At 42.5% G+C, this 144,179-nt stretch overlaps 2 protein-coding genes and 2 non-coding genes across 6 annotated transcripts; 1 reads left to right on the top strand and 3 right to left on the bottom strand.

Moving 5' to 3' along the window:
* Positions 1-10,558: 10,558 nt before the first annotated feature.
* Positions 10,559-15,855, bottom strand: RPL21 (ribosomal protein L21). Of its 2 annotated transcripts, none has more exons than XM_032611626.1 (6): positions 15,625-15,855; positions 12,957-13,035; positions 12,585-12,646; positions 11,712-11,824; positions 10,808-10,958; positions 10,559-10,697 (listed from the first exon to the last, which is right to left on the bottom strand). In XM_032611626.1, exons 2-6 carry the CDS (start codon positions 13,021-13,023, stop codon positions 10,608-10,610), a joined length of 483 nt encoding a protein of 160 aa, XP_032467517.1. In that variant the 5' UTR covers positions 13,024-13,035; positions 15,625-15,855; the 3' UTR covers positions 10,559-10,607. The 2 variants fall into 2 exon arrangements, with proteins under 2 accessions (XP_032467517.1, XP_032467516.1); XM_032611625.1 differs by having other exon boundaries at positions 15,570-15,694.
* On the bottom strand, positions 11,541-11,667 carry LOC116743387. The gene has a single exon (XR_004346770.1). It is a non-coding gene; the product is annotated as a small nucleolar RNA SNORA27 (small nucleolar RNA).
* LOC116743381 lies at positions 11,928-11,998 on the bottom strand. Its single transcript, XR_004346764.1, has one exon. It is a non-coding gene; the product is annotated as a small nucleolar RNA SNORD102 (small nucleolar RNA).
* Positions 15,856-59,855: 44,000 nt separating the features above from the next.
* Positions 59,856-139,424, top strand: USP12 (ubiquitin specific peptidase 12). Of its 2 annotated transcripts, XM_032611485.1 has the most exons (9): positions 59,856-60,118; positions 95,183-95,263; positions 106,463-106,676; positions 120,819-121,048; positions 124,543-124,619; positions 124,733-124,816; positions 131,485-131,682; positions 134,159-134,237; positions 136,235-139,424. In XM_032611485.1, exons 1-9 carry the CDS (start codon positions 60,071-60,073, stop codon positions 136,334-136,336), a joined length of 1,113 nt encoding a protein of 370 aa, XP_032467376.1. In that variant the 5' UTR covers positions 59,856-60,070; the 3' UTR covers positions 136,337-139,424. The 2 variants fall into 2 exon arrangements, with proteins under 2 accessions (XP_032467376.1, XP_032467377.1); XM_032611486.1 differs by lacking the exons at positions 59,856-60,118; positions 95,183-95,263 and adding an exon at positions 96,785-96,804.
* The last annotated feature ends 4,755 nt before the right edge of the window (positions 139,425-144,179 follow it).

The following is a 144,179-nucleotide window of genomic DNA, read 5'->3' as shown; positions in this document are numbered from 1 at the left end:
GAGGCAGACCAGGAAGAGGGTGACTGGTTTCCTTGCCCCTCGCTCAGGGGAGCCTCCTCTGGTCACTGCTGCCATCCCCACCCCTGCATCCCAGTTACTCACGCTCAGGGCACCCTTAAGGCAGCACTGATCCCAACTGTCATTACTTTCTGGTGGAATATTTATTTCATGTCTCTCTCCCAGAAGGCAGGGCCTCTAGCTTGTGTCTTTAGTGCCCAGCACATAGTGGCAGCTGGGGTTCATGAGGTCTTTAATAAATGTTAGTACACTGACAGACTTTCTGAATGGTGTCTTCACTGTGTGAACTGGAGAAGACGGAAGTCACGTGTGTAACTATTATCCCAATACCTATGTTTTGAGGGCAGTCAGCTCTCAGGAGAAAGCGTTCCAGGGAATGTCCTGAGCTGAACTGCCTTATTACATCTGTACTGTCCTTTGGTTCAGCACAAGGCAGTCCCCTTTTGTTCAACTTCAGTTTGACTGGAAAGACTTGAAGCCCGGAACCTCCTTTCCTGACTGGGGAAAAGTCACCATAAAGAGAGTTACTATTTACAGAACAACCTTGAAACAATCAGGTTCCAGGGGTCCTTGAGCATTCAGTGACAGGGGCCTGGGTTGTTGCCTTTCAGATTCTCCTGGCCTCTCCTTCTTGAACACAGAATGGCTCCTGCTTCATTAAACATCAAGTACTCATCCAAGCAGGGAGGGAGGGAGGACCCTCTCCGTCTCTTTTTATTATGAAATAAAATAATTCTCAGAAGAACCCAGCAGACTCTCTTACATCTCAGTGGCCAGAACTGAGAAGCTGGGAACCAGTGTATTCATGTACCTAGCAGAGAATACCAGGGTTGCCAGGACTAGCTCGGATCAGTTCCTCCCTGGAGGCCACACACATTGCTACCCTGTTAGAAATTCAGCAACAGAAGAGGGGATCCTTGTTGAGCAGCAGTCAATGGGATCTGTCCAAACACCCTTCACTTTCCTGAAGTGAAAATGCAGAACTTAACAAGGGAAAAGAGAGCCCTTTCTTGGCTGAATCGTGGGCTTACCTCCTCGCCTCATTCCCTTACATTCCCTGTCAGGTATAAGATCATTTTAGGTTAAGGTCGCCCCACAGTAAGATTCCTAAGACTGTTCTCTGCCTGCCTGGTGACAGCTATGTTCCATTTTGCACGTACAGTGAACCTTTGCTCAGAACTCAAAATGTTATTCATTCTCCTTGGAAAGCTCTTTGCATTTGCAAATACCCAAGGTCACCCGTGGCCCTTCATGCAGCTAATGTTGCCGAGCTGTAGAATTATAAACAGCCTTGCTTAAGTTGCTGCTTGTGCTCTGTCTCATTTTGGATTTCTTTGTATCCAGTTATGTAAAATTGTGGTGCAAATCGTATGACACAGGTATGCTGAAGTGGTTTTAAAAAGATAATAGAAAAAAAATATATAAAAAGATAATAGAAATGTGTAGGCAGATATGAATACACAAATCCGTGGGTGTTTAGAATGACTATGAAGGGTAGAATTTAGTAATATGCAAATAAGGTCAGGCTTGGAAAGCTATTAACCCTTCACCATCCAAAGAAGCTTGATTTCTAGCCCTCAGGCAAAACTTTGCCAGGGGTCCTCCCCTACTTCAGGAATGTCTCTCCTACCACCATCCATCACCCAATATCAACTACCTTTCCTGTCTATCCTAAATCCTTGAACATTGAGGCTGGAGACTCAGACTTGGCCTTCAAGTACTTTCCTCAGTATAAAAATTACACCTCTCTCCTCTACCAGCTCCCTACTTTAATTCAGCAGTCAAATGACTGAAACTCTACTCTTTGCGAGGCTGTTAAGCGCTGGTACAGAACATAAACAACAGCTGTTATCAAACATTTACTGGGAGGACAACAACATGTAAGACTTGCCTGACTTCACAGACACCCCCACAGTGAAGTTAATTAAAATAATTATCGTTTATGTATCACTGTTGAGTTTCCCCAAAAAATTCTCAATTAATTCTTCCGTAATTTTAATCCTGTGAAATGGGTAAAATATCTCCTAAACTGAGGTTTGGACAAGTTTAGTCACTTACTCATAGAGCCATTCAATAGTGGGCATCTCAACCCCCGTGATTTCAAATCTTGGCACTGTGGAGAGTAGGATGGAGAACACTGCTCATGTAAATGCAATGACAAAGCAGATGGGCTCAGAACTCCAATACAGCTGCAACAGAGAGAATTCAATCTGAATGGGTTTATTTCTGGGTTCTCAACTCTGTTCCACTGATCTCTGTGTCTTTTTATACCAATACTATATTGTTTTGATAATTATAGCTTTGTAGTATACTTTGACATCAGGGAGCATGATACCTCCAGCTTTGTCTTTCTCAAGACTGCTTTGCAATTTAGGATCTTTTGTGGTTCCGTATAAATTTTATAACTATTTGTTCTAATTCTGTGAAAATTGCCACTGGAATTTCGATAGGGATTGCACTGAATCTGTAGACTGCTTTGGGTAGTATGGACATTTTAACAATATTAATTCTTCCAATCCATGAGTATGGAATATCTTTCCATTTATTTGCATCTTCTTCAAGTTCGTTGATCAACATCTTACAGCTTTCAGTGTACAGGTCTTTCACCTCCTTGGCTGAATAAGTTTTGTTTTTTTTTTTAATGTGATTGTAAATGGGATTTTCTTAAATTTTCTTTATGATAGTTTGTTATTAGTGTAAAGACACTACAGATTCCTGTATATTGATTTTGCATCCTGAAACTACTGAATTCATTTATTAGTTCTAACAGTTTTTAATGGCGTCTTTAGCGTTTTCTATGTATAGTACCATGTCACCTGCAAACAACGAGTTTTACTTCTTACTTTCCAATTTGAATGTCTTTCTTTTTCCTACACATATATGGACAATTAATCTACGACAAAGGAGCCAATAACATACAATGGAGAAAGGACAGTTTTGTCAATAAATGGTGTTAGGATAACTGGACAGCCACAACATGCAAAAGAATGAAACTAGACCACTATCTTACACCATAGACAAAAACTGACTCAAAATGGATTAGTGACTTGAATGTAAGACCTGAAACCATAAGAATCCTAGAAGAAAACACAGGCAATAACCTTGACGTCAACGTTTTTGTGGATCTGACTGCAAAGGCAAAGGAGACAAAAGCAAAAATAAACAAATGGGACTACATCAAACTACAAAGCTTCTGCACAGCAAAAGACACCAAAACAGAAAGGCAGAGATACAAACTACTATGTATATGAAGACATATTGTACAGTACAGGTAATTAGAGCTATTATTGTAATAACTTATCTTTTGGCTGTGCCACACAGCATGTGGGATCTTAGTTCCCTGACCAGGGATCGAACCTGAGTCCCCTGCAGTGGGAACGTGGAGTCTTAACCACTGGACCACCAGGGAAGTCCCTGTAATAACGTTTAATGGAGTATAACCTATAAAAATATTGAATCACTATGCTGTACACTTAATATTGTAAATCAGCTATACTTAAAAACACACACACAGGGCTTCCCTGGTGGCACAGTGGTTGAGAGTCCGCCTGCCGATGCAGGGGACACGGGTTCGTGCCCCGGTCGGGGAAGATCCCACATGCCGCGGAGTGGCTGGGCCCGTGAGCCATGGCCGCTGAGCCTGCGTGTCCGGAGCCTGTGCTCCGCAACGGGAGAGGCCACAACAGTGAGAGGCCCGCGTACGGCAAAAAAAAAAAACCAAAAAAAACATACACACATACAAAAAGGCAATCCACTGAATGGGAGGAGATATTTGCTAATCATATATCCAGTACGGGGCTAATATCCAAATGTATAAAGAACTCATACAACAAAAAATCCGATTAAAAAATGGGCAGGGGATCTGAATAAACATTTTTCCAAAGACATTCAGATGGCCAACAGGCACATGAAAAGATGTTCAGCATCAGTAATCATCAGGGAAATGCAAACCAATCACAATGCGATATCACCTCACACCTGTTGGAATGGCTATTATCAAAAAGATAAATAAATGTTGGTAAGGATGTGGAGAAAAAGGAACTCCTGTGCACTGGTGGGAATGTAAATTGATGCAGCCACTATGGAAACAGTATGGAGGTTCCTCAAAAAACAGTAGAACTGGGCTTCCCTGGTGGTGCGGTGGTTGGGAGTCTGCCTGCCAATGCAGGGGACACGGGTTCGAGTCCTGGTCCAGGAAGATCCCACATGCCGCCCGCACGCAGCAACGAAGACCCAACGCAGCCAAAAATAAAAAACGAAACAAAACAAAAAATCAGTGGAACTACCATATGACCCAGCTACTCGGCTTCTGGGTATTTATCTAAAGAAAACAAGAACACTAATTTGAAAAGACACATGCACCCTTATATTCATTGTAGCATTATTTACAATAGTCAAGATATGGAGGTGTCCACTGATGGATGAAGATGTGACATGTATAATAGAATACTACTCAGCTGTAAAAAAAAAGTGAAATCTTGCCATTTGTGACATGGATGGACCTCAAGGGCATAATGCTAAATGAAATGTCAGACAGAGAAAGACGAATTCCAAATAATTTCACTCATATATGGAATCTTATAAAACAAAACAAAAACTCATGGATACAGAGAACAAGACTAGTAGTTACCAGAGGGGAAGAAGGTTGGGAAGTAGGTGAAAAGGGTGAAGGGAGTCAAATGTATGCTGCTGGATGGTAACTGTTATCTTTAGTGATCACTTTGTAGTGTACACAAAATGCTGATTTATAATGCTGTACACCTGAAACTTGTTAGAAATCTGAAGTGGGGGGTGGGTAATCAGGAAAAGCTGCAGGGAGAAATGACTGGTCCCTGAGCATATTTGATAGATGGAAACACAAGGGTAGAGAGATGTCTTATTTGGTTGAGGTAAGAGCACGAGCAGAAGCAGGAAGGCAGGAAGCGTACGGCAAGCAGTCTCAAAGGTGAGTATATAGTAGATGACCCAAAGGTTGGGGAGCAGACTGTGGATGGCAATGAACGCCCCAGTAAGGAATCACCTGGAGGCTATGGAACGCCACTCAACTGTTCTTGAGGCAGCCCCTAGTATATGCAAGTGCCAGAGCTAGGAGCATCCGAAGGACAGATGGTCTCTGCTCTCAAGGATCTTCGAACTTCACTTACTCATCTGCCATGAGCAATTAATCTGAACTCTGTTCTTTCTCAGGAGCAAAAATCCAATCACATCTTCACTTGGGCTAAGCCATCACCTCATTCTGCAGACAGCAGAGAGCACCCCGTGGCATTTCTTTTCCAATCCAAATGATTTCCACAAACTGCACTCCTGCTAGGAAAGTTTTGAGAGGCTTCTCTGTGCCTTTCCCATGAGGGCCTTTGAGAGATGGCCCATCAGTTGCCCCTCACCACTCACCTTTGCTATTGAAAAGGAATCACAACACACAACCTTGGACTGCCTATTCACGCCTCTACACACTTTCCCCACCTCAGCAGGAACAGCTACACATGCTGCCTCACTGTTATTTATAACCAAGCAATTTGTCTAAGATTCTATGAAGGTTTCTTGCTTGAACAATACCAATGTTTTCCTTTAAGTGGGGCTGCGATGAATATGCTATAAACTCATACCTCAAATCAAATTCAGCTTAAAATTCTCTTGTGCTCAAAAAATAAGATGAACGTAACTTCTTACATTTTAGCGACGCTTACTGCTAAATGTTAGCCAGTGTTTATATTTAGAATCTTTCCCATCCTAGTGCAGAGAAAAATGCAAACCTACCCTGATGGGAGTACAGAAGATACAGGAAACTGCGGGGCTTTTTGGCCACAACGTTCAGAAGCAAATTTCAGTGTGATGTAGTTTATTCAGCCCTTTGGATCGGGTTCAACTGAAAATGAACAGGCCTTAAGAGATACCTGGCTAGATCAGAAGAGAGAGTTCAAGAAGCCACGCAGCCTCATTCCCAACCATGGTTCTTATTAACTTAAGAACAGGGTGAAAAGTTTTATAGTTAGAATATTTTTCTTCATTCTCATTGGTAAGTGTGAGAAAAGGGAATTGTACAGTAAGGGATTAATTTATAAACTCACACTTTGTGATGGTTACTCATTAAACGACCTGCATCTCAAGGCAGGCACGTAATCTTATCAGCAAACACACATTAGTCAAATCTCAAGAGTTTCAATTTAATTCATCTCTCCGCTAATAAAACCTTCCAAGCTCATCTGTGTAATAGCTGCACCAAATGGAGGTGCCCAAGAGGGAGTTGGAAATACACATCTAGAGCTTCAGAGAAAGTGAGCTCTGAAATTGAGTCTCAAGTGTATTAGAGATGGCTAAACTTAGTGGTTCTCAAATTAGAGCATGCATCTCCATCACCCAGAGAGCTTGTTGTTAAGTGCTGCCCACGCCCCCTCCCCGGAATTTCTGATTCAGTAGGTCTGCATTTTTAACAAGTTCCCAGATGCTGATGCTGTGAGCTGGGCAACTATACTTGAAGAACCACTGGCTTAGATCACCCAGAAAGAACTTAGGAGTGACAGATGTGGAACATTAAGGAAAATCCAGAATAAGGAGGACGAAGGAGTCGGACAGGCAGAGGAACCTGGCTAAAGTGTGACGGCAAAAAACAAAGGTGTTGGCTCTGACAAATACCAGGGAGATAAAGCCAAATTGGAAAGTCTCTGAATTTAATTAGCAGGTGTTTGGTAACCTCTAGGAGTAGTTTCATTAGAGTGGTGTAGGCAGAAGCCATATATGCAGTGGGAGACTGGGAATTTAAGCTACAAAATGAGGAAGACAAACGAAAAGCTGCTTGCTTAATTTGCTGGCTTTCACTAGTCTGTAAGCTGAAGCCAAGGAAGCAGTACGTGGAAAGGGTCAAGCAAACAAGAGAAACCACGAAAAATCAGTGAAAACAAGAGCCCTGTAAACATCAACTTTCCCCTTTACTGTCCTTTTACACTCCTTGAAGCCTTACTTTGCCTTGATTTAAATAGGATTTCCGATTGTACTGCTCTTCCTAGATTGTAACTTCCTTAATGGTGTTTGCCCTCCAAATATCTCATGACTTACTGAATCTGACTTTGGGGCTGGAAGTGGTAGAAGATTAGGTCAGAAAAGTAGGTAGAGGGCAGATGATATAGGGCTTTGAATGTGCGAATAAAGGCACTTCAGTATTTGGAGGTCAGAAAGACAGTAAGATCCAGCAAAGACTGCAGTGGAGGTAAAAGGAAACCAGGTTAAGTGTTCCAGAAGCTAAGGAAAGCCAAATTCAATAACGCAACATTTTCTCCCACCAGATTAGCAAAGACTAAATTATAATAATCAATGCTGGAGAGAGTGCCAAGACAATCATTTTCACTCACTCACGGAGTGCTAACTGGTACAACCCTTTAGGAAAGCAATCAAAACGAACCAAGAATCTGGAAAACACATTTTAAACTCAGTATTGTGCATGTGAGAAAACCCATCTTTAAAAATCTATATATATAAAAGAGCTATACGCATATTCACATAGCATTGCCATTGATAGTATTTTAGAAAACTGCTGCACCAATACACTAGATGGAAGCGTTCACATTTTCTGACTACCTGCCCTAAGAATAACTCTCCTTAGCCAGTCTTGTTTGCAGCCTTTCCTTTTCCCAATGTCCAGCCTCACCAGCCCTCCTGAACTAAGATATCTTACACCACCATTTCCTTTTTGACAAGTCACAATTATACTTCCTTTCACTTAGTTGTAGTTAAACATGGAATCAGACTCAAAGCACGCAAGGGACCTCTAGGAATCATTCAGTCCAATCCCTACTTGCAGATGACACCCTCATTTTACAGAAGCAGCAACAGTCAGCAAGGTTAACATGACTGGCTGGAGAACGAACAAAGAAATGTTTGAGGTCTCTTTGATTTTTCCACGTGAAGGATTTAATAATCCCAATTACTCCTGAGCAAAACGATTGGTTAGCCCTCAAAATTCAAAATTCAAAAATTCAAAATTCAGAAAATAGTTTTATAAAGCACATAGGAAAATAAAACTGAACATAAAGTAGAAAATGTCTTAAACAAAACAAAAAGCAGTGCTTTTCTCATTAAAGAGCATTTACTGAGTGTATATTATGTGCCAGGCACCAGAAGTACAAAATATAAGGCAGAGTCCCTACCCTCAGGTCTAGTGAGGAAGGCAGGTTTTTTTTTTTTTTTTTGCGGTATGCGGGCCTCTCACTGGTGTGGCCTCTCCCGCTGCGGAGCACAGGCTCCGGACGCGCAGGCTCAGCGGCCATGGCCCACAGGCCCAGCCACTCCGTGGCATGTGGGATCTTCCCGGACCGGGGCATGAACCCGTGTCCCCTGCATCGGCAGGCGGACGCTCAACCACTGCGCCACCAGGGAAGCCCTGGGAAGGCAGGTTTTAAAAATTATAAACACTGTGAGAAGCAAACACACAAAACTGTGGGGGAATTTATTCCACCAACCCAAACCAGAAGTAATCTCTGATTCCAAGCACTTTCATTCCTCTCCTTAAAATGCTTTAATCAGGGACGGTTCACCTATGACTCAAGGTGAGTGAACGACAAGCAGAAATTCCATCAAACGAACAAAGCAAAGTGTAGGTATTTCAGGCAAAGGCAAGTGTGTGTGCAAAACTGAGGCAATGAAGAGCAGTTCCATAAACACAGTTTTCCTAATAGCTAAAGCCATCACATAGGAAAACAGAAATAAAGAGAAAAACAATTTAGTAGGAATTAGACTAGTTACACGTACCTTGAAAAACTAAACCATGAGTTATAGAGACACACAGGTTAAGCAATATGCAGTAAAGCAGGAGGCTCAATAAACATGATGCCTTGAAGCTGCTTTAACAGTTTACAGGAGAAATCAAAATGTGCCTAAAGGGGCAGGAATGAAGAAACGGCTATGAAAGATACTCATGAAATAGAATTTTAAAATATGCAAAGTGACTTCAACCTAGTGCATAAGTGGTAACTTAAGATGGAAAAACACAGGAACACAGATGCCAACTGATGCAATATATGAGGTTTTCCTTGTTTTCTGTGGTGGTGCTGCTAAACCATTTCTTTTGACCAAGAGCCATGTTTAAACATGACCCTCTACCACTAGATGTGAATCTTTGAGGGCAATTAATAACCACCATTTACTGAGTTAGGTTAGGAATCCAAGATTCAAAGCCAGGGTTTGCTGGATTCCAAGCCCTATTACCATCACACTTCACTAGATGAAACTGAAGGCCACTAACATTGGGTTTCAACCTATTCACAGCATTTACTAAAATTATAAACAGGTCTTGTCCTCAAGTCTAATAGTGGGGACAGAATACCAAGTGAGTAGTCAAGGTTTTCATTTTTTAAAAAATTAATTAATTTATGGCTGTGTTGGGTCTTTCTTGCTGCGCACGGGCTTTCTCTAGTTGCGGTGAGCGGGGGCTACTCTTCATTGCAGTGTGCCGGCTTCTCACTGCAGTGGCTTCTCTTGTTGCGGAGCACAGGCTCTAAGTGTGTGGGCTTCAGCAGTTGTGGCACGCAGGCTCAGTAGTTGTGGCGCACAGGCTTAGTTGCTCCGCGGCATGTGGGATCTTCCCGGACCAGGGCTCGAACCCGTGTCCCCTGCATTGGCAGGCGGATTCGTAACCACTGCGCCACCAGGGAAGCCCAAGGTTTTCATTTTAAATAAGCTTGCTACAGGTATTATCACAGAATACTGAAGGCAGGGCGATGAGATGTGATCAATTCCCTATTGGATGTTTACCACATCCTATTAAAAATATCCAGGAAGTAACAAAACCTAAAATGGTGTTCCAACTAGACAAAGTAGCTTTAAAATATTCCTATCAATATGAAGCAATATAGAACTGATGACTAAAATCCGATTATGCAGCCAGACTGCCTGGGTTTGAGTCTTTGCCAACACCATGCACCTGTAACCTCAGACAAGTTACTTGTGCCTCAGCTTCCTTTCATGTAAAATGAGCAAAACAACACTTATTCCAAGTTTTTTACGAGTACGTTACGTAAAGTGCTTAGAATGCCACGTAACATATTCGATGCTATATAAATACTTACCCGGTTTAAATAAAAAAGGTATTCCAGTTTTTAACACTTTTCTGAGCCCTTCTGCACGAAAGGTCTGAACAACTCAGAACATGTAACTCACAAAGGACCAGGAAGGGGCTTTAAACCATGTCTATTTAAATAGTAGGCTTCAAAGGTAAGTTCTTGATCCTCAAAACACAGCTACTTAATTTATGATGCAATATGAGCATCAACTTTTCCTGAGCTTAATTATAACAGATAACTTTCACTCATTTTAAATCCTTTGTTCATAGGAATTGAGACTATTTTCAAACTAGTACAAATATTTTATAAGTAATAGCTAGCAGTTTATTAACCAATGGAGTATACTGTACAACAAACTACCTCACATCTTTCAGGAATAAAAACCACTAAATTTGAAAAGTAAAAAGATGTCACCCACTGAATTCGGACACAATTAAAATGTGCTTTAAATATTTGTTTGGGGAAGGGGGTCACACACTTCTACTCAATTAAGAGAAACATTTACACAGTCCAGGTCTTTTATTTTCTTTACACCCATCATGCCATGAATTCATAGGGAATGGGCTCCAACAGTTCAGGCTCCTTTCCATTGGTTCTCACGAAGTGTGCTTCTCTGGGTGGAGCGGGCTATTAAAAAAAGGCGAGGGAATAATTATGAAAAGTACTGTAACTCAATTTCAAAGTGCTCCCAGAACTAATAATGTACGTAATACCAAGAAACGCTGCCAAGCACTCACCTGGCGCTTCAGTTGAACCCAAGTCCCTTTCTCTTTGGCTTCCTTCTTTTTCTGATCGTTTTCCTTCACCCGCTTCAGGAAGCTGTCCCGGCTCTTAGAGTGCTTAATATGCTCGATACGCACATTAATTCTCTTGGCAAGAATCTTGCCCCTGGAGAGAGAAGAAACTCTTAAGTGCATCAAAAACACAGCTAAAATTCAGAGAATTCTTTCGACAGTTTCATTTATTAATTAAACCATGAATATTTTTTTTACCCACAGATACGATAAATCAACAAGGTGATGGCAAATTTATAATCATTTATTAAATCTTACTGAATAGGGCCTTGAGGCAAACATCCCCACTTTTCTGTTTGTTTCTTTTTTGCGGTACGCAGGCCTCTCACCGCTGCGGCCTCTCCCGCTGCGGAGCACAGGTTCCGGACGCGCAAGCCCAGCGGCCACAGCCCACGGGCCCAGCCGCTCCGCGGCACGTGGGATCCTCCAGGGCCGGGGCATGAACCCACGCCCCCTGCATCGGCAGGCGGACTCCCAACCACTGCGCCACCAGGGAAGCCCAAACATCCCCACTTTTAAGCTCTCTTCTGATGAGGTGACAGACTCTGAAATACCAAATAATTTAAGCGAAACCAGACCGCTAATAAAATTTACAACTTAATAAACTTTTTACACTGTGAAAACCAGAACGGCTTAGCTAACAAACCTCACAAGACTTTCCAGTAAGTTTATTACAATTTGTTTCCTCTGACAGGTTACAAGACAAACACCCAGTTTGCTTGAGTTTTAAAAGGGTATTTCCTTTGCCCCACTTGAATGACCAATAAAGACATAAGTCCAACTGGCAAAGTGAAAGGGGGGTGTGAGGGAGTACTGAGTAGGCACAAAGAACTATGACATTACTTACTTAACTTGTTTGTTTACAATGATGCCAACAGCATGCTGGGTAACATTGTAGACTCTCCCAGTTTTGCCATGGTAACATTTGTGGGGCATTCCTTTTTGAACAGTGCCCATTCCCTGTTAAGAAAGGAGATAAATGTTATGCCAGCAATTTCCCCCTCCATTTAAATCCAAAGTAACTAAAATATTCCAAGATTTTTTCTTTAGATGGCAACTCAAGAGCTTTCAGAGCCGGTGAAATGTCATTTTCACGTTGCTTTTAGCAATCAAAAAGACAATCATCATTAAGCTCTAGAGTGCCAGGACACGTTTAAATACAAATCCACAGGATTTCCCCCCCTTAATTTTTCCACTAGCTGTTAAAAACAAGTAAGAGAAAATTCTTAGGCTCAAGAATAGCACTTTTAAAACTCTTGTTTATTAAAGTAAAATTAAAACAGCCATTCTAAGGACTTCCCTGGTGGCGCAGTGGTTACGAATCCACCTGCCAATGCAGGGGACACGGGTTCAAGCCCTGGTCCGGGAAGATCCCACATGCCACAGAGCAACTAAGCCCGTGCGCCACAACTACTGAAGCCTGCCCACCTAGAGCCCAAGCTCTGCAACGAGAAGCCACTGCAGTAAGAAGCCTGCGCACTGCAATGAAGACTTGACAACAGACCCAATGCAGCCAAAAAAAAAAAAAATTTATTACAAAAATAAAAATGTAACATAAAATAGCTACTCTATACTCTCACGAGCTTTTTCAGGAAATGGATTTTCCCCCGATTAGGAAGATAAAAAGATGCAATACACCCTATTCAGATTTTAATATTAAACACAACTTTTCTAACTTCTAATGTTACTCTGCAGTTATTTCCCCAATTTTATAATTTACCTTGATATCTACAATATCACCTTTCTTGTAGATTCGCATGTATGTGGCCAAAGGAACAACTCCTGCAAAAAAACCAAAACCCCAATACAGTCAGTATCAAGATTAAAAAGTCAAGAGTAAGAGAAATATATAAGCTTACTAGCTTTCAACACACACTACTTTTTGGCAGTTACGTGTACTTTAAAATCTTGCTAGTCGACAATTTAAGAACCACTATATAAAATTCATGCTTTTTATTTATTACAAATAAGTTAGGTAGATGCTGATTAATTAATGCCATTTATTAAGAACATCTTATATGAACGACAACACATAGGTAATAAAACACAAATGTATGCCACGCCTGCTCCCAAGGAGGGTGGAGCTACTCACCATGTTTTCTAAAAGGCCTAGAGAACATGTAGCGGGTGCCCCTCCTCTTTCCCTTTGTGTTGGTCATTTTGGCGAATTACTGAAACCAGAAAGTATCAAAGAGTCAAATACAACTGCAAAATTGACATTTGCCCCTTTAACCAAAAAATGTGTAATTACAAATGCACTAAGTTCAGTAGCAACACGAGAATTAGGCAACTATCTAAAAAGCTGGTTCACGAATCAACAGATCTTATAATGGTAAGAAACAGTAATTTTACCAAGATTTCTGCCCAAACTGCCTAAAACTCCTAAGAAGCAGAACTGAATTTTAGAACCCAAACCAGTATTTTCCCTATTAGAATGTAACAACACGACAGGACTTCTGCCACACTACATCTGTAGAACCCAGCTTAGACTGCCAAGAACACTGGAATTACCAACTAGAAGGCAGTTTATTGTTGCAAAGCACGACAAAACTCAGTCTTGCATTTATACATAATGGATTAAACCCCTTTTCTTATCAACCTACGGATTTCTCTAATACCACACCTATTAACTGTCAAAAATCTCTAACTTACTTCATAAATCTAATTACTCAGTTGTTTACCAGAAAATGTGAGGTAGAAGGCTTTATAATCACTGACCTGATTTTGACATAGGTTTTGCCACTTACCTGCTGCGAGACCAACATTTAAACCCTGATCCTCATATGTAAAACAGTCTTAATACTTTTATAATCAACTAAGGTAATGTCTACAAAACATTGAGCAATTCCTAGCACATGCAAAGCGCTTACTAGTAAACAGTACTTTATCATTGCCTAAGAACTCACCTATAGACTACTGAGTTGAACCTTTCACTTTGTTTCCCAAAAGGTCAAAATAATGGTTTTAATTGCCTCAGATCATCCAAGGGCAGAACTACCATTGCTGACTACTCCTACCACAAGGCAAAATACACCAAAGACCAGCTTAGGTTGTCGACAACGTTCTAATATAAGTCAACCTCTCAATTTATTACATCTTAACCGTAAAGAAAAGTGACTCCTAAGTACCTTTTTCATATAACCTGTGTGGCAAGGAGACCGAATAACCCATCAAAGCCAAATCACTGTTACAACGAATGCACACTTCACTTTAAATGGTGAGAAGAATCTATCAAGTACAAGTACTGTTTTAATTCTCATGGCTACATTTGCATTAAGTTCATGTAAACTCCCCTTAAGTTCATAAACAAGGAGATATGCTCTGTAGGTCAACTCACTTCATGGAGATGCAAAGTGACAGAATCAGTAATATAAGTCCTTTTTTTTTTTTTTTTTTTAATAAATTTATTTTTAAAATTTTTGGCCATGTTGGGTCTTCGTCGTCGTGCACCGGCTCTAACTGCAGCGAGTGGGGGCTTTTCTCATTGCGGAGCACGGGCTCTAGGTGCGCGGGATTCAGTAGTTGCGGCTCGTGGGTTCTAGAGCGCAAGCTCAGCAGTTGGGGCACACGGGCTCAGTAGTTGTGGCTCGTAGGCTCTAGAGGGCAGGCTCAGTAGTTGTGGTGCATGGGTTTGCTTGCTCTGCGGCATGTAGGATCTTCCCGGACCAGAGCTCCAACCCGTGTCGCCTGCACTGGCAAGCGGATTCTTAACCACTGCACCACCAGGGAAGCCCTGGAAGTCCTTTCTGACTCCAGAGCCCACGCTCCTTCCACTAGACCCATTTTTCCAAGTTCGAAATCCATCAGGACCCAATACACATATAATCGAGTGAGTTTTTAAAAACAATACGTAACGTCCCAAGCAATGAAGATTTAAAGTCTATAATACTACCAAAAATGGGACCCATTACAGGGGCGCAACCCGCTGTTTCCTCAACTCTGGCAGCTGGCTGCTACAAACTAGTCACAGATGCAAAACTAAGACTAAGGGGTTATTCAGTTAACTTTCCCCCTAAACGCCTAAATCAGACACAGCTATTCAGGAATCCCTTCGCTTAACACTTGCTGCCCTGGCATGAACAAAACAATACCCGTGGCAAACAAAGTATTTTCCCTTTTTCCAATTGCGGTCCCGGGCTAGAATTAACAGAACCGGAAATCTCCCACGTCAACGACGAACGGGCTGGGCTTCTTCACCCAGGGCGACTCAGGGGCACCTCTGCAGTTCTCCGACCACGACCCCCAACTTTCTCACACACACACCCAGATCTCAAGAGAGATTAAAACCGGCGCCTGGTTCTCAACTCGCTCCTACTGCCCCTACCCCAGGGCATTACAGTTTAGGTCCTACAACAGGGGTTACGATGCCACACTGAAGGCGTTGGAAAAAGCAAGCGGCCACGCGGCGCCAGAGCCGATCCGAGAAAGCCCAGGAGAGGCGGGCTGAAGTCGTGGGGGCGCTGGAAGGACGAATTCCTTTCCCGATGGACCAGAATCGCCTCACCCCGGTGCCTCGGCCTCGTTTTTCCAGAGCCTGTCCCCCCACAAACCCACGGCATCGCAGCCTGGTCCCCGGCCCCGCGCCCGCCGCGCCGAGTCTGGACGGACACAGTTCCACCGCCCAGGCCAGCGGGCCCCAGACTGGCTAGATGATCTCCCTAGGGCTCCAATGCACGGCCTCAGCGGCCACAGGGCTGGGACTCACGCCTGAGAAACAGGGGAAGGGACAAGAAGCTCCGGGAGCCACGCGCGTACTGCACCTGGAAGATGGCGGTTCGGGCCGAAAAGAAGGAGGCGGTGCCGCGCGCGCGCCTTACAAGGGCCTACGGGCTGCCCGCGGCGCTGCCTGAGAAAACGCCGGCCGACAGCCACTCTTTCCTGGGTAAGGGTGTCGTCTCTGAGAACCAGAAGAACCTGTGAGGATATTTTCCTTTCTTGCGAAAAAGAGGTAACCGACCGACACAAGCTGACACTTGGATCTTGCCAGACAGCCCGGAAAGGGGCCTTCAAGGGCGTCAAACAGGCGCAGACGTCGCGAGCGTGATGACGTCAGCCCTTGCGTCAGACACCACGCGCGAAATGGGCGTGTGCCTGCGTCCTCGGGCGTTGGAGCCGTCTGGTCTTACGTTGTCTGAGCTCTTTTCTGTGCTCCGAACTGCAGTTTGTGGGAATGGTCACGTGGACACAAAAGCAAAATTATGGTGAAGAAAGCATGTTGTACGGTTTATGTCTTTCAAACGTTTTTCCCCTCAATGCGTCTAAACACTACGCATTTGCTGGTAGGTACGTACCCCTGTTACAACCACTTTGCGAAGCTATTTGGCAAAATCTAGTGAAACCGAAAATATGCAAATACCAAATTCCAGCATTCCGCTCCTGACTGCTTATCTTATGGGAACTTTGCTATATAGACAAGGATATCCACAACAGCACTAGGAATAGAAGCAAAAAGTTGGAAACGTCCACCAATAAGAGCATAAACCCATTATGGGGTATTCATACGGTGGAATATTATATGCCAGTAAGTCAAGACTGAGCCCGCAAATGTGATGAAGCAAAAAGAGGGACATGTGGAACATACATAATAGGACAATTTATACACGTACAATTTTGAAACATGCAAAACAATACTATATATTGCTTAGGCATGTATGCATATGTAGTGAAAGTAGTCAAATACAAGGGGACGAAAATCAAATTTAGAAAAGTGGTCTTGTCTGGTAGGAAGGGGACTGTAAAGAAAGGGGTATACAGGAGGCTTTAACTATTTTGACTAATTTTAAGCTGGTTATTGAATACATGGGAGGTGATTGTTTATTCATCACTATACTTTTTTTTTTTTTTTTTTGCGGTATGCAGGCCTCTCACTGTTGTGGCCTCTCCCATTGCAGAGCACAGGCTCCGGATGCGCAGGCTCAGCAGCCATGGCTCACGGGCCTAGCTGCTCCGTGGCATGTGGGATCTTCCCGGACCGGGTCACGAACCCATGTCCCCTGCATCGGCAGGCGGACTCTCAACCACTGCGCCACCAGGGAAGCCCCATCACTATACTTTTTAATAAATATTTTCTAAATATTTTGAATCAATATTAATAAATATTAATAGTTTTTAAAGGGTAGTTTTAGATTTAGCAAAAAAATTTTTTTAGAAAAATGGTACAGCGAATTCCCATATACTTGGCACCCAGTTTACCCTATTGTGAACATCTTAACATCAGTATGCTACAGTTTCAATTAGTGACACAATATTGTACATTTTAAAAAATTAATTAATTTATTTTTGTCTGTGTTGAGTCTTCATTGCTGCACACGGGCTTTCTGTAGTTGCGACGAGTGGGGACTACTCTTCGTTGTGGTGCTTGGGCTTTTCATTGCGGCAGCTTTTGTTGCAGAGCACAGGCTGTAGGCATGCGGGCTTCCGTAGTTGCAGCACACGGGTTCAGTAGTTGTGGCTCATGGGCTCTGCAGTGCAGGCTCAGTAGTCATGGCGCACAGGCTTAGTTGCTCCGTGGCATGTGGGATCTTCCTGGACCAGGCTCGAACCAGTATCCCCTGCATTGGCAGGAGGATTCTTAACCACTGTGCCACCAGGGAAATCCCATTTGGATGATTTTTGACTAAGGTAAATATATAGCCTTGGAACCAATATCCCCAATCAAGATCCAGAATATTGCCATTCCCATTAACAATTCCCCGTGCTTTGTCCCAGCTGATCCCCTCCCCAACTAGAACAATCCAACGTTCTGATTTCTATAACCATAGATTAGTTTCGCCTATTCTTAAATTTCATATAAATGGTACTGTACAGTATGTACACTTTTTGTCTGGCTCTTTTTTTTTCAGCTTAGTGTTTTTAAGATTCAATCATGTTGTTGCTTGTACCAGTAGTTTATTTTATTTTTTATTGATAAGTAGTATTCTACTATATGAATTTACCACAGTTTATTTATACATTCTCGTCTTGATGGAAATTTGTTTTTTTCCTCTCAGTTTTATGCTACTATGAAAAAAGCTGCCATAAATATTTTTGTGAATATGTTTTCTGTTCTTCTGGCTGATACCTAGAGCATTGCTTGATCATAAGGTATCTCTAACTTCATAGAAAATTGCCAAATGGTTTTCCAAAGTGAACCTCTATTTTTATTTATTTACCATTTTCCTCTGAAGAGAGTAAGGCATTTATTTTTATTACAGGCTTTTAAAGTAGGTTTGTGTCATTAGTTCTATCATACAGATCTGAAAACCAGAGTGGTTTCCTAAGTGTCTAAAGGTCAATTTACCTCCAGTTTGAGATCATTAATATAAAAAAGAATAAGAAAAGGATTGAAACTTAAAGAAATGTGAAGTAAATTAAATGTAGAAAGTAGGAAAACTCAAAATTCATTCAATATTTATAAGCATCTAGATTAAATAAGGTACTGAAGTGCATAATGAGACTATAACAATGAATAAAACATGCTCCTTGCCCTCAAGGACTCCACAGAGGGCTTGGTGGAAGAAGATGCTAGACTACTGTAAGTGGAAAAGCAGACGACACGGAGTTGAGCAGTGTGGGTGTTCTGTGGATGACCCACTGCGCCTAGATTAGAGGAGGGCATGGGAGAGAAGAATCCCTGGATGAAAAACGAAGCTTCACAGAGGAGGTTGAACTTGATGAAGGAGTCACACTTTGACCAGAGAACAAGTAGTAAGGGTATTTTAGGCAGAAAGTATTTTTGCATATGTAAAGGCGTACAGATGGATAACAAATTTAAAAGCTCAGAGAAACGAAAGCCATCCAATAGCCTTAGAAAATAAGGTCAACAAATGAACAGGAATGTGACATTAAAATGAAGCCGATTTATGATTTTGCACCAGGCTTCAGTAAACTACTAAGAGAAACCCATAACTTTTGGTCATTAAAGTAAGTTCACATCTCTATTTCCACTTTTGTATTTTTCTCTGTAGAAGCAGATAAACAAAATATACGTTTTGTTTTATTTTGGTTTTCAGGAGACATTGGCATTTTAACTCCAGCGGGGCAAATTTTCTAAGCTAGGAGGAAACATGGATCTGTCCTCTTATGTGTGAGGCTCTAGTTGGAAACTCTGAGTATCAGTCAACTCCATCGGATTTGCCCTTTGTCTTGGTGTATTGGCAGAAGGACAATTTCAAATAAGAACCAGTTAGGATTTTCTAGTGTAGAAAATATATAATGAAAACAAGACAAAAAGACAACCCTCAGAATGGGAGAAAATATTTGCAAATGAAGCAACTGGCAAAGGATTAATCTCCAAGATTTACAAGCAGCTCATGCAGCTCAATATGCAAAAAATAAACAACCCAATCCAAAAATGGGCAGAAGACCTAAAGACATTTGTCCACAGAAGATATACAGATTGCCAACAAACACATGAAAGAATGCTCAACATTGCTAATCATTAGAGAAATGAAAATCAAAACTACAATGAGGTATCACCTCACACCAGTCAGAATGGCCATCATCAAAAAATCTACAAACAATAAATGCTGGAGAGGGTGTGGAGAAAAGGGAACCCTCTTGCACAGTTGGTGGGAAGGTAAATTGATACAGCCACTATGGAGAACAGTATGGAGTTTCCTTAAAAAGCTAAAAATAGAACTACCATACGACCCAGCAATCCCACTCCTGGGCCTATACCCTGAGAAAACCATAATTCAAAAAGAGTGATGTACCACAATGTTCATTGCAGCTCTATTTACAATAGCCAGGACATGGAAGCAACCTAAGTGTCCATCGACAGATGAATGGATGAGAAGATGTGGCACATATATACAATGGAATATTACTCAGCCATAAAAAGAAACGAAATTGAGTTATTTGTAGTGAGGTGGATGGCCCTAGAGTCTGTCATACAGAGTGAAGTAAATCAGAAAGAGAAAAACAAATACTGTATGTTAACACATATATACGGAATCTAAAAAAAAAAATGGTTATGAAGAACCTAGGGGCAGAACAGGAATAAAGATGCAGACGTAGAGAATGTATTTGAGGACACGGGGAGTGGGAAGGGTAAGCTGGGACGAAGTGAGAGAGTGGCATGGACATATATACACTACCAAATGTAAAACAGATAGCTAGTGGGAAGCAGCCTCATAGCACAGGGAGATCAGCTCAGTGCTTTGTGTCTACCTAGAGGGGTGAGATAGAGAGGGTGGGAGGGAGACGCAAGAGGGTGGGGATATGGGGATATATGTATATGTATAGCTGATTCACTTTGTTATAAAGCAGAAAGTAACACACCATTGTAAAGCAATTATACTCCAATAAAGATGTTAAAAAAAGAAAAAAAAAATACATTAGACCCTTGGCATGTAGACTCAATCCTAAGCAAAAATAGCTGAAGTTTGGGTGAGTTCAGAAATTAAATTGTTGTAGAAAAAAAAAACCCAGAAAGTATATAATGAGAATTTTGTCTCCAGGAAAATGTCAGTGTAATGATAGCCAAAGTAATGAGGCAGAAATACTATGAATAATTGAAAAACATATGGTGAAGAATAATTACACAAAATAATCTTTTTTCAATGAAAATTTTCATTTGAGATCTTGAGAAGCAGAAAAAAGTGAAGATAAACTTTTTTTTTAATCAAGTAAGACAAAGATTGTACCCTTCCAGAACTTGATTCTCTACATGAAAACAGGCATAAACAAGCTTGTGACCATGTGATTAGACATTCAAACTGAATCTCAACCCCATAACTCAGATCCTCATTATCTGCATCCAGATTTTTCTGTTCTCAAATCCTGTTTCTTGCTCCAGCTTCTAAAATATCTTCAACTGCCCTAGACTTTAAGGCCAGAGCAACATGAGGAAGAATCTAATCAAATATCAGGAGTATTCAGACGGAAAAAGTATTGAAGTGAGAGTTGGGAAAGACATTGCAGTGATTTATGGAGACCTAGTTATGTTTAGACAGTAAGGCACAACTTGGAAATGTGTGACAGACAAATTTCACGTCTTTTGTTAACCCTGTTTGATTGATTATATGGCTATCTGGACCTGAGTTAGGAAATTTTTTTTTTTAATGACCTTATTCAGTGCCCCGTCAATAAACAGAATATCAAGTTTTCATTTCACTTAAAATTTCAAGAATCTAAGTTGAAAATCAACTGATCGTCTTTCAAGGTCCAAGCATCATTCATATGGAAAATTAGAACTCACTGGTTCAAAGACAAAAGACTTGTCTTAAAAAGGCTCAAAAGATTTCTTGGATAATAGACAGTCTTACAAAATACATTTTATTTTTTTTAACATCTTTATTAGAGTATAATTGCTTTACAATGGTGTGTTACTTTCTGCTTTATAACAAAGTGAATCAGCTATACATATACATATATCCCCATATCCCCTCCCTCTTGCGTCTCCCTCCCACCCTCCCTATCCCACCCCTCTAGGTAGACACAAAGCACCGAGCTGATCTCCCTGTGCTATGAGGCTGCTTCCCACTAGCTATCTATTTTACAACAAAATACATTTTGATGGGCTAAGTGTAAATGAATCAGCACAGTGGATTAAGTTATCCTTAAATTTGTTTTACTTATTATTTATTTAAAAAATTTTACACTTTGACTCCCTTCACCCATTTCTCCCACCCTTCACCCCTCCCCCTGCTTCTGGCAACCACCAGTCTGTTCTCTATATCTAAGACCTTGGTCCTTTTTTTTTTTTTTTTTTTTTAATTCCATGTATAAGAGAGATCAGGCAGTATTTGTCTTTCTCTGTCTGACTTGTTTCACTTACCTTAATGCCCTGAAGGTCCATCCATGTTGTCACAAATGGTAAGATCTCTTTCTTTTTTATGGCTGAGTAATATTGCACTACATATGTATATTTACATATATATGTGTGTGTGTGCACAAAAAAACCCTCAAGATCCATCAAAAAAACTGTTGGAATAAATGAATTCAGTAAAGTTGCAGGATACAAAATCAGTATATAAAAATCTGTTTCATTTCTATACAGTAACAACTATCCGAAAGAGAAATTAAGGAAACAGTCCCATTTATAATTACATCAAAAAGAATAAAATACTTAGGAATAAATTTAAACAAGGAAGTGAAAACCTGTATACTGAAAACTATAAGACATTAAGGAAAGAAATTGAAGACACAAATAAGTGGAAAGATATTCTGTGCTCATGGATTGGAATGAAATAAATACTGATAAAATGTCCATACTATTCAAAGCAATCTATAGATTCAATGCAATTCCTATCAAAATTGCAATGGCAACTGCTGAATTGTCTTGAACTGAAGTTCTTGGATTTTTAAAAAATAAATTTATTTATTTTTGGCTGCATTGGGTCTTTGTTGCTCCATGTGGGCTTTCTCTAGTTGCAGCAAGCGGGGGCTACTCTTCGTTGCGGTGCGTGGGCTTCTCATTGCAGTGGCTTCTCTTGTTGCGGAACATGGGCTTTAGGTGCGCAGGCTTCAGTAGTTGTGGTGCGTGGGCTCAGTGGTTGTGGCTCGTGGGCTCAGTGATTGTGGCTCATGGGCTCCAGAGCGCAGGCTCAGTAGTTCTGATTCATGGGCTTAGTTGCTGTGCGGCATGTGGGATCTCCCCGGACCAGAGATCAAACCCATGTCCCCTGCATTGGCAGGTGAATTCTTAACCACTGCGCCACCATGGAAGTTCAAGTTCTTGGATTTTTAATTTATCCTGTAATTAGACTAATTTTGTTTCACTGTTATTCTCTCACGTCCTTATATTTCCAGTGAAACTGCTTGTTAGGTCAGATTTGTGGGAAAATCAGATAGGTATGGAACTCACACTTGATTATGCTTGTTAAAATTTCTCTTGGAGACACTTTAAAAAGAAATCCACACACGTTTTCTCAAAATAGTCTTTCTGGCTGTCAAATGAAATAGGTGAGCAATTAGGCCTCTGTCCTCTGATTAGATTCAGAATTTTCTGCTGACTAGCACAGTGTCCTGTCTCTACCTTCTGCTGTCATTCAGGTACTTGGCTGTACTCTGATGGAATGAAGAAGAATCTGTGGTTGAAATATTTTGACTACAGTACTTGCTGACAAAAGACTAAAACCTTTTTAGCCATTAGAAAAATTACTCTGGCTACAGTCTCATAGATGCCAGGAATTTTTGAAATAGACTTTTTTTGGAAAAATGATAATAACTTTAACCATTATAATGAACCACAATGACATCAATATGCTTCTGCAAAGTAACTGATACAAAATGCTTTTGAAAAGTTTTAGCACCGGGACTTGTAGCTGAAGCAAAAAGTGTTACGTGAATAATCTTCATCAGGCATTGTTTTAATGCTGCTCATTTTCACAAAGCTTTCACATTGTTTAAATACAATTCCATTGCCAATTATTTTCTTCAAACTAGTTTTCACGAATCTGTGATACTTAAAAGTTGGTTTCTGTAGTATTTGAAAGCTGATTTACATGCATGAAATTGGTAAGGTTCAATTTAAATAATTTGCTAGAATTCTATTTAATTTTAGTTGATCTAGGAGACGATATTTGAAACTGGAGGGTAAACTGGATAAGGAATTTCTGGGGTTAGTGGTCTGATTTCTTTGGCACAATGGATTTCAGAAAATGTAAATGTAAGCGTCATAAAGGTAAGGACTTAGTCACTATAGGCATACTACTTCGTATCCAGTGCTTAGCAAGTAGTAAATGCTCAAAAAATATTTGGAAATAGAGATGGAAAAGATGGAAATGGATGGAAGCAACATGATGGCCCAATTGGATTTTAATAGTATTAATGGAGTTTTAAGAAAACTCGTTCACAGTTGCAGAGTCTTATAGTAACAGAATGAATTGGGGTTGAGGGTCCACTTGAGATTGATAATGAATCCAACTTAGTCTGCTGCCCAGCTGACTGGTTTCCTCAGTAGTACTCAGGGCATTCATTCATTCATGGAGCATGCATTCACTGAGCACCTATTATGTGACAGGCACTGATCTAACGCTGGAGATACAGAGGAATAAAACAGACAAAAATCCCTGTGCTCTTGAAGTTTACATTCTAGTGGTGAAAGACAGATCATAAATAATATACCATTTACATGATTATGTTATGATATACACACTATGACAGATGTAGACAAGTGCTATGGAGGAAAAAAAAAGCAGGAAAGGGGAATGATGAGACATTACTATTTAAAATAGGGTGATCAGAGAAGACCTCACTGAGAAGGAGCAAAGAGCTGAAGAAAGTGACGAAGGAAGCCATGCAGATGCCTGAGAGAAGAGCGTTTCAAGCAAAGAGAGCAGCAAGTACAAAGATCCTGTGGACGAAGTATCTGGGGATGTCAGTGTCCGACATGCTTAAGCAATGCTGGAGGTGGGGTGTTGGCAATGGGCTGGACCAAAGAGGAGGGGAGATGGCATGGAATGTGGTGAGAGGTAGTGGGGGACCTCTAGGCGTTGTATGTACTTTGGTTTGAACTCTGAGTGAGGTAGGTGGGAAGGCATTAGAGAATTTTGAAGAGGAGTGACATCTAACTTTTATAAAAGATTACCCTGAGGTTAGTGTTAAGATTAAACAGGAGGTCACCGAAGGTAGAAATATAAAATTCAGAACTAAAAGGTAGAGACTTCAATACCCCATCTCAATAATGGATAGCACAATCAGACAGAAAATTAGCAAGGCTATATCAGCCAGCTAGACCTGACTGACATCTATAGAATATTCAAACAGCAATAGCAGAATAGACATCTAAAGTGCACACGGAACATTCTCCAGGATAGAACATATAGTAGGCCATAAAACAACTCTCAAAAAATTCAAAATAATTGAAATCATATAAAGTATGTTCTCAAACCACAATGGAAACTTAAGGGAAAAATTTGGAAATCACAAATGTGTGGAAATTAAATGATACGCTGTAAGTTACCAATGGATCCAAGAAGAAATCATAATAGAAATTAGAAAATACTTTGAGGGATTTCTCTGGTGGTCCAGTGGTTAAGACTCCACGCTCCCAATGCAGAGGGCTGGGGTTCGATCCCTGGTCAGGGAACTAGATCCCGCATGCTGCAACTAAAAGATCCTACATGCTGCAACTAAGATCCCACATGCTGCAACTAAGACCTGGTGCAGCCAAATAAATAAATAAATATGTTTTTTAAAAAAGAAAATACTTTGAGATGAATGAAAATGAAATATACCAAAATTTATGGGATGCAATGAGAGCGGTACTTCAGGAAAATTTAAGGTACAAATGTTTTTAAATTGAGGTATAATTGCCATATAACATTATATTAGTTTCAGGTGTATAACGTAATGATTTGATATTTGTATATATTGCAAAATGATCACCATAATAAGTCTAGTTAACATATTTTGGAATAAATCTACTTAAGTGCAAGGCTAAAAAATTTAAAATTACAAAGTATTGTTGAAAGTAATTAAAGAAGACCTAAATATATGGAAAAACATCCTATGTTCTTAGATTAAGAAAGACTTAATATTGTTTAAAAGGCAAAAAATATTTGGTTTACGTATTCAGTGCAAACCCTATTAAAATATTTGCTGGCCTTTTTTTGGAGGATAGAAATTGACAAGCTAAAATTCTCATGGAAATGCAAAGGACTCAGAATAGACACAGTGATCTTGAAAAAGAAGAATAAAGTCTGAGGACTTACACCTGTAGCAAAGCTACAGTAATCAAGACAGTGTGATACTGGCAAAAGGATAAACTATAGATGAATAGAATAGAATTAAGAAGCCCCAAATAAACCCTTACATTTATGGTCAATTGATTTTTGGCAAAACTACCAAGAAAACACAATGGAGAAGAAGGAGTCTTCAAAAATGGTTCTGGGATAGTTGAACATCCACATATGCAAAAAAATGAATTTATATCTCAACCTCATACCATACGCAAAAGTTAACTCACAATGGATCACAGACCTAAATGTAAGAGCTAAAACTGTAAACTTTAGAACAAAACAAGGTCTTTGTGACCCTGGTTTTGGCAATGATTTCCTAGATACAACACCAAAAGCACAGAGGTAAAACAAAATATAATGAATTAGACTTTTCAAAATTAAAAATTTGCATTTCAAAAAACACTTTCCAGAATGTGAAAAAATCTGAGGATGGGAGAAATATTTGCAACTCATATATTCAATAAGGGACTCATATCTAGAATATAAAACTGTAACAACTCAATAATAAAAAGACCCAATTTATTTCAAATGGGCAAAGGGTTTGAATAGACATTTCTAAAAAGAAGATATACAAATGGCCAATAAGTACATAAAAAGATGCTTAATAGTAACTAAGGAAGTGCAAATAAAAACCACAATGTGATACTGCTTTATACCTACTGTAGTGGCTATAATTAAAAAGTCAGATATTAACAAGTGTTGACAAGGATGTGGAAAAATGTGGAGAAATACATTGCTGATGATAATCTAAAATAGTGAATCCACTTTGGAAAACAGTTTGGCAGTTCCTCAAAATTAAAATCTCCAGCTGTTATTGTAGCACTGTTTATTTCTCCATTTAAATTCGTCCATTTTAGCTTCATGTATTTTGGAGCTCTTTTATTAGGTGCTTCATATACTTTGGAGCTATTTTATTAGGTCTTTTATTAGGTTTTATATTTGGAGTTCTTTTACTGGGAACTCATTTATTAGATATAATTGTTACAGCTTCTTGATGGATCGACCCTTTTATCAATATAGAGTATGTTTCTTTGTCTCTTGTAGCAATTTATTTTCTAAAAGTCTACTTTGTCTTATATTAGTATAGCTACCCAGCTGTCTTTTGTTTACTATTTACATGGAATTTTTTCGCATCTTTTCACTTTCAACCCATTTATGCCTTTGGATCTAAAGTGAGTCTCTTGTAGACAGTTTATAGTTGGATCATGTTTTTAAATCTATTATGGCAATCTCTACCTTCTCATCAGAGAGTTTAATACATTTTCATTTAATGTAATTATTGATAAGGAAGGACTTTGGTCATTTTGCCATTTGCTTTCTATACATCTTATATAATTTTTGTTCCTCAATGCTTCATTCCCACCTCCTTTTGTGTTTTAACTTTTTTTATTTTACTGTTTTGATTCTCTTCTTATTTCTTTTACTCATTTGTTTTAGTTATTTTCCTAGTGCTTCTCCTGTGTATTACAATTAACATTGTTATTTATAACAATCTAGTTTGCATTTACACCAAGTTACTTTCAATTGTGTCCAAAAGTTTGCTCCTATGTAACTCCATATATGTTGTTATGTACCCCGTTTTATGTTGTTATTGTCACAAATTACATCGTTCTACATTGTGTGCTAATTCACATAGATATTTAGTTGTTGTTTATGCATTTGTCTTTTAAATAATGTAGAAAAAAAACAAGGAGTTACAAACCAAAAATACAATAATGCTGGCTTTTGTGTTTTTCTATGTAGTTGCCTTTACTGCTCTTCTTTATTTCTTTGTAAGGCTTCAAGTTACCATATATTGTCCTTTCACTTCAGCCTGAAGGATTCACTTTAGCATTTCTTTTAGGGCTGCTCTATTACTGACAAATTCCCTCAGTTTTTGTTTTTCTGGGAGTGTCTTAATTTCTACTTCATTTTTGAAGGATGGTTTTGCCAGATATAGAATTCTTGGTTGATAGTTTTTCTCTTTCCATGCAGGCATATCTCAGAGATATTGCGGGTTCAGTTCCAGACCACTGCAGTAAAGGTAATATCACAATAAAGTGAGTTATAGGAATTTTTTGTTTTCCCAGTGCATATAAACTTATGTTTATACTATACTGTAGTCTATTAAGTATGCAATAGCATTATGTCTAAAAAACAATGTATATGCCTTAATTAAAAAAAAAACTTTATTGCTAAAAAATGCTAACCACGATCTGAGGCTTCAGCAAGTCATAATCTTTTCGCAATAGTACATCAAAGATCCCTGATCACAGAGAACCATAACAAATATATTAATAATGAAAAAGCTTGAAATATTGTGAGAATTACCAAAATGTGACACAGAGACATGAAATGAGCAAATGCTGTTGGAAAATGGCGCCAATAGACTTGCTCAACAGGAGGTTGCCATGAACTTTCAATTTGTAAAAAAAATGCAGTATCTGCCAAGCACAGTAAAGTGAAGAGCAATAAAACGAGGTCTGCCTGCATTTTAAATGTAATCCACTGCCTCTGGCCTCCATCATTTCTCATGAGAAATCACTTGTTCGTTTTACTGGGAATCATTTGTACAGGATGAGTTGTCTTTTCTCTTGCTGCTTTCAAGGTTCTCTCTTTGTCTTAGGCTTTTGCCAGGTTGATTATATGTGTTTTAGTGTGAATCTCTTTGAGTTTATATTACTTGGAGTTCACTGAGCTTGGGTGTGTAGATTCGTGTCTTTCACCAAATTTGGGCTGTCTTGGCCATTATTTCTTCAGACATTCTTTCTGCCCTTTTCTCTGGGGCTTCTGTTAAGTGTAAGTTGGTGTTTTGGATCATGTCCCACAGATCTGTTAGGCTCTGTTTATTTTTTCCATTTTTTTTCCTTCTCCTCCTGAAACTGGATAATCTCATATTCACAGCTTCTTTCCTCTGACTGCTGAAGGCTGGTTTTTCATTTTAGTGACTGTATTTTTCAACTCCAGAATTTTAAATTGATTCCTTTTTTTGTGATTTCTGTCTCTTTATTGATATTCTCAATTTGGTGAGACATCATCCTCCTAGTTTCCCTTCGTTGTTTTTCAATGGTTTTCTTTAGCCTTTTGAACATATTTAAGATAGCTGATTTAAAGCTTTTTCTGACTCAGTGTCCAATGTCCAGAGTCCAATGTCTAGGCTTCCTCAAGGACGGTTAATTTTTTTTCCTGTAAATGGGCCATACTTTCTTCTTTTTTTGCACACCTTGTAATTTTTTATTGAAAATTTGACTTTTTTAATATTGTAATGTGGCAACTCTGGGAATTGCTTCCCCCCCCCCATGATTTGTTGTTGCTTGTTTTTTATTTTATTTTTATCAAGATTTTTTGTTGAAGTATAGTTGATTTACAATGTTATGTTAATTTCTGCTGTACAGCAAAGTGATTCAGCTATACATATATATATGTACATATACATATACATTCTTTTTCATATTCCTTTCCATTATGGTTTATCACAGGATATTGAATATAGTTCTCTGTGCTGTACAGTAGGACCTTGTTGTTTATCTATTCTATATATAAATGTTGCTTGTTTTTTAAATGAATTTTCTGAACTAATTTTTAAAGCATATTCTTTGTAATGTGTGGCCACTGAAGTCCCTTTTCCACTAGTGGTCAGATAGTGGTTTGGCAGAGATTTCCTTAAATGCCTGGGACCAGAAAAACCAAAAACAAGGCACTAAAGAATCTTTTCGGTCTTTTCAGATTGGCTCTGTGTCGGGTGCTCCTTCAGTGGCCACCCAGGCCATGTACTTCCTGCTCACAAGGAGCCTGCAGCTCAGCCGGAGCTGAGAGTTTTGATCCTTCTCAGGTCTTTTCTGAGCACGTGTTGAGACCAGGCCTCCACGTGGCCTTCCAGAGCCCTGGAATACATGGAAACTTTTCAAAGCCTTGATTCCCTGAAGTGTGCCCTTCTCAAGCCTCTTTTTTCCCAGGATTGTTGGTTTTTCTATTGCTTGACCTAATTGTTATCCTTTGTTGCATGTGGCAGCAGCTAATACATTTGTCTTTAAATGTTTTTGGCAAATGTCATCCAGGAAGCTGCCTTAACCCTGGGGAAGCTCCGGGCAAGCCCTTAAACAGATCTTTCAGGGAGCTACCGTACAGGTCAAAATGCAGAACTACAATTCTTTGAGAGTAAGGTCAGTATTGGTTTCTCTGGTACCAGTAACCTGCACCAGGGAAGTGGGCTTCTGTCCTCAAGTGTGTAGCTGTGTTGGGGAGTCAGGGTGGTGACAAGGCACGTTAAAATGCCACAGGGCTCTCTTACCAAAATTCAGCTTTTTTTCTTCGTTAAGCTTTCCCCTTGTTGTTGTAAGTGTTAAGAATTAGATTCTAGAGTGCTGAAGAAGTTCATTGTGGCAATTTTCCCCAGCTTCTTCATTGCTGTTGCTGAGGGATGAAGTTTCAAAGTTCTCTACTCTGCTGTTTTCACTGATTTCTGCCCAAAGGAGAGAGTGGGTGAGGTGGGTGTGATATTACTGGTTCCAATAAAAGAGTGGCATCCAGCCCAGATCCCTTCAGGTTTGACTGGGAGTCCTCTGAGTTGGAAGGCACTGACCGGCCCCCTGTGTGGGGTCACCTTTGAGGTATGGACGCAAATTCTGCCTCAGGTGCCTTCACTCTTCGGGCGTGCAGACTGACAAAAGGCTTTTCATCTGCCTAGAAGGTTTTCAGTTTTCCTGGAATAAGTAAATCCAGGACAACCTGGCACTGGGATACTTGGTGAAGGTCTTCACAGATTCCAAAGTTCAGCACTGGACACAGGCCCTGGGATGGTGAACTTTTATGTGACCTGGGAGAAGATCCAGAAAAGAATCAATCCGTCCTTTTACCTGGACTCTTTTGAAGACCCCGGTTTGACATCCTGCAAACATAACTCACGCCTCACCTGCCTCGGGCATTTGGTAAGGGAGAATCAGGATGGGCTTTTCAGTTGTCCACGGTGTCTCGATATGCCTCAGACACAGAGCACCCAGATCAGCCCAGCCCCGGAGGCTGGCGGCTGAGATCAGAGTGCTGTGCCTACGCTGAGCGCGCACCGCACGACGCTGAAATTCCGTCTGGATCCGGCCACCGCCAGCTCGCTCGGACTCTCTGCGACCTGTGGCGTGTCCTGCTGAGTCCGACGGAGAGTGCTGAGACGTTCCTTCCTCTCTGCTGCTTGTGTCCTGGGCTCCGCTTCAGCTCTGGCTGCCACGTTGGATGGAAACGGGGAGGAGGGTTGACATGGCGTGGCGTCTGCGTGGAGTCCGCCTGTTGTCAAAGCACATTCTCCGTGTCTTTAGAGCTTGAATTCTGGGTTGGGAGCCTCAGAAGAGGATAAAAAGTTGCCGTGATCCCAACCCAGGACCCATGAACCTTAAAATTTCAGAAGGCGAGCGTTTTCCTGGTTTTGACCCGAAAGCCATTTCCTTTTGGGATGCTTCTGATGGTTTCCATCTATACGCATTCGAAACTGTGTTTACCTCAGGGCCTTGGCATTAACCTTCTGTCCTAGGATCCCAGGACAGGGTGAGAATGTGGAACCCATGAAGGTCCGTCCCAAGTGAGCTACAAATACTGCCGTTTGGCCACAGCCATCCCGAGAAAACACGTAAACTCTTCCTAAAATGAAAAGCAAATGGGAGAAAACTGTTGGCTTACGTGTGCCCAAGCTCTTCTGTTATGGCAAGGGGTTTATAAGGTTGGGAATACTGAGCGGGTTTTGTTTTGTTTTTTCTCCCTGATAAGGAAGCCTTAGGATAGAAATTGCTAAAATAAGTCATTAATTCTAAGGGGTAGGTTTTGCTTAGGATGGACCCGGAACAAACCCAAGAGGTACCATTACAAGTGTGGTTAGGTTTCCTCTTGTATGTTTCCGAGAAGACATGCCCATGAATTGCTGCTTCCAGAGGAAACCAAGAGCCTGTTTCTGAACAGTATCCAGGAGGATCTGTGTAAACCGTCAGTGAAAACGCTCCCAGTCAAAACGAGAGATGTGTGGGTGAGCCGTGAACAAAGAAACCTTATCCTGTTGAAAGCTTGGACTACCAAATGAGAAAGGGGACCAAAATGCAAACGAAGACTCCAACTGAACAAGGCAAAGGGGGACTCAGAGTCAGAAGGTTCTTAAAAGGGAAGTGCTTGCAAAGAGAACAAGGAAGTCAAACTTCTGAGGGATTCACTCCTCAAACAGAGAACTGGACAGGTATGTAACCAAATAAACCACGGAGTTATCAAGGTTCCCAAGTTTACGTTAGTCTGTTAATGGTGGCTATAGACAACTCCCTCATGAGATTATAAAGACCAAAGATATTCTCAGACACCAACAGAATGAAATCAGGCTTTAAACTGCTTTTGTTTGGAAATCCAGGTTTATAGGATTTTCAATATTTTCGTATCTTGGAGGAAGATCTGAACGAGTTAGGATGACCCTGTAATGTTTGGTATATCTCGGAGTGCAGAGTGCTTGACTTTTCTCCTGACTGCCCTCTGGAGTGCTCCATCATGTTGGAAACGGAGCAATGTGTCAGCAGTGCTGGCCTCTGGCATCCCTCCTTGGTCAAGTTCCTGCCGCTGAGGTATGGATTTGACTGCAGAGTTGGCTGTTGCTTTTAAATTCCGTATCTTTAATTGGTCATTTTGTGTTATTTGGCTAATTTACTTATATAGGAGTAACTAGTGTTCTTCTTTTTACAGAAAGTCCTTTTAACGGTTATCAAAATGCAGGGTACGGAGGCATAAAAGTACACTTTGGTGGGGGGCGGGGGGGGGGGGGGCGTTGCTCGGTATTTAGCGTTATAATTTCCTTTTACGTTTACTGCCATTATCAGATCAATTAGGATTGGGAACTAAGGAACTAATTCACTCTAGCAGGTTGGGCTGAAGTAATTATGACTGTAAGGCTCCCCAGGTTTTTCCTGATCCCGGCCTGCGAGGAAGTGACGGACTCGTGTGTAAGGGGAGGATTTCATAAGCCACAGAGCAGACACCAGGCAATTTTTTCTGGGGGGGATTTGTGGGCATCATTTCTACATGTGAATCAGCCCATAAGAGTGGGCTCATGAAATGTAATTCCAGAAGGATTCAACACTTAAATGTGAAAGGTAAGACCTTGAAGCACTTAGAAACAGGAGACTATCTTTTCTTAACCTCTGTGTAAGAAAGAAGTACTTCAACGAGACACAGGAAGCTCTAATTGGAAAGATTGGCTATGTTAATCTGTGTTAAAATTAAGAACTTCTGTTCATCAGCAGGCCAGCAAGAAAGTGCAGAAACAATCTACAAACCGGGAGAATGTATTTGCAGACACATAGAGCTGAAGAAGAAAGTAGTATTCAGATTAATCGTATAAAACGAACAGAAAAAAACAACCGATGGGAATACGGTCCAAACACATGAAAACATATTTCACGGGAAGCAGAAACACAAATGGTGAGTAAACATACAAAAAGTTGCTCCACTTGTTAGTAATTAAGGAAATGCAAAAAGAGACTATAATGACCTACCACATAAACCCCACTGAATTGGCTAAAACTAAGTCTTATAATCACAAGTCTCAAAGATCAGTAGAAACTCTTACACACTGCTGGTGGGATGATAAGTATACACAACCGCTTGGACACAATTTCATAATACCTTGCTAGTTGAATGTTCACATTCCCTATAACTCAGCAATTCTACTAGTAGGTACCCTACAACCGCTTCTGCACGTGCTCACAAGGAGCCATCCATAAGGACATTCATAGCAAGATTGAAACGGTATTTCTACCTTCTTTCCTGCATGCACTGAATAGATGCAAAGTCCACCTCTCTGGGTGAAGTCACCTAGAATTTTAGTTATATGCATAACTCCTTAGGGAAGTGCTTAAAAATTAACAAAGAAGGTTTTTGTAGAACTACTCACTCTTTTTTTATTCTGGATAATTTTAACCTATCATCAGATTGGCAAGTCACCTCTAATAAAATATAAACTGAAGATAGATTTTTTTTTCTCCGTTGTCTAAGCTTTTTAATTTTGTTCTCCTTTGCTATTGTCTAGTTCCAAAAGGAGCAGCTTAGGATGAAATTTGTGGGAAGGATGCTATTCAGAGTTTAATGTCATTATGTAGTAACCCGATGAAAATCCAGCATAAGGAATGTAGGTGTTTCTAGAAAATGCTAACAATTATTTGAAAAATGAAGTCATAGACATAATTTCTCTAAAATGGAACATTCAGGCATAGAGTTGGAGGTTGAATAAATGAATGGATGATTGAATGAAAGGTTGTTTCAAAATGCATCATTAATGAATTGGAAATAATCAACTGTGTCACTCGGTCCTAAAAACATTCCTCTAAGGAACTATTAGCATCATATGGCAGACTTTAAAAAAAAAAAAAAAAAAAAAAAAACAAAACCCAAGCCCCAGGTGAATTGAATCAGAATCTCTAGGAGAGGGGAGTAGACATGAGTATTTCTTAAAAGCCCCCGGATGAGCCTAAACTGTAACAGGTTGTGAACCACAGAGCTACAGCCTTGTATGACTTCAAAGTGAGACCCAAGGACAACGTCACCTGGACCGTTGTTAGCATTCAGAATCTTTAACCCCACCCAGACCTGCTGAATCACTCTGCAGTTTAACAAAGTCGCCAGATGACACGTAACAGTACTAAAGTTTGAGAAGCTCTGGGGAGTCGGAATTGCCTTCCATCCTGCATGCTATTCTGCTACATCTTGGATCAGGAGGCTGGGGACAGGTCTTTACGATTCTGTTCCCACTTTAACCTGAAAATGAGTGTGGGGGTGGGTGAAGGTGGTCAAAAGGTGCAAACTTCCAGGTCTAGAATAGATAAATCCTGGGACTTCCCTGGCAGTCCAGTGGTTAAGACGCCACGCTTCCACTGCAGGGGGCACGGGTTCTGATCCCTGGTTGGGGAACTAAGATCCTGTATGCTGCATGGTGGGGCCACAATCAATCAATCAATCCTGGGATGTACTGTACATCACAGTGACTATAGTTAATAACACTGTATGTATATTTGAAAGTTGCTAAGAGAGTAGATCTCAAAAGTTATCATGCATTAGGAGCCCCAAATAGCTGAGGGTCAGACTCTGTTTCAACTTCCAATTGAATGGAACTATGTGTTCCCTGCAGAAATATCCTTCCAAGGCCACAAGCCCGAAGTCAGACAGGAAGCAGGTCTTCTTTTGGTGGTTATTTGGTGTCATAGTGAGAAGGGCCACTCCTATCCCCCACCTTGGTTCCCAGACCACTGCAGTCCGGTTATGGGGGCAGTGGCACCAAATGCTGGCTGCTGGTTTGGGGAACTGACTGCATCCACTAGGCAGGTACCCACCTTGCAGGGTCTTGCCTTCCAGCCGTCACCATATCTGTCTTCAGCAGGCCCCTCTATTAAGCAATCTCTTTCTAGGGAATGAAGCATGTGATAAAGCCAGTGAATTCCATGGCCAAGCTCCCACTGGCAAATGACAGCCTCTGAAAATGCATCTTCTTTGGGGAGGAGATGCTGAGTTGCAACACCATGGTGATAGATAAGACATTCTCTAAGTTCAGGAATGTTGGTGCTGGCAGAAGTCCTGGGGGAAGGGAAGGAAAATCCCTGATGGGAGCAGAGATCTGTCTCTCTGAGGCTGGTTCTGACCCCTCCATAATGGAAGGGGTCTCCGGCTGGTCCCCTTGTGGAGCGGTGCCATTTTAGGGTCTCAGTGTTTATCACCTGCCGGCAGATTGGACATTCAGCCTTGTCAGGAGCCAGACCAGTGCTGGTGAGAGAGAGTACGCTACTGGCCTGTGCACAGCTTCCACCCCCGCCTCATGTGTCCTTTGCTCATGGGCCCATGGAGCAGGCACGTGGGTGGCAAGGAAGAGACTTACACACATCCACAGGGTGCATCACCTTGACCACCTAATTATCGCTCTGGGCTGCGTTGTACCTCCTAAATCCATGTGTTGAAACCCTAACCCCCGTGTGTCTGTATTTGGAGACAGGGCCTTAAGGAGATAATTAAAGTTAAAGGGTGGAGCACTAATCCAATAGGACTGTTGCCCTTAGAAGAAGAGGACGATTATATGTTCATTATAGCTTAGTAAAGCTGGAGAAAAATTTTAATAAACAAAAATGAGGAACAAAGGGAAAAAAAGACCAAGAGACATCAAAAAGCCCTCTATGCATGCTCAGAGGATAGGCCAGGTGAGGACGGAGAGAAAGCCACCTTCTATAAACCAGGAAGAGAGGCCTCACCAGAAACCAGTCCTGATGGCACCTTGATCTCGGACTTTGAGCCTCCACAACTGTGGGAAGATAAATGGTTGTTGTTTAAGCCTCCCAGTCTGTGGAATTGTATTCTGACAGCCTGTGTACGTTCTGTGCACATTCCAAAAAGTCCAGCCACACGTCTCTCCCCAAGCTCTCCTGTCACTAAGCAGACAATTTATTTTTTCCAAGTCCCCAATCAACGTGGTGAACATGTTACCACTGGCCATGAATTGGATGGATGGCATTCCTCAGACCTCCTTCCCTTCCATACAGAATAAACCAGAAGGAATGCCTGGAGTTCCGCCCACTGGCGGGACCGCCTCTCCCTCCCTACTTTCAGGCCATCCCTGCGCAGGGCTGCAGCTCAGCGGCTCATCCCTGCTGTCTGGTTCCACCCTACCATGTGCATCCATTAATAAATCCAGCCCCGCTTTTCCTCCTCTGTACGTGGCTGCAGGGAACTTGCCATCAGGCCATCGGCATGCGTTGAGAGGCAGTCAGGCAGTAGGAAGAGGTACCGTGTGGAGCCTGGACTGACTGTGATTTCCAGACCTGCAGAGCTTGGTCTCAATGTATCATTCACACTTTACAACGATGCTGCTGGGCATGTCCCGGGCGTGATGGGCGGCTTAAATCACATAGTCCTTTGTGACCCAGGGTCAAATGTTCAGTCACTATGGGGCTCTGCGACAGTCCAGGAGCTGCTTTTCAACTGAAAAACTAGTTATCAGCAGTTGACTTCACTTGGGTCCTACTGGGCTTGCCAGGAGCCCCCGATAGCATCTCTGTCTGCCTCAGGTCCTTCCATGCCACTGGGTCTGCTGCTCAGACTGCTTGTGACGCAGCCTGGATTTGTTTCTGAACCCCTTTCATACCCTGTGCCCACTCAAAACCAGTAGCCTTGTCAGATACCCAGTAATTAGGTCAGAGCGGCACACAGAAAAATATGGTTTAGTTTGCCTCTAAACTCACTACATGTTGTGTCTCCTATGTGGTACATGGGGCGAGATGCAGCAGCTATCTCTCCCGTGTAGCAGGAGACACCCCAACATGCCCCAGACCACTGGGCCCCTGGAACCATCAGTGATGTCACAGCCCTGAACTTCCCAGGGGGTTATCTCCCAACTTCTTGAAGTCCACGTGTTACCAACGCACCTGAGGCGCCCGCCACCTCCTGCTCCCCAGATCAAATTAGCATAATGCCATCAGTGTAATGGGCCAGCGCCATGTCCCATAGAATAGCGAGACAAGCAAGCTCCCTCCAGATTATATTACGATAGCAGGATTTGATTTAGCTCTAAGGCAGGACAGTTAAGATATAGTGCTATCCTTGGCACATGAAGGCAAACTACTTTTAATTTTTTTTTGCTGATAGAGAAAGTGCATAGTGTAAGCATTTTCCAGATAATTAGGTGCATACTAGGTGCCCGAAAGTGTTGCCTTTCGAGCAGCCAACCCACAGCCACCCTGCTGAGAGAAAGCCAGGGTAATAAATTTGCCAGCCGGTCTCCAATCTCCTGCTGGTGACTCCAATTACCCAAGTCCAACTGAAAGCCAATCCTACAGGTCAGCTCGAGGGACACAGGCAGAGTGGAGAAGGTGGAGATTGGGTCAGAGATGCAAATGGAAACCAGCCACCATACTGGAACATGACATAGCACACACCAGATAAACGAATGAATAATTCGATGCTGCTCCAATGTTAAGGGAGCGGTCCTTTCTCAAGAATAGAATTTAGGAGTCATGTCACTGGGCAGGAAGCTTTCTGGATCAAACCGATTAAAGTTAGACTGCCAGGACAGGATGCACTTTCTGACCATTTAATATATGATGGAGTCAGAGATCTTATATGCTAGCGAGGGCAGGATTTGAGATTTTGAAAATTCTAGTGTCCTCTGCTGATACACCACTGTTTCAACAGTCTCCTTAATGAGGTTGAGTTTTATCACAACCTAATTCCTCCCGCTTTCCGCTCGAGTTGGGGCACATTCTTCCTCCTGGAGATTATCAGGAGGTACAGGGTATTAAGATATTGACGCCTATGAACCTTGAGGACTTTATGCTAAGTGAAATGAGCCAGTCACAAAAAGACAAATACTGCATGATTCCAATGAGATGAGGTACCTAGGGTAGTCAAACTCACAGAGACAGAAAGTAGAATGGCGGTTGCCATGGGTTGGGGGAGGAAATGGGGAATTATTATTTAATGGGTACAGAGTTTCAGTTCTGCAAGATGAAAAGAGTTCTGGAGAAGGATGGAGGAAACAGTTGCACAAGATATGAATGTACTTAATGCCACTGACCTGTACACTTAAAAATGGTTAAGATGTTAAACTGTATGTCGTGTATTTTACTACAGTTTTAAACATTGGGGGAAAAAAGACATTGGTACCTGCTGTAGAAAAGCATACTTTAGAGATTCCTCAACTGATTAAAATCCCAGCATTACCACTTACTAGCCTTGGACAAGTTACTTAACCTCTCAGACCCAAAATTTCCTTACTTCTAAACTGGTATTGGTAATGCCTATCTCACTGGGTTACTGAGAGAATTAGGGAGATAATATGCATAAGCATTTCCAGCAGAAGCCCTTTATAGACCCTGATGCCCTTTGTCCTTTGAAAGAAAAACACAGGAAAGGAACCATCTTAGGACAGGCAGGCAGCTCTCAGAGGCAGCTTGTTTGGGCCCATCCTGTCCCATGAGGCATAAGGACACGTATAGATAGATCCCTTAGGCGCTGGCCACCCTCGCCTACAGGGATTACACATTTTCACATGCTGTTCCTTCAGGCTAGAGTGCGGTTCCCCCTTCCTTTCTGTTCTGGCCACACCCCTCCTCTTGTGCCGACAGAAAACCTGATCATCCTACAGATCTCAGCTTAAACACCCTTTCCTTTGCAGGCCTTTTCTCACCTGGTCAGGGAATCCCTCCTGTAACACTGTGCTAATGCCATGAGTTGTCTGTTCCCCTACTCAAGATCATAAACCCCACGAGAAAAGGGACCAAGTCTGTCTTCTTCCCACTTGTAAGCCCAGAGCCGAGTAGATCCCAGGGAAATGGGAAAGGATGTGGGAAAACAGTGGAAAGACGTGGGGGCCTTGAGAACAAGAAAGCACCATCCTCGGCCAAGACATTTTAGAAGATTCCTAGAAGACAGAAAGTGGATAGACAGTGGATCACAGCAGAACAAAATGATAACTCCAGACCACCATGGAAGTAGTGGCTGTCTTTCCTGGCAGAGCCCTGGAGCAATTTCAGGACTTGGAGTCAGCAAGTTGGGAGAGAAGGAGGGATGACTTGAAGGGCCATCTGTAGACTGGCTCAGACAGTTAGTCCCTCCCTTCCATGAAATATCTGGAGAAGCACCACTTGCTGGGACCGCAGCCCTGGGAGTCCTGACTCCGACAGTGTAAAAGCTGTGTCTGCAGAGATCCCACGTGAAGGGGTGGGGGCAGCAGACTGAGGCAGAGCGGGGCTAAGACTTGGGACCCCCATACAGGGCCCCAGGTAAAGGTCTCCACTATCAGAGGGGATTCCTGTTGGTTCTCACAATTCCAAGCCTGCCTGTGAAGGGGACGGACCCCTTTACAAAGACTTCTTAGCCAGCCCCCGGTTCTGGTGGGGATGGAGAGTGAGAGCGAGGTGGGGGAGAGACCTTTCAGGTAAATGGGTCTATAGCTATTTGCAAAGGAAACGCATGTAAGTTGCCTGTAAAAATCAATGTGTCCCATCATTCCTAAGCCAAGCCATGCCAATCGAAGATCGTAAGAAGTTTAAAAGCAACTAATGCTGTGAAAGACCAATTTGAACAAGTAGAACACATCGTTTCAGAGAGTGGGAGAGAAGAAACAACACTTAAAAAAAACCTTTCTAATCTAAACTCCAAAAGATAGACTATTTATCCATTGAAAAGAAGAATAGGAACAGATGACCATGAAAAAAGAGCCCTGAGAAAATTCAAACTTCTCAAAAATTAAGAACATGATTGCTAAAGTGAAAACTCAAAAGTAGAAGGTCTGAGCGAAGTAAAAGATCAAACAGTGATCCAGAAGATATGGACAGAGAGATATTCCAAAATATGGAGCAAAAATGAGGGAAAGTTAAGAAACATAGAGGATTCGATATCTATCTAATAGGAGTTTTGGAAGGAGAGAACAGTGAATGAAAAGAAAGTGTTTAAAGAAATAACTAAAGATAATTTCCCTGAACTGAAAAAAATCTTAAGTGTTGAGGTGGAAAAAGTTGACTAGTACCAAAGACAAGGAATTAAATTACACACACACACAGACGTATTTTGATTAAGGTCCAGAATGCCAAGTTTAAAAAGAAAACCGCTAAATTTTGCAGTGAGGAAAGAAAAGAAGTCTCTCATAGGAAATAAGGAATACATTAGAATCAGGAATATCTAAAGTGACATCGTTTGCTAAAACATAGGGGAGCAACGACCCCCAAACTTAAAACTACATCCAATCAGACAAGCAAATGTGAGGATAAAATTAAAATGTTAAGCACTCACAAAGTTTATCTCTCCATATTCCCTTTCTGGAAAAATTAATCAAGGGATGTGCTCCTCCCAAAGGGAGAAGGAATCCACGAAAGTGGGAGGTGTGAATCCCAGAAGCCCAGGAACCACAGGGGGTCATGTGTGTAACAGGCCTGGAGAGCTGTCAGTTCAGATTAAAACAGGAAGTAAAAGCCCTCCAGGAAGATGTCTTTAGGAAGAAAATAGATTTCATTACACACATTGAATATTTAGGAACCTGGAAATACTTAATGACAAAGTGAAGATATTTCAATAACTACATGTAAACACGCACACACTCATACACACAAAAGGAGACTAGAAACTGGGGAAGACAAAACAAATGCTGTACAAGCTAGTCATGATCCGGACAGGAAGCTAATTAAAACGTGATTTTGAGCTATACAGAGAATTTAGAAAAGTCTTTCATCGTGATGCAGGTGTCACGACACTATACTTTTCTGTGGGTTCAGTCGCATCACTTGTTTTTGCACTGAACCTCTATACAGAGCACAAAAGACGTAATTATAGTTGTAGGACAGAATGAAGATGTAAGAGCAATGGCAAACTTGAACAGAAATAGGGAACGGGAGAGAAGCAGAAAGACCTGCAGATCCGTGGTGACCTCACCTCACAGGGTGGCCGCCTTTTACAGAGCTTAGGAGAGCTCGGAGGGAAACCCCTTCCCCCTGTGGAGTGGGATCTAGAGAAGGGAAAGGGAAAGGGGGGAAGGGGGTTTTGTACCCCAGAGCCTGGCTTCAGCAGTGACCATGGCTTTGGTCTTTAATCTCAGGTGGGACTTTCTGTCCTCCTCACCATAGGAATCAGATTCTCAGCCACCACTGCTTATTTTGAGACCCACAGCCCAGGTCCCACTCGGCTCTTACTGTTTCTTTTCTCTTTCTTGTCCTCATGAGTAATTGTCTTACTTCTGAGCCATGTTCTATCTTTTTTTAAAAAAGTTTCCTCTGTGTATATTTCGTTTGGCATTGCTTACTGTTTTCACAGAGGATGAAATGCACCTTGCTGTACCATCTTGACTGGAAAGCCATTGTATTACTACTGTAATTCTTAAAATGATATCTTAAAACATGGAAAATCCATTCCTCTCTCCTTGTAGGATCTAATCTGCAAGATACTGACATTGTGTAGTTATTGGTTTTTATACACATGCAAAACCAGAACTTATCTTTCAGATCAACACAGTATCCCTTTTCTGAACTCCGAAACAGAGTTATTCCATGAGGGAAACCGAGGCACGGGAGAGGGTACCATTGATGTTCAAGTGGTTCACCCACCCTCAACCTGTGCCCCGCCCCTCCTGCCCCCAACCCCGCCTTCGGGGAGGAGCATATGCAAATATCTCAGAGTTCGGAGAGGTCCGCGTATAATCTCCACCTGCGGTGTGTTAACAGCCGCCCGCCCGCTCAGCACATTTCTCCTTACAGGTCACCCTAAGTCACTTCTGCTTCTTCCCTTCTCTCCAGTCTCAGCGGAGATGAACAGCTGGCCCTCCTCTGCCTCCTCCTCCTCTCCCCTTTCCTCTGGGGCAGAGTCCATTGGGTAGCAGGAGATCATTATTTAGTCACCCTCTAGCCGTTTCTTTCCCTGGCTGGCTCACGCTCCTTCCTTAAGGGTCCGTCCTAGGTCTTATTCTGAGCGGTTAGTCATCTGGTGGCTTTTCTTCGAAATCCTTCCTAGGCGCTTTTCCTCGCTAAGCGCTGAGGTCGGAATGGATTGGATACTCTTCTGGTAAGCATTTCCAGGAGGGCTGAGACCGTAATCCTTTTCATAATTCTTAGGATTAAAACATAAAACACAATGAAGCAAACCACTGACAACTGTGCCCTAACAAATAAGGAAGCAAATACATAAAGTTGGGGGGTTGACCTCATTCCTCTTAAATATTATCATTCTGTTTCCTGCTCTGAGCCAGCCTGTTATCTGCCGGGCTGTTTTCCTCCCAGTGTCCATTCTCTCCTTTGCTTGTGCTCAAACCCCCAGTTATTGGCTGGATACGTGACCACGCAGAGTAAAGACTGTTTCCTAGGCTCCCTCATAACTTGATGGGACTCTGAGACCAAGTTCTGACCAATGGAATGTTAATGGAAGTGTTGGATACAACTACTGACAAATATTTTTAAAGGGTAAAGGCAGGCCCTTCCCCCCCCCCCCCCCCCCCCCCCCCCGCTTTCTCCTTCTCACTGCCTGGAAAAGGAGATCAGATGGTAGGGATCCCTCCAGGGCCATGAGGCAGCTCTCTGTGGATGGAGAGCAATACAACGAAAGGCCCCCGGATCCAGATAATCACGTACAGGTTAGAGCAGCCCTGGCTACCTTCTGGCTTATTTAGTGTGTGGGAGAAGTTAAATTCTATTTTCCTAAACTGCTGGTGTGTATGTGTGTGGGTGGCGGGGAGGGTATTTATTTATTTCGTGAAGCTAAACCTGATTAAGCGGTTTTGTTTCACTTGCAGAGGATGATACAGACAGAGAATATCCAGCTGGTTGTGTTTTTCTCTCCTCTGTGTATGAGCAGCTCAAGTGTACCAAATGCTTACTATATACCAGGTATTTGGTATGCCTGGTTTCATTGAATCCTGACATAAACCTAGGATGCTATATATATATATTTTTTTGCTGTACGCGGGCCTCTCACTGTTGCGGCCTCTCCCGTTGCGGAGCACAGGCTCCGGACGCGCAGGCTCAGCGGCCATGGCTCACGGGCCCAGCCGCTCCGCGGCATGTGGGATCTTCCTGGACCGGGGCACGAACCCGCGTCCCCTGCATCGGCAGGCGGACTCTCAACCACTGCGCCACCAGGGAAGCCCTAGGATGCTATTCTCATTTTCACTTGAAATGAGAGTACACTGACACCCGGAGGTTAGATAACCATGCTCAAGGTCACATCCCACAGCCTGACCCTACAGCCCACCCTCGAGCGTTGACTCTGTTCCCCAAGGACCTACCGCAAAGGTGTTCATAAAAGTCACCATGCGTTGAGTCCTTGCTCCATGCAGGCACTGTGCTGGGACAGAAAGCAAATTCTAGAGAGGCTGGAGTGAATTGGCATAGGGGAAGCAGAGCAGGCAAAGTAGCTAGGGGCTCAAATTGTGTGTTTCCAAATCCAGAGCGCCTTTCAGCAGTGCTGTGTAGTGCAATATTCCTCTTTCCACTGATGTATTTTGAAATTGTGATTGATAGATGCATTCTTTTTGAAGCTCAGTAATCCAGGATTCTTTCTTGTTCTTTCATCTAAATTATTCTCTTAAATTGCTTCACCTGGACTTTCCCTTTGTTTTATGTTGAGAATATTGATGTCATAAGAATCTTATTCATCACATGCTGATATTAATTCTGGAAAGTAATTACTCTGAGGTACATCTTATCTTACTCACATCCAAACTCATTATGAGACAATAGAATATGAAGTATGATAAAAATACAATAATTTATCAGCTACTGACCTGGAGATATTATACATGACTTAAACTACAAATAAAGTCAAATGAAAGATTCGTTAGTGTCACTTTCATAAACTAACAGACTAACATTAAAAAATCATCCCCTTTTAGACTAACAACCTTTGGAAAATTCAATACTCAATATAGTCAATAAACTATTGATGGATGACACATGAAAATAACCGTTTTTATTTATTCTCCTTTAGCTATTCTTGAACAGGAGAAAACTCTTCATTTCCACTTTGAACGATTAGTAAGGTGAAATTTCAGTCCAAATTAAACTATCCATGTGAAATTCTTTCATAAAATTTTACGCTCCTTTCTGGCTTCTTGAATAATCAACCTCACCATCTTTTTAATTGAGAATTATAGATAAAAGCATGACTCAGAGCTGAATATAAATCCTACACGTTGTAACTTTGAACCAATATTGCAAATTAGATTCTCTGAGCCATTTTTTTTTTTTCATGTTGATGCACTATAACGACACAAGTAATATCAGTTGCAGGAAATAAGAACTACTTTTCATAGGAAAATCGTTTACAGGGCTTTGAACTACCTAACGAGTTCTTGAAAACGGAAGCAGTATTGTTTCTGTAGTACCATGCAATTGTAAAAAGAAATGGTGAAGCGTAAAAACAACTTAAAAAGAGACAAACTCTAGAGTTTTGATCACTATTAAAAAATAAAATAAAAATTCTATATTGCAAAAATGTGGCATTCACAAAAAGCAAACTACAAATTTGTAAAAATAAATATTTAAGACAAAAATATAGAGAGCTCATACAAATAACTTAAAAAACCATAGGACAACAACAGAAGCGTGGGCAAAGACTTCAGATACATAATTCACAAGAGAAGCGTTACCAATAGCTAATAAACTATAAACTCGAAAACAAAGAGATGCAAATTAAAATGCACAGTGATTTTTAAATATCTCATATAAGCAAATATTTTAAAATAATGCACCATTAAATAGAAGTGGTTGGAGTGGACAGCCTTGCTTTGTTCCTGATCTTAGGGGGAAAGGATTTGGTCTGAAACCATTAACTGTGATGCTAGTTGTACATTTTTCAGATTCTCCTTTTTTTTTTCAAACTCCCAGTCCATCTCTCAGATGCTCTTTTTTTTTTTTTCAGTTTTTAAAATAATTTTTATTCGAGTATAGTTGCTTTACAACATCGTGTTAGTTTCTACTGTACCTCAGATGCTCTTGATCGGGTTGAGAAATCTTATTTTTATTCCAAAATTCCCTTTTGTTCTCTATTTTGACAGTAATGCTCAAGGTTGGCAACAATGCCACAAGACACACGATACTCTGCTGTGGGGGTGTAAGTCTGCACACTCTCTAGAAATCAAGTTAGCAATATGTATCGAATATTTTGTGCCATATTTTATGTCAGTCCTTTTGTTTCTATACAATTGACCTAAGAAAGTCATCTGATACATGGTTAAAGATTTATTTACAAAGATATTCATTGGAATGTTATTCACAATAGTGGCAAATTGAAACTAACGTAAGGTCAATATTGGAAGTTGGTTAGGATAATTATGGCCAAACATAAAAGAGAATAATATGCAACCATTCAATTTCAATTTACAGAGTCTTTTTAATGCCATGCGAAAATGCTTACAAGTGGGGCAAAAGTATGATAAAGACAAGATCTGGCCCAGGAACTTGGTTTCAGAGTCAAGGAGGTGCAATGAATGGATTTGAAGTGACAGGGCTCTGAGATGCTGATCAGGGACATGATGTGGGGACCAGAGATTGAGTGAAGACCCAAAGTAGGGTCACAAAACCATAACTGCATTCAGTGGGGGAAGAGGTAGAACGCAATGTAGGGAAAAAGAAACAGAGAGTCATCAGCGAGGAAAGGCAGAACGTGGAGGCGACAGAGACAGCGCTGCTTTAATACGGAAAGCAGAATGTTCTCCTCCATAAGTCCGCCCATCCTCAGCAGCAGAGTGAGATCCCGCACTCCAGAGCAGACTCTTTTCAAACTGCAGACGAAAAAGACTGGAAGGAAATACACCAAAACGTTAACCGTGATTTTTGTCTGAACGGTGGATTATGGATGATTCTAATTTCTTTCTTCATGCTTTTACATGTTTTCAAAGTTTTATAATGACAGAGAAGTATTTTTAAGAATTTCCGACCATAGAAAATCAGCTTTTTAATTCCCTGTGCCAAGTTCAGAAACATACTTTAATGGGACAAAATAACTAAAAGATGACAAGACTTCAGGGTACATCCTCTTAATCTCCAGGCCAATTGCCAGTTGCTTTATAGATGAACTTTCTCCCCACGTGTCCTCAAGGCACTGCAGTCACCTATGCCGAGTTGAAGCCGTGTCAGATATGTTTCCTTAAACAGTTGTTTCAGGTTTAGCAGTCCATGGGCAGTTTTTTAAATAACTAGTCTTAACATATTCATTCAGTCATTCACTGTGTCCCCACTAGATGGTGAAAGTATTACAAAGATGAAGTAACTATGTCTACATGGCTTATGTTCAAAGTCCTTATGTGGCACGTAGGCTAGAAGCAGAACAAATGAGCAAAGCAGGAGTTTTAGAGAAGCGAAAGAATACTTCTGCCTGAAGAGATCAGGGCAGTCTTCACAGTGGAGGTGACATTTGGACTTTACCTTAAAGTAAACGGGGTTCCAACAGGTAGAGAGGGGAGGATGCCATGATCTCCCTGAGGGCAGGAACTATATTTATCTTGTTCACTACTTATTCTGTAGCTACTAGCTCGTTTCTGGTGCTTAGTCGGTGTTCAGCAAACATTTATTTAATGAACATTTGTGGGCAGGGTGGAGAGAAGAGATACATAATCAAATTCTCAGCAGTGGGGAAACAGGTTTATTCATACAAAAGCTACTTTTCTTTTGTAGAAGGATAGCTGGATGAGGAGGAACATTGGAATTTAAACTGGAAAGTTATATACGGAGTCCAGGTATGCTAGACTAAGGAGCACACAGTAGGTAATCATGATGGTGGACTGGAAATGTTCATCTGGAGTGGTTTTCAAAATCAATGGAATAGATCAAAAGTGAAGAGACCAAGTGTAAATCTATTAAAAGAGTATTGGGGAGGGACTTCCCTGGTGGTCCAGTGGGTGAGACTCCATGTTCCCAATTCAGGGGGCCCGGATTCAATCCCTGGTTGGGGAACCAGATCCCGCATGACGCAACTAAGACCCAACACAGCCTAAATAAATAATTTTTTTTAAAAAAACTAGAGAATTGGGGCTTCCCTGGTGGCGCAGTGGTTGAGAGTCTGCCTGCCGATGCAGGGGACGCGGGTTCGTGCCCCGGTCCGGGAAGATCCCACATGCCGCGGAGCGGCTGGGCCCGTGAGCCGTGGCCGCTGAGCCTGCGCGTCCGGAGCCTGTGCTCCGCAACGGGAGAGGCCACAACAGTGAGAGGCCCACGTAGCGCAAAAAAAAAAAAAAAAAAAAGAGAGAGAATTGGGGAAATGTGGATGCAGACTGTGTATTTGATGTTAAAGAATTATTGTTTTTTAAAATTTTATTTACTTTATTTATTTATTGGCTGTTTTGGGTCTGTTCCTGCACATGGGCTTTCTCTAGTTGCAGTGAGCGGGGGTTACTCTTCGCTGCGGTGCACGGGCTTCTCGTTGCGGTGGCTTCTCTTGTTGCAGAGCACGGGCTCTAGGGCGCATGGGCTTCAGTGGTTGTAGCACGTGGGCTCTAGAGTGCAGGCTCAGTAGTTGTGGCGCATGGGCTTAGTTGCTTCGCGGCATGTGGGATCTTCCCGGACCAGGGCCCCTGCGTTGGCAGGCAGATTCTTAACCACTGCGCCACTAGGGAAGCCCCGAGGAATTATTGTTCATTTAGGTGTGATAATAATATTTTGGTGATCTCTTAAAGAAATACAAGGAAATATTTACAGATAAAATAATATGATGTCTGGATTTACTTCAAAATCATCCTGGAGGGTCCAGGGGTAGGGGCACCGATGAAACCAGCATGGCTATATATTGATAACTGGCAAACTGGGGGATGGCAAAGGAACTTTCTGGGGTGATGAGAAAGTTCTATATATTGATTAGGGGTGGCAGTTAAACAAGTATATACATTTATCAAAACATCGTACACTTAAAATCCATGCATGTTACCATATGTAAATTTTTTGTAGAAAAATTGGGTGATGGGTAAATTGGGTTGATTTTACTATGCCCTCTACTTTTTTTTTTTTTTTCTGTGGTACGCGGGCCTCTCACTGTTGTGGCCTCTCCTGTTGCGGAGCACAGGCTCTGGACGTGCAGGCTCAGCGGCCATGGCTCACGGGTCCAGCTGCTCCGTGGCATGTGGGATCTTCCCAGACCGGAGCACGAACCCATGTCCCCTGCATCGGCAGGCGGACTCTCAACCACTGCGCCACCAGGGAAGCCCCCCTCTACTTTTTTATATGTTTGAAAATTTTCATAAAAAATAAAAAAGAAGAACAAAAGAAAGAGAAGAAGGAAGAAATCTGCTGCAGTATTGGAAGCAAGAAATTACTTAAATTAGAGTGGAGGCATGGAATGAAGAGGCACAGATTAAGAGCGACACCTTTTCAGGTTCAAACAGGTGATGGATCGCTGGATGGTGCAGGGTTCTGCCTCACTGGAGCACTCACACAGTGTTGCGGAACTGCAATTGGGTTGGGTTGCTTTAACCCAGGCATTAAAAGGAGACAGCACAAAATAATTTATTCGGTATTGTCTGATGCAGCTCCCGTTTTCTGCAACCGACTTCATTATCAGCATCATCGAGACGCCTACTTGATATTCTCACCCACAAACCTGTTGCTCCGTCATCTCTGAAGGAAAAAAAAGACAGTGAGAAGAAAATTTCTTTTATGTGCTTTGGTTATAGGATTGAGCCTTTCTCAGGCCATTTAAGAGTAGACCCAGGAAGAAAGGTATTTAGGGCTTTCCAGGGTAGACCTAATCCTGAAGAGGTCTGGCCTGGTAATTACTGTGCCCTGAGTGCCTTCTTCTGTTGGAACTATGTCCATGGGATAGACCATATTGCCATTTTCATGTCTGTTGATTTTTTTTTTTTTTTTTTTTTTTGCGGTATGCGGGCCTCTCACTGCTGTGGCCTCTCCCGTTGCGGAGCACAGGCTCCGGACGCGCAGGCTCAGCGGCCATGGCTCACGGGCCCAGCTGCTCTGCGGCATGGGGGATCTTCCCAGACCGGGGCACAAACCCGTGTCCCCTGCATTGGCAGGCGGACTCTCAACCACTGCGCCACCAGGGAAACCCTGTTGATTTGTTTTTATTTTAATATTTGAATGGGAGCAATCTGTCTGGGAATATTTTCGTACAGATTTGATATTATGATGACTAAAAATGACTATCAGTGGTGCTTAATGTAAGTTTATGATAACATTCGGAATTACATTCAAACGAGTTAAACATACTGCCCCAGAGATACGCTGACAGGATGGAAAGAAGACATGACCAGAGGCAGCTCTGGCCTGGAAGTGGATCGTTCCCCTAATCCTACCAAATGGACACATCTACCCAGCATCTGTTCCTTGCTTCTTCCCTTCTCCTTTTTTAGAACTTCAATTTAATCTTCTGGTTCTGAAGATCAGAAGTCTGACACATGTCTCACTGGGCTACACTCAAGGTCTGGATGGAGCTGTATTCCTTTCTGGACACTCCAGGAAGGGGTCCATTTCCTTGCGTTTTTCAGCTTTGAGGGCCCACCCACTTTCCTTGGCTTGTGCTCCCTTTGGCCATCTTCAAAGCCAGCATCCTAGCACCTCCCTGACCCCGCTTTCATCAACACATTTTGCTTCTTCCCTTCTGACCGAATGCTTGCTTTGGCCAGGGTGGTCTTCATCCCTCAGACAGCCTTGTGCCTCAAGGGGACAGCCCAGCTCTGGGGGTGAGCCCGCTTAGTCAAAGGAAATCCCATACCTCTATTCCCCGCCAGTGATCTGTTCAGAAACTAACTTTTGTCCATTTCCTCCCCTTAACTGTGAACTCCACGAGAACGTGGATGGCCATCTGCTTTGCCAAGCGTCTGGAACAGCGCCGGGCATGCAGTTCTCACTTAATAAATGAATTTATCTTTTTCATTCCTCTTCAGCAAACTTTAACTGATCACCTACTTTATGTCAGGGACTCTTCTGAGTGCTGGGGATGAGAAGATGTATAAGACTCCAGGAGTCTAGCGGGGGAGACAGACGATTCCCTAACAATGCGCCGTGATAGACACTGTCATGAAGTTGAAGGGAGAAGGCTGAGTGGGCACTGCCTGCAGGAGACGGGCAAGGCTTCCCAGCACCTCCGACATCCGGCAGACCGTGGAGGATGAGCAGAGGTTTGCCAGGTGAAGAATTAGGGCAGATGCAGTGACCACACAATTTGTTGCCTAAGCCAGGACACTTTGGAGAGCGAAAGGAAGGCTATTAGTAATTACACCGAGCAACAGGTGTAAACAGAGATTGTTCTGGGCAAACCAGGTCACATGCTCCTTCTTGGCGGGAGGAGCAACGTGGGCGAAGGCAGAGGTGGCAGAAGCGCGTGGGGAGAGGGAGACCTCAGTGTGTTGGAATGAGATGTGGGCGCCAAGGGGAGGAGCTGGTGTGGCAGGTGGGCGCCAAGGCGAGGGACCTGTCTTGGCAAGCAGAGAACTTCAGCTTGGTCCTGCAGCCCTGGGGACCTGTGGAGCTTCTCAGCAGCAGAGCCCCAGGACCAGGTTTGCATCTGGGGACAACAGCTCTGGCTGTCCCAGGGAGAGAGGCCCAGAGGGGCCCAGACTAGAGGAGGGAGACCAGAATAGAGGCTGGTGCGGTGGCTCGTTAGGGGACGCTGGGCCCTGATCTCAAGTGGGATGGGAGGGCGGGTCCCAAAGGAAGCACATACGCTAGGTGTTCCTGAGGTGGAACTGACGGAAGGGCAGAGGAGGGAAAGCAGAGATGGGTGATGCTCAAGTGTCCAGCCTCGGTGACTGGTGGCTCCTGCTGGGGACACGCAGAAAATGACCTCAGCTGCCTGGCAGACTCAGAGTCATCAGGAAGCTGAACCTCACAGGGCCAGGTGCCCAGCCAAGCGGGCAAGCCAAAAGCTAAGTCACTCGATCCAAAGGGTCAGCACAGGTGGAAAAGAGGGAGACCGGGGAAGCCTGTGAAGGAGAAGCACTAAAGCAGATGGGCAGAGGGGCAGGGACCGAGGCCTGGTTTCAAGTTGAGCCACAGGCATACCTGGCGTGTTTGTCGCCTCTGCATCCCGGTCATGCTTCAGAATGGAGCAGGGATCCCCGGGCAGACCCCTGGGAGCGCTGAGAAGACAGCACCTAAGGGTGGCAGAAGAGGTGAATCTGGAGGCAAGTCAACGTAACTGAAGTGATCTGTGGGACCAGAGGGCAAAGGAAGTCCGTATAAAGGAACACTGGCGTCATCTGTAAGTCCCTGGTGAGTTTTTTTTAATGATTGTTTTTTATTGTGCTAAAATATATGTAACATAAAATTTACCATTTGAACCATTTTTAAGTGTACAGTTCAATGGCATTAAGTACATTCACATTCCCGTTCAACCATCACCACCGGGTATACCCAAATCCTTTTCAACAGCCTCAACAGAGACTCTGTACTCATTAAACACCAACTCTCCGTTCCCCCTCCTCCCAGCCCCTGGCTTCCACTGTTCTACTTTTTGCCTCTAGGAATTTAACAATTTTAGATACTTCTTTTGAGTAGGATTATACAGTATTTGTCCTTCTGCTACTGGCTTATTTCACTTAGCATAGTGTCCTCAAGGCTTATCCATATTGTAGCATGTGTCAGAATTTTGTTCCTTTTTCAGGCTGAATAATATTCCATTATATATATTTGCCATAGTTTGTTTATCCACTCATCCGTTGGTGGACTCCTGGGTTGTTTCCACATCTGGCTATTGTGAATTCATTACCCTTTGAATCAAGCAACCATACACTGTTCTGAATCACCTTGTTGAGGAGAAAAGAGGAAAGAATCCAGGGAAGCAGCCAGGCACTCTTTTATCTCACGCATGCTGAGGGCCAGCTGTGGTTCTGAGTCCTTATGTGCAGTATCTCATTTTATCTCCCCAACAACCTGATGAAGTAGGGATCTTCCCTTCGTATAACAAGGAAACTGGAGCTTAGAGGGTAAAGGGCTTGTTCAGGATCGCAGACTGGATATCCTCTGTGGGTGGAGGGGAGGGATTCAGCCAAGGCGGCACCCTAATTCTTAACTTGAAGCCCATTGGTATCTCAGGAGTCGACTACTACTAACAACCGTAGAGCTTTATAAAATCTGTTTTCCCCTTATTTATTATTTTCATCGTCTATTTCTTATTTCTTAGTAATGATTGACAGTGGAATCCTTAAAATAAAAAGCTCCTTGCTGCTTACAGGCAGCAAAAACAAGGAAGCAGTTCCTCTGGGGACACTGTGTGCCCAGGTTGTCAAAAGGAGCAGCCCTGGGCTTGAGCCTTGGAAAGATGGGCATGCGTTTCCCTGTTACCTGGAAGACCTATTAAAAGATATTCTGGTATCATCTGTCATTTGTGTGTCCTCAGGTTTTGTGTCAGAAAGCAGATATATCTGCCCCTATGTGTAACTGTTGTTAAAAGGAAAAAAAAAGTAAAATTTCTACCACGCGTAGTAGAATTGACCAGAAGGAATTGGGAAAGGCTAAAGGAAAGAGAAAAAAAAGCCCTACAAAAACACCCAGAAAAGGTTAAGTTGCCTGGGGAGATGAGCATTCTTCCTGTGCTGCAGAAAAGCACAGGACCGTTCTGTGGGCCGGTGTTGGGTAATGGTGGTCATGTGATTGTTGATCACGTGATCACGTGAGGAACTGATCACTTCACCTCTTTTCTGTTGGGGCCTGGAGGATGGAGCGCCAGGAACAGAGAAGACTTTCTGGGCTCACCTCCCTTCTTCCCATCTCTCATTCCCTCCCCAACCTCTTCCTTTTGACAGAGCAGGAGAAACACCCATTGCTAGCCCTCCTGAAGCAGGCAAACAAAAGCTTGCCCTTCTGTAAAGAGACTGTTATCTTCCTTAACTTGCAGAGTCTGAGCCAATGCAGGCAGAAGAGCCCCGAGTCCTAAGGAAGGAAGTGTCAGAGTTCAAGTGTGTGTTCTGTTTAGGCAGAGACAGACCAGAATTGAACTAGGCTTGCACTAAGTTACTTAAAAAAAAATTTTTTTTTTGGTTTGGCTTGTGCCTAGTGACTTAAAAATACTGTCACATAACTGTCTTTCATTTAAGTTTTAAAAAAACCCAATTTACTTAATTTTGGAAGTAGTTATACATTTGCATGTTTGCAAACTCAAAAAGCATAAAAAGTATGCAGTAAAGTTCTCTCTTCCATCCTGTTCGCCAATTCACCCATTCCCACTACCACAATCCTGGGAAATCACCATGAACTGTTTCTTGTATGTCTGACAGGAGTTTCTGTATGCTAAATATATTTTGGAATTTTTGCGTTTAACATTGCTATGCTCTGCTGTTTCAATAATTTTTAAAAAGAAGAAGTGGGAGCCATGCCTGTTTGTCTCAAGTGATGACAGAGCTCGTGTGTCTCAGGAAACCCGCAGTGGGTATGCTGCCCCGTACTAGGTACCCTAGGCAGGCTCCTCAAGGTCAAGTGCCCAGGAGGCCCGGTGGGCGGGAAGAGGCAAAAATGGCAGTAAAACCACAAGTTAGAGCCAAACATTTACAATACAAACTCCAAGTGTATGGTTAAACTCTGGTAAATCATATAGAAAAACCACCCTGACATTTTTGGGAAGCAGGTTGTTAAGGAGAGGGCAGGATGAAGTGAGAAGCTGTCTCCAGAGGAAAAAACCTAAAGGCACAGTAAAGAAAATCAGAGCTGTGATTGGGGAAGTTGCAGATGCTTGAGACTTTCTGGAGTCCAGAAAGTACATTTTCTTTTCTTTTCCTTTTTTTTTCTGATGAACTTTCTTATAAGAGCTGAGTAAATGCTGAACTGAAAATGGGAAACTCCAGACGGAAGGCAGTCAGAGAAACAGCAGAGTATCTGCGAGCGCTTTCTCTCTTTTTTTTGACGGTACGCGGGCCTCTCACTGTCGTGGCCTCTCCCGTTGCGGAGCACAGGCTCCGGACGCGCAGGCTCAGCGGTCATGGTTCACGGGCCCAGCCGCTCCCTGGCATGTGGGATCTTCCCGGACCGGGGCACGAACCCGTGTCCCCTGCATCAGCAGGCGGACTCTCAACCACTGCGCCACCAGGGAAGCCCTGCAAGTGCTTTCTGAGACTTCCCATTCATTGTGTTGATCAGTCAAGATAAATCAGCTCTATGTACCAGGATTCTTCTGTTTTTATTTGCTCTGGAGGCAGACATACTTAAAGTGTAGGTGTTTTATCCGTTTCTGTTCATTCACTAACATTTATTTATTGAGCACTTACTGTCCTTTCTCAGGCCTTGGGGACAGAGCTCTAAAATAGGGTTCCAGTTCTCTTGAGCTTACATGAGAGGAGGGGATCTGGTGGCATCAGGGCCAGAGGAGGTGACCCTGTAAAGGAGGGGGAGTGTTCCAGGGAGAAGGAACGGCCAGAACAAACGCTCAGAGGTGGCATGGAGCTTGTCGGTGCTTGAGGAATAAGACAGGCAAGTGTTACTTAAAAGATATAATTATATTACTCTTTGAGATTTCCCAACTTTTCCCATTGGATCAGGTGACCCTACTCTCTAGTAAGGGGTAGCATTTTGGATGACCCAAAGAAGAAACAATCACTTTCTTCTCTGAACCCTTATAATACTATAAGTCACACAACGGGTACTTAAAGTGATTTGTATACAAGTCTTCTCTCTCAACTAGATGGCATGCTTTTTTACTTTTTCCTTTTTTAAAAAAATTTATTTTATTTTTTGGCTGCATTGGGTCTTTGTTGCTGTGCGCGGGCTTTCTCTAGTTGCGGCGAGCGGGGGCTACTCTTCATTGTGGTGCGTGGGCTTCTCATTGTGGTGGCTTCTCTTGTTGCAGAGCACGAGCTCTAGGCGCGCAGGCTTCAGTAGTTGTGGCATGTGGGCTCTAGAGCGCAGGCTCGGTAGTTATGGTGCACGGGCTTAATTGCTCCACGGCAATGTGGGATCTTCCCGGACCAGGGCTCAAACCCGTGTCCCCTGCATTGGCTGGCGGATTCTTAACCACTGCGCCACCAGGGAAGTCCCGATGGCACGCTCTTTGAAGGAACAAGCTTCTTTGTTCCCTGTTTCCAACAAGACTTCACGAGTCAGAGGTACTCAACAGATATGTATTGACTAAAAAAAGCAATCCAGATGCCCATTGCTGAGTAATTACATGACTGGAATGGATCATGTTTGTATCCAGGGTTGTCGCTTTATGGCTCTGTCTCTCTCTGTTCTCCCCTTTTCACAGAAGAAAGGGGTGGCTGATGGAAGCATTTGAAAAGGTATCCCCTTCTCAAGTTAAGCCCTGCAACTTTTGCACTTTTCCTAAACAGCCGGGATGCTCCCCAGCCTCCTGCAGTCAGGCCCTGCTTAGTGAGGAGCTAAGGACCAAAGAAAATATTCCAGTTTACCTCTGTACTCACCGGAAGTCAAGGTTTTCTCCCCAGGTACATACCTGTTAGTTTGATGTCTCCTTGAGAGTCTCTGCCATGTTTAGCCTCAACAAATTCCAGGGTGGGAATCCAAATGGAGATTATGAAGAACAAGAAACAGGTTTTCAGGTAGGCTGATTCTACCACTTAGTATACTGATGGATATGATGGTAGAGGTTCCAGAGACCATAATCCCTGCTGGTGTCCCTGTGGGTCAGATTGTCCCCTTAACATTCCACACTCATCTCCACAAACTCCACAGAACACTCAGTGCCGCAGCCTTAGACGTCCCTCTGGCTCCTATGGGTCAGTGCACGTGACTTTCCCTCTGCCTTCCCCTCCCCCGCCACTGTCCATCCTATTCTTCTGGATTGTGAGGCTGTCCTCAGCTTGTCCCTCCCGCAGGCAGGGTTAGTCTCACCTGCCTCAGAGCTGACTGCACTTAGTTCTCCATTCTCCCAGCTCATTTTCCATAAAACTCATCTGTCTACTCCCTGAGCGCACAGGTTTCTCTTAATCATCAGTAGATGACCAATAGATATCTGTTTTAATGAATGAACTCATTTTTCAGTTTTAAATAGAATGTAAAGGGGCTGTGCCTTTGGCCCTCTTTGAAAACCTAGATTTAAATAACGACAAAGGTTTAGATACATTAGCTATATGCCATGCTGCCCAGCAAATAAGAGTCATATATCCATAGGGCATATGCTTTGACTTTACTCATCTGAATTAGAAATCAGCCTTGAAAAGTAAGTCACTGATTTGTTGATTCAAAGCAACAAAAGAACATCACTGTTTTGATTCACATTCACCTCTGGACAGCTGGATGATGTTAATTAACGCCACCAAGAAGGTTAATTCATTCAGCTGTCAACGAGCAGGGTAGAGAAGGGGAGAGACCCTGGGTTTTCAAGTCAGAGTGTCTGGGTGTGGCCCCTGGCCCTACACTGGCTGGGCAGGGCCATGGTGAACGTGGTAAAATGAGCACAAAATGATCCAGCTCCAAGGGCCCTGGGAGGTTACATTGGAAAATGCATCTAAAATACTAATCAGGGGCTTCCTTGGTGGCGCAGTGGTTGAGAGTCCGCCTGCCGATGCAGGGGACACGGGTTCGTGCCCTGGTCCGGGAAGATCCCACATGCCGCGGAGTGGCTGGACCTGTGAGCCATGGCCGCTGAGCCTGCGCGTCCAGAGCCTGTGCCCCGCAACGGGAGAGGCCACAGCAGTGAGAGGCCCGAGTACCGCAAAATAAATAAATAAATAACAAAATAAAATAAAATACTAATCAGGCGACTGGCACACAGCAGAGGCTTGTTATATCAGAGAGAGTAAACTGGCAGCCTGAGGGCAGTACTTGCCCATCCTGACTTTTAAAATGTTGATACTGAATGTCCATTCAAAGCTCTCCAGTCCATGCTGAGTGCCAGGCACTTTTCTAACTGTGTCTCCATGTTTTATCCTTGTCATACCCCTCTGGGGTAGAAATAATCATTACCCTTATTTTCCAGATGAGGGAAGTGAGACAAAGAAATACTTATCTGTGTTTATTTTGTAGCCGTAACCTGGTCCCAAAGGAGTGAGCGCCCCTCAGCCTCCTTCTGTTAGAGTCAGAATGAGGCACTTTGACTTGAGCTGGGTTAGCAGGGTGGATACAAGTGTGGCCTCTGGAGTTGGGTTAAAATCCTTGTTCCATCACTTATTACTTGTGCAACCTTGGGAAAGTTCTCTCTGTGCCTCCGTTTCCTCATCTAGAAAATGGGGACGATAACAGCACCTACTCCACTGGGTTGTTATGGGGATTTGAGGAAATGCTTGGTGCACGCATAATTCCTTGATAAGCACTCCCTGTCGCTGTGGCTGTCTTACATGCCTCTCCACCCCCTCTCCACCACATCCTTCCTCGCCCCATCAAGGGCAGCATTTCACTCATTGATGTCAGCTGGTGCAAACCCAAATGGCTTCGTGGAAAAGAGAGGTGGCAGAAATATATGAAGTGGCATGTGGTTAAGTGGAGACAGGAAGAGAACAGAAAAGATGAAGTGGCTTGCAAGGAACTGGACCAGAAAGGATTGTGTAAAATTATTCAAACAAAACCATTTAAAAACGTCGTGCTAACCAAATGGAATGAGCTTGCCCTAATTTGTTTACTTGCTTGGTCCCTGAAATTATCTGGGTGTAATTTGTAGCTGATACACTCAGGAAGGCCTGAAAGAGGTCAGTTGTACACAAACTCATCTTTCCCTACATACAATGAAGCTCTTTGTAAAGCTGATACGGTTGCAGGTAAAAACTGTATTCTAAGTCCAGATGATCCCTTTCAAGTTCTGGGGGTACACGTGTGACATTTCAGCTATATCTTATCTTCATCTGCATTACCTATGGTAAAAAACAAACAAATAAACAAAAAAACACCCCAGTGCAGCACCTAGCACATGGAAGATTCTGTCTTTACATTTGTGCCTTTCCATTCAACCTTAACGCTGGGGAGGCGAGGCATTGGGAGGTTTGCTATTAGGATCTGTGTTATCACCTGTGAACTTATTTTTTAAATTTTTGAAAATTTAAAATCTTTTGGCCACACCACACGTCATGGGGGATCTTAGTTCCCCGACCAGGGATCAAACCTGTGTCCCCTGCATTGGAAGCGTGGAGTCTTAACCACTGGACTGCCAGGGAAGTCCCTCATCTGTGAATTTAGATGGCTATAACATCAACTAAACAACTTCAGATAATTCTACCAGAAATCCATTTAGAAAAGCCCTTGTTCTTACATACACTTACGTATAAAGCTGGTGGCCTCTGTTCCATGCACAAGGAGAGATCTTGGTGGGCAGCCTAGATGGAGATGGGGCTCAAATTCTGACACATTAGACCTGTTCGACGGGACAGAATGACAACTAGACTTTCATCCAAATAGATGAGACAGACAGGGCCCAGTCTGTCATGGGCATGGCAACACTGGTAGGAGGCCCAGGCATGCCCTGGAGGTCTAAGCAGGATGGAACATAGCAAGAAACAACTCAGGTGGGTGATACTTCCAAGTCTAGGCAGGGAAATGGGGAGGTGAGCACCCCAGCTACCTGAATGTGTGGTTCTGGCACATTCTAGCACTGGCTCGGGTATCAGGGCAATGAGGGAAGTCCCGGCTTCCAGGGAGGCAGGTGCCTGGAGCAGCAGGCCAGCTACTATGGGACTTGGCTATATTCTGTGTGCAATTTTGTTTCCCCCAAGCAAGCTTATAATGGAAATCACTATGGAAACAGCATGCATGTACCAGAAATCTATTTTTCACCTAAATTTTGTTTGAATGTTTTGTGTTTTAAATGTTTTGAACTGAAGAGTTAAGGCATATCTGATTTTAGAGATTCGTCTGTCATTTGTCATTTCTGCCCCACTGAAATGGGGGAAACTAAAAAAGCATCCCATCAGTTCTTCAATCGTGAAAAATCACAAGCTTTCTAATACAATAATTTATAAAGTTATTCTACTAACTTGAACTTCTTTCTCAAATAGGAAGAAACGAAGCTGAGCTGTCTGACACGAAGAGCAGGGTGCAATGATGCATTTTATCGAAGCGGAAAATAGGAACTATCCCCCCTGGCTAATACTGCTTCAGCATTTTTCACAGGACATTTTTCTTACTTGTGGGACTTCTTGTCCCTGGGAATAACATCATCACTGCTGGGTTGAGATCCTTCCCTATTTTGCAACTCAACTTTCAGAACAAGTATATTTAGATACTATATTTATAACCAAATTCTAAATTTATGGCCAACAAGCGGGCGGAAATCAGCTTCGCCCCCTTCCCCATAATTTACCTTTCTTAATTCAAGGAGCCAAATATAGTTTCTTCTTTGCCTCTTTCACTTTTAATTAATTTGTCTTTCGCGAAATTACGGTGTTCTGACCCAGGTTATTCACCCAATGTATGTAAAAAGAAACAAACCACCTTACATTTTAGGTGCTTGGGACATTGGATGACCCGGGCTATTTTAACCGCTCAGAAGCAGGTTTCCTCCCACCGCACCCAGAATTATCGAGATCACCCCCTCAGTTTTCTGTCTGGGCTAGCTGTTCCCTCGCCCTTGGTAGAGGCTGCTAGTCAGCCCCTTCCAGGATTGACGCTGGTCACCCCCAGCACCCTTCTTGCACCTCTCGTGGTGCGCGGGCTCTAGGACCGCGAGGGCCGCGGGCGGGAGGCGGTGGCCCCTCCGAGCCCCGCCCCGGCCGAGCGCGGGGTGGAGCAGGCGCGGGAGTTTTCCGAGTCGCGCGCTCCGGAGCCGGGGAGGCATCCGCGGGGAGCGGGTGGCGCCGGCGCGGGGAGTAGGCGGGGCCCCGAGGGGTGGGCGGGGCGCGCCGCCGGGCAGTGCAGCTTCCAGCAGGCCGGGCATTAGGGCCTCGGCGGAGCCCGCTCCCCAGCGCGCTGGGCGGGGTGTGCGGCGGGCGGCTTCGCGAACTGGCGCGGGCCGCGAGGCCGCGGCTGCGCCCTGCGCCGGGGAGGAGCCGGGGGCGGGCGGGCAGCCGGCAGGCGGGGGCTGGGGCCCGCGGCAGGGAGTGCCGGAGCGCCGGCGGCGACGACGGCAGTGGCCGCTGAGCAGGGTCGGTGCGTGGGTCCGCGGCAGCTCGGGGTCCGCCCGCTGGCTGCGGTGCGAGCGGGCGGCCCGGCTGCCCTCCTCCCCCGCCCGCCGCCGCTGCCGCCGCTGTGATTGGGTGGAAGATGGCGCTGGGCGGATGGAAATCCTAATGACAGTCTCCAAATTCGCCTCCATCTGTACCATGGTAGGTGAGGCGGGAGGGCGGCGGGCGGCCCCCGTCCCCGCCCTCGCCGCCCGCGCGGCCTAGCTCTGGACCGTGGCCGGGAGGGGGCGGCGCGGGCCGGGCGGGGGCGGTTGGACGGCGGGGCGCAAGCAAGCGCGGAGCGGCCCCGGGAGGCTGGCGCGCGAGGGTGGCCGGCGGGGGCGGCGCGGGTCGTCGGTGCCCGGGCTCGGCCGCGGGTCCCTGCGGCGCCGGGCTGTGGGCGCGCGAGCCGGGCCGCGGGCCCGGCCGGGGCCGGAGGTGGAAGTACACGAGCGGCGCCCGCGTTTCCGTCCGGCGGCGCGCGGGTTCGGGCCCGGCTGGCCGGGCCCGGAGGGTCCCCAGCCGGCGAGGGGCTGCGGCGGGAAGGCAGGGTCCCCTTACCGGCCGCGAGGCCACGGAAGTCGGCTCAGGTTTCTTCCCCGCGCCTCTGGCGAGGCCGAGTCCCCGCCGGCGCCGAGGGGAAGGGGGTGTGTGTGAAGGTGGAAACTTTAAATAAGTGCTGTCGAAAATTTCCCCCTTTTCTCCTCTTCTGAGAGGAACAAGCTCTCCCGTTTCCAGCCGCGTGTCAAGGTGGCGATCTTGTCTTTGGGAATCCACGTTGATCTTCAAAGCAGCTTAAGCGTTCCTGTCATCTGTTTACTTGAACGCCCCAGACGCATCAGTGTGTGGCTTCAAGTGCTTCTGTGCAGGAACTGACGGCAAGGGTTGCTGTCTGTGTTTTACTGGGGCTTTTAAATCGACTTTAAGGGAAAAGTACTAATGCCTGTGGAAAAGTCCCGAGTTGAGCAAAACGTGGGTGCGTTTAAATCTTGGTGTTTTGTGGTTGGTCAGAAGGACCAGTTTTCCACACGGTGGGGCGAATTCGTTTTATTAGCTCCTTATGACTTACATCTTGCCATCTTAAGTATGAGCCATCACAGAAAAAAAGTTATTTTTCACCACGTGGGCCTAGTGATGATGTTATTAAAGACTTCTGAAATCTTTCCTTCTGTTTTATGGCTTATCAGACCTTTTTATGCATGTGGGAGATCCCCCCCAGCAATCTTCCATTTAAGGGTGGTACGTTTCATATACCTTTCTTTAAGGAGCGGTGAATCAGATAGAAAAGATGCTTTAGAAGCAGATTCTGTACTGCACGCTGAGGAACAGTATAAAAATGGCTGAAATCAAGTGGGATTAAAATCTACAGTATTAAAGACATCACACTGAAGAATGAATCATGAAGAATCCATTTCCTCAAATGGATGTTTGTTTTTCTTGCACAATTCATATTTTAGGAACCATTGATGTTAAAGGGACTGTATTTTTTTTAATTTTCTTTTTTTAAAAATTAACTTATTTTTGGCTGTGTTGTGTCTTCATTGTGCTTCATTCGTTGCGGTGCGTGGGCTTCTCATTGCGGTGGCTTCTCTTGTTGCGGAGCATGGGCTCTAGGTGCGTGGGCTTCAGTAGTTGAGGCTCACAGGCTCAGTAGTTGTGGCTCGCGGGCTCTAGAGCACAGGCTCAGTAGTTGTGGCGCACGGGCTTAGTTGCTCCGCGGCCTGTGGGATCTTCCCGGAACAGGGCTCGAACCCGTGTCCCCTTCACTGGCAGGCAGATTCTTAACCACTGCGCCACCAGGGAAGTTGAAAGGGACTGTATTAAAAGGATTTCCAAGGATCAGGTAGATTAATTATTTTTAGATATGCCAGTTATTATTGTCTTTCTAAAGGAATGTGATAATTAAGTCTTTGAAAGTGATAATCTTACCAGATTGCTGAGCTACACAGATTGTCAGGTCATACTTCACTGTCAAAGTCTAGAGTTTGTGGAGTGATGTGTTGCTCTTCACTGTTTCATCCACTCAAGTATATCAGGTATACATTTAGCACCTACTACGCACAAGAGAGTGTGCTGAGTGCTGGGGATACAGCAGTGATCAAGACAGCCTCTGCTTTCATAGTGTTTACATTCTAGTTAAGAGAGACAAACAATATTCACATAAACGTATTAATATATGCTCTAATCAGGTTAAGAAAATGAGGTGGAGAGAGATTTGCCAAGTCAAACACTGAGTAAGTGGGATTTTGATCTCAAGAATTTTAGACTCCAAAACTCTCTCTAGGGCTTCCGCTCAGGTGCATTAATTACATGCAGTGTGTGTGTATTGTTGGCAGATAGGGAAACATCAGTGGCCGGCCAAATGAGAATGATCCAAAAAGTAGTGTTAAAATTGTATGTGCCTGTGTTCATATTTGAATACATTCTGATGCGCTCCCAAGGTAGTGCTAAATATGTCAAAGTATCCTGCAATCTTATTCTTTAAAGAGAACTTCAGTCTGTCTTCTGAGATACTACAAAATTGACAGTCAAGAAAAGCAAAGGTATTTATCTCTGTGCCTTTGTAGGTTTCTGACCTGGTCACAGCTGTCTCTCAAGCAGGTAGCCTTCCTTGAATAATCTTAGCCCTGTCCCTCCCCACCCTCCATCCCCCTCATACAATTTCACAGCAGTTTTGTGATCTCAGTAGCACTTACCATACTTGCTGTGTTGTGAATTTTTCTGTTATCTCCTTATTAGATTCTGAAGGCCTTAAGCGAAAGGACTATCATTTATTTCACAGTTTGGTGGAGCAGTACCTTCTGCATACAGTAAAAGTCCCCCCGCATCCTTCATTTCTTCTGCTGATGTCTGGGGGCAGTAAGTTTGGTTAAACATGCCTGAGATTGGGGTTGTGTGTGGGGTGATGCAGAGGAGAGGGGCTGGTCCTAATGAGAATGATCTCTCAGAATCAGCAGCTGTGAAAACGCTTATAATGAGTTGACGTTTTAGTCTATAAGTAATAACGTTGACATAATTTTTTCACATGTCAACACAAGGTACCTGGGCAAAGAGCAATACCTTAATAGGATTAAGTAACTGTTAAAAACAAATCTCTTTTGATGTGTCTTATTCTTATGTTCCTCTGGCATGCAAAAGTCAGTTAAGTTTGTTTCTCTTAAGTTAGTGTTACAGCCTGACAGTGTGAGTGATTATGTTTAGGTTGCAATGAATCAGTTTGCAGGGTACCTCTAGAAATGCCTCTTGTTTGCCCATGAAATAATTTCAGTGTCACGTGGTGCTTGTTTTGCTGATGAAGTAGCTTCAGACTTCAGGGCCCGGCGCAGAGTAGCTACCTAATATTTAATATTATCCTTCATAATTGTGAAATAATGGGGAAAGTGACCGAATGCATGTAGAGGGATGGCCTGTGTTTTGAAATTGAAGTGGAAGTTGTAGAGCAGCTTGTGGTGGTCCAGGAGTAGGAAGTGACCATACGGGTCAGGGTTGTTAGGAAGCACAGCGCTGGGGGCTCCACCGATGTGAGAAGCATCCTCGCTTCCTGTTTGGGTTGTAGGAGTCCTGGCGGGGAAGGGCGTGCAGGAAGGGGGTTGGATAAAGGAGAAGTCGTTGCAGGGGAACGTGGTCGATCGTGGGGTGGCCTGGCTCCTTGACCACCCCCAGTCACTGGGTGTCAGCTAGATCCCCTAGAACATGGTGTCATTGAAGCCAACCAAGGCCACAAGTCTGCTGCTCGGTGGGTCTGACAGGTTTGCTTTGAAAAAGCCTGTACCCAGCACAGCACCCTGCGCGTGGGAAACTTTAAGCTGACTGCACTTACTGCAGGAAAGTCACAGGTGAGACTGGCTCTTTGTCCTTTCTTATTGTTTTAGTCTCGCTGGGGTCACTCACGCAGAGTCAGATGCGTGTGTGGTCAGTGCAGTTTATCATTCCAGAGGGAGGGGCGGGAGGAAAACCTCAAACCCCGCGGTGCCTTGCTCGTCGGGGTGCGGGGTAGGCTCTTCATGTAGTCCGAATATTAGAGTAAATGATAGCAGCCCTTGTTCCTTCTTGAGAAATAGGGTGGGTGTGATTCTTTTATTAGCGAAATATTTAATTAATTTTTATTAATATTTTAGTAGTAAAAAAGTGTTTTCTATGATGGGAACATTCAAAGTGAGTTGCCATTGGTTTACTAATTTTGCTGTTTTTAATGTTAATTTAGGAGAGATGAAAACTTCAAAAATAAGGAGTCTTCTGTCATATAAATGGTTCGATAAGGAATGTTTGAACATGTGTTTGAGGACCTTAGCAGAGAGATCCTTTAGAATAAGTTTTATTTAAGCTTGCTGATCATTCGAATTTGGCTAAAATACATATTGGACATTAAAAACTGCACATTCTCATTATAGAAAATTTGGAATGTATTCTATAAAAAAGAGTTTGGAAACTCTTAAGGCAGCAGAAAAGAAAATAACTTACTTTCCCTCCCAGAGCTTGTCTTGTCTATTTTTGATTTATTTTTATTTTTTAAATTTATTTTTAATTTATATTATTTATTTTTGGCTGCATTGGGTCTTTGTTGCTGCGCATGGGCTTTCTCTAGTTGCGGTGAGCGGGGGCTACTCTTCGTTGCGGTGTGCGGGCTTGTTGCGGAGCACGGGCTCTAGGCGCACAGGCTTCAGTAGTTGTGGCATGCGGGCTCGGTAGTTGTGGCTCGTGGGCTCTAGAGCACATGCTCAGTAGTTGTGGCGCACGGGCCTAGTTGCTCTGTGGCATGTGGCATCTTCCCGGACCAGGGCTTGAACCCGTGTCCCCCACATTGGCAGGTGGATTCTTAACCACTGCCCCACCAGGGAAGTCCGTCTTGTCTTTTTCAAAAAACTATGCCCTAGGTAAAATTTCACATTTCAGTTTTCCATGTGAATTATTGGCACTTACCACAAATAAAGGTAAGACCATTGGGATTTGAAACTTTTCATATGCTTAACAAGTATCGTTTTAAATACCGTGTTCAATTAGGTGAAGCAGGTATAAAAACTCTAGTCTCATATCATTTGGCTTTGCTTACCTCTTGGTGGTTTTCTCCTTCCACCTCCAACTAATCTTTTTATAATAGATCTCTGAGTAGGTTAATTATTTACTGTCCCACGACCCATGTGGCCAGTTCAGCCAGACTTGATCGCAACATACCTAGTTTTCTTCCTTGGCTCTGGGCTTCTGGTAGGCCCCCAGAGACTGAGTCCACTTCTATTTTCTCACAAGTTCTTTCTTCCTGCCTTTAAAGTCAGATTTACTGAAGCTCTCCTGAAACTTTTACTGTCTCAGGAAAGATTATTTAAGCATTCGTTTAGCTAGCATTAATTCCTTTCCAGAAACCTTCATTTTTTAGATTTAAATAATCTGATTTTGTTTTGAATTCTCTTTCAGTAGCTCAATTCCAGAAACTTAATATAGTATTTTGTAATGTATCCTACTGCATGGTATATTAAAAAGAGCAGTTGGACCAGAAGGAAACTTCTAATCCAGATTTTGACATTTAGATCTGTGCATATGGGAAAGTCTCCTAAAACTTTGTGGGTTGGTTTTTCTCATCTGTAAAATAAAAGGGTTGGACTAGACGCGTAAATATTCCTTCTGTGTTTGTTTCCTTCTAGATCGAAAACTCAGTATTCTCTGATCCTTTGAGTGTTTATTAAATTTTTTTTTTTTTTTTTTTTGCGGTACACGGGCCTCTCACTGTTGCGGCCACTCCCGTTGCAGAGCACAGGCTCCGGACGCGCAGGCTCAGCGGCCATGGCTCACGGGCCCAGCTGCTCCGCGGCATGTGGGATCTTCCCGGACCGGGGCACAAACCCGCGTCCCCTGCATTGGCAGGTGGACTCTCAACCACTGCACCACCAGGGAAGCCCTATAAATGATTGTTGATACCATCATTTTGGGAATGCTAATTGTGTTTAATTGATTTTCTTTTACCTGTTTGACCCCATTCACCCATTTCTCTCCACCCCCCCCACCTCCACCACCTCTGGCAAACACCAGTCTGTTCTTTGTTCTATGAGCCTTTTTTTTTTTAAGATTCCACATATAAGTGAGATAATATGGTATTTGTCTTTGACTTACTTCACTTAGCATAATACCCATGATATTCATCCATGTCGTCGAAAATGGTAAGACTTTTAAGTCCTTTTTTATGGCTGAGTAATATTCCATTGTATACATGTACCACATCTTCTTTATCCATTCATCCATTGATGACATCAGGTTGTTTCCATATCTTGGCTGTTGTAAATAACGCTGCATTGAACACAGGCATGCATTTATCTTTTTGAGTTAGTATTTTTGTTTTATTTGATAAATATCCAGAAGAGGAGTTGCTGGATCATATAGTAGTTTTATTTTTAATTTTTTGAGGGACCTCCATATTGCTTTCCATAGTTGCTGCACCAACTTACATTCCCACCAACAGTGCACAGTGTGGTTCCCTTTTCTCTACATCCTCACCAACACTTGTTATTTCTTGTCTTTTTGACACATTCTGACAGGTATGAGGTGATATCTCATTGTGGTTTTGATTTGTATTTTCGTGATGGTTAATGATGTACAGCCTCTTTTCATGTTACTGTTGGCTATGTGTATGTCTTCTTTCGAAAAATGTCTATTCAGATCTTCTGTCCATTTTTTGATCGCATTGGTTTTTTTTTTGCTGTTGAGTTGTCTGAGTTCTTTTATGTATTTTGGATATTAGTCCCTTATCAGATATATGATTTGCAGTAGTTTCTCCCGTTCAGTAGGTTGCATCTGATGATGTTTTAAATAATATAAGGTGCGTGGAATTAGATATAGTTAAATATGAATTATACTTAGTTTCCTAGTTTGTTTGTTTGTTTTTTTGGCCACGCTGCTTGGCTTCTGGGATCTTAGTTCACTGACCCGGGATTGAACCCTCACTCCCTGCAGTGGAAGTATAGAGTCTTAACCGCTGGACCACCAGGGAGGTCCCCCTGTTTTTGTTTTTTTTTTTAATGTTATAGAGTTTATGGAAAATTACGGTCCAAAGTAAATATATTTCTTCCTTCAAAAATATTTACTGGAGGTTAGTGATATCACCATTTTATTCATTGACGGGCTAATCCATGCTGTTCACTTATTTTTGACGTTGTTTTCTTTAACAATGCCATTTTAAAAAAAGATTTGAGGGACTTCCCTGGTGGCGCAGTGGTTAAGAATCCACCCGCCAATGCAGGGGACACAGGTTTGGTCACTGGTCTGGGAAGATCCCACATGCCACGGAGCAACTAAGCCCGTGAGCCACAACTACTGAGCCTGCGCTCTAGAGCCTGCGAGTCACATCTACTGAAGCCCGCATGCCACAACTCCTGAAGCCCAGGCGCCTAGAGGCCGTGCTCCGCGACAAGCGAAGCCACTACAATGAGAAGCCCAAGCACCGCAAGGAAGAATAGTCCCCACTCGCAGCAACTAGAGAAAGCCTGCGCACAGCAACGAAGACCCAATGCAGCCAAAAATAATAAATAAATAAAATTAAATTAAAAAAAAAAGATTTGAATTTGTACCCTTTTTGAGATTCCGCATTTATTTTTGTGGGTATGAGTGTGAGTTTGAACAAGTTACTTCGCTGTGCCACGGTTTTCTTATCTGTAAAATGGGGGTGAAATAATGTCCACTTCATAGGGTTATAGAATGGTACCTGGCCCAGGGTTAATCATCTGTAGTGTTTGTAGTTTTTATTATTACCTTTGTAAAGTGATTTGCTCCCCTCCGTGTGGTAAGGACTCATTGGCACTACTAATACTAGTAACCAAAATTGAAATTTTTAAAGTAAAATGCAGTTATTTTAGTTCATTTTCATCATAAGAAAAATTATATAAACATTATTAATAGTATATGCCTCTGAGAAAGCAGACATTTACTCTGAAGTTAAGTGAGCTAGATTATAATATTGCAAACTAAGAATGTAGATTATCTTTTTTCCCTGTTTTGAATATTTTGTAGAAAGATTTTATTCCTTTTGTATGGGAATAAAAATGTTCTAATTTGTAACATTCTCAAATATGTTTTAGAAGTTTAGATAAAAGTGGGGAATACTACTTTCAGAAGAAAAGTCTTATTTTTTCTACTAAAAAAAAAGCATACCAACTTTTTGTCATTGTTAGAATGAAGCGTGTGTTTTAAAATTAGCTTCAGGCCTTATTTCCTTTCAGATTTTCCTGTTCTTTCCTGAGGCCATATTGTTGCACTTGATTCACTCATGCCTCTGCCCCCACTGGAATGATATCTCTTGTTGGCCTGCGGTGCAGTTACCCAACCTGCTGTTTTTAGAAGAGGATTATTTAAATATCTGTAAAATAAGGTGTCGGTAGAAAAGGGTAAATGCTAGACGTTATGAGGCGTTAATGGGTTGCTGAATTTAAAAATTTAATCAGAGACCCAGTATTGTTGAAAATAACTATACATAAGACTTCATCATTTAAAACCTTGTGCATAGAATTTGTATTAGAAGGGGAGAGACAGTTTATATACGTAATTCGTTTTGGAAGAAAAACTATGAAGTCTTTACTTTCACAAAAGTACTCAGTAAAGAATTTTGTGATATCATGTAGTGTGAAGTACGTGATATTTAATATAGAACGTGATTGCGTGGGGTGCTGTGTATCTTCACTCCCCTGTGTGTTCACAGGCTTATCCTTTGCTGCTGCTGCTTCAAAAGAAAGATCATTAGCTTTTCCTAAGAGTTGTGTGGTGTCTACGGAATGTCTAAGCTTGCTTAGAATCTCCATCTGTAGCCGTCCGTGCATCTAAAGCTGCATGCCAATAAAAATTTATTTCCAACTTAAAACAAGAAGTGGATGTTCTTCCAGTGATAATGGACAGATGTTCTTATTGAAATGCTTCATAGGTGCAGGAACCAACCAGCATTTCCTCCTTGTGAATAGTGGTGTACTTTAATGGAGTTAGAATATTATTGCCTTTGATTTTATCTTAGTGCTTTTTATTTCAGTGACCTAAGTAAGCCTTCTGCCTGATGGTGAATAAGTATATAAGTGCTTTTCATGGAGGGAGGGGTGGATTTATTATTTTTAAGCTAATAGCGACGTGTTCTCTCTCTTTTGTTTTTTTTTTTGTAAAGTGCCCTTCTTCATGAGTACTTTCAGGAAGCATTCATGGAGGCTTGCATTCTGTCGGGGTGTATGCGGGTCCTGAGAATACAGATGACCATGATAAGCTCTGGTCTTACAGAGCTTCCCATTCGGCGTGTCCCGAATGGGTTATGGTAGTGCAGAGAACACCCAACTTCTGGTGGGTTTTCCCTGTGAAAATCCAGCCTTCACCTGGTGACCATGCTTGAAAGTCTGCATCTTCTTTGAAGGAAATCTGTATCTTCTTCACTTGTCTTCTTCTTTGAAGACATTTATAGATTGCACTTTTCAACTGAAAAGATACGAGTGGACTCTTCCACCTTTTCCGTCTCTCTGTTTGTGGTTTGTTCTATTACTTTAGTCCTTTCAAGGTGACATGGCTGCCTTGCCCTTCCTTTCTCATGTCCTGCCGTCTCTCTCTCTTGGTTGCAGTGTTTCACCCCAGATGTCACCATCTTTCCTTTTTACTTCTGGGACCGCACTGTGGTTATTATACCACCCCAGTGTGTTCTGTTAATGATGACCAGGGTCATCTCGGCAAACTTGGTGAAGTGGGAGGTGACTTCTGTAATTTTCAGCTTCCCGGGGAATGTGTGTGGAGATCTGGCACTCGGTGGCCCTTAGTGGTGCTGGTGCTGAGTACTTCGCAAACCGGTTTAGCAAACTTAGAGACGATAAATCCAGGCTGGATGATTAACAAGAATTAGGATATTTGGGTCCATTTTTGGTTGACATAAAGCTGATGAGCCCTCTCTAAATGGGACGTGGTGCTGTGACAGGAAGAAGGCTGGGCTGAATAGGTGTGGCCCAGTTGAGAAATGAAATTTCATGATAGAATATTCATAAAAACCTTCAGAATTGTATTCCTGGTAGACATGGAGTGGTTGGTAAATATTATTTTTTTTAAAGCTGTCAATTATATATTTTTATTGACTTTAAATGCTAGAAAAAAGTATTCGAAAGTATTTATCTCTTCATCTATTTATTTGTAATACCGCACAACTCCTCTTTAAATACTTTCCTATGGGAAATTTTTATTAATAGACCTATTTTTGTCTTATTTTCCTTCTGTCTTTTTTACAGCCAACCTATGTTTAGTACTGATTCTGAACTATAATGACGTTGTCACTTTTAGAAATGGGGTGGTATATATGCCTTTGAGGTTGAATGAATTGTTTTGAACTCTCAAAATGAGGATTTTAAAAGTGAAATAAACCACTCAGGTTTAGCTGTATGCATTGTTAAAGAATATTAGGACCTTTGGTTTCCTTGGAAACAGTAGTTTCTTTTAATTCTTCATTTTCAGAAAGTCAAAAAAATTTATTCTTTTAAAAAGTACAAAATTGTGTGAAGTAAAAAAACCTCTCTCTTGCAAAGAGAAGGAGGGGCAGCCCTTTCCAAGAGTTAATTATTTGTTAGAGTCTGTGTGTGTGTGTGTTTGTGTGGCTGGACATTACCTGAGCATATATAAACATACAGTATTGTGTGTGTCATCACCGCCCCCCCCAATAAAGTTTGCAACTTGCTCTTTTCACTTAATGTATTGAATATAATGGACATTTTCCTTTGTCATTATATTGCTTCATTCTGGGTCAAAACTGTGCTCATTTTAATTCTCCATCATCTTCAGTGTTGATCATACTAGAAAGGTTGGATTATATAATACTGATTGCATATTTTCATTTTCTTTAACATCAATTGTGTTAGTTTCCTAGGGCTGCCAAAACCAAGAACCCCAAACTGTGGTTTAAAATAACAGAGTTTTACTGTCTCACAGCTCTGGAGGCCAGAGTCCAAAATCAGCAGGGGCTGGGGGTGGGCAGAGCTGGCGCCTTTGGAGGCTGTGGGGAGGCTGCTCTCTGCCTTTCTCCTATAGCTTCACGTGGTTCCCAGGCAGTCTTTAGTTTGTGGATGCGTCACTCCAGTCTTTGCTTCATCTTCACTTGATGTCCTCCACTTTGTCTCTGTTCCTTCATATCGTCTTCCCTCGGTCCACGCCTGTTTCTGTGTCCACATTTCCCCTTTTTATACGGATGACAGTCATACTGGATTAGGGCTCACCCTGATGACCTTTAACTTGATTACCCTTGTAATGACCCTGTTTCCAAATAAGGTTCATATTCTGAGGTACTGGGAGTTAGGACTTTCACATGTTTTTATTGGGGGATACGATTTATCCCAATGCAACAATGGAGCAGTCAGGTTCATTTTTACAAATCAGTATCAATGATGTTCATTAAGTAGGTTATGTACTAGACACTAGAGTTGCATTTAAGTTTCAGACTTTGTCCTCAAAGGACTTGCAGTCCTTTATATATTTTTTTCATATATTTGAAAAAATCAATAATGAAAGTAAAATGCTACATTAGAAAACACTTAATGCAAAAGAAAGCAATAAAGGGGAAATAGGAAAAAAGGCAGGAGTTGGAAAAAATTTATAAAATTATAAATTTTACCATATACATCTTAGCTTGTCAGAATCACCTTTAGATTTATACTAGCATAATTCCAGTGGTATATAGGAATGTTATTCCTATATAGGTCCATTCCCTTTCTCCCCTTTTAGGGCTTTATTTTTATATATATTACATCTGTTAATGTTATAAACACAGCAGTACATTGTCATAATTAGTACTTTACCATCTATTTGCTAAGCCCATTACAGCTTTGCTCCAACCCGCCCCTTTGTGCTGTTACTGGTATATGTATGACGTATATTACATTTATCTATATCATGGGCCCAGTAATACTTTATATATTGTACATACATAACTATTTTATACAATTGCTTTTTAAATCAGTTAAGAGGAGAAAGAAAAAAATGTGTTTATGGTGTCCTCTGTAGTGAAACAGTTACTGTCACGGGTCCTCTTTTTTTGTTCATGTGGGCAACAATTATTATCTGAGGTCATGTGCTTTCACCCTGAAAGCCTCCTTTAGTATTTCTTGTTAAGTCATGTCTGCTAGCAAAAAATTGTCAGGGTTGTTTGGTTTGGTTTGGTTTGGTCTGGGAAAATCTTTGTTTCACATTTAGTCTGAAAGCTTTGCCAGATTTAGTGTTCTTGGTTGACAGTTTTTTTATTTGAGCACTTTGAATGTTACCCCACTGCCTTCTTGCCGCCTTGTTTCTGTTGAGAAGTCAGCTGTCAGTATTACTGGCGTCCCTTCTAAGCGACTCATCCTTTTTCTCTGGCTGCTTTCAAGTTTTTCTCCTTGTCTTTGACTTTCAGCATTTTCACTATTGTGTGCCTGTTTGTGGGTCTCTTTGTGTTTATAACCTATATATTCTTTTTTAAAAAAATAAATTTATTTATATTTACTTTTGGCTGAGTTGGATCTTTGTTGCTGCATGCGGGCTTTCTCTAGTTGGAGTGAGCGGGGGCTACTCTTCATTGTGGTGCGCGGGCTTCTCACTGCGGTGGCTTCTCTTGTTGTGGAGCACGGGCTCTACGTGCATGGGCTGCAGTAGTTGTGGCTCGTGGGCTCAGTAGTTGTGGCTCGCAGGCTCTAGAGCGCAGGCTCAGTAGTTGTGGCTCACGGGCTTAGTTGCTCCGCGGCATGTGGGGTCTTCCCGGACCAGGGCTCGAACCTGTGTCCCCTGCATTGGCAGGCGGATTCTTAACCACTGCACCACCAGGGGAGCCCTGACCTATTTATTCTTAAATTCTGGTTTGTGTTAAATGCCTGTACCTTTCAGTTGGGAGTTTGTGGTTTTTTTTTTGGGGGGGGGGGGAACATTTCAGTTATATTATAATATATCAACTTTGTACGTCAGAATGATTAGATTAATTCAGAATCGTTACGTCTCAACCAAGAATATATTACTATAGTTAAATATTACATTCTCACAGAAGACATTCATAAGAAAATTGGACACAAACTAAAATGAAATGATAGTATGAATTCCTTTCATGAGTTATATATTGTGGTGCCTGTAGATTAGCTTCACTGTGTATTTATTCTACGGATAAAATTGTTTAGTGTTCTTTAGAAGGGCAGTGGTTATGAGGGTGTCCCACTGCATGTTTATCGGATGGTGTATTAGATTTCTAGGGCTTCTGTAACAAGAGCTGCAAACTGGGTGGCATAGAACAAGGGAAATTTTTTGTCTTACAGTTCTGGAGGCCAGAAGTCCAAATCCAAGGTGTTGGCAGTGTTATGCCCCCTCTGAAGGTGTTAGAGAAAGTTCTGTTCCTAGCCTCTGATAGCCTCACTTGGAAGTATTGAGCCTCAGGTGTTCCTTGGTTTGTCGATGGTCACTTTTACCTGTGTCCCTTCACATCATCTTCCCTCTGTGTGTGTCTGTGTCTAAATTTCCCCTTTTTATAAGGACACCAGTCATTGGATTCGGGCTCACCTTAATGACCTCATTCTAACTTGATTACTTCTGTAAAGACCCAGTTTCTAAGTAAGGTCACAATCCAAGCTACTGGGAGTTAAGACTGCCATATATCTTCTTTTGGGGCGAGGGATACAGTTCAATTCATAACAGATGGCTTAAAGGAGTATTGCCATCTTAATTTCTTTCAGAAATAAGATAGGGACTCAAGGAACTGTAGTTTTTTAAGGGGAGTAGCAATTAGTTAGTTTGGGTATCTTTTAAACTAATTAGTTTAAATATCTCTAACCTCACTTATGAGCCAGGATTGGAGCTCTGTAGTTGGTGGAATTTATACTTAATTTTGCATTAAAGTAATAATGGCTGACCTTTTCTGGAAGTCGATGTATCAGTAGTTAGCTGACTGCTTGATTTTTTTTTTTCCTCTTTGTGACTGCTCAATCCGTCACCTTCTACCCAGCCTCCCACACCCAAGTCTTTCACAGCTGTGTAATATTTTCTTTTAGTTACATGGATACTTAATAAGAAATTTTACTGTTTTACTGATTATAAAAGGAATAAATGTTTGTGATGGACAGCAATGTGTAAAGAAACTAAAAGTCACCTATAACCCATTAATCAATTACTAGTATTTGACAACATGTTTTTTGTATGTTCTCTTGGTCTTTTCCATACGTGGCAAACATGGTTTTTAAAACACAATTTGTATTAAATATTCTTTTACTGTCCTGTGGGTAATTGAGTTAATTATTAATGTTAGTGCTCTCAAATCAGACATTTTAATATATTTGCTCTTATATCTTTCTATTCTGTGATGTCTTGGAAACCAAGTTATACTTATTTTTGTTGTTTCTCATTTTCTCTATTGATAACAAAAGTTTGGTGTAACAGATTTAGAGAGTTTTGGAGTTAACAAAGGACCTTATGACAACTAGCCCTTTATAGTAACAAGTAGTACAGGGGAACTAAATCTGAGATCCCGATATTTCACAGTGATAAGCAGATTCTAAATGAACTCCTTCAACATAGTGGTTTAGATTGAAGTTATGTGGGAACTAGTTTATGTTATTATTAATTTGTCCTTCCTTCTGAGAAGCTACCAAACTGGAATAGCAAGCATTGGAAGAAAGTGGTTATGCAGGAAGTCTTCAACTAACAGACTGATTTCCAAAGGTCTTTTTTTTTTTTTCCAAAGGTCTTTTTAAAGTCAGTTGATTGGCGCTCATTATTGATTCTCCCATAGAAACAGTGTATAAATTCAGCTCCTTAGCCAAACGGACAAGGTGTGTTTTAGCCCCGATCGGTTGGTTACTCTGGCTCAGCAGCATCGTGGCACATGGTTCACGCAGAAGGGCTACCGTTGCCACGTGGAAAAGCGGGGCTCAGAATTTCATGTCTTTTGCTACCTGTCATTCTTCAAGAAGGAGACTCACTGGGAAATGTCTTACACTTGTATGGTTACTTGAGGAGAACCTGACGTTTGGGGAGGGTAGTGTGATGAAGAGTAGGCGTTCTGTGTCTGACACAGACCCGCGTTCAAGTTCCCCCTCTGCTATTTATTAGTTACAACTTTGGACATATTACCTTAAACCCTTGAGTTTATTTTACATGTAAAATGGGCCAAAAATAATATGTGTAACAATTGGGTAGTGCTTACTGTGTGCTTGACATTGTTCTAAGCCCTTTACATGTCTTAATTCATTTAGTTTTCACAGTAGTTCTTTGAGGTTGGAACTGGTGTTATCTTTTACCGATAAGAAAACTGAGGCACAGATAGCTTAAGGAGTTTTCCCAGTGTCATACAGAGCTGGGATTCAAATCCCTGGAAGTCTGGATCCAGAGTCTTTGTTTATAATTGCCGTACTCAACTGCTTGTCCAAAAATACTGCTCTGAGGTTACTAGGAGGAGTAAATAATATAGTATGTCAGGGGTCTGGTTCAGTAAATGTTAGGTCCCTTCTTCAACTCCTTAGGTGTCTGCGAGCAACCCTGTATTTTCATGGCTCACTGTGTACTCAATCACAAATTATGAATTCCCTGTATCAGCACAATGAGTTTTAATAACATAATAGCACTTCTCTTGATTTGTCTACACATTACCTTCTTACTGCAGGTGGAAATCCCCAGTTAAAATTTAGGCAGTTTCGGGGACTTCCCTGGTAGCGCAGTGGTCAAGAATCCGCCTGCCAGTGCAGGGGACATGAGTTCGAGCCCTGGTCCGGGAAGATCCCACATGCCGCGGAGCAACTAAGCCTGTGCGCCACAACTACTGAGCCTGCGCTCTAGAGCCCGTGAGCCACAACTACTGAAGCCCGCGCGCCTAGAGCCCATGCTCTGCAACAAGAGAAGCCACCGCAAGGAAAAGTCCACGCACCACAACGAAGAGTAGCCCGCGCTTGCTGCAACTAGAGAAAGCCTGCACGCAGCAACGGAGACCCGGTGCAGCCAAAAATAAATAAATAAATTCATTAAAAATTTAGGCAGTTTTGGGGTGAGTAGAAAGGGGGAGGGACAGACACGGGGAAGGGTCTGTCCAGCACAGTGGTGGAGTCACTGGATGTCAAGGATCATCAGCGCCTGTAAACCCTGGCACGTCAGCACTTCCCACCGGGGAGTAGGGCCTTCTCTTTGTAGTTTTGAATTATACTTACCTCTTTCTTAATTTAGGTTCTAGTGAAAAAAATTAACCTTTAGATTAAAAGTTACACACATATTCAATGAAGGAAATCATATTTTTAAATAGTTCACATTAATATTTTCAAATCAGATTTAACATTAGTTTTTCCCCCTTAACTTCCTTGAATCCTCTTCCTTTTTAATTGGAATGCTTACAGAAGGCTTTAGTGGAATTCTTGTGTAGTGTTTTGAAGTTATGTAGTAATCTGTAGTTTTAGTACGTTGTTTTGGCTGAATACTCACTGTCAGCTGACATGGAAATAATTGTGAGATCTTCCAATCTCTTGTTGGAGCAAATGAACATTTTGCAATTAAAAATTTTTAATTTCAAGTTAAGATCTTTTAAAATGAATCTGTTATAGCTAGATACAGCTTCATTTACGTATGAAGAAAGAGTAGTATTAGTCAAATTTCCGGTCTCTTAAGGATTCAAAGTGCTAATTTTGGTTTTGTTAGCTATAAAATTAGGATAATATCTAAAAGGGTTGTTTTGAAGATAAAATAGATTATATATATCAAGTACCTAGTATTGTCCTTGGCCCATTATAGATACTTAATAAATGGTACCTCATTATTATTATAATATTATTGTAGCTTATATTGCCTATGGGGACATGATAAGCCTTAAAAATTATTTGTTTGATTAATATACCTTGTTGATATGGATCAAGATTTCATAATCTAAAACTTTTGACTTTCTATATGTTTTCATAACTATACTGATTTGCTTAACATATAAGTATAAACCTCAGTGAATTTTCAGGTTAAATACACCTGTGTACCAGCTCCAATATTAAGAAACAACATTATCAGCACTTCGGATGCCACCGTCATGTTCCCTCCCAGTCACTACCCACCATCTTCCCACCATCTTCTCTTTCATGGGACAGTGCAGGAGTTTTTCTATTTTTTCTCTGTTAGGCCCTACCAAAAACATACTGTATGTATTAAAAGAACTAGTCTGTTTTGAGATTAGAATTATGTTAGATGAGAAACTTTAAATGGGCTTCGTAAATAGCTTTTTGCGTGATTTTTAATGAAAGTACACTAGTAATATGTGTTGCAAGTAGGAAGTGAGCTTTTAATTTGTATTTTACCTTATTACAGGGTAATTAGTAGACCCTTTTTGAGGGACAATAATCCTAGAATATCTTTTTCACTGTCACTTGTACATTGATGGTGAACAACAAAGGCAGAACTTCAGTTTCCTTTTCTGTAGGGATAAGTCAAGTTTGTATACTCCGTCCTTAGCATAGTACCTAGTACACGTTAGCCATATAAGAAATTGTTTTTAAATTAAATATCTGAATCAGTATAGGCAAGTACTTGTGTATGACCTTACCTGCATTTATTTATATCCTACCATGTAAAATAATTTAAGGTGGGCCTTGCATGTTTAGAATTGCTGTGGGAAAACTGTCTTTCTAAAGGAGTTTCAGACATTAAGTTTATCTAAGAACGACAGTTTTCGAAACAGTTTTATACATGTGTGTACATAAGCTGTAGGAAATTTCTCACAGCTGTAGGAACGCAGGGTATATCAGCGTTATAGGAACTAATCATACTCCATTCAGATGTAAGCGAAGGCGCTCCGTTCAGTGTGTCTGCATCTTAAATGTTATATTTTGATTTGTATGCTGAACTTCTTTGCCGAAGAAATCATCAGTCTGGGAAAAGTCCAGCAAAATGTTAACAGTAATAGTTAGAGATGTGTAGTGTATTCGGTAGGAGCAAACTGAAAAGAATAAGGTGACTGTGCCTGGAAAGATAATGATTAACATGTAGAATGTGAATACAAGGCTGCGGGGATCATTTATTGTCTCACCTGGGGCCCTTTGGAAGTGAAAGGTGTGCCGTGACACCTGGCACACTGTCTCGGGCAGGGCGGGCGTCGTTTTCCTACTGCAGAGTGAGCGTGGATTTCTCTGCCGTATCCTAGAGTTCTAGAATCATGATTTCTTTAAACTCAAGAGAAGGAATAATAGCACAACTAAAGGGGCAGACACGATACAAAATGTGGCAAATGTAGAGCTTTGGAACTGAAAATAGTCGCAAATTTAGCAGCTTAAACCAACACACATTTATCATATAACAGATCCACTGCCAGTTGAGGCTGTGATGAGAACTGAGCTCTGGCCAACGCACTGATTGCAGCCTTGCAGAGGGCAAGGCTGAGTGAGGGCCCTGGCTTTTGGCTGGCTGTTAGCGCTGAGAGATTGCCTACAGTTCCCTCTCCTCCATGGAACCTGTCCTCCATGTAATCCTCTCCTCCATGTGGCCCCCTCTGCCATGGCCCTCTCTGCCATGGGATGGGCTGTCTCACAGCACTGCAGCTTGCTTCTTCGAAGCCAGTTACTGAGTCAGAGAGCAAGCCTGGGAGCAATGCAGACTCTTCTACAACCACAGAATTGTTGTCCCGTGACTTTGTCGTATGCTGTTGGTTGGAAGCAGGTCACTGGCCCTGCCCACACTTAAGGAGAACACTTTAATTCTGTCCACCACAATGATGCGTTCACCATCAGTGAGAAGTCTCAGTCTGACTGAGGTTTAATTCTTGCTTTGTGTGGTAAACATCTTACTTGTGATTATATTATGTGGAGGGGCTGCTTCCTTCTGAACTAATCAGTTATCTGTGTCACTTATTTGGCAGTTAATCATGTTTTGCATTTTGTTCTAACCAAGCGTAGTCTCTTTTTATTATAGAAAAACAAACATCTATAAGGTAGATGCATAGTGTCATGTGCCGCTGTGCACCTATCCACTGGCTGCGGCCCAGAGCACCTCTTGACCAGCCTGTGTCTCCTTCCGTCCCACCTACTGTAAACCTCCCGGATTATTTTGAGGCAAATCCCGGGTATCGCTTTATTATCGAAATATTGTGTGACTTAACGTTTTATGTGCTGGATCCTGGTCTTCCTCTTCTGTACTGTATGTTCCCTGCGGATATGGACTGTCTAGTCCATACCTTGCTTTGTCCTCGTGGTGCCTAGTGGGTAGGCAGCTACACACACGTGCACAAAGTCATTTCAGAATCTGCCGGCGGTGGGGCCTCGCCTGCGCTTCGCAGTTGCTTTTCACGTGGACCTGTGTTGGGGAGACAGTCCCCTGATAACATAGCTCTGCAGTAACTCCGGCCTCTGGTGGGAAGAATTCTAGCCGGAGTTCTGCCTGACTTGTAGACGGAAGGAACCCCGTGAACACAAAGCTCGTGGGTTCCGGGTGGGGCGTCTCACCCAGCTTGACAGTGAAGGAAGCATGTTTCCTTCGCCCCCCTCCCCAGCTTGCTCCTGGCTGCGCATGTGGATATGTGGTTGTATCCTATGTAGAAAACAGCAGATATCTTAGGATTTGTGTATTTCGTAGACCTCGATATTTAAGTGTTTGACTATGTAAATGTTTAGGGATGCGGCTGATATAGTAAAGGGTTACCTATATTTATAACTTTTGTTACCCACAGAGATCTGAGGTAAAAAGTAAATTGTGAATGTTTTCGTTCATTTTATGATGTAATCTGACTCATCTTCGGATTGTTCGTAGGCATCTTTAGCAGCAGCGTTTTGTTCTTGATGCTTTTGTGACATCCGGCGCAGTTGGTCAGAGCGCGTCATCTCTAGTTTCGTTTAAGTGCGTCTATCCCTACGGGCAGCACTGCTAAATTGGTCTCGAAGCATTGGTGGGTACTGTGGCTTGGAATGGCATATCTGTTCATGTAATATTGACCACTGGTTTCTGCTTGCTCGTTTGCCAGTATCGCCGTATAATGTATCACTGATTGCTGACCTAGTCTACCCTTTATGAAAGTGATTTTAAAGGCGCCTTTGTTATAACATCCATCGCGTACTATAATGAGATTGTATTTCTAGCATAATTAATACATGTGTTCAAATTTCTTACTTCTTTTCTAAAGGAATTAAAATTATCATTTATTGGGGTTGTTTCAGACTTCCTCGGATAACCCTTTGTTGTTCAAAATGTAGTAATTGTGAGAGTATTTTTTGGTAATAGGAGAGACTCTAGGGGACCGGGATGGAAAGAAGCTCCCTCTTCTCTGAGGGTGCCCCGTGTATTTGGGCAGGTGATGTGTGCATTCTCACCCTGGACTCACTGGACTCTTACTTCTCCCTCCTCTTGGACCGAATAGGGGAGACCTTTTTTTCCCCTTTTGCTGTGTCAGTTTCAGAATGTAACAGAAGATGAGTCTAGATGGCAAGCCAAAGGTGATAAAGAAATTTTAGAAATTGAATTGCTTTTGGTCAAAGCACTTCCCCGGACATTGCCTCCAAGTGCTGTCCCATGGGTCTTTAGCAACCCTGTAAAGAGAGCTTCTTTAGTCCTTTTTGTCTGAGTGTGGTGACACATTTCAGTTACATGTATGACTAGTAAAATTATTTTTTATAAATTTGAACAAGTTTGAATATTTTTCTGAAGTAGATAATTGATCTATAAATTTCTCACACGTTTCTATATGTCATATCGAAGAGAACCTTGTTGGAAATTATTGCTGGGAGCAGTGGTCTGACTGAAACAGCCTTTGGTGTGGGCTGCGCGTTTCTGCTGAGATTGATTTAGCACCAGAGAGGCTCCTTCCATTACTGTAGGTGTTTGTTAGTAAAGTTTTTTGTATGATTTAGATAATATATTCTGTGGAGAGTAGACTACTTGAAGTAATACACTTGTTAAAATAAAAACTCCTGTTTTAGAAGAAGTCTGTCGTGAAGGACCCTGAGGCCAGTCTGTGCACATCCGCCTCTTCAGCAGTGTCTGTGGGAGTAACAGAAAGATGTGTCTGCGCGCGTGTGCTGAGCGGCTGCCCGTGCTGAGTTCATTAAACTTCAGCAGAGGTAGAGGGTAAATGGTGCTACCGATGGACCAGATCTTTCTGAGGAATTCCTAGAGGATTGGAAAGTAGTGACAGGAAAGAAAAGAACCACTGAACAGAACAATTGACTGTGGTCCTCCCAGGAGAGCCCTTGTGGAAGCTTGAATGTGGAGCCTGCAGTTCACGGTTGGCATGTGGCTGTGATGCCATCACCATGGTAATCGCTGGAAGAGCTGGCTCAGGGGAGGCTTCTCTCTTCCTGTTCACACAGAGTAGCTGGCACGTGGGGTCAGGCCAGAGACGTGGTCTTTGAAGAGAGCGGGTGACCTTCTGTCTGGGGGGCGGATAGGCCGTTAGGGCTCAGGAGTGGAGAGATCGGGGAGGGGCGTGTGGTGGGCCCGTGTCCCTGCAGACGTGGGGCTGGGATGCAGCCACCCTCGGCCACGCCCCCTGGTACCCGGCCTCCCTACTCCTCCAAGCACCCGCTTCCTCGGAACTGGGAACCAGCGCTTTCAGGACAAATGCGGAGGAATCCCAGCCCAGAGATACCGATGCTGGTCATCTTTCATTCACGAGCCAGAACAGCTAAGCAAGGATTTCCAGAAACTTAAGGAAAAGTGGGAGCTTGAAAGAGAACAAGCAGCTTGGTTCTCCTTTAAGTAAGTGGCAGTGGTTTAATGACCAAGGGCCACATTTCTGTTCCTTCGCTTTGTTCTTTTTGGCTTTCCGGTACCACCTTTTGTTGCAGTGATGATATTTTCTTTGTTTTCCGGCAGTCACCTGTAGAGCTTTTCGCGCGCGTTACTAAGCTTTTCTTACGTCGAACTTGTTCAGCACCTTTCTCCCCTTCTGCTTCGAGCCAAGCTCCTGAGCGGCGTTAGCTGCCCTCTGGGCCGCTGTCCGTGGAGCTCTTGGGTTTTGAGTAAAGGGTGGCAGATCTAGTTGTCACTGCAGAAGCAAATGTAAGTGTTACGGTCCCTGCGTAGGTAAACAAGTGGAGGAAGGAGAGAGGGAGAGGGAGAGGCAGCTGGTTTCATAGCGGGGATTTAGTCCTTTATGAAATTGGTTAATCTAGCTAGAGATTTAAATGTAGAATTACTAGATTCCCGAAAGCAGTATTATATCTAATGATTTGTAATAAAAATTAGGAGGTGACGTGGGGAAGGAGAGTTGGAGGAGTGTGTGTGTGTGCCAGTTTTTCATTTGCAGGGCAGATTTAAAGCTGTTGACGAGATAACGATTATTTACAGCTGTGATAATAACCACCTAGAGCGGAAACCAAGCTGTTCCCAGCCGGTGTCTCTGGGGAAAGGACCTGAAGGGAGGGAGTGGCAGTTAACACTTAGGTTTTACTCTCTACCCTCCACAGTTTGCATTGTTTTTCAGTTTGTGAACCTGCAGTATTTATTAAATAAAAGTGTTACACAAGGCATACAAAAGGGATCTGATGCTGGTTCTAGTCTTTACTACAGCTGTCCAGAGGGAGCTAACTTCAGACTTTTGGATAGATTAAAGAGCTATGGGGCTTACCTAGTGGCGCAGTGGTTGAGAGTCCGCCTGCCGATGCAGGGGACACGGGTCCGTGCCCCGGTCCGGGAAGATCCCACGTGCCGCGGAGTGGCGGGGCCCGTGGGCCATGGCCGGTGAGCCTGCGCGTCCGGAGCCTGTGCTCCATGACGGGAGAGGCCACAAAAAAGAGCTGCGTATTTTCCTTCTACCTACACGAGTAGCTTCCAAAACAAAGTACAAGTAAAGTACTTCACTGTCTTCTATTGGAATTTTCCATTGTGTTGATCAGTTTGCTAAAACGATCACTTAGGAGAATTTGAGTGACTGATGCTTCTAATTCCTTTACGAAGTGAAGTTTCACCCTTGTTGTTTGATTTCCACACCTGTGAGCTCGGCAGAGTAGGTGTTTCCCTGTGTTAAAAGGTGAGGAGACCAAGCCGGCTACAGTGACTTGTTCATGGCTCATGAAGTGGTGCGGAGCTTGGGCTCAGACTCTGTCCCCGATTCTGGGCCCCCGCTGGTCCCGCTGCCTCCGCACGGGAAGTTTATAATGTTGCCAAACTCAGGTTCCCACACTGATTTCTCCTTGCATTCTGAAAATTGTATTCTAGTTGTATTTAAAACATGTAAATCTGTGTTTATTTTAAAAGATGAATTTTACTGCAGTTTTTAAGAAGTGCCACCCATGAACACTGGGTGTCATTCAGCCTCTTGCTGTTTCAGCAGCTGGAGGACACTCTCAGCCCTGCTGAGCGGATCTTTTCTGACATAGGTGCCTCCCAGAATTTTCCTGATGTCTTTGTTTTGCACTGTTGTAGCTTGCTGAATCAAAGCAGTTGAATGTAGATGTTGTTTGCTTCAAGGATTAACTTATCTTTTTGGGCTTGTGACACTAAACAAGCAACATTTGGCCTTATCTGATCCCTGCAGTTATGTTTTTCACCCAAGAAATTTTGGATCTCAGCAAGTGACTTGCCCTCCAGGAAAACGATGGTGGGAAAGGAAGCGTCTTTATTAACTCTTGTTTTGGGATCCCAGTGTGGCATCCTTGACCCTTGATCACCTGGTCGTTTTCTTTTTTTCTTAAAATTGTGGTCAAATATATATAACATAAAATGGGCCATTTTAATTTTACGTGTAGATTTCAGTAACATAGTTACACTCAGCATATTGTGCAACCGTCACCACTATCTAATTCCAACCAAAATGTTTTCATCACCGCAACCGGAAGCTCTGTAGCCGTTCAGTAAAACTCCCCATTCCTCACTGCCCTCCCTGTCTGCAGACTTCACTGCCTTCTAGCCTGCTTTCTTTTTTTGTTTTTTTTAGTCTGCTTTCTGTCTTCTGTGGATTTGTCTGTTGTAGGTATTTCATGTACGTGGAATCATACACTGTTTGTCCTCTTATGTCTGGCTTATTTCACTTAGCATAATGTTTTCAAAGTTCATGCATGTTGTAGCATGAATCAGTACTTCATTTCTTTATATGGCTGAATAATACTCCGTTATATTATTCCACATTTTGTTTATTCCCCTCTTGATGGACATTTGGAGTTGTTTCTGCCTTTTGGCTGTAATGACTAATGCTGCTGTGAACACTGACATACAGGTGTCTGACTTCCTGTTTTCACATCTTTTGGATATATACCTAGGATTGAAATTGTTGCGCCACATGGTAATGCCATATTTAATTTTTGGAGGAACCACCAGATTTCTTCGCGTCCTCACCAATGCTTGTTATTTTCCATTTTCTTCCCCTGGATTCCGGCCATCCTGTTGGGTGCGCAGTGGTACGTTGTGATTTTGGTTTGCATTTCTCTAATGAGTCGTGATACTGAGCATCTTTAAACGTACTTATTTGCCAGCTGTATATCATCTTTGGAGAAATGTCAATTCAAGTCATTTGCCCAGTTTTTAATTGGGTTGTTTGTTTGTTCTTGAGTTGTTGGAGTTCTTTACTCTGGATATTTATCCCACTTGGTCAATAATTCCTTTAATATGTTGCTGAATTGGGTTTGTTGGTGCTTTGCTGAGGTTTTTGCATCTGCTCGTAAGGAATATTGCCTGTAGTTTATAGAGTCTCAGTCTGGCTTCAGAGTCAGGGTAATGCTGGTTTCATAAAATGAGGTAGAAAGTGTTCTCAATGTATCAGAAGAGCTTTACAACCCCTGGTCGTCAGTGTTCTGCAGTAGTTGATGCTGAGGATTTTTCAGCTGAATGGTGTTGGTGGAGGGGCTGACCCCTGTAACTTCCGGCTCTGTCCTTTCTGTGACCTCATTCCACTTTGAGTGATGTTTTGGACAGGACTCCACTGGTGCCAGCTGCAGTCAGTTCCTTTCTATATTTGACAAAACTATTTAAGTTTGATGATAATTTTAGTTTTTGTTACAGTTAGCCCCTAGAATCCGGAGTATGAACTCTGTTGTTATAGTAACAGAATAAGTCAGTCAATAATTTACATAATTTTGATTTCACTTCGACTTAATAATACCTTTTAACTATATGGTGATTTTCCTCTCAGGAACCTGAGGGACTTTACAAATAATTCACTTTACTGTAACATAGGATTTGGGGAAAATAGAGGTGTTCATGTTTTCTCAAGTGGAAGAGCATTGCCCCACATTTTCTGATTGAGCACCACTGCACAGGTCAGGCATCCAAGTCAGGTGTCTGAGGGTTGGCCTGGTGCCAGTCCAGGGCCCCTTGTTTTTTATAGAGCTGAAACATTTGGTAACACAGAATGTTAAAACTGTCAAGAATGTGGTAGAAAGGGCTTCAAATGATGAAACATTTCTTGTAATTTTTTTTGGCCATGCAGGTGAATCTCTGCATTGAAAGGTATGCAGAGATGCTGTGAAAACCAAACCTTGCCCCCTTTTTTGGTCGTAGGTGTGGTGCCAGTGGCGGAGTTCAGATATAGCTGTGTTTTAAATGTTTAACTGTCCATGAAGGTATTTTGTGAATTATTTGGTGTTGGTAGAAGGGTTGGATTTGTAAAATTCATTGTGCCCATTCAAATCATTAAGTATGTTTGGTCATGTTGGAGAATTTTCTTTCTGATGTTATTGTTAAGCTAAACGTGAAGGAGTTCCAGAGTAATTCTTGCTAAAGATGTCCAGTGTCACCGCTGTTACTTTGACAGAGATGAATTAATGAGATTTTTTCAGTAATTCCTTGTCTCGTGATCACATACAGGTCAACGCATGGGTTTTTTTGGTTGTGGCACCAGGTCAGTGCCAACACTTTTCCATTCCTTGACTGACTTCAAAGATTTGAAGTGAATCTATGTCTTCTTTTATTCTCTTCATATAAATATTCTCTGTAAGTAACACACATTTAGCCACGAATTATATAAACAAGCTTTTCGTTGGAGATACTAGGTCAGATAATTTGAAGGTTGTAGCTTTTAGCTCATGTCTGATAGGAACATTGAGTTTTAGTGGATATTTGAATTTTTAGAGGTTAAAATTATGTGCCTGTTGTTTTTGGTTTGGTTGTTAGTCGTTGATTTACAGTAGTGATGCAGATGTGTAATTTGTTGCTTAGCTTCTGTTTGTTTTTTTTTTAATTTTTAAAATGTTTTGCGGTACGCGGGCCTCTCACTGTTGCGGCCTCTCCCGTTGCGGAGCACAGGCTCCGGACGCGCAGGCTCGGCGGCCATGGCTCACGGGCCCAGACGCTCCGCGGCACGTGGGATCCTCCCGGACCGGGGCACGACCCCGCGTCCCCTGCATCGGCAGGCGGACTCTCAACCACTGCGCCACCAGGGAAGCCCTAAGCTTCTGTTTTTTACATGGCATGTCTGTACATGTATCACTTTTAGGTGAAGAGGATTACATAAGTGCCGACTTCTGAGTAACTTTAAATTTTCAGTCTTTGGCCAGTGATTAATCATAGAACTGAGTTTTCCCGAAGAGCTTAGATGAGGAATTTTACACGTGTAATATGTGCTTGTGGTGGCAGTTGAAGGAGAAAGTAAGGTCCTTTAATTTCTTCTGGGAAGAATCCTGGGGGCGGGGTGTGGTCAGGCGGGTAGGAGGGAGGATGAGACATACACACGGACGTGTGCACACCTACCGTTGGACAGTGAACTTGTACGGTTTCCCCTTCTTTGAGGAGCTCACGGAGATGGCTTCCGGAGGACCTGCCTCGGGCCCTGCCTCGTGCACTGGCCTTGGGCTCTGACCTCCCTGCTCGGCTGCGAGTTGCTGGCAGCACAGCCCGTCTCGCCAGGGTGGCTCTGCCCCGTGTGGCCGCTGCTTCTCAAAAGCACTCGCAGCCCCTGTGATCTGCTGCAACAGGGCAGCGCCGTCTTAGGTCCGGGCCAGTCCCGGGGTCCTTTGTCCTTTCCGTGGAGCCCGTTGTAACTCTGATGGCAGAGTTACAAGCAGAGAAGACCACTGTGGCGGGCCTAAGGTTCTTAGAATGACTGTCCTGAGTGCGGGACCCCCCAGATCCTTCCTCAGTCACTGTGGGAATTTCAGGTCTTCGAGGGGTCCAGCCCGAGGTGGGAGTAGGAAGGGGCAGAGGGACTGCGTGTTCAGTGCCTTCTGTGCCAGGCTTCGCTCTGAACGCCTCCTGTCCATTTGGTGGAAACAGGCCACGGAGGGGCTGTCGTTTGCCCTGTTTGGGAGATGGGAGAAGTGGGGTTCGGGGTGAAATAGCTTGCCCTAAATTCACACCTTCAGTGTGACTCTATATTGCTGCTGTTTTAGAATTGAAGCATTTTAGGTTTTCAGTAGGTGCCACACATCTGGTCTCTCTCACCTTGCTGGTGAGGCAAGCAAGCAGTGATTTGCAGAAGGTGACGCCGCTTAGTTGTTCACGTGTTAGAACCAGGCCAGGAAGGCAGGCCTCCTGGTTTGTGGGCCTCGCTCAGTGCCGCACAGCCTGAGCTGGAGGGGGACCCGCCCTCACGTGCATCAGGGCACGTGCAAAGCGCTGATGAAAATACCTCGGAAGGAAAATCGAGGCTTGGCTTTTTTCGTTCCGTCTGTTTGTGAAGCCTTCCCCGAATTCTCCAGCTCTCAGCGTCTTTCCTGTCCTGACACCCTGTAGTGCGTACTGTGTTGTAGCAGAGCAGTTTGGTATCTGTTCTCTCCTTTATAACTTTAGATTTATTTTTAAAATAATTTTCTACCTGTCATCATGAAAAACTAATTTTTTTTCACTGTGTACTCCCCAACTGGGTTATGACTTCGGCAGTTTCTCTGTATCCTTTTTAATGTATATCAAAAGTTTTCTGACTTGAACCCACAGTGAAAATCAGCTTTACAGTTAGACCTCATACATGCATACTGGAGTATCGGAACCAAAGTTCCACAGACCGTTGTTTACTCTTGGTAGGGAGATGTACTGTCATCTGTTCTGTTTTACTGAAAGAGACACTGGTGGCTGTGACCCACTGAGTTGTCCTCACCCCGCCACTAATGGGTGTGACTGTTTGAAAATAACGTTCCACAGCGTTTGGCACAGGGCTGGGCAGAAGTACTCAGATGCTTACTGAGGTTCATCTTTTCTGAAGGACTGCTGCGTTGAGATGATTTTTATGATGCCTGAAACTGAGGGTATGGAAATGGTTTGTTTTTTCATTAAAATGTTTGTTGTCTTTGACTTAGTTTCGGGGGTACAGCGTTTCCCGGGAGAACAGGCATGGACTTTCAGCCTTCTCTTTCTTCTCCGTTTTCTTGTTTAGGAGACAGAAACTTGTTTCTTACCTCTTCGTACTTTGGAGTCATCCTTTTACAGCAGTCAAAGGATGTGTTCACATCCTCACGTCAGCTCTTCCTGTGCCTCCAGAACTGTTCTTAGTTTGCTAAGGTCACTTGCTCCTTTGATCATCAGGAAGCCTTTCCTGCCTGTTTTGGCAGTTCTCCTTTGGGTACTGACCTGATCTGACCCACTTCAGTATTAAACTTGGAACGGTAAACACTGGATTCTAAGATATGACTTGAAACACAGAAGTGGGGAAAATGTATTTTCTCATGTTTGTATTAAATACAGACTATCTGCTATAAAGAACTGTAACTATCTAACGTAAAGAAGGAAGTGCCGGCCGGCTGTATCTGTGGGTTCCACATCCGAGGATTGAAAATATTTGGGAAAAAAATTCTGGAAAGTTCCAAAAAGCAAATGAATTTGCTGTGTGTTGGCAACTATTTGCATAGCATTTACATTGCATTGAGTATTATAAGTAACTGAGAGATGACTTAAAGCATATGGGAGGGTGTGCCTAGGTTATACTCAAGTACTACACCACTTCACCTAAGGGTCTTGAGCATCCTTGGATTTTGGTACACGTGGAGGTCCTTGGAACCAATTCCCCACAGATACTGAGGGACGACTGTATTCTTGATAAGTATGTTTTCTTGATGGAGATGTTCATCTTTTAGGTTTTCATCATTTTTTTATTTCCTACTAAAATGTATTAAGTACCCTGTCTTCTTAAACAGTATACACTGAACATAATTAGCTTTTCAAAATGATATGTCTTCATAGATACCATTTTTTACCATAGTCTAGCTTTAGATTGTGGAAGAGATTTCCTTAATTTACTTTCTTGAAAACATTCCTGGGTATCAGTTTGCTTTTGTGTAATTGTTTCTTTCTCATAATGGCACATGCAGGGCAGTCAGATGTGTGTTTTCCACGATTGACTGTGTAGACATTATTTAATCAGAAGCAGCTGTCTCCCAAGTGATTTTCTTTTTTCCTGTTTGCAGATGGTATCTTCAAAACATAGGTATCCTTATCAACAAATAAAGGGTATCCTTATAGTTTCAACTGACTCTTCTTTCGCTTGGGTGGTTATTTTTGGCGTGATTCAGCTTTCTAAGAATCACACTAGGTAGGTTTAAGGAGGCACTTACTCCATGGTCTGCAACGTCTTACATGGGATGACTGTTTCTGCGGATGATACTGTACTAACTTCCATCCAGAGCCTTGTTAGTGTCTGACCTTTAATAGACTGTGCAACATTTTATCCTTAATCTTTTAATAAGATTGGAAGAGCCAGTAGGTTCACACATTGTTAGAAATGTGGGGATGGAGGTACTATAGCGATCAAGATCTTACATACGAGATAACCCAGGTCCCGAGAGAGCAGCATTTTTTCTCAAGGTATTACAGCTAGTTAGTGGCATGGCCAGAGCCAGACTCAAGCCTGTAGCTTTGCTAGTTGAGTGCTATTTTTAGTGTACCCTGGTCTCTCCCAGCAGCTCCATAATGGCTCCATTTTTCCATGAAATTCTTTCCGTAAAACAATACTTCCTATTTTTAATAAACCTTTATTTTCAATTAGTAGCATTATATTGACAGGGATATTGATTTTAAAATATTATCCAATATGAACCTTGTTTCTCAAGCACAGCTATTGAGGTTTTTTTTCTTTCTGATTTTATTTACTTATTTATTTTATTAAACTTTTTTTTTTTTTTAAGAACAGTTTTAGTTTCACAGCAAAATTGAAGGGCAAGTACAGAGATTGCCCACATACCTCCTGCCCGCACGTGCACAGCCTCACCCCTTGTCAACAGCGCCTCCAGAGTGGCACACTTACTACAATTGATGAACCTATGCTGACACATCATAATCACCTAAAGTTCATAGTTTACACTGCAGTGTGCCCTTGGTGTACTTTCTGTGGGCTTGAACAAACGTACAATGACAGGTATTCCTCATTATAGTATCGTACAGAGTATTTTCACTGCCCTGAAAATCCTCTCAGCTCTGCCTGTTCATCCCTCCTTCTCCTTAATCCCTGGGAACCACTGTTGTTTGGAACTGTCTTCATAGTTACCGTTGAGTGTTTAACTTTCAATTAATTTTTATATTTAAAAGTTTTATATTTTTTTTTTTTTTTTTTTTTTTGCGGTACGCGGGCCTCTCACTGTTGTGGCCTCTCCCGTGGCGGAGCACAGGCTCCGGACCCGCAGGCTCAGTGGCCATGGTTCACGGGCCCAGCCGCTCCGCGGCATGTGGGACCTTCCCGGACCGGGGCACGAACCCGCGTCCCCTGCATCGGCAGGTGGACTCTCAACCACTGCGCCACCAGGGAAGCCCTATAATTTTTATATTTAGAAGTTTATTTGGTTCTTTAAAAAAATTAGCTTAGGCTTTAAATTCTCATCTTTGTTCTTATAATCAAGCTTTTGCTATTTCTTTGCACATATTAAGCATTTGTTTTACATCATGTCTGAAATAGTCCTGGTGTTTAATATCTTGAATCTAATTCTGCCATCTGTGCTTCTGCTGGCTTTTACTCGTGGTGCTTTGTTTTTTTGTTTTTCTGTGTATGTGTGATTTTTGATTGTGAACTCAAATCTCTTGGAGTTTTATTTGTGGGAATTCCTCGTGGGGTGGATTGAATTTGTCTTCTAGAATGAGTTTGTAATTCTGTTGGTTGCTAGTTGTAGGGTGGAAGAGGGCACTGTCAACTCAGGACCTCTTTGAATTACATTTTCTGCCTGATTTTATTTGTTTGTAAGATCATATAGCACGTGTGAATTTGGGTCACAAGCTTTGATTATGGCCAGCTTGTGGTTATGACCGTTGGGAAGATATTTATCACCTCCCGCACTCCCACACCAAGGACAGGTCAGGCAGGTTTCGTTGCCATCTCCTTCTGCGGTGCAGGGTTATTTCTCGTTCCCCCTTAGCTGAAGACGTAGCCCTCTTGGGCTCACTGTCATGCTGGGGTCTTCTGCTGGCCTCCCTGTCTTTGGTGGGCCCTAAGCTTCAGCACCTGGTTACCATGTTCTGTTCCATCCAGCTGTCAGAGTAGGGTGCACAGGTCACTAGTGTTGGCAGGTGACCTCCACGTAAAATCTGTCTTTGGCATTTGCTTATCTCCCAGCGTTCTCCCATGGCTTCGTTCTTTGGTTTCTGCAGATTCCTGATTTTCTCACCAGCTCAGTAAATTACTCTTGTTTTAATTAAAAACTTCATTCACCTTTTGGTTGTCTTCATCAGGAGGGTCACGAATATCTAATTACTTCTTCTTGATGAACTTGTAGTAATAGATACTGAGTCTAAAATAATCTTATGTAAGTTACAATAATGGAGACAGAACAGTCAGAAAGAATGTCTTCTTCCTTCTGAATGTGCTGTGTTCTCAGACAAAACAGATGAATCCTGTTCCTCACGAAAGCTTTAGAGCAGAAATTCCTGAGAACACCAACGTTTCTTCCCTTCATCCCAGTAAAGAATCGTGATTTCGTAAAGCATTGTTCATTGCAGTGGGGTCCTGTTTTTCAACTGTGGGGATGCAGGGCTGTTCAGAGCCATTACTGTTGGATGTTGACTTGTTCTAGGCTCAATTGAAATCTTGTGGAGCTTGACTGACTTACTTGACACGATAGGGAGTGTCAGCCTTCAATAACATCTTCAAGGGATGATGTTTGAGAACTCTGGTAAACGTACTAAAAATTGTGTGGCAAGTTCTCGGCTTCGTGGTGGTTTTTCACCAGTTATATCTAACTGTAGTGTTGAAAACACTGAAATTTAAAAAAAAGCACTCATCGGAAACTGGATTGCCTTGTCTACACCCTGCCTTTGTAGTTAGCATTTGGCTAGAGGTAGGCGTGTGCTCTGGTCATTTCTGCAAGAAAGTCTTGAATTCCTGCCGTGGGACTCTCCTCCTGTAGTTCACAGGATCCGCTCTGCGGCGTCCTTATGCTGTGCTGAGGTATAGTTTACTGTTCTGTGCCTTGCTTTAGAGGTGTCGCCAAGCCAATTCCGTCCTCTCTGTACTGTCCGTTTCGAGCTGCTGCCCTTGCTGTATCTGCAGCCACAATCCCTCCCTGTCGAATCGTGTTGCTCGGCATGTGTCGGTTGGCTTAGAATTCCCTGGAGCTTTGTGCTAATACAGTAGTGTCCTCAGAAGTGTCGATAAAGTGATTGGAAATATGACAGAATGTTAAGTTAGAAGGCACTTTCGAAATTACCTGATCTTCGGCTGTGAAAACCTAAGTTTGTGTAAACGCTTACTTGAAAACCCAACAGATAAGCTTAGAGCTGGGGGTTTAGAAAATTGCTGAGGAGACTGGCCCTTTTATTTTGCAAATAAACATTCTTAAATTACCAGAAAGGTTAAATGACAGTGGTCTGAGTTTCCACTTCATCGCTCTTAACCTCCTCCTCAATCCGGCCTCGTTGGACTGTGGTTCTGCTGGTGGTTCGGCTTTGGGGGAGTATTATGAGGGTTCTTCCAGCGGCCGTGTTGTGGAGTTGGCCAGATTGAGGAGATGATCTGTTTTTTTAATGGAGCTTCCTCATTTTCTCCTTCTGATTTTTGTTTCCTTCTCTTGTTATTTCTTAGCTGTTGCATGGAGCCGGTCATATTTATTAATATTACTGGCCAATGAGAGTAGCTTTTCTTCCCCTTGGAATTGAAGGGAAGGGAGAGAAGAGAAGCAGCATTTACGCACACCGGCTCACGTACAAGGCACAGCCAGATGCTTTTACAAAAGCTTCAACTCAGTTTATTCGTAGCCACTCTGTAAAGTAGTTGGTGCCATTTCCCTCTTACCCTTAGGAACTTGAGGCACAGAGAGGCTAAGAATTTGAACCGTAGTCAAAACTACCCTGAGGCCGGGATGGGTGGGGGAAGGGCTTTCTGAGCAGCGCCTGGAAGGGTGTAGGGACACCAGTGGGACAGGGGGCGGCGGTCAGAGCACACGGGTGTGGCACGCGATCGGTGTTACGGAGGAGAATGCTCGCATGGTGTTCTGTTCTTGCTTCATCCCGAGGGCCGGAAATGCTTTCCCCGGGTATGTGTACTGGTATTTTATTGTCCCAAGTACATAGATGCTTGAGGTTGTACTTTGGATAATAGCACCTTTTCTTGTCTTTTTTTTTTTTTTGTGGGAAAGGGGCTATACTCATTTGAATACACCAGTATCAGTTTAAATTCTTACATGTGGCTTAGTGACAGTTTTCAATATATGTGAGGAAATTCTGCGACAAGATACTTGAGCTGGCGGGGGCGGAGAGCGGGGCTTGTAGCCTTCCACCAAGACGGTTCTATTCAGTGGATCTTGAAGTTGCTGTAATAACTGAATTTCATGTTGTTATAAAACAGTTCATGGAGAGCCGAATTTAGAAATAAACAGTATCTGTGAACTAGTGATTGTGTTGGGGATTTACAGAAAGCTGAATAGTAATTCCTAAATTAAAAAAATAAAGACAGTATCATGTATATATCCAAGTGCTGGATGGCTGGAGGGCATTTTAGAGGAAATGTCTCTTTTTGGTGGATCTCGACCACCAACCCACCCGGTCCCTTTCACCAGTACTTATTTCAGGCCTGGCCCATCAGGAAGTTGAAGAGGCATCGTCTGACAAAAAGGTCTGGGCTTCCCAGGCTTAGGAAACAGCAGGGGTGGGCTATGGGCACCTGGTGGTGTTGACCGTGGTCGCACCCTTGGAGAGGCATGGTGTGTGTGTCGTGTTGTCGTCTTGTGTGCAGCTCCGCAAGGTGGTGTTGGGCTGTTTTGTGAGTAGTATCAGTTGTATTTGTCTGGTAGTGTGTGTTCTTGGGAATTTCCAGGTAGACTGATGCAGAGTTACTATGTTCTCAGAATTGCTTTTACTTCCCTTTCAGGCTACGTCTTGAGCCCATTTGCTAGTGTGTGCTGGTACTCAGGGCCTGTGTGCTGCCCACCACTTCCCCCGACTCCCCGTCCCTTTTCCTTCAGAGACCTCAGATGCACAGAATTGAGTCGGTCGTATTCCTGAGACCATGACACACAGTTACTGTCTGGGCAAGGCCCCTCTTTTGTTGGGCTTTATTTTATTTTTTCCTTTTTGTCCTTCACCCTGCAGTTCCACATCCCGGCCCTCTTCCAGCCCCGCTCAAGTGTGTTTCATGTACATTCTTCCAGCCCGTTTGCCATGTACTGTTTTATATATATATATATGTGGATCTCGTTTTTACTTTGTTTACTTAATATTATGTTTTTGATAAGTATCCATGTTTTTGCATGTAAACCTAGTTCATCTATTCTGACTGCTACATACTATGCTGTCGTGTTATAGACCATCTAGATTGCAGTCAGCTGTGCAGTCGTCAGTGACATTTCAGCAAACGTTCTTGTCACCTTTAATTCTGTCTGAGAAGTTTTCAGGTATATACCTCTGAAGAAGTGTTAGGTCACTGAATATATGCATATTTAATTTCACAAAATTTCAGCTCTCTGAGATGGCTGCTCTGAGATTACACTCCTGTTAGACCATGTGATACAGAAGGGGCTCACACCCATTACTTAAAACAAGGAACAGGATTTGATATAATTCCTTGATCCAGGCTTTGTCCATGAGAATGTTCCTGCAAACTAGTTTTTGGTCATATTATTAAAAGCCTTTATTCTTCACTATCACCCTTTGTTTTCTTTCCATAATGTTAGGTAGTTATAGGGAACAAGAAAATTATTATTTTTTATTTTTTATTTTTTGCGGTATGCGGGCCTCTCACTGTCGTGGCCTCTCCCGTTGTGGAGCACAGGCTCCGGATGTGCAGGCTCAGCGGCCATGGCTCATGGGCCCAGGCGCTCCGCGGCATGTGGGATCCTCCCGGACCGGGGCACGAACCCGTGTCCCCTGCATCGGCAGGCGGACTCTCAACCACTGCGCCACCAGGGAAGCCCCAACAAGAAAATTATTTTAAGGGTTTCTCTGTAATGTGTATATAATTGTGACAGTATTGGGAAACTACTGTAAATACTAAGATGTCTGTTTTTCATTTTATAGGGCGCCAATGCCTCGGCATTAGAGAAAGAGATTGGTCCAGAACAGTTTCCAGTCAATGAGCACTATTTTGGATTAGTCAATGTAAGTATCCGTTGATACGTAGCCTTCAAATTATGCTTGGAAGTAGTGTTAAGAATGGTGAATGCAGTTCATAATTTATTAAAGGAAATTTGTTCCTTTGTATCAGTAGACTTAATGCCAAGAAACATGACTTGGAATTTCAAGATTATCTCTGATGGGAGGGAAACAACATTGCCTGAAGCCTTTTTTTTAAAATTTATTATTTATTTATTATTATTATTTTCTTTGGCTGTGTTGGGTCTTCATGGCGGTGTGCGGGCTTCTCACTGCGGTGGCTTCTCTTGTTGCAGAGCCCGGGCTCTAGGTGCACAGGCTTCAGTAGTTGTGGCTCATGGGCTGTCTAGAGCACACGCTCAGTAGTTGTGGCGCATGGACTTAGTTGCTCTGTGGCATGTGGGATCTTCCTGGACCAGGCTCGAACCCGTGTCCCCTGCATTGGCAGGCGTATTCTTAACCACTGTGCCACCAGGGAAGTCCCCATTGCCTGAAGTCTTAAGAGTCTTGGAATAGTTTCTAACTTGTCAGCCTGATTTTTTTTCCTATTTTGTGTCAGAATTTTCTCATAACCAAAATTTCATATGGCCTAGACCAAATGATCTCTTTGATTCTTTGAGAATTATTTACGTGTCTAAATATAAGTGGTCCAAATGTACAGATATAAATATAGTTTTGTAAATGCCCCCATGTGTCTATAGCGTCTTTGTCAGTTTGCTTCTGGCGTTGTTCCAGTGGTATAGATTTAAAAGTGTGAAATATGAGAAAAAAACATAGCCTTGCCCTTATGGAGGTAATCATTGTAATTATACATTATTAAAACTTTGGAAGGGCTTTCTTTAGAATTTTTAACTCTTTCCTGAATCATGAGAAAACACCGCAACTCTTTGTTATATAGTTGTCGTGGTAGTTTACGCTGTACTGCACTGTTAGGTGGATCCTTGGGGAGTGTTTTAAGATATGTGTATTGGTGATAATACAGGTAAGAGAGTAAGTTATGTTGAACAGATTGGTGTGTTACTGAGTACCAGCACGTCATTATGTACAAATAGATTCCTTGTGCAATTTGAGGAGGGCAGTTGCAGTGGTATGTGTGTCTTGCCTTGCTTGGGGACCCTTCTCTGTCTGTCTGCGCTGGGCATAAGCTAGTAACACAGGGTCAGCAGTGCCCACCCTCCTCCTCTTCCCCTCCCTAGAGGAAGCCGCTCATTAGTCCTCGGGCTATTTTTTCTGGAATGTATCCTTACAGCCTAAATAAGGTACTTACACTGCCATTAAAAACAAACAAACAAACTACTGACTTCCTGTTGTGGCGGATAAGAAACTTCACTCTCTGTTCTCACCATCCCTGCCCAACTTCACTTGCCCCCATTCTCCCAATATGGAATTAATCATTGCTTTATTTTTCCATGTCCTAAACTTTCATTTATTCTTCCCAGAGCCTTCAGCAGAACTAAAGAAAGCCAAAAAGACCTTCTCAGTATCCGTTTCCACTGAGCCGTGCCTGTCAGGTACCACCCAGCCTTCCACTGAGCCGTGCCTGTCAGGTACCACCCAGCCCCCCGGGCTCCTTCTATGCAGCCTGTACCTGGCGATGTCTCTTCCATCGCCTTCACATTCCCTGCACTTGTCTCCTTTCCTTCATCCCGACTTCTTTCCGGGTTTTTCCTCCCTTGCTTTGTGGAACACCTCCTGTAGATGCTTGTTTAGGGAATGTGCATGGATACAGACTTTGAGATCTTGTATATTTAAGACTGTTTTGGTTATTGTTAGAACTAGATATCCATCCTAGGTTACAACCTTCCTTCACAATTTTTCAGGGCTTACTCCACTGCTTTCTGGCTTCTGTTGATGCTGAGAGGGTGTATGCCATTCTGGTTCTCGATCTCTTATGTACAGGGCTTTTTTTATCCGTTTTAAAAAGTTTTTGGGAGGCCTTAAGGATATTCTCTATCCACAGTGTTTTGAAATCTAATCCTGTGTCTTGATGGGGACCCTGTTGTGCCGAGTGTTTATGGACCCATTCAGACTGGTGATTTATTTCCCTGAGTTGTAAAACATTTCTGATACTGTTATTGGGATAATTTTCTTCCTATCATTGTAATTTCTCTGTTTTGTCTTTTTTTGATATGGTTAGTTGTGTATTGAAGCACTTAGACTGATTCTTTATTTTTCTTATTCTCCCGTTTTTGATCACCTGCCTTATTCTACATTTTAGACTATATCTTCAACTTTTTTGTCCAGGTCATTGCATTGTTTATTTCTTACGGTGTTACTTTTTTTTCTTCTCTTGTTTCAGGGGGGCAGTGTTTTCTGTTCCTTTTCGCTGGGTGTCATTTATAGTTTTTGTTGTTGCTGAGGTTTTCTGATGCTTACTGGATTGCTTCTGAGACCTTGGAGTTTATTCCCTGCCCCCTTTTAAACTTTGGTATCTTTCCTGTTGGAAGCTTTCCTCAAATTGTACTCGTCTATAAGGGTGAAATGCTGAAAGGATGACTGGGGCTTCTTGTGTTGTGGTGGGGCTGCTCTTTCAGTCTAGAGTGGCCCCTGGCGAATGCCCCTCCCTCCCACGGCCCCCATCCCATTTCAGTAGCTGGAGCTGTCTCTCTGGGGCTGTTTATCTTCTGCCGGGAAGCCTCCTCCAGCGCCTGTCTGGGGTGGGGGTGGGGGCTTATTCGGGGTTTTATTTGGTCCTGTTTCCTGCTCGGTGCCTCACTGCTGTCCTTAAGGGTTCTCCACCCAGAGTCTCCTCTTCATCTTCTGTGGAGACTAAACCTGCAGCTGAAGGAAGAGTTGAGTGCCTGGGGGTCTAAATGGTCCTTTTAAAGACTGAGGACCAGACATGTGTTCTCAGAGGTTCCCACCCCACAAAACGTCTCTGACCCTTTAGAGGTGAGTCCGTTGTTACCCATTTGTCTCTTAGAGACATTTGGGCTACTTCTCTTCCGTCTGCCTTCTGTTTTCTAGAAGTTCGCTGATACCTCTAATCTCTCATTGTCGTCTTTGGCCTTTTGAGTTTTTGCCTAATCTGTTCTTTTACTGTCATTCTATTGGGGTATCGTGGGGAGGAGAGTTAAATGAATATATTTAATTTTTCTTGTTTATTGAGCAGGCTGGCCTCTACTTCTGATATCTGAAATGTGCATACTTACAGAGCTGTCTAGTGATCAGAAGCCTCCTTTCAGTTCTGGGGGTGGCAGACCCCAGCTCTTCAGTCTCGTTGCCCTTTCCCTGTGGCTGTGGCTACCGCCCTTACTTGGCTCAGCTTCCAAAGCTAATTTGTGTCTTAAATTGTAGAAAAGTTGTGCCCGTTTTTAGTGTCCCAGAAGAACCCATTTTCCTTAGAGTAGTAGTATTTTCTATATTGAAGGCTGTTTTCCCTTTACCTTCTCCAGCATAAACATTCCAATCTCTCCATTTTGTGTCTAACTGACTTTTTTGCAGATAACCTCAAAACAAGTAAACGAGTCTTAAAGCTCTCTCTATATTATTTTTTCTTCTGCTGATATATTGTTTTTAATTGGATACCAGTATCCAAATACCAGTGTTGACTGTGTGTAAAAAAACAGACAAAAAAAGTTTCTAAGAAGGTATCATTTTTACTACTTCATGTGTATCAGTCTAAATTCAAAAGGTAGAATTTGTATTTCTCCCTGAAGCTGAGTAACCGAGATTCAGTAAAACCAAGGAAAGCAGGAATTTCTGGGAACAGTTTCTGATCTCTGTGCCTGGTTATTATGGTGAGGAATTGAGATCCCTAAGGTAGCCAGGGCTCCAGCTGTGAAAGATTGAGGAACACCTTGAATTATACGCAGAAATAAATTGGTGGTCCTGGTGGTCCGAGTAGATGCAGCAGAACTAGGATAGTGATGAACTTCTTCTTTGATCTGTGCCCTCAGGCTACTTGGCAGCTGTGTTGCGTACCTTTAACCGTTTTCCATAAGCTCTGTTTTCAGCTCTTAAATTGTCATCACCCTTCTCTCTCGTTTCCTTCCCCCTTTTTTCTTTGTAGAGCTATCACACTATTATAGTAGTCCCTTAAAAATTAAGGTTGGAGCTTTGAGGGGTCGGGGAGATGGCTTAGTTAATTGAGAGATGAACATTTTAACATCTTCCTCCCGTCCCTGTGCCTGTCTGCCAAGTAGTTAGTGTTATAAACAACATGGAAGGTAGCTGCTTTAAGGCACTTGGTGGTTAATCTTTCCTAGCGATTGGATTCTGTTAAAATGAGGCACATGTATATTTTCTTTTCGTCAGTCTGTTCTTAAGTGTGCAGGTTCATTGTAATTGCTCTTACAAAAAGCTAATACTGAAGAGGGTTCCCATTAGATCTGCCTGATTGGATCCCTTTTTGCGACCGACCAGTAAGTGGTAGAATCCCTCAATAGCACTTGCTTTTGGGAAATAGTGTGTGTATTTGGGCAGTTAGAAAATTAGACTGTTTTTCTTTTTTTTATGGAGAGAAGGGGAAAAAAAACCCCAAAACCCCACAGTTAATTAATCTACCAGAAAATTCCGAGTGGTTACTCTTCACTTTGTTAATAACAGTCTGTTTTCCATTATTTTCAGTTGTAGATGTTTTTATCTTGGGGGAATATTTTCACAAATGATAGCTTTTATGGCCGTTTACTCTTAATGGTAACTCTGATGCCATTACTGTGATTTGCATAATACATAGAGTGGGGATTTCCTGTTGGGTTAACTCTTGTGAATACGTTAGTATTTCTGATGGTACAGGATGTTAGGAGAGGGGAAATACTTGTGTGGCTCGGGGTGCAGAAGCCACCTTGAGGAGGGAGAGGAGCCTGTGGAAGCTTTTCTTTTGCTGTGAAATACCCCCCTTACGTGTCTGCTGTTTATAGTCAGCTAAATTCTTTGAAAACAAATTGTTTAATCTGATAAACCAGATTGCCTTTTTCCTTTGTCTTGTAGCTAATGAGTACTTATTTTAGTAAAGTTGATAGTAGTGATTTAGACTAGTAGTATCTCTTTCCTACTTTCTGTGCAGTCTCTCCATTTTTAAAAAATTTTATTATCATTATTATTTTGGCTGCACTGGGTCTTCGTTGCTGCACGCGGGCTTTCTCTAGTTGCGGCGAGCGGGGGCTGCTCTTCGTTGTGGTGCCCGGGCCTCTCACCGCAGTGGGTTCTCTTGTGGCGGAGCACGGGCTCCAGGTGCGTGGGCTTCAGTAGTTATGGCTCACGGGCTCTAGTAGAGCACAGGCTCAGTAGTTGTGGCGCACGGGCTTAGCTGCTCTGCGGCATGTGGGATCTTCCCGGACCAGGGATCGAACCCTTGTCCCCTGCATTGGCGGGCGGATTCCCAACCACGGCGCCAGCAGTGAAGCCCAGTCTCTCCATTTTTAATAGCCTTTTAAAAATCATTTCATTATATGATTTTATTTTAATTTTCTAACACAATAGGCTCCCAAACACAAGTAGGTTTGTGGGGCTAGACCGTTATAAAAGTCTTTTAACCTGAATTGCTAGTAGTCACTAGTTGGAACTCTGAATCCAGGGAACAGGGGCCATTATGGAGGAGAGTGAGAAATAAAAATGGAAGGTTTTGTAGGTTGTAGGTTGTAAAGTTGATTAGGCCTGTGTCTCTTGGTTCTGTTTTCTTTTGCATTGGTTTCCTTTTCCTTTAGCTTCTCTCCACCTGATGGCCATCTTATATCATCAGAGATCCCAGACCGTCCATATCAAACCTGACCAAAGAACTCTGCCCCAAGGCCTCTGGCCAGATTGGATCCAGTGCCCGACCCTGTTGCAGGGTCTACGAAAGAGCTTGTGACTGACAGTCGTACAGAGCTTGCACAGAGAAGTCGGTTCCCGTGAGGAAGCCTGGGGCAGGGGGGCAAGGAAGGGGGGAAGAACAGATGTCCATGAGAATCTGGATTAGGTTCACCTGGCTGCAGAGAGGGGGTGGGTAGGGACACGTGGGGTCTAGACTTATGTAAAACAGGGCCACCTAAACAGATTGTGGTTGGGGGAGGAGGGCCTTCCCGTAGAAGGGAGGGTGTTCACAGGATGGCACCATTGCCAGCCAGCATGGAGGACCGTGGGGCACTTAAACATTTAAAAACATTTTTTAAAGGTAATACTGTTGACATATTGTGATTAAAACCAGTAGTTTCCAAATGAAATATGTAAGATGATTCATTGGGGACCAAAGTATGAGCATTTCTAGTGTTTATTTTTATCTAAAAAGGAAAGATATAGGTTAAGCTTTACTAATTCTTAATAATTGGTTGACGTTGGCACCCATACTACTCTGTCCATGTGTGTAGTGTTCCTGTGTCACTGCGAGTTGCATAGTACCAAAGGCTAACAGTATCACCCCTCTTATTCATTTGTGCTGTTGCAATCTATTATGATTCAAGTGTAGACTTAGGGATTACAGGATTTAATCTATTTCAGCTAAGCTAATTTTTCAGAAGGGACAGATGGCTCAAAAAGGTTGTTTCAAAAATAACCACGTAGTGATGAGGTATTCCGAACCATGGTAAGCTCTTCACGCAGATCATTCATTTAATTCTTTACAAGGTTGCAGAGGTGGGTGCTGTTATAAATGTCATTTACAGACGAGGAAACCAATGAAGAGAGAGTGGCTTGGTAATTTCCTAGGGTCGGGTAGCAGAACCAGACTTGAACCTAGATAGCTTGGTTTCAGATCCTGTGTGCTCAGTGGCCAGGCCTTGCTGCTATCAAGACAGATAATTACTTAAATGAATTCAAACAAATTTGATAGATAGGATCGACTATCTAATACCATAGTTTAGAGAGTAAAGGCTGTCAAGGAGAGAGTCTTTTCCACTTGGACCTATGTATGTATCTTTACGGAGATACCTTTTTCAACTTTGATATCCCTTAAAACTACATAGCCAAATAACTGAACTGTCAAATCGCTCTATTAAAATCTATAACCCATAGTTCACAAAAAAGCATACTGTCTCATTGCTCTTACTTAATAATTTTTAGTGCAAATAAAAAATTAATATAATAATTTGAAATGTTCATCTTAATCACATTTGTTATATTTTTAGTGTACATAATGTAGTACATATATTATTTCTAAACAAATATGCATGTATTAGGGATATGTGCTCAAAATGATCTTATTGATGGGGATATGAGAAATCTTTTTTTTTTTTTTTTTTTTTTTCCCAAGACTCAGAGAAAGCAGGGATAGGTCACTGTGTTCAATAAACAACTGAGAAGTCAGTGATGAGACCTTTAATATTTGTTTCCCCTGATTTTAAACCTGGTCATGCCTTTGATCTTCAGAACCAGCTGAAAAAGCACAGGGTGGGTTTCAGTCCTAGTCAGAAGCAAGAGTGCAGAGGAAATCATCCCAGACAGTCTTTTGCATGAAAGCTATATACTTGAAGGATCTGTTTTTAGGTTTCAGAAACTTCAGTGAAAGTCACTACTAAAAATCAGGGAAATTGAAGGAAAAGCTTCAAAGTTACGAATAAGATTGAAAGTTAGTTTATTCTGGAGAAATAGTAGTAGTTTCAACCTTTACTTTTTCTTTAATGGGGTTGATGAAGGTAAGTAAAGAAGACCATAGTAGAAAGCCTCCAAGGTTGGTTGTAATGTTACCTATTGCTTGTAGTCAGAAGCTTAGCAGGAGGCGGACTTCAGCAATTCTCCACATGCCAGTTCCTTAGCTTATTTTACTTGCTTTTTTATTAGTGGGTCAAGCTTCATCATCATAAATGTTTCTAATATACTGTGAGCTGCTGTCTTTTGTTTATCTGCCCGCTCTGTGGAAGTTGTTAGAGTTCCCTGTTGTTTATTCTTTAATAAAATGTCCAAATTACGGGGATTGTATCTTCTGTTCAGTTTACAAAGCCATAGTTTGTTGGCCATTGGAGTCATTAGACTCTTGTACAATTCCTAGTATTTTTCAGACTAATTAATACTGATTGATTGGTACGATAATCTTAGTAGTATTGGAGATTCTACTGCAGGCGTACTTAGCCCCTGGAGAGGCTTCATTGAAGGATATCCATGGTTGTATTCACGATCCACGATATCTATGCATCATTGTCATATACTTTTAGCATTTCTCTGGAAAGCCTGTAAACACATCTGTCTTTACGAAATCAGTTCTTGGCTCCGACTAGCAGTGTGAACACAGAAGTTGTAAATCTTCGCTGAGTCCGCTGTCCTGTTCCTTTTTTGGGGTATTTAACTTCTTCCTCTGTTCCCTGAGTATCTTGTAAATTGGTAGTTCAATCTAGACACTTGGTTAAAGTTTAGGGATTTTATTTTGTTTTCTAAGGCAAGAATACTTTATAGGAATTGCTACATATTTCTTGGTGCACCACATCACGGGATGTAAAGTTTTGGCTGTTCATTTTGAATGATGCTGGAGTGCATTGGGCGTTCAGGTCTGAGCCCCCCATTTTAAAGTTCCCCCCCCCCAACCTTTAACCAAATGTTTTAGGTATCCAGGGATAATTATCACCCAATCCATTATTTACAATGATTTCTTCTGGATTTATTAGCCAGAATTATTCTCTAAACAATAACTTTAATGCCCCCTGAAATACGGTTTTTATGAGAAAGGTGGGGTAAAACTTTGATGCTTTCCTTTTTTATATTCTTGTTTACAGCTTCCACTGGAGACTAATAAATCACATAGATATTTGTGTAGTTGATGTGCTTTTTAATCCATTGCAGTAATTCTTTTTGATGAAAGTTGGCTCTTCAAGCCACACAAAAAGATATTCCAGGCTAATCTTGTACATTGTACATTTCCTGTCCATTACGTTTTATAGCCATATCAGTAAGTCCTCCTAGTTCCTTTTTGTGGGAAAAGGGTTTTTAGAGGCCACAATCTGGATGCAGGGGAAATTTACTGATGTGGAGGCCTTTTCAGTGGACAGAACCTGAGAACACAAGCACACACACACACTTTAAGATTTACAAAGAGGCATGAGTTTATACTGCTATTTCTAATTCCAATTTAACTTTAAAGGGCTTTTACTCTTCTGATTTTTACTGTTGTATCTTTTTTCCTTTACGTTAAAAAATTTGATTATGGGCTTCCCTGATGGCACAGTGGTTACGAATCTGCCTGCCAATGCAGGAGACGTGGGTTTGAGCCCTGGTCCAGGAAGAGCCCACGCGCTGCAGAGCAACTAAGCCCATGCACCACAACTACTGAGCCTGCACTCTAGAGCCCGCATGCCACAACTACTGAGCCCACGAGCCACAACTACTGAGCCCGTGCACCACAACTGCTGAAGCCCACGCGCCTAGAGCCCGTGCTCCGCAACAAGAGAAGCCACCACAGTGAGAAGCCCACGCACCCCAACGAAGAGTAGCCCCTGCTCGCCACAACTGAAGAAAGCCTGCGCGCAGCAACGAAGACCTAACACAGCCAAAAATAAATTTAAAAAACATTTTTTTTGATTCCTAGGGGATACTAACATAATTCCTTCCTTGCTTTGTCTTACAGTATATCTTTAGTGGTTTCAAAATAGCAATATCAATGGGTTAATTCTAACAGTGTGAGTACTGAATGCTGTTTTAAGACTTCTTTGTTCTTTTTGTTCTTAGACTGTAGTGCAGTAGGCATGGATAGTAAAAATCCTGTGTTTTAAAGTTATTTGAAGTCATTCTTTTCTTTTTTTTTAAAGCTTTATTTATTTGTTTTAAAATTTATTTGGTTGTGTTGGGGTTTTTTTGCTGTGCACGGGCTTTCTCTAGTTGTGGCGAGTGGGGGCTACTCTTCCTTGTGGTGCCGGCTTCTCATTGCGGTGGCTTCTCTTGTTGCGGAGCACGGGCTCTAAGCGCATGGGCTTCAGTAGTTGTGGCTCGTGGACTCTAGTTGTGGCACACAGGCTTAGTTGCTCTGCAGCGTGTGGGATCTTCCCAGACCAGGGCTCGAACCCGTGTCCCCTGCATTGGCAGGCGGATTTTTAACCACTGCACCACCAGGGAAGCCCTCGCTCTTTTCTTTACGTAGTTCTACCACCAACTTGGTACACGTTTAGGTCTGATTTGTTTCTATTTATTTTCAATTTTAGGAATTTATTCTGTCTTTTTCATTTTAATTTAGTTTTTAAAAATATGGTTACAAGGTAAACTTTTTATAACCGTGTACGTGTACAGCAGTCTCACTTTCATTGCTCTTACTCTTTTCCCTTTCTATATAACCATTTTTATTAGCTTTTGATATATCCTTCCTAGTTTTAAAATATAAGCAAACGTGTGCATGTATTTATGGACATAATTGAAGACTGCCCGTTCTTCAGCATTCTTCTCCACTTGCCTGTTTCTGGTTACTGTATGCCTGACCCCGCCCCGTGGCAGTTCTCTGAGAACTGTCCTCGTCCCTTGTTTAACTCCCCAGCTCCTCAGTGATGGACTTCTAGGGGTTTTATTAGCCAGCTTTGGGAGTCAGTGTCTATTAATGGGAAGGAAAAAAGAAGGCGAAAAATATTTATTAAACCCTGTGTTACTTTCTCTGTAAAGTAGGATGACTTTCTCCCCTGTTATTAAAGAGAAGGAAACTGAGGCTGAGTGATCAGTCACCTGCTCCAGGCCACGTGGCCAGTGAGAGGTGGGGCTGCAGTTCAGGGTTCAACTCTGGAGCCGAGTCCACGTCCTTCTGACGGATGGAGAATAATGTGACCTGGCATTTCGGCATTTCAGTGGTTGTTAGGCTGTCACGTTGATGACTTTTTCATCTAATATTTCAGAGTGTCTTGTTTTTCCTTATTTTTTGGATGGCACTGAAGAACCTGATAGTAAACCTCACTCTTATATTTTTTTTAAAGAATTTTTGAGAGTTACATTTTTACACGTACAGTATAGAAAATGCTTTGTATACAGCCAATACTATCATAACAATGGGAATTGGAAAAGGAATTCGCCAGAAGCCTAAACCTTAACTAATCTCACTATTTAAACTATGTAGTTCTTTAACTCAGTTTTAATAAAGGCCAAATTTATTGCATGTATTTTTCTTCCATTTTAACCTGAAACTGATGCCAAGAGCATCCATTTAATGTTAGAATGGGTAATTTGCAATCAGGACAATTATTTGTACTCTCAGATACCTTTTAAGTTATGAGGATCATCAATTCCCTATCTTGTCTTTCTCTTCTCTCAGCTTTAGACATAGACATTCTTTCTCTGAAAACTGTGTTGCCTCAAATTTAACAAAAATGTTTTTTTCTATTCTAGTTTGGGAATACTTGCTACTGCAATTCAGTTCTTCAAGCACTTTATTTTTGTCGTCCATTTCGGGAAAAAGTTCTCGCGTACAAGAGTCAACCTAGGAAGAAGGAGAGTCTTCTTACGTGCTTAGCAGACCTCTTCCACAGCATCGCTACCCAGAAGAAAAAGGTTGGAGTCATACCTCCTAAGAAGTTCATAACAAGATTACGGAAAGAAAATGGTAATTCTCCTACTTCTTTTTTTTTTGCGGTACGCGGGCCTCTCACTGCTGTGGCCTCTCCCGTGGCGGAGCGCAGGCTCCGGATGCGCAGGCTCAGCGGCCATGGCTCACGGGCCCAGCCGTTCCGCGGCACGTGGGATCTTCCCGGACCGGGGCACGATCCTGTGTCGCCTGTATCAGCAGGCGGACTCTCAGCCACTGCGCCGCCGGTGAAGCCCTCTTCTACTTCTTAATGTATTGCTTGTTTAACAGGAAGATCAGGTGCAACAAGCATCAGCTGATGATGCGTTAGCTGCTGAAAAGCCAACGGTGATGTTCCTGTCTCTCATGCAGTGCCAGTTTAGTGAGGAGACGGTCACACAGTGATTACTGTGAGGTGTGATTGCTGCTTGAAGTATGTTGTACAAAGATCAAATTCTGTGTGCCAGGAAGTGAGAAATCATAATTTCTCTTTTTTGCCTGCTTGGCTTTTCTGTCAAGAAAAGTTGTGGGGGTTTGGGGTTTTTTTCTCTCACTTATTGTTCATTTGTTGTTCTCATAATGCTTTCGTGTATGTTAACTCATTTGATCCTTACGATAACCTGATGAGAGAGCATGTTATTTCCCCCATTTTAGCCATGAAAAAAACAGAAGCTAAGAGACCTGCCAGGAGTCACACCCCAGGGAAAGGAAAGACCTAACACAATAAAGTAAACTTTCTGGCTTAGGGTAGGTAGTTTTAACTTTACCTCCTGTCCCCACCCCACTTTTAAAAATAGTTACTGATTGCATCCCACTTCTCTTTTCTCTCTTAAAATATTTTTCATTTGATTTTCATAGCAAGTGCATAAGTTAGACATTACTTCCTCACTTTACGTGATGTCACTGGCTTTCAGAGACGTTAAGGTCACCTGTCGAGCCCCACACTTCTTCCTGACATCTGAGCCCAGTGTTCTGTCCAGTGTGGTGTGCTACCTCAGAAGGTTCAGATGGACTCAAGAAACATGTAGAATTCTGCTTGTTTGTTCGTTTGTTTGGATGTAGGCATTTCAATCATTGTAGAAATAAAACTGAGTAGTATTTTTCGTTAGATTTCTTATCTATTAAATATAATGATGCGCACAGAAATATGGCTTGAGAAGTCTTTAGTGTTGGTTTTTAAACACATCAGTGGAGAGGCCTGTTCATTATCACATGAATTGAGATGAGCATAGGTCATATCTCGTTCCCTAAAACATATGAAGGTGCTGAAATAATATGGCTCTAGGTTACTACTCTTTTTTTTTTTTTTTTTTTTTTGCGGTACGCGGGCCTCTCACTGTCGCGGCGGGTCACTGTCGCAGCCTCCCCCGCCACGGAGCACAGGCTCCAGACGCGCAGGCTCAGCGGCCATGGCTCACGGGCCCAGCCGCTCCGCGGCACGTGGGATCTTCCCAGACCGGGGCACGAACCCGCGTCCCCTGCATTCACAGGCGGACTCTCAACCACTGCGCCACCAGGGAAGCCCTAGGTTACTGCTCTTGAATCTGATACCTATGTTAAAGATTTTGTTCATTTTCTCCATATACAAATATAGATCAGTTGATTAATTGCTCACAAAAACACATCTTTTTTGTGTTCCCCTGACTAAAGCTAAACCTACTTACTTTCTTGAATTGCAGATATGTATAGTATCTTCTGTTGGTAAGAAAGCCAAGTACAACTCTGTTAGAATGTGAACTGAGTGATTCAAGTCTTCTCAGAGAGTCTTTTTGTCTGTGTTGGTAGTAAACTTGGAAAATTTTGTCCTGGTGGAAAACTCATGTACTGTTAACCCGTGAGCAACATGGGTTTGAACTGCGCGGCTTCACTTATATGAGGATTTTTTTCAATAGTAAATGCTGCGGCACTGCAGCATCTGCAGTGGCTTGAATCCACAGGTGCGGGCCAGGTACAGAGGAACCACGTATACAGGGGGCCGACTGTGAGTTACATGTGGATTTTCAGCTGTGCAGAGGGTCACCTCTCCTAACCCCTGCTTTGTTCAAGGGTCAGCTGTACATGATAATTGAACATGCCATCCTTTCTCAGTGATTTTGTTAGTATTTTAGAAATGTTCAACATCGGAAACATAAACTTATACAGAATGCATATTATTTTCCTTTTCATGTAATAGTACATTTTCCTTGACCTTATTGTTGAATAAAATATCACATGTATTCTGTCTTAGTTTGGGCTGCTGTAACAAAATTACCATAGACTGGGTGGGTTAAAGAGTAAACATTTATTTCTCACAGTGTGGAGGCCAGGCAGTCCAGGGTTAGGATGCCGGCAGATTCACTGACGGGTGAGGGCTGTCTTCCTGGTTTGCAGACAGCCACCTTCTCGCTGTGGCCCCTTACGGCGAAGAGAGAGGGAGAAGCAGGCTCTCTCGAGTCTCTTATAAGAGCGCTATCCTCAGCCCTTAAGACCTAAATGAGATCCCAAGGGTCCCATCGCGAGATAGCATCATACTGGCGATTAGGGTCCCATCATACGAATTTGGAGAGGGGCAGGTGCATGCAGTCCATAACATTATCTTTACCTGAACAATGATTTTTAAATTTAGATCGACTCTCCTGCTGAACGCAGAGTTCACGTTTCTGTGTTTTGAAAGTTCTGTGTGGTTCAGTACCTGCAGCTTTATATGTTTGCTTATCCAAGCTGGGGTATCTTTCCGGTATTTGTTATTTTTTAGGAGTTCAATTTTTTTGAATTTTTTTGTGTGTTTAGGCAGAGTCAGTTGATACACAATAGACTTCTTAATTACTTTGTTGAATGAAATTGATTCCAGAATGAATATTCCAAACCCATCTTTTCATTAGCTTTGTTTCATTTTTCTATACCTCAGAAATAATATTTAATAGACAACCATGTTTATTACTTGATGTTGCTGGCTTTTGTAAATATGTTTTGATTCTTGGCTTTTGACTTTTTTCCCGCTAATTAATGTAGAGGAGAGCATGCAAATCAAAGAAGACTTAATAAGGTATCCATTGCATAACTCTAGTGAGATTATATTGACTGGTTTGTTTTAAATCTCTGGAAAGTGTATTACCTATTTCAACATCTCCACTAACTTTCATTGTTGGAGTGTTCTTTTTCCTTCATATTAGTTTATTAATTATACACTCTTTTCTTTTCTTTTTTTTTTTTTTTTTGCGGTACGTGGGCCTCTCACTGTTGTGGCCTCTCCCGTTGTGGAGCACAGGCTCCGGATGTGCAGGCTCAGCGGCCATGGCTCACAGGCCCAGCCGCTCTGCGGCATGTGGGATCTTCCCGGACCGGGGCACGAACCCGTGTCCCCTGCATCGGCAGGCGGACTCTCAACCACTGCGCCACCAGGGAAGCCCCTCATTGTAGTTTTGATTTGCATTTTCCTAATAATTGTGATGTTGAGCATTTTTTCATGTGCCTCTTGGCCATCTGTGTGTATTATTTGGTGAAATGTCTATTTAGGTCTTCTGCCAATTTTTTAATTGAATTGTTTGTTTTTTTGATATTGAGCTCCATGAGCTGTTCGTATATTTTGGAAATTAATCCTTTGTTGTTTCATTTGCAAATATATTCTCCTATCCTGAGGGTTGTCTTTTTGTCTTGTTTATGGTTTCCTTTGCTGTGAAAAAGCTTTTAAATTTAATTAAGTCCCATGTGTTTATTTTTGTTTTTATTTCCCTTACTGTAGGAGGTGGGTCAAAAAAGATATTGCTGTGGTTTATGTCAAACAGTGTTTTTCCTATGTTTTCCTCTAAGAGTTTTATAGTGTCTGGTCTTACATTTAGGTCTTTAATCCATTTGGAGTTTATTTTTGTGTATGGTGTTAGGGAGTGTTCTAATTTCATTCTTTTACATGTAGCTGTCCAGTTTTCCCAGCACCACTTACTGAAGAGGCTGCCTTTTCTCCATTGTATGTTCTTGCCTCCTTTGCCATAAATTAGGTGCCCATATGTGTGTGGGTTTATCTCTGGGCATTCTATCCTTTACTGTTGATCTACATTTGTTTTTGTGCCAGTACCATACTGTCTTGATTACTGTAGCTTTGTGGTATAGTTTGAAGTTGGGGAGCCTGATTCCTCCAACTCCGTTTTTCTTTCTCAAGATTGCTTTGGCTGTTTGGGGTCTTTTGTGTTTCCATACGAATTGTAAAATTTTTTGTTCTAATTCTGTGAAGAATGCCATTGGTAGTTTGATAGGGATTGCATTGAATCTTTAGATTGCTATGTGTAGTATAGTCATTTTCACAATATTGATTCTTCCAATCCAAGGACGTGGTATATCTCTCCATCTCTTTGTATCATCTTTAATTTCTTTCATCAGTGTCTTATACTTCACTGCATACAGGTCTTTTGTCTCCTTAGGTAGGTTTATTCCTAGATATTTTATTCTTTTTGTTGCAGTGGTAAATGGGAGTGTTTTCTTGATTTCACTTTCAGATTTTTCATCATTGTGTATAGGAATGCCAGAGATTTCTGTGCATTACTTTTGTATCCTGCAACCTTACCAAATTCATTGATCAGTTCTAGTAGTTTCCTGGTGACATCTTTAGGATTTTCTATGTATAGTATCATGTCATCTGCAAACAGTGACAGTTTTACTTCTTCTTTTCCAATTTGTATTCCTTTTATTTCTTTTTCTTCTCTGATTGCTGCGGCTAGGACTTCCAAAACTATGTTGGGTAAGAGTGGTGAGAGTGGATATCCTTGTCTTCTCCTGATCTTAGTGGAAATGCTTTCAGTTTTTCACCATTGAGAACGATGTTGGCTGTGGGTTTGTCATATATGGCCTTTATTATCTTGAGGTAGGTTCCCTCTATGCCCATTTTCTGGAGAGTTTTTATCATAGATCGGTATTAAATTTTGTCAAAAGCTTTTTCTGCATCTACTGAGATGATCATATGATGTTTATTCCTTAATTTGCTAATGTGTATCCCATTGATTGATTTGCATATATTGGAGAATCCTTGCACCCCTGGGATGAATCCCACTTGAACATGGTGTATGATCCTTTTAATGTGTTGTTGGATTCTGTTTGCTAGTATTTTGTTCAGGATTTTTGCATCTATGTTCATCAGTGATATTGGTCTTTAATTTTCTTTTTTTGTTATACCTGTTTCTGGTTTTGGTAGCAGGGTGATGGTGGTTTCATAGAATGAATTTGGGAGTGTTCCTTCCTCTGTAATTTTTTGGAAGAGTTTGAGAAGGATGGGTGTTAGCTCTTCTCTAAATGTTTGATAGATTTCACCTGTGAAGCCATCTGGTCCTGGACTTTTGTTTGTTGGAAGATTTTTAATTACAGTTTCAATTCCATTACTTCTGATATGTCTGTTTATATTTTCTAATTCTTCCTGGTTCAGTCTTGGAAAATTGTACCTTTCCAAGAATTTGTCCATTTCTTTGTGATTGTCCATTTTATTGGCATATAGTTGTTTGTAGTAGTCTCTTATAATCCTTTGTATTCCTGCAGTATCAGTTGTGATTTCTCCTTTTTCATTTCTAATTTTATTGATTTGTGTTCTCTCCCGTTTTTTTCTTGATGAGTCTGGCTAGGGTTTGTCAGTTTTGTTTATCTTCTCAAAGAACCAGCTTTTAGTTTTATTGATGTTTACTGTTGTTTTCTTCATTGCTATTTCATTTATTTCTGCTCTGATTTTTATGATTTCTTTCCTTCTACTGACCTTGGGTTTTCTTTGTTCTTTCTCTAGTTGTTTTAAGTCTGTAGGGTTAGATTGTTTACTTGAGATTTTTCTTGTTTCTTGAGGTGAGATTGAATTGTTATAAACTTTCCTCTTAGAACTGCTTTTGCTGCATCCCATAGGTTTTGGGTCGTCGTGTTTTCATTGTCATTTGTTTCTATGTATTTTTTAATTTCTTCTTTGATTTCTTCAGTGATCTCTTGGTTATTTAGTAGCGCACTGTTTAGCTTCTGTGTATTTGTGTTTCTTACACTTTTTTTCCCTGTAATTGATTTCCAGTCTCATAGCATTGTGGTCAGAAAAGATGCTTGATAAGATTTCAACTTTCTTAAATTTTCTGAGGCTTGATTTGTGACCCAAGATGTGATCTATCCTGGAGAATGTTCCATGTGCACTTGAAAAGAAAGTGTCTTCTACCACTTTTGGGTGGAATGTTCTATAAATATCAATTAAATCTGTCTGGTCTGTTGTGTCATTTAAAGCTTGTATTTCCTTATTTATTTTCTGTTGGATGATCTGTCTACTGGTGCAAGTGGCGTGTTAAAGGACCCTGCTGTTATTGTGTTACTGTCAATTTCTCCTTTCATGGTTGTTAGCATTTGCCTTATGTATTGAGGTCCTCCTATGTTGGGTGCATAAACATTTATAATTGTTATATCTTCTTCTTGGATTGATCCTTTGATCATTATGTAGTGTCCCTCCTTATCTCTTGTAACAGTCTTTATTTTAAAGTCTATTTTATCTGATACGAGTATTGCTACTCCAGCTTTCTTTTGATTTCCATGTGCATGGAATATCTTTTTCCATCCCTTCACTTGCAGTCTGTGTGTGTCCGTAGGTCTGAAGTAGGTCTCTTGTAGACAGCATATATATGGGTCTTGTTTTTGTATCCATTCAGTCAGCCTGTGTCTTTTGGTTGGGGCACTTACATTCAAGGTTATTATCGATATGTATGTTCCTATTACCATTTTCTTAATTGTTTTGGGTTTGTTTTTGTGGGTCTTTTTCTTCTCTTGTGTTTCCTGCCTGAAGAAGTTTCTTTAGCATTTGTTGTGAAGCTGGTTTGGTGGTGCTGAATTCTGTTAGCTTTTGCTTGTCTGAAAAGCTTTTGATTTCTCTGTTGAATCTGAATGAGATCCTTGCTGGGTAGAGCAATCTTGGTTGTAGGTTTTTCTCTTTCCTCGCTTTAAGTATATCCTGCCACTCCCTTCTGGCCTGTAGAATTTCTGCTGAAAAATCAGCTGATAACCTTATGGGGATTCCTTTGCATGTTATTTTTTGTTTTTCCCTTGCTGCTTTTAATATTTTTTCTTTGAATTTATTTTTTGTTATTTTGATTAGTATGTGTCTTGGTGTGTTTTTCCTAGGGTTTATCCTTTATGGGACTCTCTGTGCTTCCTGGACTTGGGTGACTATTTCCTTTCCCATGTTAGGGAAGTTTTGGACTGTAATGTCTTCTCATATTTTCTCAGACCCTTTCTTTTTCTCTTCTGGGACCCCTATGATTTGAATGTCGGTGCGTTTAGTGTTGTCCCAGAGGTGTCTTAGGCTGTCTTCATTTCTTTTCATTCTTTTCTCTTTACTCTGTTCCACAGCAGTGAATTCCAGCATTGTGTCTTCCAGGTCACTTATCCATTCTTCTGCCTCAGTTGTTCTGTTATGGATGCCTTCTAGTGTATTTTTCATTTCAGTTACTGTGTGGTTCATCTCTGTTTGTTTGTTCTTTAGTTTTTCTAGATCTTTGTTAAACATTTCTTGTATTTTCTCAATCCGTGCCTCCATTCTATTTCTGAGATTCTGGATCATCTTTACTATCATTACTCTGAATTCTTTTTCAGGTAGATTGCCTATTTCCTCTTCATTTATTTGGTCTTGTAGGTTTTTATCTTGCTCATTCATCTGTGACATATTTTTTTGCCGTCTCATTAAAAATTTTTTTTTTCTGCTTGAGTGGGATTATGTTCCTGTCTTACTGGTTGTTTGGCCTGAGGTTTCCAACACTGGAGTTTGTAGGCTGTTGGGTAGAGCTGGGTCTTGGTGCTGAGATGAGGACCTTTGTGAGACCTCAATCCAATGAATATTCCCTGGGGTCTTAGGTTCTCTGTTAGTCCAGTGGTTTCGACACAGAGCTCCCACCGCAGGAGCTTCAGCCAGAACCCCCGCTCGTGAACCAAGATCCCTCAAGCCACGTGGGGTGGCAAAAAAAAAAAAAAGAGAGAGAGAGAGAACAATAACAAAGTAAAAAATAAAATTAGAGTAGGAAACTAACAGATATGTTGGAAAGACTATAAAAATAAAAATATAGATGAATCAACAACCGGAAAGTACATCAGTACCGCAATAGTAGAAAAAGAGGAGGAGGGAAAGGGAAAGGAAAAGAAAGAAAAGGAGAAAAAAGAGGGGGAAAAGCCCTTGGCTGTGGAGGGCGGGGCCTAAGCAAGGGCGAGGTTTGGGTGGCGGGCGGGGCCTATTCTTCGGACCCACAGGACTGGAAAAGGCCTTGGGGCTGTGGGGGGTGGGGCTTAGGCTGAAGGAACAGAAGGGGCCCAGGCGTGCCCCCCATCCCTGGTCTCAGAGGGCCAGAGACCTCACCTGGGAGCCCAGCAGGCTTCCTGGGCTCGAGTGGGCTGGGCAAACGCCCTCCTCTCCTCTCTTGCTCCTGCCACCTGCCTCTCCTGTTCTCCCCTCGGCCTCCCTCCTATGCCCCCGGGACCAGTGCGGCCAGGGGGAGGGGTGGGCCCTGGAGGGCAGAGGACCGGCCTGGGAGCCCAGCAGGCTCCCCAGGCCGAGTGGGCAGGGCACACGCCCTGCACTCCTCTCCCTCTCCTCCGGGAGGGTCCCTCCCATCTGCCTCTCCTGCTCTCCCCAGCCTCCCTCCTGGCCCACGAGGCCTGGAGGGGGCTTTCGAGCAGGGGTACCAGCCTGGGCGCTTAGCAGGCTTCCTGGCGCAAGTGGGCCAGGCCATTGCCCTCTGTTCCTTTCCCACTCCTCCCGAAGGGCCCCTCGCGCCTGCCTCTCCTGATCTCCCCGGCTTCGGGGGCACTGATCCTGTCTAGCTTCCACTTCTCCTGCTTCAGTCCCCCGACGCCCTACCGGTTCACTTAGGGGTTCCACCCGTCTCCTTGGGCGTCAAGGTCCCCACAAGTGGCTGGCAGGCACCCTAGTTGGGAGGCGCTAACTCGGCATCTTCCCACACCGCCATCTTAGAATGTATTTTCTGGAGTGTTCTTAAATCAATCTCCTTCCGTGTTATGTTAAAAACTTCCCATTCTGTATTCCCAGTGGATGTTAGCTCTATATTGTTTTAACCGCTATTGCTTTATATTACTAATCATTTAGATATCCCTTGGAAAGAATCTGTTTTAATTTCAGTAATGGATTTTTGTTTTTAAAATTTTCATTTGTGTTACCTAATCACAGCAGAAGACACGATAGCACTGTGCTCCTGCACCTGGTGTGACAACAGTTGCTCCATATATATGTTGTCTCTGATGACAGGGATATTTGCATCGCATTAATGATTATATGCTTAGTCTTTACTGTGCTCCAGGCACTGTGCAGGATTAAGGATAATGAAATAAGACAGACCTCTGCCCTCATGGGGCTGACATTCTAGCGAGAAAGACAGACAAACAGTTACGTAAGATAATGTGTCATTGCTACAAATAAAAGTAAGCAGGGCAAGGTGGTGGAGGATGAGGGAGTTGATGAGTGGTGTGAGAGCAGAGGTGTGAAGTGAGAGACAAGTCATTTGAAGATCAAAAGCAGGGTTGTTCCAAGCAGGTAGAACAGAAACTGCACTTGCCCTGAGTGCTTGAAGGACAGCAAGAAAATTACTGCAGGTAGAGAGGAGTGAGCTGAAGGTCAAGTCAGAGAGAAGGAAGGGCCAGGCAGCTCCCGGTTTATTGTGAAAGCCACGGGAGGCCCCTGGAGGGCTCCGCTCTGCATCAGAAGGCCCCCTGGCTGCCGGGGGCCTGGCGGCAGGAAGGGGCACCCACGGGCAGTGCGAGAAGCATGGCGACTGGCCGGGAGACCGCTGCAGTCGCGGAGGTAGGAGACGAAGCCATCTGCTTGTGACGATTGACTCCTGTCAGTTCTCCCTCGTTTAGAAGAGCTAACACACAGGTTTGTGACCTAACCAACTGAGTTGACTCAGCTGGATCATCAAGGAGGACTTGAAGTCAGACCAGCCGGCTCGAGACAAAGTGCATTTTTCACTTTGTTGTTTGGGGCCAAGTTGATTCTTCTCATGTCGTCGTAGCTGTTCCAACCCCTGTTGTTCGTTCCTTCCTTCATTCACTCAAGAAATGTCAGGCGCGTCTAATGTGTGGCAGGACTGTTCTGAGTGCTGGGGATACAGCAGTGAATGCAGGAGGAAGGGTGCTGCTTCTCAGGGAACCCGTGTGTGCACAGCAGCGTTTCAGGTGCTATGGAGAGACACAGATACAAAAATATGAACACATCTTCCTCAAGCGAGGAAATAACAGCTATTAAATAGATTTTAGTAAATATTTTCTCATATCCATTAATGCTTTTTCTCCAAAAGAGCATGAAAGATATTTTGTATGATGAAAAGCTGTAGCTATTTCTGAATTATGAAGAAAACTTACTTTTAGGCAGTGATTCAGTTTCCCTCTTTTATTTTTTTTGCATTGATGTTACAGCTGTACCAGGACTTTGATAGCTTATACGTTTCATATACGTTTATTTAATATTGACATTGTCTGTCTCTCCCGCTAGACTGTGAGTTCCTCAGTGTCGGGAGCCATTTGTTTCTATGCACCTTTGTAGTCCGAGGACTTAATCCAGTTCCCGGCACATCGGGGGTGCTTACTAGATATTTGTTGGATGAGTGAATGAATGAGTGAATTTGTTTAATTTGCCAAAGCAAGTTTGAAGTCCGCCTTGCCCATTATGCTGCTTTGCAGAGAAGAAAGCCACCCATAAGAAAGCTAAGAGTTTAGAAATCAAATATAATACAGTTTACAGGGATTGTTGTGAGGCCATTTAGTCGATGATGTTTGGATGTTTATGTGATCTTGGTTGATGTTTAAAACTACAGTGGCTGCTCTTAGTTTAGGCTCTGCGAGGTTCTGGTATGTTCGGTTTACTATGTTTATAGAAATTGGATGATAATATTTAAAATATTTGAACAAAATAGAGTATTTTCTGATTTACTTTGCATCTCATTTGTAGAGCATTCAGGTCAATTGAGGTATTTCTTTGAATATGATGTCATTGTTCTGTATTAAAGGAACATACCCTCCCAAAAGATATTTCATCTTTAAAAAAAATAAAAACATTTGCATATTTCTGCTTTACAAAAAATATTTGTTTTGAGAAACATGCATGTGTGCTAAAATAATTTAAGAGGGAGAGTGAGTCTAGCTTGTGGCATTAAGCCATCACTACCCACTGTGGTGAATTATCCATCCCTCACCCTAACCAGGCCCTTAGCAGTGGTTACAAGTCTTTTTCCTGGCCCTCTCCCATCATCCCTCCCTCTGTATTCTCCATGACCCCCCCCAGTCTGTTTCCACTTTGTTCAAGACCCCGAATCGCCTCTAGCATAATCTCCCTGCAGTCCTCGTCTTAGTGGGCCTCCTGAGGTTGGTGATTCTAGATTTGTGACCTGGGGAGGGGTGAGTGAGAGATGGAAGCTCTTGGTTTTTGAGGGGCCCCATTCACGTCCAGGAGCTGCCTGGACACAGAGCAGGTTAGGGCAGGAGTCGGGGTGGATGGAGAAACCATGGGTCAGGCCATTAGTGGGCGAGGGGAGGTTAGCCATGACCACAGAAGGGTGAGGGTTAAGGGTAGGATGGCCAGATCTTACGCGCTTTCTTGATTGAGGGAGAGTTTTTATATGCAAGTGAAAGTGTAGTGGTTTAGGGGTGGCAGCAGGAAGCTAGAAGATGCCAAAGGTTGAAGAAATGGGGAGTTTAGAACAGAAAGCAGCTCTTAGAAGGAACAGCAGACAAAGGGTTGCGAAAGAAGAAAATCCCAAGGATGAGGAAGGAAATGAGGTACAATAATAGTGGAGACTAGGAGACTGGGGTGAGGGGCAGGGTGGTGTTCTTAGGGATGGAGGTTATTGCCTTGAGAGGCAAGGGGAAAAGTCATTGACCTCAGTTATCTCAGCTTTGGCATAGACCAGTCCATTGGCGGCACCATCTGAGGGTTCCCAGCATGACTTGGCTTGATCTCGGAGACGGAGAGGATGGCTGGAGGGTTTGCAGAGGTGCAGGCGTCTCACGGTGTGGGTGGTGTGCAGTGACATCTGCCGGAGCAGGTGGTGGGAGTGGTGTCAGATGCTTTGGATCCACTGTCCCTCGTGGGCAAAACCCAGAAGACACGCAGTACAGCAAATTAAAGATCAGTTAGAGGTTAAGTCCACATGCACTAATGCAGGAACTCTTAGGACACAGGGCTTTTATTGTTATTAAAAATAACATAGGGAGTTTGTTTAAGGCTAATCAAACCCCTCAGGACAGACTTATAGCAGAGAAGTGAAGTGTGGCTCCAGGTGCAGTCCTAGCATCATTGTGTTGGCCTGTGACATGCCCGTGACCAGAGGTGGAACCACAGGATGGATCCAGACAGTCTTGCTCTAGCACCCGCATCTTAAATGTGATACTTTTCAAAGATCTTTTTTGACACGTAAATTAAAATCATTATTTTCTTTTAATATTCATGAAAATGAATATTTTCACTTGCTCCCATTTTATCTTTATAATAACCTTGCAGAGGAAGATGGTATTCCATTTTAGAGACAGGAAAATCAAGACGTTTTTCGTTACAGTGGGGTTGAATGTTTTTTCGTGTGTTTTATTTAAACTTTTGAGTTTTGTTTCTATAAATTGTTGATTTCAAGTCCTTTGCCAACTTTGTGTTTTCTGTTATGTTGAGATAAACTCTTTATATTATATGTTGAAGATGTTAATAACTTTCAGGTTTCACTGTTTTTAACTTTTTCAATGAGTTCTAATGCATGGAACTTAGTTTTATGCAGTCATGTCTGTAGCTCTTCTAAAATGTAATTTTTAAATTCCTTTTATTTTAGGAAGGCTCTCCTTAAATTTTCTTCTCAATTTCTATTCTATCGTTTAAAAAACTGTAAACTGTGAACTTCCTGGCACTTATTAAATGTTTACGGAAGCTCTGAAGGTGAAGCTTCCTGACTGGGTGGTCATCTGAGTGCTTTTTGTTGGCTGGACCGCGGGCGCCTTGTGTGGCCAGGTGGCCCCGGCTGCCTGTATGTGGCTCGCTGGGGCCGGACGGCCTGGCTTGAATCCGGGCCCTGCCGCTTCCTGGCAGTGACTTTACCACTTGATCCCCTTTCCTCGCTTGTGAAATACCGTTAATAGCAATGTCACAGGGCATGAGACCCTGACCCTGAAGTCCTTCCTCTTCAGGCTCAGGGTGCGTGATGCAAGCACAGGTCAAGCACTTAATGTTAGCGACCCTCAGGATTCCACGTCATTTACTTATTCCTGTAACTACAGGAAACGTTCCACAGAGTTACAGACCTCACATTTGGAAGGGGCCTTAGAGAAAATCTGGATTAAATAGGTAGTTCATGATGCCTTTGTTCCCTAAGCCTGACTGCACAGCAGAGTCACCTGGAGGAGCTTTGAAAAGTGCAGGTTCCAGGCCTCATCTCTGACTTAATCAGAATCTCTAGCATGTATGGCCCAGTACTTTTTAATGTGAACAACTTCCTCTGTGGTTCTTATGCATTTGCGTTGGCACTGCCAAGAGGTTGTCCAGCTTCTACTTTAAAACTTTCCATGTTGGGACTTCCCTGGTGATGCAGTAGTTAAGAATCCGCCTGCCAATGCAGGGGACACTGGTTCGATCCCTGATGCAGGAAGATCCCACGTGCCGCGGGGCAACTAAGCCCGTGCGCCACAACTACTGAGCCTGCGCTCTAGAGCCTGCGAGCCACAACTACTGAGCCCACGTGCCACAACTACCCAAGCCTGCGCGCCTAGAGCCCATGCTCTGCAACAAGAGAAGCCACCGCAGTGAGAAGCCCGCACACCGCAACGAAGAGCAGCCCCCGCTCGCTGCAACTAGAGAAAGCCCGCGTGCAGCAATGAAGACCCAATGCAGCAGCCAAAAATAAAAAAAACTTGCCATGTTGTAATATTTGTGGAGTAATAGATTAAATGAGTTAATAAAAAGCGGTTGTTTCTTATCTCCTCAGTACATTATGTGTGAGGATAGGTTTTGCTCTTTTCTCATTGACCTGTTAGTATTCTTTTAAAGATTCTCTTTCATCGTAACTGTTTTCTCCAAATTCAGTCATAATGTGTATATGCGAAAGATACCTATTTCTTGTACATTACTCTAACAGTTCCAAACATTTTACTTAGCTCTGATGGAATACTGTTCTTTTTTTTAGTTTAGTTTTTTTCATGAAGTTATTAATTCTGAAATGCGCTTACTTTCAGAGCTCTTTGACAACTACATGCAGCAGGATGCCCACGAGTTCTTGAATTACCTGCTGAACACGATCGCCGACATCTTACAGGAAGAGAGAAAGCAGGAAAAGCAGAATGGTCGTTTGCCCAACGGGAATATTGACAGTGAAAACAACAACAGCACACCAGACCCAACGTGGGTTCATGAGATTTTTCAGGGAACATTAACTAATGAAACCAGATGTCTTACTTGTGAGACTGTAAGTATATCATAAAATTTCGTGTAGAACAAATCTCATCCATTATATGAAGTGTTCTTTGAGAGTGGGTATGAGAGATGAACTGGGAAGTTGTAATCCTCAGGGGTAGAGTATATGACTGTGACAGATGTGCCTCTCAGTTGTCCGCTTGTTCATAGTGAATACTGAGGTGGCAGAGAAACACTTGCTGCTGTTTGAACTATTTGAGTTTGTTTCGCTACAAGAGACCGTAGAGCCATATTCTGGAAATTATAGTCTTAGTTGAGCTCGTAAAACCTACAGGTCAGGGAAGTATATTAATTTGTTGCTCCTTTTCCTACAATTATGTTTGTTGTTTATGGTTGGAATAAAAGCTGAAGCCTCCTGTGTACACTTAAGGAGGGAAACTACCCACTTGCTGGGTAGTTTGTAAAGATGAGCAATAGGTAAATCTCTTGAAAACGATTTACTCGTAGGGTCGGATGACGCAGGCCTCCTGTTAAGTTCTTACCTTGTTCTCCCTTGACGAATGAAAGGTCAGACTCTTACTTAGGGACCTTTATCCAGTTCTGCCACTGACCCCCTTTACAGCACCGCCTCCTCTCAGCACAGGGTCTGGTTTTAGAGTTTAGTGGTTTGCGTCGCATGTGGTCACCATGCTTCCTTTAGCCTCCTGCAATCTGGAACATGTTCATAGTCTTCTTCTCTTTTATGATACTTACATTTTTAAAGACTGTGCCCCTCCCCCCTTTAATCTAACATTCCTCGTATCAAGTTTGCCTGATGTTTCCTTCTAATTAGATGCAGGTTGTGCATTCTTTTTTCTTTTCTTTTATTAATTAACTTTTTATTTTTGGCCGCGTTGGGTCTTTGTTGCTGCACGCTGGCTTTCTCTAGTTGCGGCGAGCGGGGGCTACTCTTCGTTTTGGTGCGCGGGCTTCCCATTGCGGTGGTTTGTCTTGTGGAGCACGGGCCCTAGGCACACGGACTTCAGTAGTTGTAGTTGCAGCACGTGGGCTCAGTAGTCGTGGTGCATGGGCTTAGTTGCTCCGTGGCATGTGGGATCTTCCCGGACCAGGGCTCGAACCTGTGTCCCCTGCATTGGCAGGCGGTTTCTTAACCCCTGCGCCACCAGGGAAGCCCCGGTTTGTACATTCTTGACCGGAACAATTCATAGTTAATATGTCTTCGTCAGGATATCACATACAGGCACACAGTTCCTTCTGCCCCTCGTTGGTAAAATTAATTTTGATCTCCGATTCACGATGTTGTTCAGTTTCTCCACTTCATAATGACTTTTTTATGCCCTTGTAACTAGTAGGGAGACTGTGGGAGACACAGATATTCTTGTTCCTCATCAAAATCTCCCCCCAGACTTAGCATTCACTGATGATTTTTGCCCAGTCCAGTCTTTACTGTGATGGTTGTACTGCTAGTTTTTAATAGCAGAGGAGAGTAGCGTGGTCAACTGGAAAAGAGTCCACAAGCTAGAAAAGTAAGGGAAATGCTTTATGGATGTTGGAAAGAATAACATAGTCTACTCGGTTAACTGAATCACATAAACTTACACTGGCAGAGACTAATAAGGAACTCTTTTTTCTTTTTCTTTTTAAATAGATTTAAGAAAAATGGAGTGGAAAGTACAGAGAGTTCCCAAATTGCCCCCCTCCCCACTTCCCCCTAATGGTAACATCCTTGGCATTAGTAAGATATATTTGTTGCAGTTGCTGGGCCAATGTCAATACGTTATTATCTGAAATCCATAGTTTACATAAGGGTTCATTCTTGGTGCTGTCTGTTCTTTGATTTCTTTTTGTTTTGACAAACGTATAATGATGTGTCAATCACTACAGTATCCTGCAGAGTGGTTTCACTCTGTGCTCCACGGATTCCTGCTTCCCTCCTCCTCAACCCCCGGCAGCCGCCGCTTGTTTTCCTGCCTCCATAGTTTTGCCTTTTCCAGATGCCATGTGGTTGGAATCGCAGAGTATGCAGCCTTTGCAGATTGGCTTCTTTCACTTAGCAGTGCGTATTTGAGGTCCCTGCATGTCTGGTCACAGCTTGACAGCTCATTTCTTTTTACTGCTGAATTACGATTTATTGTCTGGAGGTACCAGAGTTTATCCATTCACCTACTGAAGGACATGTAGGTTGCTTCCAGGTTTTGATAATTATGAACAGAGCTGTTAGGACCGTGCGTGTGCAGGTTTTTGTGTGGGCATAACTTCCCAGCCTCTTTGGTTAGTACGGCGCTGAGCACAGTTGCCGGATCGTGTGGTGAGAAGAGTATGTTTAGTTGTGTGAGGCGCTGCCAGCGTGGCTGCGCCATTCCCGCCAGCTATGAGTGAGGGTTCCTGATCAGCGGGTGCTGTCGTCAGCGTTTTGGGTTTTCGCTGTTCTATTGTAGATGTGTAGTAGCGTCTTGTTGTTGTTTTAATATGCACTTCCCTGATGACATGTGATGTGGAGCATCTTTTCATGTGCTTGTTTGCCATCTGTACATCTTCTTTGGTGAGGTATCTGTACTGGTCTTTGACCCATTTTTAAAATCAGGTTGTTTGTTTTTCTGTCGTTGAGTTTTAAGAGTTCTTCGTATATTTTGGATACCAGTCCTTTATCAGGTGTGTCTCTTGCAGAGATTTCCTCCCAGTCTGTGGCTTGTCTTCTCATCCTCTGAACCGTGTCTTTGGTAGATGAGAAGTTTTAAATTTTAAGTATTAAATTTTAATTTTAATAAAGTCCAGTCTTTTCCTTCATGGAAGTGCTTTCGATGTTCTTTAAATGCTTTTGGTGTTGTATTGAAAAGTCATCACAAACCATCAGCGGGTGTAGAGTCGTTGCGAGTGGGAGGCCCCGGGAACCGAGTCAGAGGTCCCTCCCATTGCATCGCGTCGTCTCCTTGCACGTAGGAAAAGTGATGACTAAAGTTCTGTCCTACTCCAGTTCAGATGAATAAATAGTAACTTCATTTTTATAAGATGATTTATGCGTAATTCAAACAGAACATTGTTCAATTTTGGGGGAAAATAAAAGAAAGTCATAAGTGAAGATTACAGTTTGGCATTTTGGGCTAAATTTTTTTCTTAAATGATAAAACAATACAGATATCACATCCTTTGCCAAACATTCTCATTCAGTCTTGGCCTGTGTTTTTTAAGAAATAGCGTATATGGTACAGTTTGTTTTATGCTTCACAGTATTACCAAGATTAGGAGAAGTAATGGAATTTCACATCACACTAGCCTTTGCCAGTAAGAAAATCAGTCACAGGTGCACTTTGGTGTTTTACCTGTACATATAATGAAAGTTATTCATTCAGTGTCCTTTTGGATAACTTGGGGGGAAAAAGGATTCTTTATATACTTAATTATACTTAATAATACTAATAATAGAGTGCACTTAATTCTATCATTTTGGAACAGTGATTAAAGAAATCAAAGGTTGTAAAGCAATTATACTCCAATGAAGATGTTTAAAAAAAAAAAGAAATCAAAAATGTTTCCCTATTTTTACAGATAAGCAGCAAAGATGAAGATTTTTTAGACCTTTCTGTTGACGTGGAACAAAACACATCCATTACTCACTGCTTAAGGTAAGTGCAGAGTTATTTATTTTGACATGTAATGACTGTCTTTGGGCTTAGAATATTTTTAAATGAATACGTAACTTTCTGGTATAGACACAGTTATTTTGTGTCTTACACAGGGGTTTTAGCAACACAGAAACTCTATGCAGTGAATACAAATACTACTGTGAAGAATGCCGCAGCAAACAGGAAGCACACAAACGGTAAGTCAGTGTTTTTAACATTTATAGTGATTCTTTGGCAGTGTTGTGGATGGGCTTTTCTAGCTGAAAGCGATCTATGACAATTTGCGATGAGAAAACATTTCTTTCATCACCAACAGCTCAGACTCATTAGGTAATTCCTAGATAAACAGTATCCAACTCTGTACCCTCAGGTGACTTTCTGCATTTAGTGATTGTTTAATAATCATAAACCAATACAGTTAAAATATTTTGCTTTGAAGCTTTCTTGATAATGTAAACTTCTTCTTGGTGAGGAAGGACGAGGGGAAAGTACTTTACTCACCCTCACCCTGGTTTCCACTGTTCCTGCATAGGATTTTGTACCTTCTCTCAGTATATTATTATGAAGACAGTATTTCGGTATCAAGGAATTGAATCATCATCGTCATCCTGATTATTTTACTTTCTATTTTGGATCAAGCTCAGAAAAGTTGCGTGAACGATACTAACAATGTTTTTTCTTTACCCTAAACCATTCGAGAGTGAGTTCCTGATATGATGTGATCCTGGACACTTGGGTAGCTGTTTCCTACCAAAAAGGAAGTCTCCTATGTACTGTATCCATCCAGGTCAGGAAAGTAACGCTGATGTGTTACTGTTATCGTAGACCTTATTTTAGTGTCACCAGAGATCCCAATAATGTCCTTTATAGAAAAAAGGATCCAGTCCAGAATTACACATTGCATTTAGTATTCATGTCTCTTTAGTCTTTTTTACATTTAGAACAGTTCCTTAGTCTTTTCTTGACTTTCATTATCTTGGCACTTGAAAATTACAGATTAGTTATTTTATAGAATGTTCTTCTTTGGGTTTGTCTCATGTTTTTGTATGATTAGGTTCAGGTTATGTATTTTGGGCAGGAATCGCACAGAAGTGATGCTGTGTTCTTCTCATTGTGTTCTTTTAAATGGCACACGATTCTCTATGTGTCAAGTGTCAGGGTTCCCAAGACACTCCTGGATTTGGTGATTGACTAGAAGGACTTGGAGGACTCAGCATACATAGTCGTGCTCACAGCTGAGATTGATTACAGGGAAAGGGGACAAGTACAATCAGCCAAGGGGAAGCCAGGCCAGCTTGCAAGAGTCCTGTCCCCGTGGAGTCACACAGACGTACTTAGTTCCTCCAGCATCAAATGTGACAACATGGGAGAAATGTTGTCTCCCAGGGAAGCTCCTCACTGACTCGGTGGCCGAGATTTATTGGGGGCTGGACACGTAGGCATCCTCTGCCTGGCATGTACCAAAATTCCAGGCTTCCGGAAGGGAAGCAGGTGTTCAGCATAAACCAGATGATTTGCACAGACAGTTCTCAGGGGCATCGAGACACGCTTGTCAGTTAGGGAACAGTGGGGACACCCCCCGATCAAGTTCCCAGATGTTAGCCCAGGACCATCCTTGCACCCGGCCTTTCCGAGGACAGTCTGAGGCCTGCTCTGGTACTCTGTCTTGCACATCTCGTGACTGGTACTGTTCTCTTTGGACACTTGACTAAGGTGCTGTCTCCCAGGATTCTTCACTGTGAAGCTGTGCTTTTCCCCAGTTGTAATTCATATGTATTTTGAGATTGAAAGTTCGGTGAGAAATGGGGATATTTACAGTTTTTTTCATTTTTTAAATCTCAGTGAGGACTCAGAGATTCCTGTTTTATCCTGTGGGTAATGATTGTCTCGTTTATTTTCATGTTCACATTATCCCGATTTGGCCAGCAGGAGCCCCTTCCCGCTGCCTCTGGTGTCTTTTGTCCCGTCCCTTTGTTCTCCAGCCCCTCTTTACTCTGTAGTGCAACAAGATGTCCAGGCTTGCTTTGTACCTTCCTTGCCCCCCACACTGGTACCAGCCGTTTCTCGAAGGAGCCCTGGTTCCTTTTAGGGGGAGAATAACGTTTAAAAACCAGGACCGTGGTATAGGTGTGCTCGTTGCCGTTGCCGTGTCACTGTTCCTGGGCCCACTTAGTGAACAGAGCTGGAGGACATGCGTGCTTGTGTGTGTACATATGTACACATATTTACATCTGTACTTATTTATCTGTTGGTCTATCTGTATCGAAAAACCACAAATTCACAACAGTACCTCCAGTTTCATCCAACACCATAGGGTTTATTCTGGTTTTCTCCTTTTTAATATTTGTAAGCCCCTCCTCTGACAGTACAGATTGGCTCCCATTATCCTTATGTGTGTGTGTATATATATATATATATATATATATATATATATATATATATATATATTTTATCCTTATGTATTTAATAGTTTGGTCAGTGCCCCTGTAGGTAGCCAGGCTTATCACCGCACCCCTGCCCCCCAGAAATAAACCTGCATTTATATGCTCAATGATCTTCAACAGATGGTGGTGGGAAAACTGGGTATCCACATGCAAAAGATTGAAGTTGGATCCTTACTTCATACCATTCACAAAAATTAACTCAAAATTGGTTAAAGACCTAACCATAACACCTGAAACTATAAAACTCTTAGAAGAAAACATAGGGGGAAAAAAAGCCTCACGATGTTGAGTATGGCAGTGATTTCTTGAATATGACACCTAAAGCACAAGCAACAAAAGCAAAAATAGATAAATGGGACTATATCAAACTTAAAAACTTACGTGCAACAAAGGAAACAACGGAATGAAATGACATGAATGGGAGAAAATATTTGCAGAATATTAACAGAATGGGAGAAAATATTTGAAAACCAGATATCTGATAAGAGGTTAATATCCAGAATATAAAGAACTCACACAACTCAACAGTAGAAACCACATCACCCAATTAAAAATTGGGCAAAGGACTTGAGTAAACATCTCTCCAAAGATGACATACAGATGGCCAACAGGCATATGAAAAGATAACGTAACTATTATCCGGGAAATGCAAATCAAAACCACAGTAAGATACCACCTCACATTAGTTAGGATGGCCACTTTCAAATAAAAAGAGAAAATAATGAGTGTTGATAAGGATATGCAGAAAAGGGAACTGTGTATTGTTGGTGGAAATGTAAAATGTTGCAGCCACTGTGGAAAACAGTGTGAAGGTTCCTCAAAAGTATTAAAAATAGAATTACCGTATGATCCAGCATTCTGCTTCTAAGTACATATCCAAAAGAACTGATAACAGGATTTTCAAAGAGATATGTGCATTCCCATGTTCATTGCTCTAGTATTTACAATAACCAAGAAGAGGTGGAGGCAACTTAAATGTCTGCTGACAGTCACACATGGTCATAGGTCGTGTTCCCCTCACCCCCAGCACTATGTGCCCCAGTTAGTCGTGCTTGACATTAAGTTTATAAGAGGAAACTGGAATTTTATGTACAATTATTAAGCTTTTCTGTGTGGTCAAGACTTGCCCTTTTTCTTTTCTAATATAAAAATTTAAAGCTATAACTTTTCCTCTAAACGCTGCTTTGGCTGTGTTCCCACAAATTTTAACATGTTGTATTTGCGTTATCATCCATTTAAAAATCTATTCTAATTGCCCTTGTGATTTTGTCTTTGTCCCATGGATTATTTAGAAGTGTATAGCTTAGTTTCCATATTTCAGGGGGATTTTGCTATTTTTTTGTTTTTTAATTTTTGTCAGGAAAATATATCCTGTGATCTCTGTGTTTTGGAAGTTATTGAGACTTCTTTCATTGTCCAGTACATTAATGAATGTCCAGTTGTACTTGAGAAGAACATATATTCTTCAGTTTGAAATGGAGTGTTCCATAAATGTTGATTAGATCCATAATTTGGTTGTTCATACCTTCCCTATTCCTACTGACTTTTTTTGTTAGAGAAGTCCGTTAAAGACTTTAACTCTGTGCATTTATCTGTTTATTTCTTTAATTCTATCAAATTTGGTATTTGGTACTTGAAGATTGTGTCCTCTTGATTAGTTGGCCCTCTTTATTATGGAATGTCCTTCTTCTTTTTTTTTTGGAATGTCCTTCTTTATCTCTAGTAACACTCCTTGGCTTGGGTTCTACTTTGTCTGATATTAGAATCAGCCAGAGCCAGCTTTGCTGACTTTGTTAATGTCTTTTTCCATCCTTCTGCTTTTTAAAAATAGTTTTAAATTATGATTAGATATTATCTAATTATAATTAGATAAAAGGAAGGTAAATACCTCTTACGTTAGTGCAAAAAGAACACACCTTATTGTTTTAAAGATGTAAAAGCAAGAAAATGTATATCGTAAATTCATCCAAATTTTAATCATTGTGTAAATGCCATTTAAAAAAATCTAAATGGAAAATTAATTTATAAGTCAGTTTACAGAAGATAAAAATCAATGTCAGGGACTTCCCTGGTGGTCCAGGGCTTAAGACTCTGTGCTCGCAATGCAGGGGGCCCGGGTTCGATCCCTGGTCAAGGAACTAGATCCCACGTGCTGCAACTAAGACCCAGCACAGCATGCACGCATGCGTGCATGTGTGCGTGCATACATAAATCAATACATTTTAAAAATCAATGTCTATTTCAAACTTTAACTAAAAAGGAAAAAAAAGTTCTCTGTCCTCCCCTTTTTTTCTTCAGCATATTTGTCTTTTGGAGAAAACATTACATTCTGAGACCACTTTTTTAACAACAGTGACAGAGATCAAGAGCTCCCTAAGGTCACCTTTCTCCACACGTGTTTGAATGGAAGGAAAACCAGAATCCTATCAATTCTTTGGTGTGTTGGTGGAATTGGTGTTTCAAGCAGGAAATCAACTTCTTTGTTCTTCCTTCTGCTTCACAATCTCCATAATGAATTTGACTCAGCTTATCTATGTGTTCATTTCTTCCTGAGCCATGTCAGTATGAGAAGAATTTTGTGAGATAGTCTCTCATCATCTTTAAAATGTGGCTCCACAAATATTTGTGTTTGACTTTATCCTGTGTCTCTTCACAAGTGTCGGGTTTCCTCTGGGAACAAGTGCTGCTGGGAGGATTCGTGTTCCTCCCGTGTTGTCTGATGGGGCGTATTTTATAAGCCAGCATTTGGACATGTTCTGTTTTCTCCATTTGGGCCTTTACCCCTCTGCTCTGGCTTAATTTCTAAAAGCACATTTTTCCTAACCCCCAGGCCATATCTGGTTCCTCTTCCTAATCTTAACTGCCTGCATCTAATACACTACTAACATATTTAACACATAGAAAAATCCTTGTGGGTTTGCACCTCACTGGACATTTTCAAAGGATAGTTTGCTTTTATTGTTTTGAAAGAGTTTGTTTTAGCAACTCTGTACCAGTTTAATTGAACATCTGATGTTTAAGAGTTGGATTACTGTATATATAAATATATATCTTGACTTTTTTACTTTCCGTAAGTATTTTCCCATGCCATTTAGAAACTTGCAACAGCATTGTTTGAAGTTGTAAAATATTCTGTTGTGTTTGTATTGTAATGTATTTCAGCGTTTCACGTTGTTGAATAGCTAGGATTCTCCCACTTTTTCACAATATAAAATAACTCCAGAACTGAATTCTTCTCAGAAATCTTGTATTTGAGATGATATATTTAGTTTCGATTACTGAGGCAAAGGCCACAAAGGCTGTTGATTCGTATTGCTAGATTGCTTTCCAGGAACGATTAGGTTTTACATTTATTTTCGCTGATGTTTCCCAAAAGCCAGGTTAATAAACACTTCTGGAATCAGCTGCCGCACCACATGTAAGATCTGTAGAATGCAGATCTAGAATGATGCTATAACACGAGTTGTTTTCACTTCAGCAGAGGCAGAGGTTTACCAAGTGTCGTTTTTTAATCACGAACAGTGTTTTGCTTCACTGAACACACACAGAATTCAGTTCTCTAGTGTTTGTCAAGTACCTAGGTGTGCTAGATGGATAAATATAATAAAAGAGATGCTCCCTGTCCGTCCGGAGTCCAGACCCTAGAAGAGAACGACCCGTACTCATCTAAGTGTTTTATAGTGTAATAAACTGTACAGATATGACGTGAGTGTGTAAAGTGCTGATGGAGGGTTGAGGAGAACAGCTGTTTGCGCCAGAAGATCAGGCGTCGGCGCTGAAGTGAACTGGGGGAGCAGAGGCATCTCGGGGAGAGGCTGCCCAGAGGGGTCCTTCAGGGCGTTGGGGGATGGGGAGGCCCGTGCTTTACAGGTGAAAGCTTCACTCCTGCGTTTCCAGGTTATTTTATTCCCTTTCCAGGGTGCACGCAGCCACCGCTCTTAGCTGTTCCTTGTCTCTGGCAGACGCCTTTAATGGATGGTCTTTAATGCTTTTCTCACTGTCTCCTGCTCTCAGTCTGTTACTGAATTATATAGCTGAATAGAACAAATGGATCCAGCCTCCGTTCACCTCCGAAGGAGCGAGCGGCCTTAAGGAACTGCTTTTTCCTGCAGCGGGCACAGTGACCTATATTTCAGAAGTACAGAGTTGTTAATAAAGGAATGTGCCATCATATCTCTTTGGGAGCCGTACCAAGTGCTGTGTCAGATTATGTGGTTTGGTGATGATGGGGGGCAGGGGCCGTCTTAAGACTTTCAGAATTTTGCTTTGCTAATACAAAAGTCATGAGTAGAAATATGTACAAGTGGGCAGTGCCCGGCTATGAAAACTATCAACTGTTACTTGAATCGTGAAGTTTGATAGTTCTTTTAAGGACATGGTGAACGTCTTATGAAATTTTGTTTTCATGTTTATTTTAACAGGATGAAAGTTAAAAAGCTGCCCATGATTCTAGCTCTGCATCTGAAAAGATTTAAATACATGGATCAACTCCATCGATACACAAAACTTTCTTACCGGGTAGTTTTTCCTTTAGAACTTCGTCTATTTAACACTTCAGGCGATGCAACCAATCCTGACAGAATGTACGACCTCGTGGCCGTCGTGGTTCACTGTGGAAGGTAACAGGGCCGTGGGCCATGGTGGCAGGATGCTCGGTGGTGGGCAGGTGCACGCACAGGATGCTCGGATATGCAGGCCCTGTGGAGGCTTCCGTAGCCCTCGGTGCTGTAGGACGAAAATAAGTTTATTTCAAATGGATATTTCAGATGCATTTTACCATTTCCTTCTTAAAACCTTTACATATTAAAATAGTGTGTTATTGCCTGGATTTGATACTTGTTCTTATTATTTAAATATTATTCTGGGAACTTTAAGTCCTGTTAGTTTTTCGTTTCCTTTTTTCTTGATTATTGGTAAAAAAAAAAAACACTGCTTAAAGCGATTTTACAAAATAAGTTCTTTCTGAGATTAATTGGATATGTTCATCATGTTAATGATTGTGAAAAACACTTTAAAAGGTTTTGGAGATAATCTTCAAAGATAAGCTTTCTGATTTTATAAGTCCGTGTGTTTCCTGTTAGCCAATAGAGTGTACTATCTCATCTATAGATCTTAATTTATAGAATGGCTCAAAAAATTCTCAAACCACAAGAGTGTCACATAATCAACATTTATATTTGGAACATACAGTCTTCATTGACTATTTAGAATTTCCTGTAATAATTTTATTTTTTATTTATTTATTTTTGGCCGCACTGTGCAGCTTGTGGGATCTTAGTTCCCCGACCAGGGATGGAACCCAGGCCCTGGCAGTGAAAGTGCCGAGTGCTGACCCCTGGGCCTCCAGGGAATTTCCTCCTGTAATAATTTTAAAACAGGTCACTCATCCTTTTCCCCCTGGCTGTTGGAAACTTGTACTAACAGCGTGTTGTACTCCAGCCTCTCCTTAGCTGTCCCTCCCTCTCCCAGCTTTCTGCTCAGAATATGTCAGGACAGCTGCGAGGGAGTCCACTTCTGTCACAGTCTTTAACCTCCATGGTCTGTGTCAGCCCATCTCCTGCCTCTTATCCTCAGCAGTAATCTTTGTTTTCCATTTTTGGAGCATTATGTTTCTGAAGAAGAGTGATGACATCTGAACAGAGGAAAACGATATCGGGTACCTTACAGAACCCTGGTGTAATGATCAGACTGGAGGTTTATTTTAGCATTAAAAGTGGTGTTTTTTTTTAAGTTTTGAGGTATTTTCCTCTACAGTGAAAAAGTACTCTCTTTGTGTCATTTTGTCACCTGAGATATTCATCTCAACTATGGAATCAAAGATCTGAGGAAACTTGGAGGCAGCTTATTCTTATATCTGAGGTTGCTACTTTTAAAATAGTATTCACCATAAAGAATAATCTGTGTTGAAAATTACTTCAAAGTCTGTAATATAATAATTGTGGTAGAATTATAATTTGATTTAAAAAGTATATATAAGCTTTTATAGTGAGTCATACTTAAACTGGGAGAGGTTAAAAATCTTTGACGTGTTCTTTGTAAAGAATTTCTTTTAGGGACTTCCCTGGCGGTCCAGTGGTTAGGACTCTGCGCTTCTACTGCAGGGGACATGGGGTTCGATCCCTGGTCAGGGAACTAAGATCCTGCAAGCCACGAGGCACAGCCAAAAAAAAAAAAGAATTTCTTTTAAAAGAAATAATCCCACCTTTATTTTTACATTTTTCTAGATTTCTGTATTCCAGATTTGTTGAAAATGAGATGCAGAGGCAATTATAATAATTATAATGGTGCTAAGAGTTAAGTACTTAAAGCTAGCACTAATAATACTAAAAAAAAAGTCACTTGTTTAAAGAAGTTTATGAAGTTGGAGCTTGATTTCAGAGCCAAGGATTCGATATCTTTACTTTTTCAAGCATCACATGGAATCCTTCCTCAAGAAAAACTATTGCCGAGGGTTAAGACTCAGAAATAACTCTACATGCATTGTTTTGTAGTTTAACTCAGCATGTTCTGCCTGTGATCACCTCTCCTCCCCCCAAAACATGCTAGAAATTTTTATTTCAATCTTTTATAGAAGCAAATTGGAAAATTACTTCAAAAATAATAATTTTAGGGCTTCCCTGGTGGCGCAGTGGTTGAGAGTCCGCCTGCCGAGGCAGGGGACGTGGGTTCGTGCCCCGGTCTGGGAGGATCCCACATGCCGCGGAGCGGCTGGGCCCGTGAGCCATGGCCACTGAGCCTGCGCGTCCGGAGCCTGTGCTCCGCAACGGGAGAGGCCACAACAGTGAGAGGCCCGCGTATCGCAAAAAAAAAAAAATAATAATAATAATAATTTTAAAAGGCACAAAGAATTTTATAGTATAGCTTTATGTAAAGAGAATACTGGTTATATCTCTCAAAGTAGAGTACCGATTATTTGGTCTTAAAATTGAATGCCAGTTCAGATCAATGTAGCTTGATCTTTTGGGGGAAAGAATAGATAAGGAATATTTTTATCTGTTTCAGTTTTTCTACTTTATAGAACGTGGAATATAGGGCATAGAAGAGCAATGCTAATAAACTTTGTATAAAATTAACTTTTATTTCTCTTTGTTTTAGTGGTCCCAATCGAGGCCATTATATTGCAATAGTTAAGAGTCATGATTTTTGGTTGTTGTTTGATGACGACATTGTAGAAGTAAGTAGTTTCCTAATTTCTTGTTTTTCTTCAAAGTTGTGTGTGTATTTTGCTCTTAACTTTTTCCTTCCAGCTTCTCATTGTATATGACAGGTCTTCAGATTGTAGTCTAATTTCTACTTCTTGCTCCCTAACATCCAGTCCCATTGCTATAATGGTCAGCTAACCTTTAAAATGTTTAGAGGGCTTCCCTGGTGGCGCAGTGGTTGAGGGTGCGCCTGCCGATGCAGGGGACACAGGTTCGTGCCCCGGTCCGGGAGGACCCCACGTGCCGCAGAGCGGCTGGGCCCGTGAGCCGTGGCCGCTGAGACTGCACGTCTGGGGCCTGTGCTCAGCAATGGGCAAGGCCGCGGCGGTGAGAGGCCCGCATACCGCAAAAAAAAAAAAAAAAAAAAAAGTTTAGAATAGGCACTTCCCTGGTGGCACAGTGGTTAAGAATCTACCAGCCAATGCAGGGGACACAGGTTTGATCCCTGGTCCAGGAAGATCCCATGTGCTGCGGAGCACGTAAGCCTGTGCACCACAACTACTGAGCCTGCGCTCCAGAGCCCGCGAGCCGCAACTACTGAGCCCGCGTGCCACAACTACTGAGCCCGCATGCCACAACTACTGAAGCCTGCGTGCTTAGAGCCTGTGTTCCACAACAAGATAAGCCACCTCAATGAGAAGCCCTCACACCTGCACAGCAACCAAGAGCAGCCCCTGCTTGCCACAACTAGAGAAAGCCCGCATGCAGCAACGAAGATCCAACACAGCCATAGATAGATAGATAGATAGATGAATAAATAAAAATTTTTTAAATGTTTAGAATAAAACAAGGGAAATCTTTCAACAACAGAGCTAGTTTAAAAAAAAAAACACTAGGGCTTCCCTGGTGGCGCAGTGGTTGAGAGTCCGCCTGCCGATGCAGGGGACGCGGGTTCGTGCCCCGGTCCGGGAAGATCCCACATGCCGCGGAGCGGCTGGGCCCATGAGCCGTGGCCACTGAGCCTGCACGTCCGGAGCCTGTGCTCCGTAACGGGAGAGGCCATGACAGTGAGAGGACCGCGTATCGCAAAAAAAAAAAAAAAAAAAAAAAACCACACTATTAACAAAATAACTTATTGAGCTATAAGGCACAGTAAAGTATGCAAATTTTAAACAACTTAAATTTTTACGTGAATGCACACATGCACGCACACACACATAATCGCCATCTAGATCAAGATATAGTATATTTTCAACACCCCAAGAAGCTCCCTTATTCCTCCTCCTGGTCAGTACCCACAGCTTTCCTCCCCTACCCACCATCCCCTGGAATCCCCTATTTTGAATTTTACTATGTTACTGTGATGAAGTTTGCCTGTGTTTGAATACAAGGGGCTCATCCAGTGTGACTGCTTTTGTGTCTGGCTTTTTTCACTCATCAGTACCTGTGCAGCTCAGTCTTGTTGCCTGCAATAGTAGTTCTTTCTTTATTGCTGTCTAATTTTCCATTGTACGGATATACCACGTTAGAAACTGGACTTTTTGTCCATTGTTGACTATCACAAATAAAACTGCCTTGATTATCCTTGTACAAGTCTTTTATTGGACATAGGCCCTCATTTTTCTTGGGTACATTTTAGATTGAACCATATGAAACAGCCATTTTTGTAGGTCCCCAATGGTTGACAATTAGTGGTTTCCTATAGTTCAGCCTATACCCAGGAATAGAATTGCTGGGTCACACACAGGGTAATTGGATGTTCAGCCTTAGAAGATGATGCTAAACATTTTCCCCGGCATCTGTGCCATTCTACATTCCTCCCAGCTATGAATGAGAGTTCCATTTGTTCCACATTCTCACCAATACTTGGCATCATCCGTCTTTTCAATTTAAGCCATTTGGATTGTGCAGAGCTGTTTTATGAATGAGAAAATGAAAGGCATTATTCTAAGAAAGGTTGAAGATTTTATTGCATTTAAGCAGTTCAAAGAGCTTGTCTTTGTACTAAAGTTTATGTTTTGCCTCACAGAAAATAGATGCACAAGCTATCGAAGAATTCTACGGGTTGACGTCAGATATCTCAAAGAACTCTGAGTCTGGCTACATCCTTTTCTATCAGTCCCGGGACTGAGGGAACTGCGATAAAGAGAGACTTTCTGCCTCATTTCTTCTCTGGTTATTTGGGAAAGGATCAAGCACCAGTGTTCCAAGAAAAGAGAAATGCAGGAAGCTCAGGGGGCAGTAGCACACTTTGCACACAGTAAAGCAAAGACTGGATTAACGCGCTCTTCCTACCGTGGTAGTTGACTGATTTGCTCAGGTATCATGCTGTCTGCGCAGTTCCATACAACAAGGCAGTGAAATCAGAGATACCAGCTCCTCTTGTAAAACAGCCTTCCAGTAATTGACATGCATTTTCTCTTCATTAATTGCACCAATAATGATTGAACTCCTTGGGGGTGCAGTAGAAAGAAAAGGAATCTGTGAGGTTGTACCGACAATTGCAGGAGATGATGTTGGACACACTGCATACATTTGCCTGGTTGAACACATCGAGAAGCAATACTGGGTGGTCTTTTCAAGCGTAAACCAGAAATACTTTTGGGCCCAACACTTGCAGTTGCCTTCCTGATGTAAAGAAACTAACAGATACTAGAATCCAGTGTCAGGAAGACAAATACGTTTGCTTCTCTGAAGAAGCTTATAATAATATACAGTATATGTATATCTAGGGAACAGTTGGTCAAAAGTGGCTTTTTGTTTCCCCAAGGGGAAAGACTGGCTTTGTAATTATAATTTTTTTCCTTATTTATTTTACTTAAAACTGGTAGAGTCTAAGTATTGTATGAAGTGCCCATGATTCTGTCAGTAAATTTCAGCATATTTTTATTAGTTTTTGTCAGCTTAACTAATCCTTTTGTTTGTTTCTGTTTTTAAGATGAATTTTAAACTCTGTTTTAAATCATAAGTTACCTTAAGAAAAATTGCAATGAGAGGAGGTACATATTCTTTTTCGGGAGGAACTGATATCTCTGGCTAAATATTTGTCCTAGTTGTCAGTCAGTTATTTCATTCAGTTTTAATTTCAGTAAAATTAAAAACTATCCCAAATTCCCTGTCATTGTGGAATGATCTAAGAAGTCCTGGTGCAGCAGTGGTGTGCGACCTTGAGAGTTCGTCAGTGCTCTGCTTCAGGTTGAGGCCACGTTTAGAAAACTCATGTCGTAGCAGCTACGTTACTTTCAAATGTTCTTTATCCTGGAAAGAAGTGATCCATCCCAGCCCCAGCTCCTGGAGAGCTAACAGACCCTGTGAGGGTTACATTTTAATGAGGTCGACCAGAAGTACTTTGAAAGCAAGTCTTTTTTTTTTTTTTTTTCTTTCCCCCTTCCGCCTTTACAGATGTTATTGGAATTTAACTTTGTGTTTAAGACTTCATTCTGTTGGCAGTTTCAAGAAGTAATATGTGTGATGTAAGATGTATGTAAACCGTTGCAGTTGACACTTTGCCATGCATCAAGAAGTTGTCTGACGGTGGCCGAATGTAACTTGCTGAAAATAATTGAATATATATTCAAGATAATAGCAATCAGGCCTTAGATGTTCCTTATTCATGTTTTTTCCAGGCAGGAATCTTTTTCTTTTAATCGTTGTAATTTTGTAAACTTATTTTACTAATACTGTTGAATCTGAAAAACAAGCAACAAAAAAATGTTTTGTCTGCTGCTATTATTAACATTTATTATCTGTATCTTTTAGCTCAGGAAATGACTTCACCTGTTCGTTCCATGGATCGATCTTTAACAGGGTCACTTAGCTAATGGGACTGTTGAAACAGATGTACTGGGAGAAAATGATGATATGTTTTGACAGATTGCTTTTTAAGAGACAGTTTCTAAAGCCTTACCCTGGCTGGAATGGTTCTGGTACAAATTATATGGCCTGCCCGATCTACCACCATGGCACAGAGAATCACAACCAAGAATGTGGGCAAGGCGATAGCTGCGGAGGTGGGTGCATTTTTTATTTTGAGGGCTTCAGCCAAATTGTCTTGGAATTATAAAGCGAAATTTCTGCAGCTTTCAGTATGGAGACGAGGAGTGACGTGAAGCTGAACCAGTTTTTCCTTGCGTTGGGCCACAACATGTATGAGAAAGATAGATGAAGTCATTTGCAAAAAGGTACAGCATTGGGATACTATGTTGTGTTTGTTTTTACATTTTGCATTTAAAAAAACATACAGTGAAGTAAAAGCCAAGGTTAAATTTCCTATTAAAGCAAGTTCTAGCGTTGTTTTTGAGTTCCATGGTAGTCACACACTGTTCACATCTACACCCGGTTTAATAGGATGACTTGTCAGGAGCGGGCGATGCGGTGGTGGTTGTCAATTTTCTTCGTACACTCTGAGTGCAGCTGCACCTACGTAAAATGTTTTGAAGCTTCTCAGAAATACAGTATACTTTAAAAACATGTAGGGTTAGGGTCGGGGGGGAAAAATGCAGATACAGTAAGTAAGAAAAGTGACCCATATAGAACGCATTGTGAGGTGGTGTGCTGGTCCGACTGATGGAACTGAGGGGCGGGTTTCAGTTGTAAATGGTGGCTGATTGCTGTCTAACTGTGTACTTGTTTGTTGGGATGGCTATCCCATATTTTGTATATTGGAATAAAAATTTCTATAAATTATCGTAACTGAAAGTAAATATTCTAAATTAAGTCTCACTTCTAAGTCACATGGCTTCTGTCTTGGCGGCTTTACCTTTAGAAGCTGGCTCGAGACAGGAGCCCTGAGACTTTAGGCAAAGAGAAGAGGTGAGGAATGTAATATATGGGTCTCGTCGCCTCTGACCATCCGTGTAGGGTTTTTTCTTTCCTTGACGGCAGTAGAAAGACCTCACTCCCATAACTTACTACTCTTGATACTTTCTTTAAAGCTACTTTTCAATAAAGATTCTCTCATGAGGTATTTACCTGGGAGTTGGGAGGCTAAGGCGCTCAGGTCCTGGCTCCTCAGTGAATTTAACTGTGTGACCTTGGGCAAGTCACTTAACCTCTCTGTGCTTCAGTCTCCCTATCTTGTAAAATGGGAGTAATACCTACCTCACAGGGTTGTTGTGGGGATTAATTAGATATAATGTCTGTAAAGCATCTAAGGTTCTTGAAGAAGGCGCTATATAAATACAAAATAATATCTATTAAAGTTGGTTTATTTGTGCTTGTCGGGTTTTGTGTGTTTTTTCATTTTTTCCTCAGATGCATTTGCAAACTAGAAGTACACACTTCGGACAGGACACTGTGTTACTGGTTTTGCTCAGAAGTTACTACTTTTGTGACCCAAAGAGGTTTTCCCGGAACACATCCCATTTGTGTAAAATAGCATTCCGTACGTGCCTGCGTGTTTCTTCAGCACGTACCTTGCATTTATCTGTCTTTATTTAGTAGCGTTGTCTTTCCCCAAATCCCAAGTTTAGAAATGTAAACTTAGAATCTCAGAGGGCAAGATATCTTAACAGTCACTGTTGCTAGCACCCCTCCTCCCTTCCAGGGTAGTACTTGCGCCTGTAAAATCAGCACTTGAACTTGAGAACTTGAAGCTTCGTCAGCTGTTGAGGGACTGCTGTTTATTTATCCTCACCATTCTTGGGAACCCTGGCCTGGAGGCGCTCTTGTTTATTCACGTCCCTGAAGGACTGTTCTCAGAGTGAACACAGTACCCGGAGGTGGGGAGCTGAGATGATCATCTGTATCGTGTTGAACTTTGAGTAAATGACGCTGTCTGTTTTCAAGAGTTTTTCGTGGACTGTGGAAAAGCCAGGACCACCCCTCCCGTTTTCCAAGTTCCCTTGTCTTCCAGTACCTGTTATTTGAAAGCTTCCAATACCTGTTATTTGAAAGCTCTTCCTCTTGTCCTCATTGATGTGTTTTCTGTGATAACCCTTTTTTTTTAAATCTCCAGAGCTGCTGAAATAACCCATCATTTTTGAGTTGAGCATGTGATAGGCCCTGGACTCAGCATTTTACCTTTTTAAAAGATTCATCTTGAAGACCGTGTCTATGAGGTTCATTTTACAAAAGAGGAAACTAAGGCTTTTCAGAGGTTGAGTGATTTTTCCCAAAGTCACTCAGCTGGAAGGTAGTAGATCCAGGTGTCAGAGGATCTGAACCCCTTGTTTCCCTGTGGAAGGTTCTAAATTACTCTCAGGAATTCTCCCTCAAGCAGCCACTATGGACCCCTGATTTCTGAAGAAACAAGCTTACACGATTCGTCATATACCGCTTAACTATAATCCACCTTAATACTGGGTTCCCTTCTTAAGTTTCCTCACCTGCTGTCAATGATGTGCTCTATAATTAAACTGATCTAGGCCTTAATGAAAACGTCATACCTTCTAATTGTTTTCAAAGAAGCAAAACTCTTTGAAGATCAAAAGAACAGTCCCACTCTACTGAGAAGTCATTCCCAAATCTGGATAATTAGCAGAATCACTGGAGGAATCTTACAAACGTTCAGATTCCCGAGATCCATCCCCGAAGATTTTGACTGAAGATGAGAAATGGAGTTCTCAAGGGCTCCCAGGTGATTCTCATCATCCAGGTTTGGGCCCGTGTTAGAACTCACCTGAAGTTCTAGATCAGGGTTTCTATAAGTTCACTGCCAACCTGGAGTTGACCTGTTGGGAGCATTGTCGAAAAGTGAAATCATCTAAGGAATACTCATGGGATACTTAAGAGGGACAGAACTTTTGTCTTTACGTACAGCATTTGAAGGGCTGCCGTCTAGGGGGTGTTTTGCTTCTAGGGTAGAGTTGGGACAGAGCAGTGGGAAGAGCAGAAAGGCCCTTAAGTACAAGGGAGAGCTCTCTGTTGGTTCAGCAGTGAGAGAAGATAAGAAATGAAGCCTCGAGCAGGCGCGTCTTACCATTGGCAGGTGGGGTGCCTAGACTGGCTCAGAGGTTGTGCTAGAAAAACAGGCTCCTTCCCACGTGAGGCTGCAGGGACAGGGCAGACAGGGAGCCATGCATCCTAGGCCAGGGCTCATATTAGCTCCACATCACACTGCCCTGCATCTTTTAAACTAGCTGGACGTCGGGTGCTATCATTTACCGCAGGGAGAATCTAGATTGCACTGGTCATTAGGGTGGGAAGCACCCCTTCGCCTGTCCCTGACTTGAAAAGAGGTAGGTGGGTTGAGCAAAGCACACCAGTCTCTAGGTTTCAGGTGGCAGGAGTTGATTTCGTATTCCTTCAGTTTGGGCGGGCACAGCGGCCTTGGGTGAACCTACCCTGCATTAAAGATGCACTCCACCGTCTCTCAACATACTTTCCTTTGGAGAACACTCTGGTTCTTCAGATTTAGGAACCTCCGAATTGTGGCCAACTTGATAGAAGACATTAAAAAGTGACCGAGGAGCGATGGCTCACCTTGTGCGGTGGTGCACCCCTTGCCCAGTAAATCCTGGAAAGTGCATGTTGGGTCATTGACAAGATTGCGGAAGAAGAGACGTGATTTTACTGTACTCGGCCACGTCGTTCCAAAGTCTCACCCGCTGCAAGGCCCAGGAACAAGACAGTGATCGCATACTGTCTGTGCACGTTTTGGGGTGATAAATGATGACTTGTGTTCTTTATAACCTATTTACTGAAACTTCTGTTTGCTGGTGGCTTTTCCCTTCAGGAAGGAACCATTTTCCAAATGGAGTTTGTTTTAGGATGCAAAAATGAATTCTTGGGCTTCCCTGGTGGCGCAGTGGTTGCGAGTCCGCCTGCCGATGCAGGGGACGCGGGTTCGTGCCCCGGTCCGGGAAGATCCCACATGCCGCGGAGCGGCTGGGCCCGTGAGCCATGGCCGCTGGGCCTGCGCGTCCGGAGCCTGTGCTCCGCAACGGGAGAGGCCACAGCAGTGAGAGGCCCAAGTACTGCAAAAAAAAAAAAGAAAAAAGAATTTCTTGGCTGGACTTGACTGGTTAGTTTTTAATAACCTGCCAGAGTGTCGCACTTATTTAAGGAAAAATAAAAAGGGATGATAGGATGATGAGGAAAGTAGACTTACAAAATGGCCTGTCCGTGGATAAGATGATTAGATGGGATCATGGAAGCTTCAGAAAATATAAGCATCTTACCTGTTTTCCCAGCATTACATGTATTTATCATTCTAAAAGCCATCTCAATTATTGCACTCTGCTCAAAAGGTGTATATTTTAAGTTCCTATCGTGAACCCAAGTATGAGCGATGTAGTGTCTGGACTTCTATACATCATATCTACTCTGTTTTACTATATATTAAGCTATTGACGAGAACCAGTTTGAAATTACATTGATTTACTGAATGTAGTTACAAAGTGAGATAAGGCTTAAGATCCTATCCCAAAGCAGGCAGGCAGGGGTGGGGAGATTTGTGCTCTGAGAAGGAAATCCTGAGCTGTGGTGTGGAGAGGGGTCTGGAGGGGCCAGAGTGGGTGTGTGTGATGAAGCTTCAGGGCAACAGGACCCTGCCGCGGGCTGGCTGGGGTGCAGGCGAGGGGAGCAGTGTCTAGGAGGACTCCTGGATTTGTGTCGCTGGCACAGCTTATGAGATAGAAGCCTTCTGCTGAGAACCCTGGAGGAGGGCCAGGCTTGGGGGTTAGGTCATAGTACTCCACGGTATGAATACCACGGTTTCTTTATAAGCATTTGCTTTTTTTGTGTGTGTGGTACGCGGGCCTCTCACTGTTGTGGCCTCTCCCGTTGCGGAGCACAGGCTCCGGACGCGCAGGCCCAGCGGCCATGGCTCACGGGCCCAGCCGCTCCGCGGCATGTGGGATCCTCCCGGACCGGGGCACGAACCCGCGTCCCCTGCATCGGCAGGCGGACTCTCAACCACTGCGCCACCAGGGAAGCCCCATAAGCATTTGCTTTTAACAAACTCACACTGCCTGGCAGTTCGGGGAGGCCTAGCCCTGATGGCTGGGGAATCACTGGAATTCACACGCTCAGGATCTATTAGCCTCTGTCCCACATGCCACGGGGCAAAGCTTTAACAGTAGAATTTGAGATTAGGTACAAAGTTGAAATGGCTCTTGTACTTCTGAGATAATTACTCTGTGGCCAGGGAACTCCCAGAACGTGTTACAAGGTCTACAGTGATTCCGAGCTATTTAATAACTGAGGACAGATTGATAAGCTTAGCAGCCTCATGGTGAAGAATGTTGGGTGTCTTGAAAGCTTTTATTGGAAATAAATCGTACCTATCCTCTGCTCTGGCATAAATAATTTCCTTCTATGGAAAGGTGATACGTCTTAAGGACCGTGGAGGGGCTTTAGAACGAGAGAAAAAAAAATGCAGTTGAAGGGCAACTTGCAAAGTTTTCAAAGGAAGTTTTGTGAAGTGAATTTACTGCTAGACAGATGGAAGTCCAGTCCGATGAATCTGATGGACCTGCCCCAGGAGCCGGGTGCCAGTCTGTGAGATGCAGGCATTGCAGTCCCATAGGAGGAGGGCTGATTCCAGGGCAGCCTTGCAGTCCCGGGTTCACTGGTATCGAACATGCTTCCATTCTCTCCAGGGGGAACTCTTGTCAGAGACAGCTGCTGACGCGACAAGTTTCTCCGACACAGGTCTCTTGGCATCTTTCCCAGCACCAATCTAGATCTGAACTGGTGGTCACTTGGTGACCGTAATGTTCATTGCCTTCTCCTTTATATGCTGAGCTAATCAGACACACATTAAGTGGGCAGCGAGCCAGCCCTTCAGAGCCTCAGGACCCAGTCCCATAGCCCATAAGCCTGCTTTCCTCATTTATAAAATGGCAAAAGTAAGGCTATCTTGTAGGAATGTCATAAATGGAATTGAGATACATGTAAGATACACCTGGTACAGTTCAGGGCGACAGTCCCTCAACAGCGTTGTCTAGAAACTTCAGCGGAAACCTAGTACTGACTTCTTAGATATTGAAGAGAGTTATTACGTGAAAAGCATCCCTTCAGTTGCTGCAGGG

Source organism: Phocoena sinus, chromosome 18 (assembly GCF_008692025.1).
Source record: "Phocoena sinus isolate mPhoSin1 chromosome 18, mPhoSin1.pri, whole genome shotgun sequence".
NCBI lineage: Eukaryota > Metazoa > Chordata > Mammalia > Artiodactyla > Phocoenidae > Phocoena > Phocoena sinus.
This window is presented reverse-complemented; position numbering and strand designations above follow the sequence as displayed.

What these genes read in the sequence shown, in the direction of transcription:
- RPL21 (XM_032611626.1), bottom strand. Translation starts at nt 13,023, where the DNA reads ATGACCAACACAAAGGGAAAGAGGAGGGGCACCCGCTACATGTTCTCT. An exon ending in TAGGCCTTTTAGAAAACATG is followed by an intron (nt 12,647 to 12,956) that starts GTGAGTAGCTCC and finishes GTTTTTTTGCAG; the next exon opens with GAGTTGTTCCTTTGGCCACA. An exon ending in GTGATATTGTAGATATCAAG is followed by an intron (nt 11,825 to 12,584) that starts GTAAATTATAAA and finishes CTTTCTTAACAG; the next exon opens with GGAATGGGCACTGTTCAAAA.
- USP12 (XM_032611485.1), top strand. Translation starts at nt 60,071, where the DNA reads ATGGAAATCCTAATGACAGTCTCCAAATTCGCCTCCATCTGTACCATG. An exon ending in ACTATTTTGGATTAGTCAAT is followed by an intron (nt 95,264 to 106,462) that starts GTAAGTATCCGT and finishes TTTCTATTCTAG; the next exon opens with TTTGGGAATACTTGCTACTG. An exon ending in TCCATTACTCACTGCTTAAG is followed by an intron (nt 124,620 to 124,732) that starts GTAAGTGCAGAG and finishes TGTCTTACACAG; the next exon opens with GGGTTTTAGCAACACAGAAA.